This window comes from Melospiza georgiana, chromosome 5 (assembly GCF_028018845.1).
Source record: "Melospiza georgiana isolate bMelGeo1 chromosome 5, bMelGeo1.pri, whole genome shotgun sequence".
Classification (NCBI taxonomy): domain Eukaryota; kingdom Metazoa; phylum Chordata; class Aves; order Passeriformes; family Passerellidae; genus Melospiza; species Melospiza georgiana.
Window position 1 is genome coordinate 63,615,831 of NC_080434.1, and position 144,179 is coordinate 63,760,009.

General features: G+C 39.1%; 1 protein-coding gene across 1 annotated transcript; it reads left to right on the forward strand.

Annotated features, from left to right (window-relative positions):
* The first annotated feature begins 14,388 nt into the window (after positions 1–14,388).
* Positions 14,389–78,617, forward strand: STIM2 (stromal interaction molecule 2). Its single transcript, XM_058023959.1, has 12 exons — positions 14,389–14,598; positions 50,098–50,228; positions 60,797–60,911; positions 67,765–67,876; positions 68,528–68,643; positions 69,855–70,032; positions 70,931–71,108; positions 71,682–71,849; positions 72,042–72,142; positions 72,388–72,626; positions 75,904–76,105; positions 76,917–78,617. Exons 1-12 carry the CDS (start codon positions 14,421–14,423, stop codon positions 77,395–77,397), a joined length of 2,199 nt encoding a protein of 732 aa, XP_057879942.1. The 5' UTR covers positions 14,389–14,420; the 3' UTR covers positions 77,398–78,617.
* Positions 78,618–144,179: the final 65,562 nt, after the last annotated feature.

Genomic DNA, 144,179 nt, shown 5'->3' on the forward strand with positions numbered 1-144,179 from the left:
TTCAGATTCTGGCTGATACTTGTATTTTAATCTCCTTTGATTAAATAATACTAATTTAATTTAATATTAAAATGATTGGTTTCTATCCTGCAGCTAAATATTTCTGTTTATACACAGGTAGTATAAATTATTGAAGTTTTAATTCTTTAACTGTAGAGATCAGTTCAAACATCTTGACATCTGAAGTCTGCCATTTGACTTCCAAATTCCTAAAACTCTTTGTTCATTTTTGCCGTTTTAGGTAATGGCCAGATGTGATTGATAATTACACTGTTTTAAACAGGCTCAGCTTAATGTCCAATGGCTCGATTCAGTCAAATTGTTTTGGTCCATTCCTCCCTATCTGAAATCAATATAAACTGACATTTCAGTACAAGAATCAGTTGTCTTCATTTTTATAGATAATGATCAAATATTTTGCTGCTTACCTTAGGATTCTGGCTATGGTCTGTCAAGGGTTTCTTGTAATGTCAAATAGACTGTTGTAAAAAATCCGAAAGTAAATACGCTTGTCTAAAAATGTACCCAAGTTATCTTCCTTCAGTGCTTCCAAAATATGTTGAAGCTCAAATCTTGATGGCTGGGTCATGGAACAACTGAATAACTAGAACGGTTTATAATTTTTAGTGGATTTTTTTGTCATAGTAACAAATTTTATTATGAGAAATGATGAGACTATAAAGACTGTGAAACAGTTAGATATCCCAGTAAAGGGAAGAGGCTGCAAGGAGTCTCCAGTTTAAGACACGTTTCTACTTGTTGCCACAGCAAAAAAAATATGCTGAAGCTTGCACCTATTTTACTATCTTCTCATGAATTTTATAAAATGCTTCCAACAAGTCTGAAGGGATTCCTTGAAACAGAATTGCTATATAAAGAACAGTTTGGGCATAGCAATACAATGAGCTGTTAATTTACAATAAAATAAGCATTTTATAAAAGATATTGAAATTGCAAAACTGAAGGGCTGTATCTTTAGTGAGGAAGGGGAAGAGCCTTTCAACATATTTTAACAAATTAGTAAAATATTCTGTCCAGTATTTTATGTGAGGAAATGGGGGAGGGAGGGGACGGATGCAGCTGGGGCAGTGGGAGCTGCTGGGTGCTTCCTTTTCCTCTTTTCCTCCAGGCCCTTTCTGTCCCTGCCTGGCAGCTTGCATGGGCTGGAGCAGCAGCTTCCATCCCTCAGCCCACACAGAAAGGGCAGTGAGCTACAGCAGTGTTTGTGCTGCCCAGGCAGCTCCTGCAGGTTTCCTGCAGCCCCAGGAAGCTCGGCTGCTGGGCAGGGAGTGCAGCAGGGCCAGGGTGAGGTGAGGGCACGGGGGCATTTGCCAGCCTTCCTGTTGGACTGGGCAGCACTGCAGGAGAAACAGCCCCTGGGAATAATTCCCCCAACAGCAGCCACAGGAATGGTAGTAGGTATCATTGTTGTGGGGGCTTTCAGAAGTGCTGAAGGACAACTCCAGCACTTGGGTTTATTCACAGCTTTAGCAATCAGTACAGAAGGCAGAAGGTACCCTTCTGGAGGTTTCAGGCTTTTAGCACAAAGTCACATGTGTAGTGAGGGGCTGCATATCCGTGATCTGAATCACTTATTGCAGCAAATAACCACAGAATAAACCAAAATTTCTAGAACCTAGAGATTATGTGCTGCTATTTGAAATCACTGAAAGGCTGGGTTTATTTCTTCCTGTACACTTTATGCTCAGCTTTTTCAGTACCTTAACAAAATTGTTAATGCAGGGAAGATCATTTTGATCCAGCAGTTTGACGGTTGTGCTCTGCTTTAAAACTGTGAAAATGTCTCAGCTTATTATTTTTTAAATTAGGCAATTAATAGTATACCTACCAAATTACAGCATTACTGGCCAATTTTGCTTTGGAGAAACATCTCAGGATACTTGTCTTTTCTGTGGAGGACACAGTGCAGCACAAGTCTCCAGTTACTAAGAATGAGTCTGTGGTTAGGACAAGATGTTTGGCTTGGGTTAATCACCATGCTTTATAAGACTGCAACAGATAAACAGTGGTACTGCCATCTGACTGAGCTAAATACTAACCAGGGATCAACCTTAAAATTAATACAAAGGGAGAAATATTGCTTTTTTGGCAATTTTTTTGAGTCTCTGTTTAAGCCCATGGAGGTTCACCTGATTCTGTGTCTTGTCAGACATTGGTGGTTACAGGAAGTGAACTTGAGGTTCTCTGAAAAAAGTTGCAGAGGGGCCTGAGTGTGCCCAGATTTCAAAATCAGCGTGTTGTAGATGTTGGACTACTGATATGTGCAAACAGTTATCTCTAGAGAATTGGCTTTATGGAGGACCACAGTGCTTTGCCAAATGACATTGTGTTTGGCTGAACAGTTTGAACAAATTGTTTCTTTTGGAATTATGACCAAAATAAATGGAATATTTAACAAAAGAGTTAAAGACACACTTTGTGCAAGACAAAGCATGTGACCAATTTCTGTGCTTTGCTTTAAACAAAAAAGTCTGTATCATGTTGCTAAGAGACAAGCTGGAATCTGATAGTCAACGGCAAAATATTATGTTTTATTCACATAATATGTTTTAGTGGGTATCTGATTGTTCATTTTATTCAAGCAACATCTCTGAGTGTTACATTCTATGGGTTTGGTTTTTTTTCCTGAAAAACTCTATTTAGGATAGTTATACCCTAATAAGTCTAATTATAAATAGTAGATCAGCAGAAAATATTAAAAGCAATAATATTTAATTTTCTATGTGTTCAGTACTATTTCTTATCTATTTTTTTTTATAATAAGTCTAGTGTCACAACATTTTCCCTTTTCTCCCTTTTTTCCAAGTGCATCTGGGTTACAAAAACAAGCATTTCTTTGAAGCCCAATTGTGGGTCGTTAAATTTCTAACTGTGGAAAACTGGCATAGTTACAGCTTGTGAAGGAAGTTCCAGTTGCTAGCAGCACTCACATTACTGGTGAAGTTCTCTCCATCATTTCTGACCTTAAGACATAATTAGATGTCTCATTTTAGTTTGTGATATATTCTCACTGGACTCAGTTTCTGAAAGCATTTCAGCTAGACGTGGGAAAGGGGTGTTAGGAGCATTAATGCCCCTCATTTCCATTAACACAGAGGCAGCAGAGCCCATCTGCCACCTCTGCCTCACCCAATGCACTTCCACTGTGGGGAAAGCCATCCTTGAAAGAAAGGGAAAAGGTGTTCAAATGCTGTAAACTGACCTCTTCAATACAAAAAGCAATCATTTGCTACTTGTATTTTTAACAAAGTAAACTTTCTTCTACTGACTTAATATTGCATCTTTATTCAACAATTAATTCTTTTCTTATTTTAAAAGCTTGAATAAGTTTGTTAATCATACAAAAGAGAAAATGTCTTTTTGAAATGTTTGTATAAATTTTGAAAGTCAGACTTGTACCACTAGATTTTTCTATTCCAGAGCTTTACCTTCTCTCTTCTCTTTTTGCTATGTTCAACAAATATCCTTACATAGTTCTTGTCTAATCTGGACTTCCTGTATGAGAATTACGGTTTACAGCTTAGAGAAAAATAGGAAACTTTCTGATTAGGGTTGTTCTTTTCCCCTGAGAAATATGTTTCCCTTCTGTTACAAAGAAATTCTGAAAAAACTTTAAATTCGGTATCAGTCCATTCCTGCATTAGGTGGTAATGGGGATAAGGGATGAGGATTATAGTGCAGAGTTGGTTTAGGGCAAGTATTAATTATTTAGGCAGCTAATCAATATTCAGTCTTGAAAACACACAATTAAAAGGTGAAAGTGGTAGATGTTTGGCTTTGCAACAATCTACTTTAATAAAGACCTAAAGAGAGGTTTGCAATCTTAGAACGCCAAATATATCAAAGATCTTCCTGTCAGTGCAGTCTTCCAGAAACAGCAGGAAGTGATGCCCAGGGTGTTTTCTTGAACATCCTAGGTGACCATTCTAAATGCAGACACTGGAGAGCTCTGTGGACAAAGGGAGTACTGCATTGCCTGCCAGGATTTCAGGTAGAAGGGAGTAGTGAAAGAGAAGCAGGGAAACTGCAAGCACCATAGGAAGTGCAGATTTCCTCAGGCTGGATGATAACCTAAGTGTTTACTCAAAGTTGGAAAAAACCTGTCTAAGACCTTGGCCACCTTGGCTTTGGAAGAAATCACAGACACAGCAGTGTTAGGCACTGACTTGCCAGCAAATAATGGAAAACGTTGCCAGAAATCTCATCCCTACTACTAGGCTTTGGATGAGGGAAGGGCCAAGGTGGGAGATTGTACAAATAAACTTCTTGGTTTTGTATACACTAGATCTTTACAAAGGATTCTAGAACATGAGACTAGGACCAAGTGAAATACTGTTTCCAGAGAAAAGACAGAAAATGTTAGGGCTAGAGTTAGGCTTAAGTTAACCTGGCAAGCTGGGCAAAGAAAAAGCCAATTATCATCTTACATGGTATCTACAACAGTCATTCATAATGTTAGCAGCTGGACAGTTTTATCTAGTTTGTCAGATTTTCCTGGTCTTTGCAAAATGATGAAATTCTGCCCCTGAGATTTGTAGGGTTTTTTTCTTTTTTTTCTTTTATTTTTTTCTTTTAAGAAACTAGAGAGTTTTTTGAATATAAAGAGCATGAGTCTCTCTGACGTGTAAGGTCCATCTTTGCCCATTCAGATGAGATTTTTTTGTTTTCATTGAATTATTAATTTTGTGTTTGTATATTATTATATGTATTTGTATTTTCCTAGTTTAAAAGCTTGATCTGTAATTTTTAGTTCTGTGTTTTCAACTCAAGGCTACTATTCTTCTTGCTAGGCAGTTCTGAACATTATTATAAAATCTCAGTTCAGTCTGTTTTATTTTATAAAGGAAAATATCACCTTCTTTTTCAGTAAAAATACATGCAATGTAAAATGTTTTAGAAGAAATAGCCCTTCATAGATAGAGATTTTTTGTTCACAAGTTCCAGACAGTTTAATAAAAAAAATATTCTGAGTTGAACTGGCTTTTTTAGTCCTCTTTTTATAGAATTTACTGTAGATCTTCCAGAAAACTGGGCACAACCCAATGAAATTAGTATGTTCTTGATGCAAATGTAAGCCATCTTTTCAGTTTTCTATAGACGGAAGTTTTGTTCTATTACAGCGACCTGAGGAGGTCTCCATGGTGAGAGAAGGATGAGAATCCTGTTGATGATCAGAAGGCTGGATTTATTGATATATGATATATAATATATTATTACTGTACTAAAAAGAATAAGGAGAGAAGTTGCAGAGGCTTGCTAAGCTAAGAATAGAATAGCTAAGAATGAATAACAAAGTTCTGTGTCCAGGGAATCTTTCCCCGAGCTGCTCCTGTGATTGGCCCTCAACTGCACACATGGAACATGAACCAATCACAGGTGCATCCTCTTGCATCCACAGCAGCTGATAACAATTGTTTACATTCTTCTTCTGGGGCCCTCAGCTTCCCAGAAGATGGACAAATCTGAAAGAAAGGATTTCTATGAAAAAAATGTCTGCGACATTGTTCCTTCTTAGAAAACACCATGGTGAGATTTTTAAATGACAAGTGCAGGATAAATGACTCTCTCCTGACTTCAGTCCAGACATTTAAACAGAGATGGTTACTGATACTGCCCAGGAAATTGTTCCAATGCAAACAGGTCAGTGCTGTGCACTCTGCTTTTGGTGGGACCATGCCATTCAAAGGCAGGGCTATTATGGAACAGAAATGTTCTTTCAAGACTCAGTGCTTTATTAAGATTTCAGTGAGGATTAATGCTAGGCATTTAAGCTTTCTATTTCCTCCATAATGTAATATATTTTGAATTTTCACTAGCCCACTTACTCACTGTGAGTTTTCAGGCCGTGAGATATGTTAGATCCAAAAAGGGAAGTTTGTAACATTTAAGAAGTACACCACTTGTTCTTTTCAGCTTAAAACTCTCAGGACAAGGCAACCACCCTGTCTTAAGGACAAACACCCACTGCCATAGTTTATGTTTTACTGCAGTCCCTCTCCAGTAACTCCCTATAGGTGTCACATCTGCCTCAAGCCTTTACAGTTCAGAGCCATTAGCAACATACAAGGTGACCTGTAAGGTCCCTGCTAACCCAACCCATTCTGTGATTCTATGAACCTAAGTTTTTGGGTCATGTAGGTAACTGTTTCTTGAGCTTGTCTCTTCTTACAGATTACAGAGAGATCAAGATTGTGTAGAAGAGACCTCCTGTGAAGTGATACCAAAACTTTCAGTATTGAGTGATGACAGACACTAATTCCAGGGGAAGGGGAACACTGCTGGTGCTAGCACAGGTAATCCCAGTGGGAGCACATCTTAGGAACCAAATACTCTTCTGAGTCTCCCTTTAGTCTTTTTTTTTTTTTCTGAAGACATTCTCTGAAATTACTACAGCATAAACATGAAAGCAGATGCTAAAACATTAGGAAAAGTTTACCCATTGCTATGGGATGTGCATTCCAACTCCTTCATGCAGTGAGCAGTTTCTTTTATGGCTGCTTTCTGGTTATATCAGTAAGGCTTAGAAGGTATTTTGATTCCTGTGTCCCAAGAACAGGAAACAAAGAAAGGCATCAGGGGCAGTGTTAGTTGGTCATTTCCTAATGGATAAGAGACAGAACATACATTGTTTTTCCTGAAAGCTGATTCGCCTCTCCTCTCCATGTTTGAAAAGCTTCAGATCTTAGATGCTTATTTTGTAAGAAATTAACAACCTGAAGTTCCCATTACTCTCTATTAATTCTAAAGGGATTAAGAGTTGACTGTCTCAGATTTAGACTTTTAGTTGAGCCCTTCCCAGCATTTCCTATTAACTACTATAAACAGTTCAGAAAGAACTGCTCGAACTCATTAAGTGGAAGATAAAAAATATGACCCGTCCTATACAAGTCATATCAGAAAGCTGAAAAACTTTACTGAATACAGAACCTTTTTGTCTTATCCTAACCAAAACTGTCACAATTTCATAATGGGCAGATTAAGGAATAAAAAAAAGTCCAGATCCAAGGAAGATCATGAAAACTTGTTAGACTCCAATGCTCAAGGAAGCTTAGCACATTGCACACAATCTTGCAAGTACCACAACCTGCAAAGCAAGCAGGAACAAAAATGAACTGTGTTTACTCTTTCTGAAAACATAAGCAATAGATAAAATTTTACTCTTTTTAAGAATTCATTTTAAATTTTTTGTGAGAAATACAGCTGTTTGTAGCAAGTGATAACACCAAATGCCAAGGTTGTGTTCTGACAGTAGGAAGATGGTTTGTATCCAATGACCTTGTAACTGAGGATGCAGTCTGCAATGCTTTCCCCTCTATTACACAACTCAAAACATAGAAAAACTGAGGCAAAGAAAAAATATCTATTGTTTGATTTTCTTAGCAGTGGTTTTCATGTGTCCTTCAGCTTTCTGGGTAATTTGAGACCAGCTTTCTCTGCCTCTGGAGAATGATCTTACTTACTACAGTCTGTGTCACTCACAGTACCTGGCAGTGCAATGCCACAGATATAGAGAGCTCCTGTTTACAGGATGTGCAACTTGCCTGCAGAAATTCCAGGAAACAGGCAGCTTGCTGTGACCTCAGAGCAGCCATTTCAATTCACCACAAGCCATCTGACAATAGAATTCTATTTACATGATACACATGTTCACTAGGCTTTTTATTGCTCTCTGTTAGTCACAGATCATGAGAATATAATCTCCTACTCACTGAAGTTCTGACTTCTGATTGAGTGATTTCTCATTCCACTTTTCAATCAACAGCTTCTAAAAGTATCAAAACCACACTTGAAGTAAAAGATTTCTTCTTGCTTCTTCAGAAGGTCATAAATAGTCTTTGTTCTTATCCCAAATATTATCTTAAAGGGACAAATGCTTTCCATTGTAAATAATTAATCTGACAGCATTTTCTGACCATGCTCATTCAGGTAAAGAACAGCTCTATATATTATGGATTAAGCCTTTATTTAGACAAAAAAAAAATTCTGAAAGTTACTACTCACATTATTTTTAATGCAACAGTTACTTTATAGGCACTGAGAAAATGAAAACTGATCCCCAGAATGCCTCTACCAGCCTGAATAAGCAGACTCCATTCTGATAGTTCCTGTTACATGTGAGTAGGAACTATTTTCTCTGAGCAAAACCATACCCAAATGTGTCCCAGGAGGCATTCTTCAATACTTGCTGCACTCACGAGAATGTGCTAAATGACTCTGTCCAAATGATATTTTAATCGTGATTTTTTAAATTGTGATTTTTATTCTTTTTTTTTCACACAGTTGGTCAATATGCTTGTTATAAAATAAAAAGTAGCCATGTGCAGTAGTGACTTTCATCACCTCCTGATTGTGCTTTTCCCTGTTTCCTGTCTAGCAGGAAGGGAGGGAATAAGAAGACACAAAGCACTGACTGTCTCTGCTTAGGTAATGGCAGATTTAGAGATTTGCTGAGATTCAGGGAAAGTGAAAGAAATATTATGTACATACTGGGATTTTTTTTTTTTTTTTTGTGGTGGTAAAATGCTCTGTTCTCCATTCCCTCTAAGATAGCCTTTTTTGGCCAGTCATGTCTGTAGCTCTCACTTCTGTGTTGAAATTTGTTCAATTCTCACGTTGCTTGAAGAGTGAAAAGGTCAGCAATTTATTTTTAATGTATAGATTTGTTGTGTTAATATTGCTGTTCATTAAACATCAGGAATGGTTGCACTGATCATTTAAAGACAGTTTGAACTACAAATGAACCCATTATGATTTTACTGTGAATGCAAAATTACCAGAATCAAAGTCTTGTTAAAATTTAATACGATGCTTGGACTTTTACAGTCTGGCAATCAATTTTGGCAAAACCAGATGTATGTTCTGAGTAGATCGGATGATGAACTTTGTCATATCATGATCTCCAGAATTGTCCCTTGGTAGTTTTTAACATATTTCTGATCACTTAAATCTGTAAGGTAATTCATTTCCACAACCATTTTTGTGTTGCTCCAAATGGTCTTTAGCTGTCAAAATAGGTAACAACCCATCACTTTGTTGTAATTTGACAAGCCAAAATACTCAAGATAGCAAGGTCCCTCCCTGCTCCTGCACCACCAGTAAGATTGTGTCCTGGCAACTGTTTGGCTCCTACTATAGATTCCAGAAATCCAAGTGCTGCCTGAAATATTTTATTCCCTCATTCTGCCATTGTTTTCCTTCAGACTCGGTATCTCTGGATGTGCCTCCAGATCTTGTGTAAACAGATTGAGTCTTTGTTTATTTTTGAAATAAACAGAATCCAATCACAGTCTGCCTAGCCAACATCTTCTAACTGGAATGGCATCTCTGTTCCCATAAAGAACTCAACAATTTGAAAAAAGGATAAGCAAAGTTTCTATGCAAATACAAGAATCAGCTGCAATGAACACTTGCTGAGCATTGTGTGTGTGTGTTCCAAGATTTCTTTTCTATTTGTCTTTACTCCATAAGTGTTAAAGAAAAAAATCTTCTGCAATGCCTGTGACAATGCTGATTGAAAAAAAAATTCTCAAACTAGGAAACTTAATTAAAAAGTTCTTTGCAGATCTGCAGCTCTTGTTTTGCCCTTAATGACTGCTCATTCTTTCTTATTGAAAGAGATTTTGTATTTTTTGCAGCATTTTAGCCTATTACCAGGGAATTTGCTCGTTTGAGGGATATCTAGACTCATGGTCACTGATAAGATCCTAAGGGCTAATACTCCCATCAGATAAGGAAGATGTTTCACTGACCTCCATTCTCTGAGTTCAATTTTCTTATTGAACTGAGATAACAACTATGACCCATACTTTCTTAGTCCATTAACAGCTGGAACTACAGGACCACTTCAAATACTTTGTATAGGTTCCTCTTGAACTAACAAGTTTCCCTCCCCACAACATAAGCTTCAGTAATCCAGAAACAACAAGAAGGAGTTACTAAACGGATCCTCTCATCCTGGCAAATATATATCTTACAAAATTCCACCTTCATTTGATATTTTATCAGCACATGAAATCTGAGAACTAGAAAGTTTTACATAAATATTTCTAAATATAAATATTTATTTATAAATAAATATAAATAACTTCTCTAATCAGGAGAAGACATTTGAATTTTAATCTCAAGTCTATTCAAAAATGAATGTTTCTTTTCACAGCACTAATAGAATCAAATGTTTCTTGGACAACTTACAAATAATCTGAATTGCTTATCTGAATTTGAACTTATTGCCAGTTTGTACTTGCATTGTTTTTTAACAAAAAAAAAATGTATTAATTTCTGAGCCTTCTTTCCTTTAAGATGACCTTATAGCATTTTTTCCAAGTTCGTGCTTTGTTTCTGTTTCCCCACCAGGTTTCTTTCTCATCTGTTATTATTAGTCTGGCTCATTTTTCCTCGTCAGTCTTCTCATCTACCCAGAGCATTCACAGCTTTTAGTTTGGAGAGACTGCAAATGGCACTAAAGGGCAGAAAAAAATATTGTTTTTCCTTTATTCTATTGTTCAGACCTGCTTCAGGTTTACTGTAGGGCTAGCTGAATGTATATATTGGAAAGAACTATTGGCATCAAACAACTCTGAAGATTATTTCTCCTCCCTTTTTCTGTTCAGATAAATCAATGTGGTGATTAAAGCTAGGTGAATGATAAAATTGCTAACAGGAAAGGCAACTCAAAGCAGTTAATACACATTAATAAAAGGGAAAAAAAGCTTTCTGCTCTGAAGATCAATGGAAGAATGCAAGACAGAACTCACATAAAAGCCTCTCAGGTTATCCATACAGCAAAGAACACTCAGAAAATTCGACCAAGACTGTGGGAGTCCATTAATACTCATCAGGATTCGTGACAGAAAGTAACATAAATGGCTGTCTTAAGGCTTCGAGACCAGTTTGCTCCCTGCAGAAAGATAAACGTAGGCACTTTTGGGAAATGCTGTTGCAACATTTTGTCAACAATGTGCATGTGCCAGTGCCAGACCTTCTTCGGGGTAGGTGGTTGTACTTGGAGCAGACCTGGAAACAAAGCAACTTTAACTTTTACTCCCACTCTCAGGGTGTCCCACGCTGCGGAGCCCCATGTCCAGCATCCATGGCAGTTACACAGGACAGAGGTGACACCAACTCTGAGTTCTCCTCATGTCTGGGTTCCTCTTGGCTGGCAACAGGCAGAGATTTTGGATATGCCTCTTTGTAGCCTTTAGCAGCTGATAGGGATCAGTGTCTCTATCCTGTCTCACCTCTCTAAGTCATCAGGATTTCTTCATTGCTCTTCTCCAGAACAAGAGAAGTGTCTTGCAAAACTGCACACAGATGTGCTGGGTTGGGTAATTTGGATGCCAATAGCATAGTCCGAGGTAAGAACTCTTTTGCTGCTGTGTGCTTCATTCAGCAACCCCATGCCCAGAAATTACCATCCATTCTCCATTCACAACAAATTCCAGCCCTTCTATTACAACTGTCTACATCCAGAGGTAGAGAAAGCATTCTAAATAGCAAGCATACCCCAAACCCACACAGCTCTGCTGATGGATGAGGCGGGTCACTAGTGATAAAGCACTGTGAAAAGGCTGAGATGCTCAAAGCTCTCTTTCCCTTGTTCTTTACTAGCAAGGTCAGCCCTTAGGGTTCACAGAGCCCTATGCCTAGTTTGGCAAGGTTTGGAGAAGGAGACTTCAGCAAATTTAGCAAATTACATGTTTGCAAGTCCTTAGAGCCGAACAGGAGCTGCTTGCAAAGGTGCTGAGGAAGGTGAGTAACTTCATTGTGCTGCTTCCTATCACCTTCTAAAGGCTGTGGCAATCAGATGGGATTTCCAGTTTTTGGGAAAAAGCAAATGTGACATCCATCATCAAAGCAAGGTGCAGGAAACTGCAGAGCAGTCATCCTTACCAAGTATCTCTCTCAGAGGAGATAATGAAGGAAAAGTTTCTGGCAGCCATTTCTGGGATGACAAAGGAGATGAGTCACTTCTGAAAACCAGCACAGTTCCACCAACAAAGCTGCCTTTGGTCATGAGAGAGTTGGCTCTGTGACTGAAGTGATAAGAGCAGCACATACTGATTTCAGCACGGGTCTTTTGATGTGACATCCACAGCATCTTTGTAGTCCAGTAGGGACTGGGTAAGTAGATGAGGTAGACAGCAGTCTGAACCACTCTAGTAAAAAGTATTGGTGACCAGTCTGAAATGAAACTGGCATCTTGTTATGAGTGATGTTCCTCAGGGCTGAGTAAGGGAGTTAGACTAGAGGAACTCTAGGTCACACATTTTTCTCTGGTTCTGTGATGAAGCCTTGCAGGGCACTCCTTAGAATTAGGGTCCCCGTATTGAAACCACAAATTATTTAGGTTTCTGTGGAATAATGGGTTAGGCTGCAGCCTTTCCTTGATTCTGAGCTCATGCAGCTGATTCAGCATGATATGAACTGGCACTGCATCGTGAAGCATTTCCAGCCAAGAAGCTTCTCACTGCGAGATCTGCTATGGTGTCCTGACCAGCAGTGACATCCCTTCAACTCCAGAACAGAGACATTGCTTGAAAAGAATCCATTCCATGCTTGATGATTTGGGGACTTGAAGTTAAAAGCAGGAGGTGAGAATGAACCAATACTGAAAGAGGACTTTTATTAAGGATCATTTATTATTTTAGGCCCACATCGTTTTTATTGGAGTGTCCCCATCTCACATCTATTCTGATGCAGAATAGGCTTTTCTTTACAGTGCTTGTGCAGTCTGGGTCTTTTGACTTCACTAACTCTCAGTTAAAAAAGTTCACACTTTCTCAGGAAACTTGCCTCTTTCATGTGCCCTTTATGCATTCCTCTCTCTTTGTAATATAACATTAACTAATTAATTAAATTAACAGCTGGTTTCTTTGTTTCCATCTGGGAAATGTACTCTGCTCCAGCTCCCCTCCCAAAAGTCAAACAACACTGAACAAGCTTTCTTAAGATACAGGCTTTTCATTGTTCTCTTTGCACAAGATCTGGTCAGATACTGTTGGTCTTTAAAAGCTGTTGTATTCACCAGCAGAAATGATAACGCCATGCACAGACTTCAAAATTCAATCAGAGTTCATTAGCTTTAGACACATTTTCCAAATCTTTATATGCTATATGATTGCTTTTAAGTTTTGGTATTTTTTCCCCATAAAAACATGTTTCAACTGGGATGGAGTTTTGCATGCCAACTATATTAGTAGAGAAATTGTTTCCTGCTGCATTTCATAGTACTGTAATGATTTCAGACTTAGCTTTCCAGATTTTGCTGACCCACAGAAGCAGCCTGTACAACTCCATTTCGTGCTCCTGTCTCCTGCAAGGTCTACATAGCAGGCAAGGGCTTTTCTCAAGGCTCTTTCAACCCCTCTTCTGTTATTTCTTAGGTAATTGCAATAGTTAATAGAAAATGTAATGTTTATATAGCTTTTAGCACCTGTGTTGCATTTTTTTCTCACGTACTGTGTATCTAAGATAGTAGATTGAATTTGGTCTTTAAAGGCTGTGTTATTCTCGTTAAATGGCTCTAAACGGAATGCTGTAAAGTCCTGCAGGTTTGGACAGGACAAAGCACAGGCTTTACTGCCATTCAGTGGCTTGATGGAAACATCAGCAGCAAAAGTGGGTTTTTTTGGTAAAGATTTTAAGCCCAATGAAATCACTGTTGAATCTTTGTGAACAGTTAGTTCTCCTGGCTTCAGTTGTGTGAGATCAGATTTGAGACTCCTCCTTTTCTCGTTCTGTCGATGTTTTGAGAGTGCTGTGGTACACCCGAACCTGAACTTCAGGCAGTTCTCCTCAGGTGCGTGCCCTGGCCGTGCGATAAGGGCAAGTTTAACAACGTCCAAGGTTTTGCCCTGTAGCTAAAACATCTTATTTTCACCTTGTGCCTTTCTCGGGTCCGGCCCAGCCGGTTCTGGATCGGAGGGGCTCCGGGACAAGCCAGGCGGCGCGGGGGTGCCGGCGCTCCGCGGGTCCCGGCGCGGGCTGCCGGGGAGCCGGGCGGGACCCCGCACCCTGACAGGAGTGCCCCGGAGCCCGGCCATGCAGGCACCTGCGGCTGCCGCCGGTCCTGCCTTGTCCTGTCCTGTCCGGCCCTGTCCTGTCCCGTCCTGTCCCGTCCCGTCCTCTCCGGTCCGGTCCCGTCCGGGCCGCGCTGTCCGGGCAGCGGCACCGTGGCCGCGCGCCGCTGCCGCCCCCTCCCCGGTGACGTCACCGCGCGGTGACGTGTCGCCCGGCGGCGCGGGGGCCGCCGGAAGCGGCGGGAGGCGGCGCGGGGCCGGCGCGGAGCGGAGCGGGTTGGTGCCGCCGGAGCGGCAGCGGCGCAGCGCGGAGCTCCAGCCCTGCGTTCCCTCCTTCCGTCCTTGTGTTCCTGCCTTCGCTCCGCGGCAGCGCCGGTACCGATGAGCGGGCTCCGAGCGCCCGGCGTGCGGCCGGTGCCGACCTGCCTGCTCCTGCTGGGGCTGCTCCTGCCCGCCGCCGCCGCGGGCGCGGGGTGCGAGCTGGAGGCTGCGGACGGCGGCGGCGGCCGGCGGGGAGGACGGTGCGGCGCGGCCGGCTCTGCGGCGGAGCCGGTGACAGGTAACGGCCCCCGCGCGTCCCGCCGGCGGGCGGCTCTCGGCACAGGGGTGGGACGCCGCTCTCCGGGCGCCTCCGAGCCGCCTCCCGCCGCCGCGGGGCCGGGCGCGGTGCGGCTCTGCAGAGGGCGCCGGGCCGGTCTGCAGGGGGTCCGGCTGCGGCGGCGGCGGCACTGCGGTACTGCCCGGCGCGGCCCTTCCCGGGAAGCGGCCCGCCGCAGGATGTGTGCAGGATCCTGTTGAATAGCGATATTGTTGAGGTCCGGAGCCGCCGCTTCCGTGTCGGCTCCCGCGGTGCCGCCCGTGCCGGTGTCCGGGGCGCCGCCAGCCGCGGCCGAGCGCGCCCGCCCCGGCGCCGCACCCCGCACGGCCCGGAGCCGGCACGGGCAGCGCGCCCGTCCCGCTGTGTCGCTGCTCGGCTCCTGCGAGGCACAGTGGCCATCCCTGCCCCCAGGGGGGTTTAGTTCGCAGAGAAAGGGGAAGCATTCCAGCCTTCGCTTAATTCTTTAAAGAAAAGTCACATTACCGTACTTAGGGCAGTTGGGAATGCCTGCAATTAAACCAGCGGTTCTGCCGAAACATTTGAAATCTAATTTCGGCAGGCTTTGATGGCTCTGAATTGCTTATACGTATTCTGAATCTATCTTGTAATGACCAGGGGGAAGCTTTACTGCCTCTACACAGTTCACTTAGCAAAATGGGATTTGTACGTTAGGAAATTCTCGGAAACATTTAGAAGTTTGTCCAGTCTCATAATGTGCTTTTCCAAAAGCTCTGTAATTGAAAGGAAGAACTTGGAAGGTGGACGAAACAAGAAGAACCCATATCCCTTCAGAATCAAAGTAGTGTGCGTTTCTCAGAGAAAAACTTCTGATGTTGTTTGGAATATTATTGACACCCTGAACGGAAAGTGTTGAACTTCAGCTGATGACACACACCTAGGTTTCTTCTCTGCCCAACACCTTGAAGACATGAATTTTAGTTAGAATTAATGAAACTCCAGCAGTAGTCATGACATAACTCCAAGGTAGAGATGCAAGGCTACGTGATCTAGCGGGGGACGCGACATTCCTGCAGTGTGAATTGTCCAGACTGTTGGCTTGCAGGGTGAACCAAAGGAAGCTGGAACATCCGCAGTCTGTGGAGCAGCAGTTGTACCTCCCAGGGGTGTTGTGGAAGTGCTGCATCAGAACAGCTCTTTCTGCTTTTTGATTGTGATTGATCTGGTTGTAGGTGGTGTTAAGTGGTTCTTACTATGAATACTGCTGATGCTGTCTACATTTTGTGCTTAATCCATTTTGATGTGTCTGTCTGTATGGAAAAAACCAGATTTTTTTAATGTTTTATGGACTGTAAAGGTACTGAGATGCCTATCAGTGGTGTTCTCTTCCACTTTGTAGTGACTGGTGAAGAAGAAATACAATTATTTGAGAAATCTAACATGCTCTAAGGGGATTTATTGTGTTACATGACAATATCGTCTGGAAAATACATATGCTTAAAAGCCATCTTACAAACTGTTTTAAATTTTAGGAGGTTTCAACATAGTTCTGTGTTCATCCACATGTAATAAATACATATTTCAATTTGTCATGGAGGTTGTTTGCCTATCTAACTAACTCTCAAATAGTTTTAAGTTATTTTTTGCAAAGCTGGAAGACCTCTTGAGCATTTGGAAAAAAACAGATGGCTTTTTCAGGGGGTGATTTTAGTTATATTATCTATCATTTTCCTAAAAGGTAAGAGTTGCAGATATGCTGCTGAGTTAGGAGAGAATATTAACACTTGTCTGGAGAACAACAGAACAAACTCTTAATTCACTAATCTTGACTGGTTTGAGAAGTACAATCCAGAAGATAAAAAGCTGATGCACATAAAATGCTGTGCTAGGAAGAGGCTATGGGATGCTTAGATAGAGATGCTTGGGAAGCAGAGCTGTAGGAAATAATTCAGGACTTCTAGTCACAAATTGGTCCGAATGAGAAACATGCAGCTGGCAGAAGTAGATGCCATCCTTGGATATGTTGATTGAGTTTAAAGTACAGAAGGTTTTTTTCTTTTTTTTTTTCTTTTTCCTTTTTGATTGCACTTTTGTGTCTAGGTTTGAGTATTAAATCATGTGGCTTGAGAGGTTGAGAACCTATGCATGAATTTTTTTATTTTATTAGAGTATTGGATTATTTTGATGTGGTGGAAAAAGCTGTGGTATGGATATGTAAGAAATGGTTCACGGAAGCACTGCGAGTTTTTTAAAGGTTTTTTTTCTATGTTTTTTTTTAAACTTTCTTGTAATTGGGGTGTAGGTTAAGAGGAAGTAAATTTTTGTGGGTGTGATTTAGATTAAATATAGGCTGGAAAGTTTTTACCTATAACAGTCAAATTGTGTAGATCGTTAAACAGGTTCCCAGTATCAGAGGTTTTTATTGGCTTAGAGAGGAAGCTGGCAAAGATAATCTAGATGTTTTACAGAAAAGGGATGTGTGGTGATGAGTTTTAGGACTGAGGGAGAGGTTATGATTCTATTTTTGCCATATTTTATCAGATATTCAGGTATTTATTTAAGTTAGTATATAGATTATCATTAGTGTTGTCTTTCCTGTGTGTGTGTGCCTTTTTAGCAGTATTTTTAAATGACAGCTGAATATGTAGTGTGACTTGACTGTGCCTGAAGGTATTTAGTCATGATTATGAAAATTGGACCAACAGAACTGTCTCCCTTGGAGGGAACACCATGAGGCTGTTTGCTATTCACTCCAGCTCTGCTTGTTCACTGCTTAATTTGGTAGAAGGTTTTAAGGAACTTTCTGTTCTAAGCTTGAAGATAGCACTGGCTTTCCACATTTTTATATTCACCCAATTTTAAGTTGCTTTGTAATTCTGGATTATTTTCATGTTTAAATTTAATCCATGATCATGGATTAACTTGACTGCCTTTGGGTGCGAGAGAGATCCTGCGCCTGTATTTGGCAAATAAATTTCTCTCTAATTATGTCTCACAATATTTGAGACCAGTTTTAACTACAGCACTGCATTGAAGCAATAATAGGCAACGTAATGTAACCTGTTTTTTTTAGTAATTCAAAGATTTTTCTTTTAATTACATTTCTATTCTGGAACTTAGCCATCATATTAACACTCTGAGCTCTTCAAATTAATCAGGCTTTGGCATTTGAGAAGTGAAGGTTTCTGGAAAATGTGTTTTTAGCTGCAACTCTAGAGTTGGCTTAAGCTGTTCTAGTGTGGGTGGCTGTTTAAGTGGGGCTTTTTTCTCTGGATTGACCCCAGCTGGTCATGCAGGCAGTAGTTCCCAGAAGAGAGCTGGTAGGAGTAGTCATGCTCGTCCCACTGCTGGAAAGCCAGCGGGAGGGAAGGACTTCCACGCTCCCTCTCTGCTCTGTAGCACCTGACTCGCCCTGACGTTGTGATGAGCACTGTCTGTGGCTTTGGCCTGCAGGAATGTGACAAGAACCACAGGCAAGAGCTAAAACCATGAGTTTTTATCAGACTGTTTCCTAACTTACTTTAAGCCTAGCACCAGTGCAAAGGAGAAGGGAGACCATGGTGTCAGGAGAGGGGAACGAGGATGGTCTGCTTCCTGTGATGGCACCTAGTCTGAACAGAGCTGTTCATAGAGTTTTATCACTAAGGTGGCTGTGAAACTCCATCAGTGACCTTTTTGGGGCTTGAATAATGCGTTTGGAATTTGGTGGTTGTGTGTGAGACTTCATTGTATGGTGAGCTAATACCAAGAGGACGGTGAATTCAGGCACATGGTGAAATGCTTTTGCATGACTAGTTTGGCATGCACTTGTCCTAAAAGTTTGAGAGCTATGAGATTTCCATTGCTTTCTTAGTAAATTGCTAGTAGATTTCTCTAGCTATGGAGACTCAGCACTACAGGTTTGGGGTTTTTTTTGTTGTGTTGTTTGTTTTTTTTTTTTTTTTTTCTTCAGTTTGCCTCTAGAAAAGCTCCTTGTAATCTGTGGGAGGAGTAATTTCAAGTCCTGTCTCTAAAGGGTGTTGACTTCAAGCTACTATTTACTTTTTGATAGCATCTCAATGCTGTCATTTGTCTTTGAATTAGAATGAGTTTCTCAGTTAAATTAAGTTTTTAATTTCTTAGCGTGTTTTTTATTTTTAGTGATGAAGAATAGAAGAAATTCAGGAGAGAGCTGTGTTTTGATAGCTCACTCAGCAGTTGCGTTGTCATAACTGTGAGATACAGTTAAAAAAAGCTGTGAGTGACTGGATTTGTAGACAGTTTTGAAACAAATATTAATAATTAATAAACAATTAACCAGGAAAAATCCTGGCCTTTGTGTAGCTTAGTGACATTGGACTCCCACTCAGAGATTAGACAGCAAGCACTTGTAACTTCCTTTGCCCTTAGCTGAGTTTTTTTGCCTTACAGCCTTCCAGTGTTTTGATTGTAACTCTTCAGTGCTTCTGCCAGTATGTTCTGCACCTTCTGGTGTCCTGTGAGGATTTTCCTTCACCTCTTCTGAGGATTCATTCTGAGTGTTTTCATTTGGACAGGTTATTTAGCTGGTATTTTTTTCCTGTGTTAGAGTAGCAGCATGTAGCAGACCCTTTCTTAATACCCCCAGTGTTGCTCCCTGGAATGCTGGAGCTCTGTCATCTCTCCAGCAGCAGGATTTTGTGTTGCCCTTTCAGCTGTGAGCTTTCTGAAGACAGCTCTGCTTTTCTGAGGACCTCCCACCCGATTCTGCAAAGCTGGGCCCACGCAGCCTGGGCATGACTCATTTTCTTCTGCCTGACTCCAGGGATGCTGATCTGTCAGAGCTGCCGTGTATTTGTCAAAAGGGGACTGTGCCCAGGGACAGGAGCAGTTATCTTGATAAGATTTCCTATGATGATACTACAACTGTGAAAATCACCTAAAAATACTGGGGATTTTTAGCATTTGTATGAAGAAAGCAGTTTGATAGTCTTCTAATTGATTTTTAGGTAGTGTTCTCTAGCTTGGACATCTTTACATCTTTTTTGTGTTTAGTGTTCATTCTCAATCAATATTTAGGAAGAAGAATGCATAGTAAAGAGCTGTGATGTGAGGAAGCTAAGAAAATTACTAGTGGTTTTTTTTTTATTTTTTTAAAAGAAATATTAGGGCATGGTCAAAGACTCTTCAAAAGTCAAAAGTTTATTATTTTACATAAGTGCTGACTAATTTACTGCAGAAATCCTGATATATGAGAAGACTTCTTTGGGATTAGTCTGTTACAACCTGTCTGTGAAAATGGCTTTTTGAAATACAGAAACTTGAGATATTTATCTTGACCACACAGGGAATGTGTAAAAAATTAATAAACACACAGTTTGTTGTTCTAAAAGAAGCATATACCCTTTTTTAGAAACCAAGGTAAGTTTCAAGTTATTACATAAGTTAGTGTTATTCTGCCTTTGGTTACTACTAAGTAGTGCCAGTTCCTATGGAAACTGCATATCTGAAAGAGGAGGGGTGAATAAAATTATAATGTGTTGTTAGAATTTAGAATCAGCACAAACAGAATGTGATGATTGTCAGAAAATTTTCCCTTGTTCACTTGATTTCTCTGAGCAATTCAAACTTAACTGAAGAGAGTTTATTTATACCTTTCCTCCCCCTGCCCCTTTATTCTGGATCTTGCTCATTTTCCTTCAAATCCAAAAAATCCCTGGCATTTTTCAGAGACCTGGTAGAGGCAGGCGTCTTTAAATCTGTATAATGAGATGTAGAATTTTAACTAAAATTCATCTTGGAAATCGAAGATAATGTGCTTGTCAGTACAATTCAGAATTAAGAGCTCACAGCACTCAGAACTGTTGACTCATTCATTTCAACAGAATTCAAATTAAGAGCTAAGAGCCGCTGACCTTTTTGATCTCATTCCCGTGGTGTCTGGCCAAGGTTTTTATATCAGGAGATTTTCTCTCCATGCAGGCAGTGTTCTGTTCCTGCAGGTGAATCTTCAGTGATTCCTAGATGTTGAGATGGGAAGGGAACCATCACTGAGTTACTGCAGCTGGTACTGCAAACCACAAGCAGCACCACAGAAACTTGTAAATTGGAATTGTTGTTGAGGCAACAACTGGAATTGTTGCTGGATTGTGTTAAGCTTAACTTCTGCAGTAGCTCAGAATTTATAGGAATGCAAAGATAGCTTTGATCCTTTTCCTCTAGGCAACAGTTTCTGTTTCCTACCTTTTCTTATGCATCATAAATAATTTAAAAACTGTCAGCAGCCCAGCCTTCTGGTACTGTCTCCAGCTAAAATTTTAATACCTGATTTATTTTTTGTGTGTGCTGTGTTTCTGTAGTTAGTGTTCATTTCTAAGAAATTGTCACGTCCTCAGCCTCTAGAACTGCGTAGTTTACTAAAAACAGTAGGTTACCTTAACCTATTTAAAGCTGTGTTTAAAAGCAAACAAACCCAAACAAACCTTCTGATAGAGTATTCATTTAAGCAAGGTTGTCTGGAATAAAAATTTGCTTAAAATGTTTTGGTTTTCTAGGCTCTGTGTACTTTCTCCTTAAAAGGGGAAACTTTGTGAAAGTGTGGTCTGAATGCTCCTTCTCACTTTGTAGTTTAGAGTAAAGGAAGGGGTTAATTGTATGCAGTTATTAAACAAGTGTTACAGAGATAAAGGAACAGTTTTTCTCAGTTCCATCTAGTGGCTCTGTGAACTGAATTACTTAAATTCAGTTTCCTGCAAGTTAAATATGTTATTTAGAAAAGAAATTTTCACACAAATGTTATTTTATTTTTAATAGTAAATAACTTCTTGTGGCTCCCCTGGATATTTGTCAAGAATATCTCCTGAATGGTGTGTTTTTTGTTTTTAAAATTTGTTTTTGTTTTGATTTGTTTTGTTTGGTTGGTTTTTTTTGATTATATGTAGCCTTGACAAATGAGTGAATGGCTCAATAAGTGATTATTTTTAAGGTATACTCAGTTTTCATACAGAAGTATGTTCAGTGAGCTTTGGTGGGGAAATGCAAGCTTTGACTAATAACTTTTGTCAGTCTGAATTTTCTTTTGTCCGAGCCACAGGCTTTACTTGAAATGCATTTCTCCCTCCTGCCCTCACTAGATGCATTAAGTAGATGAGTCTTCTGTTTTTGTGCTTAGATCTGAAGCATATAAAAAGAATATTTTCTCTGTAGTAGTCTGGAAATGACAAGCTTGATTAGTTTTTCCTCATTTTGAAGTGTTACACAGTATTTTCATTTGAAGAACAACAAACAAGAAGTACTATACTGTTAACAAATAAAAATCCTATGCAAATCAGGTGTTCTGTGATGATTTTTAAGCAAATATGAAAGGTAGTTATTCTGAGTAGGAGTCTCCCTTCTAGCATAATTTTAATTCTAGATTGCTATATATAGAAGGTTGCAAGGTAACTTCTTGCTGTAACATTGTATGTCTGTATGAAAATACTGTTGGCTTCAGTTGTTTTCATTGCTTGAAGTATTAAAAATTGTTTTGAAGTGAAAATGAAATTGCTTTTTTTTTACTGCCAAGTACTTTTCACTGTTTTGCTAAATATGAAATTTAGATTATATAATATCATATAGTTCCAAAATTTATATTGTTAAGTGTCAGGAAGGAAAAATATATTTATATCCTTTCCTACTGGTGGATGTTAGTTGCAAATGAAATGTATAGAGACAGTTCTGTTTTTCCCAGAGTGTATTTTTAGTTTTTATTTGAAAAGCTTAACTTTGCCAGTATTTTTGTGGAACCTGGCTGCCTCAGTCTCTTTTTGATACCTGGTTCATGTTCCCTGAATATATTTACTGAAACTATCTGTGCTGTAGAAGGTATTCTAGTTACTTTGGAAGCAGCACACTAAAATGTCAGTCCAAAATACAGATAAGAGCCACTGAAAAGGATTCCATTGACTTGAGTGTCTGAGTGTATTCATTGGGATTGCACTCCAAGACTGCATTTAAAGTAAAAGAGATGTTTGGGTTTTGGTCCTGTGAAGCTCCACTGCTGGTTTTAGAGTGGCCGTGCTGGGGACCTGGGGCTGTGCTGCTGTAGGGGATGTTGGTTGGCCTTGTGACTGCTTCACCTTGCCCTTGAAATGGGCTCTTTGTGCAGGAGGGGCTGCTCCTCCTGGGTGCTCGCTGCTTTCTCCCCCTCCCTGCCTGTCCTGGGTGTTGTCACTGCTCACTTACCCTGTCTGCAGGCGTCTGCTTGGGGGCATCGACTGAGCTGGAAGCTCAGGATCAGGTCCTTGCTTCAGTTCAGTGCACAGCTGCACAGCAGCATCTTGTGAGGAGATAAAAGTGTTGGGGGAAGTTGTTATTAGCCATTTTAGTGGAAGCCTGCACATGCCAAGTAAATAGCAATTGAGAAAGGTGGGTAAGGGAAACTGAACTTATAAAAAAACCAACATTTTACCCAGATGTTACCAACTGTGGATCTGGAAAGTGTCATTCAAAATTGATAAGGAAGTACTTTGGCTATCCATAGTACTTGGGGAGGCTTTTAGATTAGCAGTAGAGCTGTGATTTTAGTAGGGCTCCTTAAAGAGATTAGTTATTGTAGATGATAGTAACTTTGCTTGCAGAAAAATGGATGGTTTGGAATGAAACTTTTGTTTTGGGAGTTAATTTGTTTTGTGCCTGTTGAGTTATTGTAAGAGAGTTTGCATCTCAAAATTAAAATTGCTTGCCAGGCATAATTATTTACTTCGATTAAGTGAAACTGATGAAATGAGATTTTATTAATACAGGATAATAAGAAAATGTCCCATTCTGATTTGGCTGTAGATGTTTGTAAGCTAAAATCCCCACCTATCAGAACTCTAAATGCATCCAGTTGACTACTTTACTTTTATAAAAGAATCCAAGTAAAACTAGTTTGTTTTGTTTATTAAGTAAACATCCTAAGAAACTGTGCATCTGTGATGTGTTATTCTTTTGTCTCTGAAGCACTCGGAAGTTTGTTTTATGTTGCCTCATGTCTGTTTATAGTATCCCATGAACAGTAGTCAAGGCTTTAACTTCTCTTGATGTGGACAAGTGGTAAGAGTTCCTTATTCCAGCAGAGTGGGAGCTCTGTGTGCAGCCTGCTCTGTGATCAGGTTTCAGAAATCACAAAACAGCTGTGAACAATCCCAGGTGCTGTGTTGTCCTACTGGAAAGGAAAAGGATGCATCTCCACAGTACTAGATGGTTACAAATGGAGCATCAGAAATGACTGGGAGTTTGGAGTGTAGTGGGGTGATGAACTGGGACTCAATCTAAGCTGCTGCTGCTTGCACAGGTCTCTGAAAGTATTTCTTGATGCTGTGTGGCATGGTGGTGCTGACATGCAAAGGAGGGGTGCAGGGAGAGAAAAGAGGAGGGAGCTGACTTTAATGAGTGCTTTTGTACCATTCAGTGTATTCTTAGAGCTGATTTAACTGATTAAATGGATCTCTGATTAGCTGTTATACTTGAGATTTTTGGGAGTAATTGTGGATTGTTCTTTGGAAAAAGCCTGGGTGTTGGTCAGGAAGAAATACTACAAATTATGAATACTGAGAAATGGAATACTAATAATTGTCTCTTGAAAGGATATGTTAAACTAGAAAATACACAGAAACACAGAGAATATTCTGAGTTAGAAGGGATCTGGAGGGATCATAGAGTCCCTGCCCCTAAGTAAATGACCCATACTGTGAATAAACCCACATCCTTGGTGTTACTAGAGCCATGCTCTAACCAGCTGAGCTAAGATACTTGAATCAAGCTTGCCAGTGCTTTTATATACATATTTTTGTGTAAGATAATCTAGTAGACTGCTTGGTGTTAAAAGACCTGCCCTGTGGCCATTGTTCCTCAGAAGCTAAAGGCAGCTGCAGTTTAGGCCTTCAGCATGTCTTCTTCCTCATGCTGAGCAGTTCAATTGTTGCTGGAATAATACACTGCAATTAGCTAAGCAAAGGTTGGATGAACACTGGGCTGGAAGCAAGAAAGGCCAAGAAGGTGGAGGGAGGGATGGATGGAAAAGCACTGTGATGGTCAAATGGGTTTCAAGTCTTAGGAGGGAGGTAGCAAGGGTGTGGTAGGCCTTTTTTGAAATAATGAGCACTATAAAGCAGGCAGCTGTAAGAAAACAGGTACCTATTTTCATGCTGTGAGACCTGGAGGCATTAATTGTAAAATCAGCAGAATGTTTGAAAATAGATATATCCCTGCCCTGCTTCCCAGTTTCCAGGGTGAAATGGGAGAACATGTCTGCATGAACAGGTACAGTTGAGCTAGAAATCTCATTACAGTGGACTGTTTTGTTAAAGAAAAATGTGTTGTTTGGGGGGAAAAATGGTTGTTGCTATCACCCTCTGTACTGCATCATTTGCTGCTAGATAGTTCTTGACAAGATTGAGTTGGGTGGACACCTTGGAGTAAGAGTGGCTATTTCATATGTTTGTGCTAATTTTCTGTGAAATTACAGGTATGATTGTGTTGTTTGAGACAAAACAATTTGACAGTATAGTTGCCATTTCCATGACTTTTCTTTTTGTGCAAATGTTTAAAGTGATTGCTAAAGTAGAAAGAATAAGGGTAGAGTACTTAGAGGAGAATGTCATAATGTTGCAGTAAGCTGCATCATAATTTAGGTGCTTAGGTTTTGGGAGGTGTAACTAATTTGGTGTTTTCAGTTTGAGGACTAGCAAAATTTTTGCTGGCATTGACTTACTTTTAAAATTGATTTTATTGAACTGTGTTTCTGCTCTTGATTTGTATTGGTTCGCAGTCTCCTAACACTGAAATTTCTTTCCTGGCAGAAGTTAGCAAAATCACAATGACTTTTTTGGTTTTGATTTTCTTACTTAGTTCATACTTAGTTTTCTGTACTCAAAAGGCTGTCAGCAGCACATTAACATTTGTATAGAAGCCAAAGAACAAGACAGCATTGCCTTGTTGTCCAAATTATTGTTTTTGTTCTTTTAATAGGAATGTAATAGTTGATTGTTCATTTGAATAGATGTTCTTTATGCTTTAGTAGAAATGTCTTAAGAAGTGCTTCTATAATTCTGACAATTTGTTGTTTGCTACTGTGTTTTTAGGTTCTGTGAAGTGTTTGAGAAGACTTCAGGCAGAGAATAAGCATTCCAACTGAATATACAGAGTTTTCAGAGTTCAGTAATAGTGTCACTGCTTAAAGACCACATATTGTGGCTTGCTGTCTTTGGTCTTTTGCATTCAGGTCTGACTGTGAGTGGCGATTTTAGGCAGCTGTAAGGTTTTAGGTGATAGTGACGATTTTGCAGGTTGGTCAGCTAATTTTTGAAGATTATTCATCCAAATTAGTTCAGAAAATGAGCATTTGCTCTGTAGTTACTACCAGGGCATTCTTATTTGTAGGATACTGAGGGAACATAACTAACTTCTCAGACTTTGTGGCCTCTTGTATTTTTTTTTTATTCAGTCCACCATGCGCCCTGCCCCCAAAGGTTTATGAAGGTTATTGGAAAGAGAAGAATTGTTTCACTGCTTCTTATATGATTGTGGATACTTGAAGTGAAACTGTCTGGTCTGGTCTTGTGTGTGCTCTGGAAGCTGACTGTAGAAATGTTTCATGAATTATGTCTAGTTCAGTTTGCCTTCTTCAAAATTTTGTTGATGTACGCAACTAAAATGAAAAGTGGAAGTGAAACACTCTGCTGGTAACGAAGACTTGTTGCACGTAAAAATTAAGGGAAATATGGTGTTTAAAGAAGTGAAAAATGTTTGCTTTTCCAGGTCTGTGCTGTAGTTGGAATAATCATAAAGGATAAGCTTAATTCTTTTAAGTTAATTGAAAATGTAGTAAGAGACTGGTTAGAAGCTGGAAAGGAGTGAGCATTTAACTATCAAGACAGACCTTGGCGAGTTTTGCATTCAGAATGTTGAGGAAGACTGACTTAAATATGAAATTCTTTGTTGCCTTTTGCGCACAGATGAGAATTGGAAAAATCAGTGGTAAACCATTATGGAAAGCAACATGTTATGTCCTAGGATCAGCTCAGAGGCTGCCATTTATACTCCTGATTGGGTGTTTCAAAGCTCCTTTTGTTTGGCTAGGTAGTGAATTTGACCTCAGCACCTGACCACAGAACAGTTTGTATTGTGTGGAGCTAAAGCATATAAGGAATTTGCCTAAAGTATTCTGCTTAACCCCAGGTTGTTTGATACCTCATGGAGGGGATAGTTCTGAGTCTTTTCTTAGTGTTGGTATGTGAGCTGGGTGTAAGTTAGAGACATAGTAAAGGGTGAGCTATGACATTCATGCTGGTGTCGGGTACAGAAGCCAGCATCAATAATGAAGTTCTCAGTGTATTGCAGTGCTAGGGCAAGGTAAATGCTGTTCTTGTAGAGAGTTTTAAGTAGCCTGTAATATTTGCATGAATAACGAGCCATTGTCTTTGATGTGTTCACCTACTTTATGAAGTAGCCTCAACTGATAGTCTTGAATATTTTGAAACTTGCTACTTCTTTGGCCTATCTCAAACTGCTGTTAAACAGAGAATACTTCAAAGTACAAGCTGAAGCTAGTTTGTTAAATAGGCAAAATCCCTTGATTTTACAGATTGTATTTTTCTGTTAGCAACTGAAAGGGTTATGAGGTTTAATTGTAATGAAAGTAACTTCGATATTTCATTCCTAACCTAGAAGATTTTAAAGACAATAGGTATACCTAAATATCTGAATATGGGTTAAATACTTCCATCAGAAATGATACTTTATTTTTGTTATTTTTATACTTGTGTTATCATGCAAAGGGAGGCTTTCAGGCATCCTCCAGTTCTCTCTTGGTTGTTGTTCCTTTCAGAGGAAATAGGGAAATAATGATTTGCATTTGGCGGGGCAGGCAGAAAGCTTTGTTTTTTGCAATGCTGGGTGAAGCCTTGTGGTGGTTACTGGTGGGGTGCAGGGTGCAGGGCAGAGGAAAGCAGCCAGACCAGTAGCAGCTGCTGCTTCTCACACTGCAGATATCCAGCAGTGAGCCTGCTTCCTTCTTGGCTTTTCTGAATGGCTGTTGCTCATGCCAAGGCTATTGTTGTTATCCTGGGCTTTGAGAATGCAGCATCATTTGGGAGCTGGTGTTTCATACCATGCAAACTTCAAGATGTGGTAGGAAAAGCATATTTGCATTTACTATGCAGTTTCCTGCTTCACCTAGTCATATTATTTTAATTTGTTGTTTAACATTGTTGAGTTTGTAGGGCCCAGAGACGTTGAAGTGCATACTCACAATGTTACTGACCAAATTTTTAGGCATAGGATTCATTTCAGGTCTTTTGAGGTGTCAGCATTTGGGCTCCTTCTGTAATAGACTAAAATTGTTTTGTTGTGAGATAGGAAATGTTGTTTGGGCATATGGACCTTGCCACTAAGTCTGCTCACTGTGTCCGATTTCTGTTGAGTGTGAAGATGACTCTTAGGTCAGAAACAGGTGAATAAATATTGCTTATCTGGCTTTATATGAGAACTGTTCTAAAAGCTTTATTCTGTTTAAGGATATATGTTTATATGTAAACAGAAATGTTTTTTGAGTCAGGGATTTTTGCCACATTTCTTTAATGTCTTTAAGTTTTTTGAATGCTACAGAACGAATAATTAATTTGATATTTATGTTTGCAATGCTTACTAAGTGCACTTAAGTTTTGTTTCCTCTGTTACTTAGTTTGAAAATGTTGCAGGATAAGGTTTCAGCCAATCAGTAATAGTACTTAAGAAGCTACAGTTAATGTTACTCAAGGAAAGGGAAGTGGTATTAACTCCTCCTCCTCATCTTTGATAGCCTTGTTAGCAATAATTTATTACTTTCAGGAGCTTTGAGGTTTGCTAGTAGATGGTTTATTTACTAGAGAAGATCAATGCTTGAATTCACGTCAGCTTTTGAACTGTTTTACAAACTTTATCTGACTTACAGTGTAACAGAATTTTTTAGGATGTAATGTTTCCTAAAATATTTGGTAAATTCTTTTTTAAAATGTCTTATCTGTTGCATGTGTCTTGCCTTGCTTTCTTCACCCCGGCATCAAATCCTGTACAGATTTTATATGTTCTGCATATTTTATATGTTCTGTACATATTTTATATGTTCAAGCACCCGTAACAGACCGTCTCAACTCCTTTGGTTTCCCACTTATTTTTTGCTCCAAGCTTAGAATGGAACAGGAATACTGAAAAGGTAAAGACAGCATTTCTCTAATGCTAAACTTTTGATGCAGGAGTTGTGTAGGTTTTGTAAAATGCTGGATGCAAGAGTACATAACTGGAAATGCCATCTAGATTCCAGAAAGAATTTCACTGCTTTTCTGGATCTTTTTTGGGAGAGCATATGAGATGCACAGCTGGTTTCAGAAGCTTCTGCCTATGTTCATAAAGAATGTCAGAAGTAAGGAGTAGACTGCCATCAGTCAACATGGTTCTCTTAGTAGATAAGACTGAAGCAGAGCTAAGGAAAAAAGGAAGAACAATTCCACCTCTGCATTAATTGCATCAGGGAGCTTAAAGTTAGGCTTTGTGCTTCACAGCAGAATGCTGTGCTGAATTAGAAATTGTGATATGCTCGCCCACAATCGTTCAGCATCGTGCAGCTGTGATTGCTTTAGTCACAGGCACAGTGCTGGGCTGCCTGCTCTGCCTGTGAAGCTGCCACAGCCCTGGAGATGCTCTGAGTGGTTTATTAGTGTTCATTTCTTTGTCCAGTCAGAGGGATGAGAGCCGTGGGCAGTGCCTTTTTTTCTGGTGGCATAGACTTGTCTTTGAAAGATAACAGAGAGACACAGAAAACCCAGAATCTTCAGGAATTTCTGGTAACATAATTTGCAGCTTGTTAGGAGGCTACAGTTGTGCTGTGCTTGAGGATCTTTCAGAAATTGTTGGGAATATCTGGCAGGATTCTCCTGAGTGGCTGTTCACTTTTTTGGACTAAGGTTGGAATCTGCAGGAGCTCCTGTCTGTTATCTCTGATTAATGCAAGTTGTAATAGATGAACATTTATTCCTAAGTTCTGCACTGTAATTCTGAGCACAGCAAATGTTTTTAATGTAATTAGGGCTTCTAGAAATCTTCTGGGGAGCTCTTTATATGCAAATCTTTTTAATAACTAAATATTTTTAGAAGTAATGATTTTTCTAATATAGAATTACTTACTTTGTCATGTAATTTTTAAAATATATATCTTTTTGTTTGGGGAAAACTCTGGTGTTTGATGCCTATTTACCTTCATTTTTGGTCTTTTCCTCAGTTGAATGTCCAGTGGAACTTGCTAAGCAATGGGTTAAAAAAATTCCAGAAGTAGATTTCTGTGCAGATTTTCCTTTTATATTGTTCAGAAAGTAGTTTGGTTCAGATAGAAGATAAATGATGTGAGGGTGAGTACTTGAGAAATCTGTTCTTAATAAATATGATGCACGGCCATTTGGATTAGTTAAGGCTGTATTACTGTCTGAATTTATTTTAACTTTTTGTAATTTCTGCCCAGTTATTGAATGCCTGTATCATTGAATATATGCAAAAAGACTGTTTTATGCAGTGTGGCAGTGTAATATCCCTGAACTGGGACCTTGCTTGTGTATAGTGATGCTAGTAAATAACTGAACGTTCCATAGATATGAAATACTCCATGATTAAAAGTGTCACAGTCAGCTTTCAGCAAAAGTTATGTCAAAGTTTTCACTCTTCCATGCTCTCCATGCTCCTGCTTGCTGCAGTATGTGATGTCCCAAATTGCTGTCACTGGTGCCCGACCGGGTTGTAGAAAGAGCAGAGTGAGGAGGGAGTGCCAATGGATGTTCCACAGGAGACAGAGACTGACTGGACATGGGCAGAGCAAATCAGTGAAAGCTGCCAGTGGAGTGAGGGTGGGTTGGGAAAACTCTGTAACAGGAGGGTAGCAAAGATTGTCCATGCTGTTCCATTGTAAAAAAAATTTGAGTTATTTTGGATTTTTTTAGGAAAGAAACCCCTGGCCATTAATGGCATACTATCCCAAAGACATAGAGGTGACAGATTGGTTTTGTGTAGGGTTGAGGGCTTGCACACACAGTTCCCAGCAGTAAACAAGTCAGGAAGCTGTGAAATGTTGCTTTGGTTATTCCTTGTCTCCCATTCTTTTGGTGTATTTGTTCATGTAAGTAAATGATACTTTTTAGCTGTATAAATTTTATAACTGTAGAAGAAACAATTACAAAGCAAAACAGACATGCTAAATTAAGAAACATCTTTAATTATGTTGTTTATTTTTATAGGAGAAATATGGTGATTTTGAAATGTTCCACTCTGAGGGTGCCTGACAGGTTACATTGTGTATTTTTTATTCCACTCACGGCATATTCTTGCATACTTTTGTTACGTGCCTGGAAGTTCTTAGCTAATTCACTGACAAAGCACCTTTGTGTTTGGAGTAGGTTTACTTTTTTAAAAAACTTGGTTTAGCAGAATTTGTTTTAGTGTACGCATGAGAACAGATTGTCCAAAAGTCAGTAGCACTGAAAATATGCTGCAACAAATCCCAGAGGTTTTTCACTTTGTTGTACATAATTTAGCCTTACTTACAATTATTTGTTTTCTTCCAAAGACTTGGATAACAGACAAGGAGAATGCATGTATCATATTCTTCTCCTAACCCATTTTAAAGAAATTAATAAATGGAATCAAATTTTGGATGTAACTGTAGATCTTCACAGACTGTCAAAATACTGGATTCAGAACAAAGTGGTCTTGGGCACTATTTTTACTGCTTTCATAAAAGAATTAACTTGCATTTCTGCTGAGTATCTATCACTGTCATCCCTTACTCAGAAGCATATTGCTAAAATTTCACTTCCTGATATGACAGAGAATTCAATTCCTGTGGGATAAACTTTAACTAAAACATTGGTGTGTGCTTTTGTAAGCAAAAAGCCATGTTTATTATCCATGCTGCTGTTATGTAGAAATCCACAGTGGCTCTTTAGGGAGTTGTATTTTTTCCAGAGACTGCTCTGTCAGACAAAAACTGATGCTATTCACAAATAGGATTTTAGGCATGTTATTGTGTGATTTCCCTCCTGCACTGGTCCATGAGTAAATGATTAAAATCTTGTTTAACAGCCTAGTCATTACCTTACAAATTCAGAAAATAAATAGCTTATCTAATATCTTGAAATAACCATCTGCCTGGGGCTTGAGAAAGGGTATTGCAAGAAGTCTAGTGCACAGCAATTTAATATAATTCTTCCTAACAAAAAACAATTACTAATTGCCTTGTGTCCTGAACTGTGAAGATACATTCCGGACTTCTTGATTTTTATCTTACCCAATATAAACATGGCTTTATGTTCCATCATGTAGATCTCATTTGGAAGAAAATTGGTGTCTTGGACATGATGATCAGTAGATTTCATAATCGTAACTATGTATCAAGGCATTTCTGTAAAGACAGTTTGTATCTAGTTTGTATCTTTTTTTAGCTAGTAGCTTTTCAAAATACTGTCAATTGGAGAATAACTCTTCTTTATTTTCTGTTGTTTTCTTTTGGTTTGTTTCCTTTCACTTTGTTATCCTTTGTATGCTTTTGGTTTGTTTTTCTTAACTTTGTGGGTTTTTTTTTTTTTTTTTGCTTATGAAGACTTGTTTTCTTTTTTTTTTTTTTTTTTTGCTTATGAAGACTTCCCCTTTCTTTCTTTGAAATTATGCTGATTCTGTTTAGAGATGAGCAGAGCAGTATGCAGTACTCAAGCAAAGAAGGTTTAATTACCTCTGCTTTTCTCTGTTTAGCAACTTTTAATAGCTGCTTATTAAGCAAACAATTTAATGGAGTTAACACCAATTAGCAATCTTTCTGGTAAGAAGTTCTCAAAAGCATTCCAGTATGTTTAATTACCTCTGGTGACTTAGTGTGCCAGTCAGCAGTGGTCAGCTGCTCTGCCTCTTCCCCTCCACGTCTCCCTCTGCAGCTCAGACCTGAATTTCTCTGCAGATTGTCATAGGTGGTGCTTTCTGCTAACGTGCTTTCCTTTGCCAACAGCAGAATTCACTAGGAAGGAAGAAGATTGTTATGCTCAGTGCCATTTCTGCAACTGAACTTGCAGCTCTCCAGCAGGAAAAAAGGAAGTTAGTGTTTGTTTCAGGCATAAAGTGGTGGTAAGCCTCTGAGTACAAAAGAAGTGCTTCATACATTGTGTTCAATATTTCTCTGATGCATTTGTATCCTGTCTCTGAAGATTGTCTTTTGTTTGGTTTTACATGTCTCTTCTGTTGAGTACAAGAGCTTATGAAAAGGATTTTGTATGATCTACTGCTGTTGAGTTTGTCTGCAGGTAAAATACTAGCTTTAAGAAACAAAGACCTTCAAGAAACAAAGTCAGTATTTTTCAGACAGAATTGAATGCAGCTGTTTCTCTTCTGGAACATATTTATGAAATATTGTAACGATGAGAAAACCCAATGTGCTCTGGTAGGCTGAGTTAAAAAGGCCCCTTATGGAGAGGGGTAATTTTCTCATCTTTGGTAAACACGTGATGTTAAATAGCAAACAATTGGAGGACGTTGTGTCAGGAATCTGTTGGCTCTGTGTGACCAAGCATTCCTGTGGATCCAAACAAGGCAAAATTTTCCTGATTTCTGCTAAAACATTTCACATATCAAATGATGAATGATATCACATTTTTGGGGCGGTAACTCTTATTAAGAAGAAACATTTTATTTTGTATTATGCATATTTATGCACAAACCTTCGGTAACATTGCTTAGATTCTAGTGAGTTACTGTATCTCCAGTTGAATATGGAATTGTGGGGATTCTATTTCCTGTAGTTTCAACACATTTCTTGTCTCTCTGTTGTCCCCTAACAGAAGGGGTGAACTGAGTGTGCAAGACCACAGACTGGTGATTATGTTCACTTTGTAAGTCCTGCTTGAGGCATGTGCAAGCTGAGTTAAATATTTGCGCCCATACAGAAGAACTCAAAACTGACTTATGAAATCATCTTTCTGTTATCTTCCTGATTAGTTAATGAGGCACCAAAGGCTGCAGCTTGAGCTTGTGCTGCAGTTTGTTCTGGTGCCTTGTGCTTGTGCAAGGGTGGCTGGGCAGGGCAGCTCTGGTCGGAGCTGGGACGATGCTCCTGAGGAGAGAGAGGCTGTTGGGTTACTTGGGAGGCTCAGAGGTGACGGGCAGACACAAGGCAGCAGACATGGCTGTATGTTTGACCTGATTTCCTTGTTGCTGCTTGAAGCCTCTCTGAGGTGTGGCTTCTATCAGCCACATCTTCATGTGGGTGGGTAATTTGCTACACTGCAGAAGCAGATTAATCAGACTCGTGTACAGTGTGCAGGCAGAGCAGCATGCAGATGCACTCTTAGGTTTGGATCAAGGTGATAGGGATCATTGAACAAATTCTGACATTTTTTGAAGGATAAATGTACCATGAAACTGTTGCCAAGTTTCCTCTAAGTTGCCATCTGGCTTATTTTCAACAAGGTAGAAAACTGTTCTCAAAAGCTCCTCCTCCCTTCTGGGTCTGCCTAGGCTACTGCAGGTGTTTTTCATATGTAGGTCAATGGGCCTGTGCTCAGGTATTGTTGTATGAACTTGGCATATATTGATGTGGTTTATTATGTAGCAATACATATGGGAATAAAAATAAAATATTGTGAGAACATATAAATCTTCAGATCCCATTTGTATCAAGATGTCTGTGTGAAAAATGGGGCTAAAATCTTGTCTTCATTTTTATTTTCTGTAGTTGCTTGTGTTTTGTTTCCTCAAATATCTTTTATTTATGAGCTCCTATTTGTGCTCATGTGTGTACTTTTTTTTATGCATGTATAGAAGTACACAATTCTAACAAATGCTGATCTAATTTGAAAAGTGCAAGTGGATGTTAAAGCATATAAAATATCTCCTTTTATGGAAGTCCTTACCCTCTTGCTCTTTTTTGGATCCATTTCAAATAGGTCTGCAGGTAGAAAGCCTTTTCAGGTAAGAAGAGCATGTGCTTGTGTTAATTAAAGGAGATTTTTTAAAAGGGTATATGAAGTTGCATGTGCTGGAGAGTAGGCAGGAATTAGAAATTAGTTGTTACTAGTTTTTAGAATAAAGGAATACTAGCTTTTAGCATAAAAAGCTGTAAAAATTCATGTTATGGAGCTAGTTATTTCATTTGTCACCTCATTGGTCTGCATTTGTGAAATGCTTTTTCTTGTTTGGCCTGGAAGGGCGCACACAAATGATGGCAAAAGGAATGATTAATTTACAGGCAATGCTTTAGTAGCATCATAGGTTGCATTTTTAGTAAAGTAGATTTTTGTATTATCTCTGCCTGTATTTGCGAAATTTTGTTGCAATTTGAAAAATTGTACTCAGCTCTCAACTTTTTAATTTAAAGTTGTGGGGTTTTATGTTTTCACTTGTTTGATGGTTTCTGTAAATTTTTGGTTATCTGTACTTGGACTAGCATATACTTAATTTTTACCCCAGTCTAGCGCTCTTGCAGTTGTGTCTTTGGCTTTTAATAGTCGTGTAATATTTATTTCAATTGCCAAGCTAAAAGAATTCTAAATATCAGGTTTTACTACAACACATAAACCTTTGTAAGGGATCAGTAAATCATTAACCATGTGGTCTTGTATCAAACAAGGGAATTTAAAGAACACAAGTGTTTAATATTGTTCGTTGTAACTTACTTGTTGTACCCAAAATGTAAGCTTGTTTTTCTGTTGAAATAATTACAGTTCTTGGAGAAAAAAAAGAAGAACAGAGAAGCTGTTAGTGCAGAGATTAAATTTTGCTGTCATAATTTATATTGTCTTCTGACTTCTATATTCTCAAAACCTGCAGATTTAAAAGCCAATGAATCTTGCAATTGTTTACACCAGTACATTTAGTAAACTTAAGCAATGTTTGTTGCATTGATTTCTCTCTGTTTGTTACTTGAGACTGATTAAGTACTGTTACTTAAGTATGTTAATAATTTTACTCTGCTTACTAGGTAAGCTGCTCCTGGCAGGTGTGAGAGACAAGGTTTTGATTGATTGATTGCATTCTGTCCCACCTTGAGGCAATGCCCCAGCTCAGTGTGCAGTTCCATGGAAGAGCTGATGCTGTGCAGAAAAGGTTGGAATTCTTTTGGGCGTTCTGTGCAGGTCCTGAATTTGCTTCAGGGTTTGCACCTTCTGTTAGATGTTACTGTAGGTAGCTACAAACAAATGAGCTCTGAGCTCAGTATTTTTCATATTAAGGTAGAACTTATTTGAATTTAAGAACTGAACTCTATTGGGATGGATTTGGGTTTTTCAGGGTGTTATTGGTTGCATTAATTCTGCATATTAATTTGACTTCATATATGGAATATTTTCTACAGCTTTCCAGCCAAAATATGGATAAAGTTGAAGGTTATCTAGGGTTGCAAATAATTTTTGCAATACACTGAATGTTTTTTGTAAGATGCTTTTGTTACGCTGCTCTTAAACAGATCAATGAAATTGATGGTTTACTATCTTGTCTCTTTTTCTATTATTTCCATACTCTTCTCTTTCCCTTCCCTCTGCTTTTGACTGCGACTTAGCTAACAGCATCTTGCATCTTATTTTTGATCATGACTGCAGTTGTAGTGCAGTAACTTATGTAACACATTTTCATTAATTACTTTTTTGGCTTGTAAAAACATTTTCAAAAAAGCCTGTCTTTTCTTCCATTCTCCTTCTGCACATGAAAATTGCTAATTCTTCACAAGATGTTTTAAAACTTGGTAAATGTCATAAAGCCACATAAAACTTTTTTGAATGTATTAATTCCCAGAGAATCTCAGATGTCTCTATTATTAAATCACTGAAAGAAAAGGTGAGGCTTCTTACCAAAGCAATGTGGAATTTTGCTGGAACTTTAGAGGATTGGCAGTGTCAGAGAGTTTCTTTGCTCTAGCTATAGGACAGATGTGTAGACTTTCATAATGGATCTCACTTAAAAGTATGGGTTGCCATTTATTTGGGGCTACACATGGCCATGCAGGTAGATTTTTAGGGTTTTTTTCCTTTATAAGGTTGTGCATACAAATTCCTCCTTGTGTAAAAAGTAGTTTTTTCTGCAAGATACAAAGCACTTGTATACAATGCAGTGTAGCTTTACAGAGATCCTCATTCTGGAATGAACATGCCTGTTCTTGTTGAGATGAATTCTTTCTTCTGGATGGTTATTGCCCTGTTCTCAAGCTCTGGGTTTCTACAGGCATACCAGTTCTTGGCACCCTGTTCTCTTAGCATGCCTTAAGTTCCACTGAAACTCGTCTCTCTTCATTATATTCAGTGTATTGGTCCTAACTGGTATGATGGTAAAAACATACAGATTTTGCCAAGGAATTGCTTAGGAGAAGTTTATTTGTATGCATGAATGAATACAGACATTCTTTACTATTGACACAAGATACATGTTGAAAGGAAGCAGAACTTGTGCACAGGTAATCCTCTCTGGGATTTGATCAGGACTTTCCAAGGGTTTCTTCACCTTACCTTGTTTCTTGTTCTGTTATAATTTACTTCATGCTTTGGGATGTAAATGTGCTGTGTCAGCAAGTTCCTTAGTACAGAGTGCTTCCTAGGAGAAAATAGGGTGAGGACACAGTATTTCATAAATAAGGATGACATTTTTATTTGCATTTGTGAATTGGAGCCTCACTATCAGGGGGTAGGGGAGGAAATGATGATGACACAGTTGTTTTTGTGGGATCTGCCTTTGCAAAGAGATGATAGATGCTGATTGAAAAGGGACCACTGAATGTCAAACTTGTGCTTTGACAAACTTGTAGAATGTCACCATTGCATAAGAACACATAATTTGGCCAGCTCCTGAACACTGAAGAGAAGTAAATTTATAGACTTGCTTAAAAGAAAGATTTCAAATTGAATTTCTGACATGCCTGGATGGAAGACTTTTCCTTTAATGCCTTGACACCTTCTCCTTTAAACAAATCTTAAGAATACCACATTTAAATGTTAAAGAAGAAAATAAGGACAAATTGAGAACCTAACAGATGATTACTAAGCTAGTAGGAAAGTGGGTCAGTAGCATAGTCTGGTGTAGGCTGTGTGTAATGTTATCATAGGTAAAGGAAGTGTGAAAACCTGCATCTGCTTACAATATGGTGAGTGTACTAGGCTCCCAATTTACAGTGATACCACTTGAAGTAAACTAGAAAAGCCTTGGTTTTCAAAGTTGAGTTCTCTTTTCATGATAGCCTCATCTTGTATGTATGCAAGTACTGCCATTCTTTTGTCTCCAATGTGTTTTCTCTAGAGAATTTTTGAATAGGAATGAAATTTTTCTGAGTATATTCTCCTAGTTTGAAAAGTGTTGATTTTTTTTTTTTGATAGTGTTAACTGAGTAAGTTTAAAAACATTTTAGAGGCAATGTTATGGCCTTGGTTTGATATTGGTAGTAAAATTTCACTTGCATGAAGAGAACTTCAGCAAACATATTTAATGCCAGAAGAGGATTTTTTATGTGTGTCTGTTTTCATAGGAGCTGGAAACTTTTCTAAGTGTTACCTTATATGTGTTATGTTTTCTTTGTTTACTAGAGCAAATAGAGAATTTAGCATTTTGTTATGAGCAGTACGGCATAAATATGCTCCTGTTTTCTGCTATCAGCTGTATGTCAGTTGTACTCAGTATTTTTCAGAAATACAGAAGAATGCTATCTGCCTGTTCCCAGCAGATGACTTGGCATAAAAAATACTTAAAAATTGTTACAGACAGAAAAAAAATTAAAGTGAAGATTTACAGCCTACAAGTCACTGTGTTGGTATAGAAAATATTAAAACATTTGTGCTGGTTGATAGATGTGACTGACATGGAATAGTTGTTTTTTGGATGTCAGCTTTTAGGGTATTGCATTTAGGGCATGAGAACAGAGATAAAGCCTGGAGTATGTATGTTCCTTACATTTGATTAAATCAAAGTGAGATTACAAGGCAGAATAGTATTACCAAATGTGTTTCTCAGAGATGTGAATGAACAGCTTCATATTGCCTGTGAAAGCCATAGCCCAGCAAAGGACACCTAACAAAACAAGATAGAAACCCCAGCATATTTGAAAACAATTCTGATGTATTAAAATCAGTTTTTTTCTATATGTTGTACTTGCATGTATTTCTATGGGAAGCAGAATCACATTTCTTGTGAAATTAGCTTCCTGTGGTTTTTGAAAATGGAGTCTAATTGAATGTATTGAAGTAGAATTAATCTTTCGTGGTTCTGGTTTATTTTTGTTTATGTTTAATGAAGGGCAAATGGCTTTTTTAACTCTAGGAAGTTGCTTCCTTTTTGATATTGAAAATGATGGACTGCCTGTCTGTGTTGATACTTGATACATTAAGAGGAGGTAATGTAGTGGAAACACTTGTCTGTGGCAGTTTGACTCAGTGCCTGTTTTCCTGCTGCTGTCTGGTGGGGAGAGCAAACAGCACCTTCAGTAATGCAGTGCAAGGGATGCAGCTCCATTTGCAGTGTGTGTCCAGGAGAGTTGGAAAAACCTGGAATATTATTTTTCATGCATTAGTGTTTTCAAATATGATAGACACAAATCAGTGTTAGTGTTTGAATTCTTACGTGACAAAACTATACACTTAAATTTCATGTTTAAATAAATAATATGTATAAATGCCATAAAGTATGTGTAATGAATCTCAGAAGTAAAAGTGTCATTGTCTGGGAAAAGCACACTGCCCTTCATTTCTTCTTGACTTTTCCCAGTGTGTGTCAGGAACATACAGAGGGGTTTAAATGAGGCCTGAAGAGTAGATTATATATCACATAATGTCATTGGTTACCTTTAAGGATCTTATATCAATATTCTTTTGCAATTGGTTATAACTTCAGTTTTCACAGTCTTAAATTATAAAATGTCTTTTTACTTTCTTTCTTTCCTTTGAGCTTTCCTTAAATATGTCTGTTTCTTCTCTTCGGAAAGCTGTCATCTCATCTGCCAATAATAAAAATTTTTAGAAGTCCCTAAAGAGCAAAACAGTCCCAAACACAAACCCATTTGGTTTTGTGTAGCCAAATGTCAGAGTTTGTCAACTTTGGGACAGATTCTGTTATGCTGCTTTTTTATAGCCTTGTGTGTTTAGTTGTTAATGCATGTTCTGGCGCCAGGGTTTTGGAAAAGGGTCAAAAAAACTGGAGCTGAAATGAAGGCACAGCATAAATTAGGGCAGTGTTTGGGGCACTCAGCAGACACCGTGAGCTTGCTGGTGTGTGTTTGTAGAGATGTGGTGTCTGTCCAGGCCGTGGTATCTGTCTGTGATGGGGACTGGCTGCTGCCGAGTGGGCTGTGCCTGCAGATGGGGCTTCCCTGGGCTCATGCTTGGAGAAAGGACAAATTGTTGGCTTGCTGGCACTGCTGTTTGAAACTGTTCTGGGAGATGTTGTGGAGAGATCTTTTTGAGTTTGCTATTACTTCATCTCCTGCGGTAGTGTTGCAAAGTTCTGCTTTAGGTTTTGTAAGGCTGCAAAGTATACTCGAAAAAAACTTGGAAAAACACTTGATAGTTGTTAATTGCAACAAGTTGTCCAAGACACGTCCTTGTCCTGCACCTCCTAGTAGCGAAAGCCAGGATCTAAACAATGAGGTGGAGTTTTCCACTCCAGCAGTGTAGATGTTGTTCCGTTCCGTGTTTTCAGTGCTCGGTCCCTGCCGTGCTGCTGGCGGATCCAGCGGGAGCGTGGGGTGTGCCAGTGCTGGGGCTGTGCAGGGCATCTCTGCCTCTCGAGGGTCTCCTCCTCCTCCTCCCCTGCACCTTTGCTGTCAGAAGTGTTGGTGCAGGTGCACAGAGATCAGATTCAGACAGGGTCGGTTTCCCGAACCTTCCTGCAGCAGGATGGTACAAATGTGCTTGTGTTGGTACCAGGAAGGAGATGGTACAGGGACAGAAATGAACAGCAGGGGCAGGAACAATTAAAAATCCTTTTAGCATTAGTCTTTGGCTTATTCTGCCGTAGAGCATATGTGGAATTACTGTCTTGGCTCTTCCTTGCATCCCAAATATGCTCATGCTGTTGGGGAGAAGCTGTACAAGTGGTGTTTGTACAAGGTGTGCTGTTCAAGCAAATGGAGAGTTTCCCTTGTTGTGGTGTTCTGTATGCAGTGACTGGAGGTGGAATAGCACTACTTTAAACTTTTGTGCAAATTATATCTAACTCGTTTTGATAGCAAGAGCCACGTGTTTGTAGCATGGACTTTTTGTTAAACAATCAGTCTGAACTAAATTTAACATGATAGAACTTATTGTAGGTTTTGGAGTTGTTTAATTACTGAATTTCTTTTTTTTCTACTCTGAGTGATTGCATTGCATGACTTTATGCACAGAGTATATGCTCAGTGTGTACTCATTGTCTAAGAACTGCCTTCTGTTTTATTCACCACTCTAACAGCTATGAAATACATGCTGGAAAAGTACACCATTTCCTACTGTTTTTTTGGGCCTAGAAATACATTTGCCAGAATGGTATCAGCCAAGATGTGTCTAAGATATGTACAGCTCTGGTTTATTCTAACATCCTGATAATTGTATATCTTACTAGCTGTGTTTGGTTTGAGCAAAAGCATAATGCTGATATGGTATCTCCCAAGATCAATGACTATTTAATTTTTTTTTTTCTTCTTTATAAGATTGGATTTTTTTAAAGGCTCTTTACATCTAATTTCCATCAAATAAGCCAAGGTGAACTGAGACACCATAAGTAGATTTGTCAGCCTGGTTTATCACTTGGTGAAATTCATCATGAGAAAAATATTTAGCAGCATATTAGTAGGAGCAAAACTGCCAGTTATGCAATCTGGAGTTGGAGTGCTAACAGCAGAGCAGTTCACGTAAGCTTCTGGAAGTAGGCTAGTCCTTAACCAGCCAACAATCTGTACTACTAAATTTTCACAAAGGCTAATAGGACTCTTTAAAGAAAATTATATTTGTACATACTTAAAATTACTGGTTTGTTGAATGGAGCTAAAAGGAAGTGTTTCATTATGGTGTTAGTAAATAAAGTGAATCTATGCATTCAGTGCCTTTGTATTTCTGAAAGTATAAAAATAGGCTGGCAAATTTAGTACTCAAATCCTAACAGATTATATATATTAAAAAAAGAGTGCCCAGGTGCTTTATTTTAATCTTCTTTTATAGTAAATACTGTGTTACATCTTTCCAATATAGGTTTCAGTTCTATAATTTTGATATGATCTCTTAAAGTATAAATACATCTTGACAACATGTTGTTACAGGAACTGTGAGGGAACTGATGATGCTACAGATGGTGCTCACAGGGGATTAAATTTGATTCCTTGGTTGGAACAGTTAATAATATGAGTACTAGATCAAATGGTGTAGAAGAGTGAAGTAATTCAGTAATGCCAGCAATGTCATGCTTACATGCCTGATTCATGGATATGGGATATGATTATGAATCACATGGGAAAACAAATATATCAGAGGAAACACTGACGTGATTCAAACTTTAAGTTTAAAGATGTATACCTATATATTTAATTTTATATGAAAATAATTAATTTGACTTTAATAAACTCCTCTAACTTTAGAAAATTTCAATTTGTTTGTCTGAAAGTATCAGATGTTTTTTAAATTTTAAACCCACATCTGTAAAACATTCTAAGCCTTTTATTAAGCTTAAAAAGAAAAATAAGGAGCCAAAATCCTTTTCTCCAGTGTTTTCCTCCCTTCACCTTTTTCACGCTTGGAAGCTGTGAACTACCTTTTCAGTATGAAAAAATGTGTGACTTCTTAATATCAACCATATTATCACAGTTGCTATATTTTGCAGACACTGTCTTCCAAAAAGGAATTTATTGGTTCATGCTCCTTCTAGGTCTTGAGCCATACTTGAATTGAAATGAATACACTCAATATTGATTATAGGCTTTCACCAGGTATCTGGAGATCAGACTTCCAGGTTAATGTATTAATAAGGATGGAATTCTGAGCAAGAAAATGAGTTTTTAGTAAGAAAATGGTTACCAGCATATTTGCTTTCAGAATCACATGGGCATGTTATCAGATATTTGAAGGTCACCTGTGTATATCACTTTTCTCATTTCCTGACCAAATTAAGAAAGTGGCTTAAATGCTATGCTGCTGCTCCTTCTTAAGAGCTGACAAATTCTTGGGCAGATTAAAGTATATAATCAGGGATATACTGCATCTTTTCCAGCTCCCTGCTGCTAGAAAAGAGCAGTAAAGAACTAATCAGACCTGAAATACAGACCTGAAAACGTAGAAGTGTGATGTTATATGTGCTTAGATGTGTGTTATGCCTTGTCACCAAGTACATATGAATACAAATCTGTAATTTTTTTCATGAGATTGATGAACGTTGTATTGAGAAATGAACTCAAAATTCACTAAATCCTTTTTCTCTAAATGCGTTTCTTCTAAACATATAGGGAAAATAAGATTGTCCTTTTAAATTTTGTTTGAGTGAAGGATGTGTTTATTCCAGGTGAATTCATGTCATATTTAAAAGTCTGTAAGTTTTTTTTTCTTGGAACTATTGTAATTTTACAGTGTTGATAATCACTATAATGTGCAGAGTACATCATACATTTCTGAAGATGCATTTAAACATCATTTACTACCAAATCATGAAAACTTAAATCTTTAAACTACCTTAAGTATTTCCCTTCTTGGTCTTTTACTAATAAATATAAGTAAAGTGAAGGAGACTTTTCTGTTGCTGAGAGCAACTATCAAGCATGTGGCATCTTTTTTTTACTCTGAATATCCATCCATATGTGTTTGTAGATTTGTATAGTAGGTATTATAGAAGTACAAGTAAAGTTAGGAGGAAAAACCAGGATTTTAGGGGCTTGCGTAAGATTCATCTCCCAGTTTCCTCTGGTTCTGCTTTGTTAGGGTTGGCAGGAGTTCCTCTTCTAAATCAGTCTACTTTGACCATTGTATACAATAATTGTCGAACTTCCTCTTCCCTTCAAACTGTGTAATTGCTCAGGGAGGGTGTGGGAAGGAGATGGAAAAGCCATGAACTCATCTTCTTGGTTTTTATGTAGTCAGACAGAGCAGCGCTGTAATTTTAATAATTAATTCCCTATCAGTCTAAATGAAGTATTTATACTGATATTTTCATCTTGACAGAATGATCCTTGGCATGATTAACATATTCAACCCCCTTTTTGCAACTTCCTTTTTAAACAAGCATTACTGATTTGGAATAGTTGCTTTTAATGCAGTTACATTAAAGCAAAATTAATTTGCCATCAAATCTTATTCTCTAGGGAATTCCTGTCATATATTTTCCTTTGAGTTACTGTTTATCTGGGTATGAAGTTCTTAAACATTCTTCTGAGATAGTGTGTGATGTTTTGATGTCTTAATGAGCAACCAGAAAATTAAGTGCTTGCTGCTTCTTTTGAAGATTTTACCTTGGAAAGATTAGAAAAGCTTTAATAAACCTGCCTTAACAATTTTGTTAATAATATTATTTGACTGAATTTCTACTTTAAATAAACTGATCTCACTGATACTCTTTTTTTCCCAGTGCCTAGAGAATGAAGTTCAGAATTAGACAGCTTTTTTGTGGGTGTGGAGAGAGCAGAGATGAGCTAGTGATGATTTAAGAAAAAAAATCAAAGCCTTGCTTGCCTCATCAAGTTTCTATGTGGGGGAAAGAATCTAATTGATCTGTATATATGAGAAGATACTGAAATAGCAGAATAAATGGACACTTTTCAGTAGTGACAAAATCAGATTTGAATCTCTCATGCGAAAATCGTTTGTTACGTATTGAAACTGTAATGATTTATTTTAAGGCTGTTTGAAATGTCATTTTTTTACTGAAGGTGTTTAGTGGATTTTGAAAAAATCATGGCAATTTTCTTCCAGCTTATCTGCAAGTAGTTTGGGGCTTTTGTTGAATTTTTTTTTCCTGTTAAACTGCAGTTTTACCAGTCACTAAACATTACATGTGTATTCAGAAGCAAGCGCTCCAGATACCAGACTTAGCAGTCAGGAGTTTAATATATGAATTTAATTACTGCTGTTGCATGAATTTATAAAGTCACTTGAATTTCTCATACAGAGCAATGGAAAAGCCTAATGTGAAACATTTTTAAAATCTTTGGGGACAACAATGTTCCAAATTTCCTTTCCTGTTGCACCTCTTCCCCTTGCCCTTGCCCTGCTGTCATTAATAACCATTTTCCTCTTCAGGAAGCTCATTTAAATAGCATCACTGTTGTGGTTAGAAGATAAGGTATTCTATACTTTTAGTCAAAATTTTATCTGTTTTTTTTTTTTTTTTTAAATGTTTTTACTGGAAAGATGTGCTGCAATGATGAACTTTTATTTAAATAATTAGAGTGAAAAATAATGTCACAAATTACTTTTGTCAAGTTAACTGTTAGATGCTGCTCAGCCTACTTGCCATATGGAGGAGTTTAATTATTAAGAGTAGGAGTGATTTGCTTTGGGAGCTTTTAATTGAAAGATTAAAAGAAGCTCACTCTGAGGCTGTCTCAAGCATTTGAAGATTTTTGTGACAGGATGTATTATGTAAGGATTTGACATAAAAACATGTTTGCCTTTACTGTGAATAAATTTATTTTGAACATCAGGTAAAATTCTTGAAAACACTTGCTTTTCAGTATTTTTATTAATCCCTGTTCTATCTGACACTCCAATTTGTACTCAGGTCTTCAAAAATTGTTGTTCTTGTAAAGGTTTTTTGCCTTGAAAGGTGTCACTGAATTGATTAAGAAACTGCAGTACATTAACGTACATGTAAAACAGAAATGTCAGGGAATAGGAATCCCAGTTAGGTGAATATTCATTTGGCAGGGGGTTGAACATATTGTGGACACGTCCTTTGTGTCTGGAAAATGCAAAGAAATCCATGTCTGTCATGGCATACTGAGGCACAGTTATTTTAAGATGAGAGTATGTACTTAGGAAGCTGATGCTTTATAGTGCTTGCCTTTTCTGTGAGGCTTCCCTTTATCCCCTATGGCTTTTTAGGAATGAGGAATCAGAAACCGGGAACAGCATGGTACACTTCTGAATTCATCAGCAAAAGACAGGCATGGGAACCCTGCAGGCTTCCATAGGACTGCCATATGTTATGATAAAAAACAAGCTTTTCTTTCTTGGTGAATGCTGAACATCCTCACAGAACAAAACCTATGTGTGGTAGTCAGGATCTTGAAATAACTCCCAACTGCTACATTGCTCTCAGTGAACTAATGGAAAAATTTAAAGGCATTTAAATTTTAGATTTGGAAGTGTCTACCTGATTCCAGGTACCTGTGAAAAATCATGAAACTTCTGTGTGTCCCTGTATTCTTAAGAAGGCTTTTTCAGACTTTGAAAAGTTCCAGACTGGAGCTGTGGACACCTGGTTGGAGTCATTCTGTCAGCTTGGCCCAGCCATAGCTGTTGTGCTCCAGTGTGTGTATGCAAAAGGAGGCGTGTGAGAGAACTGCAGGCTTGTTCCCTCTGTTGGTCTGTCAGTCCCTTTTATTCTGAAGTCTGGAACATTTGCAGCTGTTTAGGGAGAGGCAAATGCAAGGTGCATGAAAGGCTATGAGGTGCATATACCTTTCTGCTTTCAAAACCCTTCTGATGGTGTAGTCCTAAATAAAGTTCAGGGGCTTTGTTGAGATGAGTGCTTGAGGATAAAGGGATATTTAATTTTCCTTACTGGCTTGTATTGACAATGTCACATTTTAAGTTTAACCTCTGTTGTCATTAGGAAATGGAATAGAGAGCTGTGAATCTAAAGTTGAGGAGAATTTCAAACTGAAATTCTTGTTGTAGTCTCACCTTATTTTAGTCTCACTGAAGAAGATTAAAGTGGGAGGGAAGGAGGGATGGGGTGAAAGGGTGTGAAGTGTTATTTTCCCTTTACTTATAAAGTTTTCTTTATCTTGGGTTGGATAACTGTGCTTGGTTCATTATCAGACTGTCTCCTGTGGGAGCCTCCTGTGGACTGGTGAGGACCTCCCCTCTTGCCTTAGAGCTGGGAGGCACTTACTGCCTTAAGGCGGGAGGAAGGCTTGTTTAAAAATCCTCTGCCAAATTTTGTGATCCACGAGTCTGACATTTAGTAGTTCAGGAACAAATTCCTTCCTTATTATGACCAGTATTTCTGAAACTTCCTTGCTTGCGAGCAACATGGAAAACTGAAGTATAAAATAACTTGTGCCTGGAGTGATATCTGCTGTGCCTTTATGCCTCTTGCCCACCTTGTCTCTTTTGTTTCCTTTGCTAATTCTTCTGTGCTTTTCATTAAAGGAAAACTCAAATTCCATGCTGTTGGTTCACTCCCTGAGTGAATTTATCATCTGTTCTTTCTTGTGGTGATGATTTTGGACTAAGTGTATTTATGACAACACACCAGACTAGGATGGAGAAATCGGTCTAGACATTAACTCAGGCTTTTCCTTAAGGTCCAAGAGAAGGTCTGGAATCCCAGAACATCTTCAGTATTGTCAATTCAAAGTGAAAAATTATCAGCTAGGCTTATGATTTGTTGTGGGGCTTCAGGGCTATATTTATGGTGTTTGCTGTGTCTTGAGGCTTTGTCTCTTGGCTTTTGTCTTAAAAACTTCCCAGACATCCAGGTAACTAATCGTACTCCATCTAGTATTAATTTGAATTGGTTTTGCCATGCAACTGAGGCAAACTACTGCATTGTAGAAATATTCTGTAGAACTGCAGATGATTAAATTTCCATCAGCTGTTTTTTGGATTTGGTAGGGCTCCATAGGTATGCTTGTGAAATGCTTTTCATAAATTCTTTAGGTTGTGGCTTTGTAGTTTGGTTTGAGATTGTTCTCTGAGGAAATGGATGACTAGTGTTGTTGGTCTGTCAGTCTAAAGGTTTAATTTTACCACATGAAAATAAGCTTGAAAATAAATCTGGATTCTCTTCAGAGTGGGTTAATTTTTATTAGAGTTAACATGTGGTCCTGCTCTTTTTCTCAGTCCCAAAAAGAGCAATTGGCACTCTATTGGCTCTTAAGAGAGAGATCAAGTGTTCTTGGAGCCAGCACATGGGACATTTGAAGCACAAGCACCCTGTTTACTTCTCTCAAGAAAAGCCATAGCTCTTTAAAGTGCCTTCATGCTTGAATATCCTAAAAAGGCATATTTAAGATAAGTACCCTGATTAAGGGGACTGATCAGCCTCAGTTGTGAGAAAATGTATTCTGAGAAAACATTTTTGATTTGAAAAACTCTGCTGATTAAAATAAAAAAAACCACATTTGAATGAGTGCTTGCAAACTGTGAACACGTATATCTGGAATTTTATTCCATGTTAGAATAGAATTAAGTACAAATTAAACAAGTTTGGTTTGTTTGAGGGATCTGTTTATGTTTTGACAACTATACTTTCTTCTAACTTAAGATACAGTATAGATCATAACTTGCAATACAGAGATTTTTCTTCTGATATGATTATATTTTAGTAAAATAATATTTTTTGTTCATGGCCATGGAATGTAATAATTAGAACTTTGAGGTGGTTCATTGTTATTGCAAGGGAAACCTTTCTGCATGGAGCACCCTGTAGCTGCAGGAATAGGTCCTTCACTCCCTCAAATGATCGTAATTTTTTCATTGCAAGGCAAAAATCTAAGTGCTGAGTATTGTGCAAATTAAACCTTTTGTAATAAATAAAAAATGGACAAATAAAATAGATTTTTTTTAGTTTTAAAATAGATTTTAAAATTAACCCTTTCCCCTTCATATAATATCAGTTGCATTCCAAAGCTGAAAATTATATTGTTTGTGATTGGTCCAGTTTAATATTTAGTAATCAATAATAATAATAAGTATTTTATTAATTAAATATTTATTAATACTTAATAATTCAGTAGCTAATAAATATAGAAATCTGTCTTTGTATTAAGTGTTGCTTTTAGAAATACATGAAGTAGTTCTAAAAGCAACACCTCTGTTCTTGGACAGTGTCAGTGAAGTGTTCAGGTTTTTTCTGCTGTGTTTTGTTTGTTTGTTTTTTTAATTGATGCCTGGGAACAGATAACAGGTTTCCTTTAACTCCTGTGTAGTAAAACTGAAGTATGAAGTAGGAATGCATTGACTCATGTCTAGCTGTGGAAGCCAGTCCTGTTAATTATGTGTCTGAGATTCCAGCTATGTCATGCTTGTTATCTTTGCACTTCCTGCTTTTGTAACCTTATACATTCCTTTATTTTGATTTTTAATTATTTTAAAATTTGTTTTAGAAAGAAAAGCAGAATCATGCTAATCCAGCTGGCATGAAATCATAAACTAAGTAATTTATTTTTTTCTGAAGACATTTGATTCCTCTCTTTTTCTAGAAGTGCTTCCTTTACTTATATAAGTGAGCCTTTTAATAAATTCTGTAGCAACATGAAAGCTTAATTCTTTGATAGATTAGAAGGAGCAAAATTACTTATATGCTCCCTCAATTTTTACTTGCATTGATATGATTTAAGTGTAGCGTAACAATTTATGGAACTAGTCAGTGCAGTTTTATAGTGGCTAGTACAGTGGGAATTTGTTACCTTATTTAAGTTCAATTTTGAAAAAAGCTATTTCTGTATCTTTCTCCACCTTCTGTTCTTTGCTGGTGTTCAGTACATCAGAATTAATGTAATAGCTGCTATTAGTGAATGCCAAGGTCTGTGTAAAGCTGCTGTGGTGATGGTTGATCATGTATTGTAGAATTTTGGAGCATTTGGCATGTACTTTGTAGAAGGGAAAGAACACAGATTTAGCAGTTTGATGTGGTGCAAGCTGAACCATCAGATGTGTGCAAATCATGAGCCTTCAGTAATGAATGCAAATGAAAGAGTTCTATTTTTGACTTGGAATCCTGCTCTACAGTGACTGCAGTTTGTGATCAGAGTGTACAGGACTAATACATCGTGTACAACTATCAGCTGAATTCTCTTTGCAGTGTGCTTTCTCCTCTTGCAGTCCTGGAGTATTTTGTGTTCAGTAGTACCACCTATTTAGAATTTGATCTGCAATGTGATTACTATTCCTTTATCTGTTTATGAAACTATGATTGTACGATATGACAATTCCTTCTCTTTTCCCCCACTGTTCTTTGTTTTCAAACTTTCAGACTTTCAGAAGAAGGGTGGGAAATGCAGTAGCTTTATTTGCCTCTGCACTGACATAAACTAAATGTGGATGATAAAGGAAAAAGTGGAGATAGTAAGTTATTGGGATGGAAGAAATAAATGGAAGTCAAAAATATTCCAGTCTGTTTTTGGGACTCCTTCCTGAATAAAAAAAACCAGTTGATTTGCACACACAAGCCTTTCACCTTTTTTTTGTACAATTACTATTTTATGGTTAAATTTGATATCTGTGACCTGGTGATTATGTGCAACGAAGTACACATACGCAATGCAGAATTTTAAACCCTTTCTTTTGCTTGGGAGCTTTGTATTCTGAAGTGAAAGTAAATAACATTTCTGTTGTGTTTTTTTTCTTTTTGTTCTCCTCACTTTAGATCCCTGCAGTTCCCTGAGCCCGCCGTGCTTTACGGAGGAGGACCGGTTCAGCCTGGAGGCGCTCCGCATGATCCATAAGCAGATGGATGATGACAAAGATGGTGGAATCGAGGTAGATGAAAGTGATGAGGTAGGAGTAAAAACATTTTACTTGTGCATACGTGAAGTCTTTTTTTATCCTTTTGTTTTGTATAGCTGCTCTTTATCTTTCAGCACTTGAGTAGTTGTTGCTGTTCTTCTTTAATTCAGCCCTTTCCTCAGACACATATGGAAGGAAAGTAATTTCTGTATTTGTCTGAAGAGGGATATTACTGTCCATTGTTCTAGCCTAAAGGAAAGTTTTGCATGACTATGTATAAAAGGTGCTACTTTTGTGATTGGTGTGAGAGGTGGGTAAAGGTGACTTAGCTTGCAGTAAGACAGTGGTGTGATCCATTGCTTGGTGTTGCAGTTTCTTCACTCAGTTTTCTTGGTTGAGGCATCACTGACTTATCTTATTTACCTTAGATCTGTTGCAGGCACTTCATGTTATAAAACAATACCTATTACAGAGAGCAGACCAGAAGAAAGATTTCTGGTTTGATTTACATTTTACAAACAAGTATTAAGGACATTGTCCTTACTAATGGTAAATTAAGTCCTCCAACCTAAGGAAATTTTTGTGACAGTGTTTGAATGAGTTTGGTAGGTGCTCCTGGTGGTCCTGGCAAAGGACTTGCCCTTACATTTACTCAACTTTACCACTGGGATTCTCAGAATTACTTGAGTAGGAATGCAAATGTCTGTGTAGTTTGTTGTGCTTGCTTATTTTGCTTTCTGGCCATCATTAGGCACATGCTTGACAACCAAGGGGAGTGAAGATGTCCCCTAAAAATGAGGGTATTGTCATGTGGTTCTGACACCCATTCTTACTGTGGATGAATGGGAGAAGAATCTAGCCCTGTTTTGTCATCCTTTTTTATAACATCTAGGGGAAGATTATTATTAACTCCATGAATGAGTTATGAATTATCATTGTCAAATTTAATGTGATGCTGCTTACTTTTCTGTGTGTTTATGTGCAAACAGCATCAACAGGCCCCATCCAGCCTGACTCTGAACTCTTCCAGGGATGGGGTCATCACAGCATCTCTGAACAGCCTGTTCCAGTGCCTCTTTACCCTCTAAGTAAAGAATTTGTTCCTAACATGTCATCTAAATATCTTCTGTTTTAGTTTAAAACCACTCACCCTTGTTCTGTTGCTATCTGCCTGGGTAAATAGCTGTTCTCCCTCTATTTTATACTCCTCCTGTATGTACTGAAGGTTGCAATAAGATCTTCCCGGGACCTTCTCCAGGCTGAACAGCCCAGCTCTCTCAGCCTGTCTCAAGATAGGTGCTCCAGTGCTCTGATCATCTTTGCTGACCAGACTTGTCTCAGCAGGTCAGTGTCTTTCTTGTGCTGGAGGCAGCACTCAGGTGGGATCTCAGAAGAACAGAGGGGCAGAATCACTTCCCTCGACCTGCTGGCCACTCCTCTTTCAATGTAGCCCAGGATGTAGCTTTTTGGCCTGTGAGTGCACACTGTTGGCTCATGTTCAGCTTTTCATCCACCAGCATCCCCAAGTCCTTGGTAGGGTTGCTCTCAGTGACTTCTCCCAGTCTGTGTTCATGTCTTGCATTGCTCCAATGCCGGTGCAACACCTTGTCCTTGGACTTCATGAGATTCTTATGGGCCCACTCCTTAGGTTTGTCCAGATCCCTCTGGATGGTATCTGTTTCTTCTTCTAGTTCAGCTGTGCTGTTCAGTTTCATGTCATCTGCAAACTTGCTGAGGTGCTCTGTCTGTGTTGTTGATGAAGGCATCAAAGAACCCCTGTCCCATGAGAGAGCCCTGAAGGGCACCACTGATCACTGGCCTCCACCTGGACAGAGAAGGATTGACAGCTGTGTCCCTTCAGGCAGTTCCTTATCCATCAAATGATCCATCCTTCTAATCTGTCTCTCTCCAGTCTGGAGATGATGAGTATGTTATGTGCCACTGTGTCAAAGGCTTTTCAATGATCTAGGTACATGACATTTGTCTGCCCCCATCAACCAGTGCAGTCACCCCACCATAGAAGGCCACCAGATCAGTCAGGCACTGCCCTTAGTGAAGCCAAGCTGGATTGTCTCAGATCACTTCATTGTTTGTGCTGTAACATTGCTTCCATGAGGATCTGCTCCATCATCTTCCAAAACACAGAGGTTTGAGGCTCAATGGTCTTTATTTTCTCAGGTCTTTGTTTCTCCTCTTTTTCAGCAGGAGTGATGTTTCCTTTTTCCTGATCACCAGGGACTTCACCTGACTACCATGAATTTTCAAAAATAATGCATATAGTCTGCCTTTGTTATTGCAGAATATTTGGGGCAGGCACAGTTCAGTCTGCAAGCTGAAACATTACTGATGGAGTGTGAGCCTCCTGAGGAGCTTCCCAGTACTTTGATTTTTTCTCTTGTACTGCATTTTTTTATACACTGAAGCTGAGGAAGTTTCTGAAAGAAAATACTGGAACATTTATACATTGGAAACATTTTATTAGTACTCAGAAGATTTGCCCTGGTTTCCAGTGGATCATCTTTCTATCTGACCTTAATTTCTTCCTCTTCCAGAGAAAACAAGAGAAACTATGCTAAAGACCTGCTTAAATGGCTGAAATTATAATGGTTGATGAGGCATGCTGTGCAGCTGGGGTAATCAGAGATGGGTGAAACTATATGTTCAAACTACACATTGTGCATAAAATAAGATGACTTAATTGTAGCCCTTGTTTCTGCTAGTTCATTTTTAATTATTGAAGAAATATTTAATAACCTGCTCTGTGCAAAGTAGCACTTTTCTACATATAATTTCCACGCAAATCAGTGATGAATATGTATTTGCATAGAGTGCTTTCTTCTAAGACATTAAATGCAAACCTGAAATTAATGAGAAATGCAGTTTAATTGCAAGTTCAGCTCGTAACCTCTGTTTTTCTTGTAGCGCTTTTACTAAATCTTTACCATTATCTTAAAAGATCTGCATTTACACAACATAGTTACATAGTTACCTAATTACAGTAGGTCTGAATATGTACTAAATATGTCCTATTTATATTTCAGAACAAGATTTTGTTTTGTTTTGTCACAGTGGGTAATGCTGCTTATTCTGATTAAGAATGAGGACTGATAATTAAAAAACCCACTTTATTAGAAGTAAAGCTTACATGGAATAGAGGGATTTTACTTAACAGCAGGGAATGGATTTTCTGTTTTATGCTGCATGGTTTTTACTTGCAAGACTCCTGAAGAGCAGCATATTGAGTATGTGGATTAGGTGTTCGTTCTCTTTTTACTTGGCAGGAAGAATGTGACAAAGTAGAATAACTTTCTGCTGTTTTAGCAGCACTACAACAGTGTTGCAAGGATATATTTACACCAAGGAAGGAAGTTCTTGTAAATAAGTTATTTTGAGACAGGAAGGTAAAAAGAGCTAAAGATGTTGAACTATTTATTTTAACTGTTTTAATTTGATAATTCCAACAGTTAACTCCCTACAGTGATTCCAGACATTTCATCTGCATGCAGAGTATTTTTCCTAATGTTTTCATGCCCTGTTTTAGGTTGTAGCTTGTTTTTCCTCTAAATGAAGGACCAAATGAAACCATTCTGTAAAGAAGGAATTTTTCTAGGATATTAAGAAATTTGAACGAAGATATTTCCTATTTTCTCAAAACCTATCTGATACTAGAAGTCCTTTGGACGTACTTTGTACGGACTGGAAAGAAACTTGTATTTGACTTTGATAAAGTTGATGTGAGGAAACCTGATCTAAATTTTTAGCATGGGATTTAATAGCAAAACATGAGGGATTTTGTTGAAGTCTTATTAGGAAGTTAGAGGGGCTCTAGTCTGAGCATGAAGTAGTTACTTATCACCACAGTTCCTTTTTTCCTTATTATTTGGTGTGGTACAGCAGAGAAAAAGAAAAAGGAAGAAAAAAAAGCCCTCTATGAGGGCAGACTAATATGGATTTTTCTATCAGACTTTGCTGATATTATTACTTTATATGTCAAGGATTGTGATTGTTGAAGCTGGTTTCAGGAGGTAGGCTGTAAAGGGGTAAGTGAAAGGGAGAACGTGGTGTTACTAACTGAGGTTTTAGTCATGTGTTGTGGGAGGCTATCTGCCTCAGGAAGCATCTGTTGCACCATGGGAACTTGTTTTGTTTTAATGGTGAGACACAAGCAATAAAACACACTTATCATATGTTCACTATTTACATAGGTTTTTCCTGTTTCCTTCACTTCCCATAGCAGGTCCTACATAAAGTAATTTCCTCAAGGAATCTCTCTGCAGTGTTAGAATAGGTTGATGTTTTTGAAGTATTGGTATCTTGCTGTGTGTCTGATGTCTCACCAAGCTAAAGGCACAAATGTGCAGTTGTGCGTGGGATCTCTGGAGAGATCACTTCATATTTTGCTTAAGTTTTTTAAGGAGATAACTGGAATTGTCACTTTATAAAAAAAGTGCAAACTGAACAAACCCCATAGAAAATCATCAACACTCTGCCCCATGCCCTTCTGCCCAAAAGTAATTAAAAAAAAGACAGAAAGTACAGTAAGGAGAAGAGACTGCAGCATTGAAAGCATCAGAGAATAGCTTTTAGCAGGATGGTCAAAGCAGTTGGGACCTCAGAGATGATATGCCAAAGTGACTGGCTTAAAAATGTTGTCTGGAAGCAAGAATCAAATAGAATCTAACTTTTGTGGGCTAAACCAGGGAAGATGATTCTCTTCTATACAGTGATTAAAGCAGGAGAAGTAGCTACCATGGCCTGGAATGATAATACTGTTATAGCACTTGGGCTGCAGTAAGTTTGAAAGGGATAGGCTTCATTTTGTTATCTGGAAATATACTCTTAGCAAGATGTTAAATGTCCTTTCAAATTCCCTTAGTATTTTGATTTTGTCATTGTCATTTATGTAATAAAAGTCCTTAAACTGGAGTTAATATTTCTGTAAACAACTTAATATTTTGGTGTCAGCTTTTTAGACAAAATTCTGCCTGTGGAAAAATATGTGCTGCAGTGGTTTAGAAATGGAGGATATTATAACTGTTTTTTTCATGATGGCTCCTGAGTGCATTTACATCTCACTGTGCAAGACATTCTGTTACAAACATTGGTCTTTGGAACAAGGATTTTGAGCTTCCTAACCAGTGCAGCAAATCCTTGCCCCCAAAGCTACTGGGTTACTTTGAATTCCTTAATTTGAGGAATAATAGAGGTCTTGAATAAAAAGAGGTCTTTTTTGAATTGGTTTTTATTTTTTTTTTTCATTCAACTGCTAATGTATTTGTCTCCAGGCAGAGTGTGTTTTAGTCTCCTGAAGTTTTGTAAGCAGCTCTGAACGTGTCTGGACAATTTGTCTTTGCAGAGCAGGATAGGGAGCCAGGTCTTGTGTGAAAACATGGCTGGTGTTGGTTGACAGCTGTGCCAGTGCAGAGAAGCCCTTTGCAGAGGCAGCACGTGTTCTCCTGGGTACAGTTGCATGGAAACCTTTCCAACGTGGCTTGGAGCAGACCTGCCTCACGCCTCGCCTCCCTGGAAGTGCTGAAGCTAACACGAAGCTGTCTGCACCTCTTTATTTAGTTCTGCTACAATGAAGTGATCCCTTGGAAGTTCTGTCTTGGCTTTGCAGAGTTTACTTTGCAGTAGATAGCTGCAGTTTTGTTTTCAGCTGGAGTAACTTTTTTTGATAGAATGTGTAGGTTATTTAAGATATACTTGATAATACTTTCCTGGCTGTGTCCTACGTTGTTCTTGTCATGTTTCATTGTTAATATTATTAAATATTTTTTATTTTACTTTATGGCATCTTTAGAAGCCATTTCTGTAGGGTAGGCAGTCATACCTGAATCATGGTATGTTGCCATTTAAAAGCACATCTGCCATCATAATCTAGTCAGTATGTATGACACTGCAATAGCTGCAACAAATCTTGTAGCAAATAGATGTGAGGAAATGCACTAAAAGGCTGAAGTTGGAACTTTTGCTGATTTTTCCTTTGAAGGTGTAAATATGAAGGAAATAACACTGTTTGGGGAATAGATGCTCAAGGGTGAGAGTAATACCTGGCCAGGAGATGTTACTAATTGTTCTTAAACTTGTCAGTTAGAGTCTATTTTAAGCTGATGAAACTGAAAATCATAAACTTGAGCCTTCACCCAGAACAAAATATAAACATCATGAGAGTGGTTCCTGCTGCTCTTAGTGAGTGTGGTTAATTTTACTTTTCCAGTGGCATTCTTGAAAGTATGCAATTGCTTGTTTGTCCTGAGTCTTGCAGCATCGATATTTTAACTTACTTTTCTTTCTTTTTCTTCTTTATTTTCTTTTTTTTTTCCTCTTTCTTTTTAACAGCATATATGTGTGTGCTGTTATAGTACTTCTGGGATCAAAAGTAGTTTCAAGTCCAGGTGTGGTGTTTTTTTAATTCTGTACTTGTTTTTGGAGTAACTGCTTCGACCAATGATTATTTTTGTTTCATACAGAGATTTTAGGCAACTTATCTTCTGCTTTCTTGGTTTCAACTTTGTAGTCTTAAAAGGACTTCTCCTTCCTGAGTAATTATGTTGGCTAAGATAATACTTAGATGTGTTTTTCTTAGAGCTTATTCTTTTAACCTCCCTGTTTAGAGTTATTTTTCTAACCTTTTCTTTGTATACTTAATGACCACAGCAACAAAAGAGAGATTAGCTGCCATGACAAAGAATAGAAAAATCCTCTTTTTAACTAGAGTTGTTCTGTTTTTGTCTTTCTTCAGTTTAGGTCCCAGTTCTTTTTCTTAAAGAAACACTTCCATATTAGGCCACTTTGGAAACAAAGATACAAAAGAAAGATGTTTGATGTTGTTATGTACCTCTTCCTCAGTGAATGCACTTACTCTTTGAAACACGGTGACCTCTTTCCAGATACGTGCACTGTCACTTTAGCGTTGTGACCTTGTGGTGTCAGAAGACCTCTTTGAGGAAGTCATCGTGGTTATTTTCTCGGGATCTGGGAGCAGTATGGGCAGGAGAGAAGAGGAGCTTTTCACTTGGAAGAAGTTCTCACTCAGAACTCAGTAGTACATCTCAGAGATATACTGTCTCTGCCTCTGAGCAGTAACTGTGCTGGTTACCACCTGCAAACTGCTTTCCACTTGGTGTTGACGCTCCCTTTTAAAAAGAGGGCGGTAGTTAAATCCTCCCGCGGCTGGCCCGGTGCGCGGGGCCCGTCCCGCTGGGCCCGTCCCGGTGCGCGGGGCCCGTCCCGTCCCGGTGCGCGGGGCCCGTCCCGCTGGGGGCCCGTCCCGCTGGGGGCCCGTCCCGCTGGGGGCCCGTCCCGCTGGGGGCCCGTCCCGCTGGGGGCCCGTCCCGCTGGGGGCCCGTCCCGCTGGGGGCCCGTCCCGCTGGGGGCCCGTCCCGCTGGGGGCCCGTCCCGCTGGGCCCGTCCCGGTGCGCGGGGCCCGTCCCGCTGGGGGCCCGTCCCGCTGGGGGCCCGTCCCGCTGGGCCCGTCCCGGTGCGCGGGGCCCGTCCCGCTGGGGGCCCGTCCCGCTGGGGGCCCGTCCCGGTGCGCTGGGCCCGTCCCGCTCGTGGCGATCCCGCGCAGCGGAGCCGCTCCCGAGCGCCTGCGGGCGGCGCCCTCTGCGGGCGGCGCGGCGGAACTGCAGGCGGAGGGAGCCGCGCTCGTCGCTGGGCCCGGCCCGGTGGGATGGGCAGAGCTGCCGCACCTTGGACCTTTTGTTTTCAGCTGATATCTTCCTTCCCTTGACTTCTAACAATTGAGCAGTACTGTTGACAGCTATTCAGATTTTTCTTGACAGCACTTGTAACCGAACAAAAGTTGTCACCCTTCGATATTTTACAACTTTTACTGACAACTATCAGTAAAGGTAGCGAGTTTGTACAAACAAAAGTGATCTGAGTTTTAGCTGAGGAGACTCAAAATTGGGCCAAGCCTGGATATACAATATATTCTGTCCCTCTTCAGCAACTTGATCGCCTTACAACACTTGTTTTGGAAAAAAAATGTCCCTGCCTGACATTTGGAGTCCCCAAGGGCTGTGCATCATCAGTCACTGGAAAGCTGAAGAGTGAGTGCTAGCATTTACCTTAACCCCCACGTGAAAAGAGATAATCTTTACAGAAAGGGACATATAAGACATGTTTTTGCTGTATTTTTAGTATGTTATTTGCAAGTTCCTGAAGGATATTCTGGGGATATCAGTTAACAGCAGATACTTGCAGTCTGGAGGGAAAAGGTAAGGTGGGAAAGCATCAGTTCTTTCCTGCTGTTCCATCTGTAAGACTGTACTATAATCTGGAAAGCTTTAGGGACATTAGTGGATAAGAAAATTATTTTGTTTGTTTTCTTTTTTTAGCTCCTCCTCTTCAGTTTAGCCTCTAATAAACATGGAGTGGGAATGAACAAGACAATCCATCTTTCGTTGCATGTTGCGTGACAGTTGTAGAATTTGGCAGCTTCATGGTAGAATTGCCAATATGGGAAGTATTCAGAGTTCCCACTTGGATGATGGAGTGTGCAACAGATATTTTCACAATTCCATACAGTTACAGCATACAATCCTGTGCTTATTAAACCTTTTTACTGTTGCTGATCCATGGTTTTTCAGAAGATCTGTAATTGCCTTTGCCCCAGCAGGCTGCTATTTTCAGTTCTCACATATTTCATAAGTTTCTCATATATTTCTCATGTATATGCATGTGTGTGCTTATATATATTTATATATCTCAATTTATGCCATTCTTAGACACATGGGGAAAAGGAGTTAAAAATGCTTATGCAGCTTGTAAGGGCTAAATGGAACTATTCTAGGAGTCAAAAGGCTTTACAAAATTAATGTCTGACAATCAGAAAAATTTTGAAGTAATAGATAAAAGTAAGAGGATTTACATCCAATCAGTGTTTTGATACTATGGCTCTGTGGTTTGTTTAAGGAGGGCAAACTATTATGTTGTCCCAAATCCATCAGTTAGGGGAGAAACTTGAATCCATTCATAGTTTGAGATTCCCTCACGTTCTAGTAAAAATATTTTAGTTAGGGAGAATTTGCATATTTAGTTAGGGGGAATTGCATATTTTTTTTCTTGTGTATTTCTGCTATTGTATACTCTTCCTTTTTATTAAGAGTTAATATTGTTATTTAGTGTTGGCTGCTTTTCAGTGTCTCCTGCAGTTTCTGAACGGTGTACTCTGTAGGTTTGTTGGAAATGGAGCCTTTGTGGGATGCTCTGCCCTAGAGTTATTACCCGGACTGAATTTTAAGAATTGAGTTCTTTTGCAGTGCATCGCTAGCATGGCTTTCTTCCTCACCTCTCTTGAAGTGGTGATGACATATGATCAGCTGTATAAAAGGCTGGTTTTTGACTTGGCTGTCATGACTATCTGTAGCTGGTTTTGTTGGAGCAGCTTCATTAAAGTTTATGAGCAGAGGAAAGCAAGCTATCTACTGTGGAAGGTTACTTGGTTTTCTGGCACTGTTAGAACCAGATCCTTGTTTTCTGATACTACTCCTAAGGTCTTCACCCACAGAGACTGTTCATGCAATGCTTTCAGGGACTGATACTTATGAAAGGTTTCCACTATTAACTAGTTGGAGGTCATTTACCAACTAGTGTTCTAACTTTTCTAGGCATTTATGAGATCGAAATATTGAATGTATTTTGCAGTTCCATGGCTTTTCTTGGGTATGTATTTGGAGAACTGTTTGTAGTGACTTGTGGAATACTGATACGACACTGCCATCATAAAATTGTATCATAGAACCATGGAATGGTTTGGGTTGGAAGAGACCTTAAAGATCATTTGATTCCAACTTCCCTGTTGTCGGCAGGGACATCTTGCACTAGCTCAGATTGCTCAGAGCCCAATCCAGCCTGGCCTTGAATGCTGCCAGGGATGGGGCATTTACAGCTTCTCTGCACAACATGTGCCAGTGCCTCACCACCCACTCTGTATGTCATGATTGCATGATATTCCTTTTTATAATGTTTGCTAAAAGGCTTCCTATTAATTACTGAAAATGAAGCAGCTTTATGTAATGCTTCTGTGCTTGAAGTGAAACCACTGAGGAATGATTAGCAAGCAGAAAATTGGCCCTTAGATGACTTCTGTTTTTTAATTCGATGAATAGAAGTCAAATTTTTGTTGTCTAATCAAAAGACTTTAATACTACTTGGTAAACAGCTTACTGTCATCCCTCAGGCAGTTGCATTTAACTGGTATGGCAGGATTCAGGCATTACTCATCCAAAAATGACTGGCACACTTTCAAATCTTACATGGCCTTGTTTTCAAGGAGGGGAAGTTGGTTAAATGTCATCAGAATAGAGAAGTGTACAGCGTGACTGTGTGGTGTGTTCCTGTAATCACTGTAAATCTGAGGCATACTAATGATTTTTCAGCTCAGTGCAGTGGTAACTGCATTGTCAGTTTTTCTAGGATTTAATAATTGTGAAAAACAAATCTTGTAAGAGGGTTTATCTTACCTTCTGAGTCTTTGATGCAGAAAACTCAGATCAATTCTCTGCTGCTTGCGTGGGGAAGAACTGGGAAAGACTCTACCCGATTTCTGTGCAGTTTGTCTTCAGAAATCATCGTTTAGGCATTTAAGATTGTTTTTCTCTTTTCTTCAGTTTCTAAGGGAAGATATGCAATACAAGGATGCCTCAAATAAACATAGTCACCTGCACAGAGAAGACAAGCATATCACCATTGAGGATCTGTGGAAACGCTGGAAAACATCTGAAGGTAGGTAAAGAAGTGTAGCTGAACATGGCATAGGTATAATTCAACAATTTTTCCACCAAGTATAGAGTAGTGAATGAATGACCTCTTGAAGCATCTTCATCAGTCTGTTTCGACACTGTTATTTATAGGCACACATAAATCTGATTAAGAACTCAGCTAGAGGTAATTTCCTCTTCATGTGCTTTGTGTATTGTAAACTAAGTAAACTAAGATAGTTTACGTGAGGTTGTAATTTATCAAGGTGATGGTGCAAGTGCTGAATTCCAGATTAGCATGTTTTTGGTTTAATAAACCCTAAGAGTTTCTCCCAAGCTATTTAATTTTTTTTAATATAGTATTAAGTGGAAAATTCAATGCACTTTGATTTTGATTTTATTTGAGCTGCAAAGATCTAGAATTCTTAGTCCAAAGAATTTTTGAAAAATCTTCTTTAACATGGGATACAGTAAAATGCATTGACAACCCAACACCATCAGCCCTCCCTCACTTTGATTTAAATGAAATAAGTTGAGCCAACTATTCCAAGTATCAAAGGACAATATTTGATCAGCACAGTGTTCACTGCCAAATATGTCCAGGATACAGTGATTAAAAAAGAGATCTGAAATGTTAGAATTGTTAGGAGAAAAATACCTGACTTCCTCAGCCCCTTCCCCACCCCAGCCCTCATTCCAAAGGTGGTGTGCTGTCCTGGCTGTGGCCAGGCCAGGATTAATTTTCAGCAGCAGTCAGGAGGGGGCATGGCTGCAGCCAGGGTGTTATCCTACACCTGCACCCCACGTCATTGCTGGGAGCTGGAACTGGAGTGTGTCTCTGTGCCGGGGAGAGGAGATTCATTCCGGTGGATAAATATGGGGAACGGACCCATCTGGTATTTGTTTATTGTCAGGGGCTTTCCATGTGAGTAGTTTAGTTTTCTTATACCTTTTGTTATTGTATTGTTGCTCTTATTGTTCATTTTCTTATCTCATTGCTGTTTCCAGTAAATTGTTCCTATCTCGGTTTGTGATCTTTACCCTCTGTGCCTCCAATTGGAGGGGGAGGGGAAACTGCACATGTTTGCTAAATTTGAGAATACCTAAACCACAGCTTGCTCTAATGGTGAGCATAGAGAGATCTAAAACTTGGTATGGGTCAAACAACTGAAAGTAAGAGCAGGAGGGGAATGAATCCAGGAATATGGCATTGGTTCATTCTGCTAATGCAGGAAGTCACTTAACTGCGCTCTGAGGTAATGCATGGAGTGTTTGGAATGTTGTAAATTTTCTGTTTTAACCAGTAACTTTTGGCCTTATCTCTTCAAATATTCCTTAAATACTTACTCACTGAAGATCCTGTTCCCTGAAAGTATTGCAACTAAATTATCCGAAAAAATTATTTCCTCAAAACTGTAGGTGTTAGTCACGAGTAACTGTTAAAAATTTAGGCTATAGTGATGCTAGAAGTATAGTTCATCTGTTGTGTATATCTTTATTCCAGTGTTCTTGAATGTAGTGAGTAAGACTCAAAAGACTTCGAGAGGAATGTCTCATCTCATTGTGTCTGCTTATAGTGGCTTTATTTGTATATCCTGCTGAGAGAACTAAAATTGCACCAGAGGGAGACCTTTAGAATGAGACTCCTGAGCAGTGTTACCAGTGGTCTGATGACTATTAGAAAACATGAAGCCCCTCAGAAAATGAACTACTTTAATTTGATTTTAGGTAACATGGAATATGTTGCCATTCCTTTATATGTTTTAGGAATTTTTGATTTATTTGTTTTTATGTGCCACTAGTTTACAGCAATTTGACTACATTAAATAAGAGGATGGAAGGTAGTGTAAATGATAGTATCAGTAATTTGAGACTTTTAACCAATCTGCTGAGGTATCTGTGTGAGAATTCCTAACTCTATTGCTCCTGACAGTATATACAGAAACATCTTCAGGATCTACTGCTGCGTAGTTTATGCTGAGTAGAATTTGCCTATTCTTTGCCATAAAGCTTGCTTTATGTGGATGTTTGTCTTAAATATTTGTCAAATAGCTCAAAGGTGTTCTTTGTTTAACATATTGGTGGTGCAAGACAGATAAGATGTGAGGGAAGAAAGCAAAAAAATGTCATTGCTGTTGGATGTCTCCTTTTAGGACTAAGGAAAGTAGAGGTTGCTTTTAAATAATTGAAAAGGATTTTATACACTGAATGTAACACTGAGGATTGGCTGCATTCAAAGCTCTAAAAATTGCCTAAGAAAAGAAGGGGCTTCAAAATACTGCTTTTTTGTATTTCTGGCACTGGGCAGGTTTTTGATGTCCCTGCCTGGTGCAGAATCCTTAAGGCATAGTCTAGGCTGGTGCAAATTAAAGGAAGTTCAAGGATGTTACAGGTTTTACCTGCATGGCAGGAGTAATATCATAGCTTGAATCAGCATCTAGCCTCTTGTTGCTGTGTTGCCACTCAGTTTAAAGGACTCCTTTGGTACTAAAAAAGACTATAATTTAATTTAGCGTAGTTAGAATGTGCTTTTTATGACCTTTGAATTTTTAAAAATCTAATTCTACAGACTGCTCTGTTTAGAGGAGTGACTATGAACTATCATAGCTGTTTAATATGTAGAAAACACTTCTCTCTGAGAGTCTTCTGACTTCTATTACTGTTGTTACTTTTCTTTCAATGTAAATGCCTGTGTATGTGCTTGTTGTATGGTATTCTTTGTCTCCTCTTCTAAATAAGCAGTATTATACATGTACTGCAGAGTCTTTCAGCTATTCACAAGTAACAAACTTAATAGCTACTGTTAGGTTAATATCAAAGGTGTAGTATTTTTTCTGCAAAGGCCTTGAAGAGGTAGTAGTTTTGAGTGTGGAAAAGGGGACAGATGAACATTTGTTCATCTGCTCATCAGTATTTATTGATGTCTGAATAGCAGTCTTTGTACAGTTATCTCTGGAGGTTCTCTCACTCAGTGGCACCTGCTGTCTCTCTTTGCCCCTGTAATGGGCTGTGGTTGTGTGAATTTGCTCTCTGAAGAGCAGGGTGTAGGTATTTAGTCTTAGTAGCAAGAGGGCTGTAAAATCAGTCCAGAGCCTTCAGCTGGGTGGTTCTCTGACCTGTCTCAGTGAGTAGGGCTGGATGCTGCATCCTTAGTGATGCAGAATTGTCCCTTGGGACTTGATTTTGTAGCCAAGTAAAAACTGTTCATAAATGCTTGGCTATTGTCAGACTAATTTGAATCCTATCAAAACCTAGTTGCTATAAACAACCTAAAAAAAAAGTTTTTTTTTTTACCATTATGGCATATTTGAGCTTTAATGTATAGTATCTCCTATGGACTGCCCTATAATACAAAAAAACCTTCTTGCCTTCTATGTGTACCTTTTTTCCCCTTTAATTCTCTTTCCCTCTTGTAGAAAACAGGAGGTGAACTAAAGCCTGGTACATTATTTGTTAGGGTAAAAAGCTACAAAAATGGCTCTATATTTGGATGTGTGATCACCTGTTGTATTCTGATGTACTGCTGCACAAGTGTTCTTGCAGCAACTGGGACTAAACTGCATACCACAAACATGTTGTGGTTGCCTTGCTCTCTAATCATTTGCTGTCTCAGGTTTTAAATATCTGGAGGTTGGAAATGAGTGCAAGCAGGGCTTGGCTAAGGATGAGTTAGTTACATAATGCTGCATACTGCTGATGTTACTGCTGAAGGTCCTAGAAACTAAGTTTTGAATCCTTTTGTGTGATATGATAAATTTAACATGATGATAAATGTAACACAAGAAACTGATAAATAGCCTGATCTTTTAATTACTATGGGTTAATAATGAGAAACTTTCATACAGGCCCAGTTAAAGCTACCTTTGCTGTCTTCACCTTCAGGTATGTTGGTAGAAGAGTTGAAAAGAAGTAGAAAAAAACCCCCAAAACTCAAACTTGTGGTTGAATAAAATAGCTGATGGAGGGCTAGAGACTGAGTACTGCTCTTCTATACCTGCCTGCCCAAAACATGTTGCTGACATCCTCTCTCTGAAGGTATCTTTTTGTAAAAAGAGTTGTGAGAGAGAAGAATGTTATAATTACTCTGTAATGCTAAATGCATTTAACTTACAGTAATTGTGGATTGCTACTCTGCTGTCTGAAGTATACTGCTTTCTTTTTTGGTGATAAACTAAGCAAAAATTACAGCCTCAGCTAACTGGTGTGAATTGGCACCTTCTAATTGGCAGTGCTGATCAAGATGAGTTTCAGCTGCCTTGCTTGCCCTTCAGTACACCTGGTCCTGGTGAATATCACACTTGCCTCGTGTCATGTTTCAGTGCTGCTTGTGGAGAAGGGCCAGTTTGCTTTTCAGTACTTTATGCTGTTGCAGAACAAACATATCTGTATGTCATGAAGTCTTAGTGGAGACAAGTCAGGTAATATTCCTGGCCAACACATGGTGTATGGAAGTTAACAACAAAAAGAAGCAGTCTGAATGTTTTCACTGATTGATAGCATAGGAAAGTAAGAACAGTGTAGTTTAGAGTCTGAGTCCACCTGCAAAATTTGGGGATCTGGGGGCACTGACACTGGACTTCTGTGAATGAAGAATTAGTTTACATAATAAATCTAAATTTCTTGCAAAATATGTATGTGAAAAGAGATTCAGATGTTGACATCCCAGAGTAAGAGATGGCAATATATATTCATAGCTTAAATGGTTGAGTGGTCAGTTAAAGGACACAACACAAATAAAGAAGTAATTGATATTATTTTTAATAAATGAGTAACAGTGTAAGAGTACAGACAGTACAAGTTTCAGTTCTAGTTTAGGATAGACTGTGGTTACTTCTTTTTGCAGTTTCTGTACTAATGGAGGTATCTGATACAATAATAAAGTGCTTTTTCCAGAGTGTAACTGATCTGTCTGGGAAAATTTCATGGATAGTCTATGAAGAAAACATCACACCAGTCTAAGCAGTGCAACAGATGTGATTTGCTCTATGGTAAACCACTTAAATGTGTAGCTAATTTCTTTCAGGATGTTTAGTCTTACTACTGGATTATAGAAACCTATAAATTTATGTAAAATTTGGCAGAGTGTCTACAAAATTCTTTGATCAGTAGAAGTGAAAAGTCTCAATGGTATTTTTAACCCTTGCCCATGATTTACAAACTCAGTGAATTGTGTGGCTTCTGAAATGGAGTGTTCTGTAGTGTCAGTGATAGTCTGTAGTGTGCAGTGGCTGTTTTAGGTGGCTTTTTCTCATGTCACAACAAAACAATGCTTTCACTTTGGATCAGTCATGAACATATTTCTAGAATGCAGTTAAGGTGATATCTTTCTGGAGGATTTTACCACTCTTTTGATACTTGTAATGACCAGGCAAAATGACTTTGAATGATTTGTAAATTGGATTGCTTATTATTCACATAACAGTGTTAAGAGTTTTTGCAATGGGGAAACTACTTATTTATAAATGGAGCCCAGATATTTTGCATAAAATCTTAGAGTAATGTGGTAAATTGTAATATTGTAATATGACAAAACCAAGTCTGTGTCAAATCAATACTGACTGTAGCTTACAGGGACAGAAGGAAATGGGACAGCAGAGTGGGGAGGTTGTGTAGGCATTAATATGGAGAGATTACAAGAGGTTTGTACCGAGTTTGTTTTTGAAGCTGTGAGTCTGTGAAATGTGTTCTGTCTCCACCTATCAGGAATGATAATAATCCTAAAATGTTTAAGCTTATTTTGCAGCTGTGCTAGTGTAGACAAGAGACCTAGAAGTCCTTATTTCATTTACAGTGTGAACTGAAATATGAATTTGAACTCATAAAAATTTCCATTGCCTGCAGCTTTACCTGTCAAGTTTTCAGCAGTGCTTCCTAAAGGATTATTGGCAAAAGCCACCACTGAGAATGTGTCCTATCATCTGTGCCTAGCACTGTCACATGAAGGTAGTGCTAGATAGAGAAATGTTCAAAAAACCCTCAATTTTTCATTTGAATACATGTCTGTCCAGAAAGAGACCATCCCTGTTTCTTTCCTATGCAGACAGACTTTTGCAGACTGTAAGTGGAGTGAACAATTTCTCTTCAGTTTTGTCAGTGAAGCTGCAAACTGCAGCAGCTGCTCTGTAAGGGACAGAAATGTGATTTTTTTTTTTGGTAATATCTGTGGGTAGTATTTTCTTAGCACATCTGTAGCTATGAATGTTTATGTAGAGTGTTGCTGTTATTAAGGAAAATTGTTAATTATTCTCTACATTTTTAGTATTTTTTCGTAAAGTATTTTTGCATGTTATTCCACTTTTCTTGGGCATGTTTGTGAGAGATTTAATAGCTTTCCTGTTACATTTCTTCTGTCTTTTGGTGTTTTCTTTCAGTCTCCTCTCTCCTTCTCTTGTCAGCTCCCATTTTGTGGTTAGAAGGCATAAGCCTCTAAGAAAATTCTTGTCAAAACAAGTTCTTAAGGCATCATCCTGGGGAAGATCTTGGTACATTGCCTCAAATGGTTACAGCACCAGCTGATGTGTGTTTAGTTCTGCAAGGGTAGCAAGGACAAAGGGGCTGGAATCAGTTTAAGGAGTTGAAAGTCACAAGATGCTGTCCTGATTGAAACTAAAGCAAAAGACTCAATTGTTCTGTGAAAGTTTTAGTAAAGAAATACTTCTATTGGTTCCATGCTTGTTTATTTATAGTTTGCCTAGGCTTTCACAGGGGAGCATGTAATGAAAAAGGCAAAATGCCAGAAACACCTTGGTAATGCTAATTTTTCTGGAATTATATTTGCCTAAGCTCTTCCGGTTATTGTAACCTGCTTTTCTACTGCTTGTCTTCTAAGCTGTTGATTTTTTTAGCAAAAACCTAAGGTAATTGAATTCTTCTTTCAGTTCATAACTGGACTCAAGAGGACACTCTTCAGTGGCTCTCAGATTTTGTTGAATTGCCCCAATATGAAAAGAATTTTAGAGACAGCAATGTCAATGGAACAACACTTCCCAGGTAAATATATCTTCTGGATTAGTTTCAGATAATTCTCCATAGGTTGCTACATTAGTTTAAATGGTAGGAACAACTATGTGAACCTAAACTCAAACAAGGTACAGTCAAATGCAGGAAAAGAGAAGTGTCCTTGCAGTTTTGAAGAGGTGGCTGCAGTTTTTTTTCTGCCAGAATATTTCAAAATACAACTTCCCTAAAAGTTTTATTTCTTTCTGTGGGCCTTATCAAAGGTCACATAATTCTATGTGGTAGCAAACTTCCTTTTGAACATCTTCTGATTTATTGTATGGGTATATAGTGCTATGTAACTCTAAAATACCTTTCCTGGAGCATAAATACCACACCTGAGCATTGCATGTATTTAGGAGTTGGTGTCACAAGTCTGTGAATATACCTTTAACTGTGCAGAATGGGTTTATTTAATGACTTTTTTCCAAAAAAAAAAAAAGAATAGTTAAATGACTTTATTTTCTTTTTTTGCCACATGCTGATATGCATTTCTATAGCATTACTGCTGTATTGTATTTCTCACTCTTAATTGCATAGCTGTAATCTGTGTAACTGTGGGAAATGCTGCTGATGTCTTTTTTGCATAGAGTGATTTTGAATATAGTTTATGGAATAGGTAACATTTTGTCTTGTCATTAACAGGATAGCAGTAAATGAACATGCTTTCATGATCTCTCACTTGAAAATAATTGACCGGAGTCACAGACAGAAGCTTCAGCTTAAAGCCTTGGATGTTGTGTTGTTTGGACCTCTCACTCGTTAGTAACTTTTTGGAGTTTTTTTCTTATCTCTTGATTGTAGGAATTCAACAGAGCATATTTTCCATGACACTTGATAGTGTAGATAGGACAGCTTATCTATTTTGTGGATGTGCTGATGGATTGCTTGGCATGCGTTGTGGAACTCTGCAATGAATTAAAAAAAGTTATTTAGGTGCTGTGAGCAGAACAAAGGTTCACTTCTGTGTGTAAGATCATGTAGAAATTTTAGTATAACCCCACTTAACAGATGGGTGTTGGCTTTTGTGTCACAAGAAGCGTCCTCTAAATATTTTTGACTGTTTAAATTGCATTTATGGCTAAGGTTACATTCATTTCTCAGTTAGCTTGGACAGTGCAGCTGGGATGCCGAAATGAGAGGAGATGACTTTCCCCAAGAAGAAAAAATGAGGTGGTGATGCAAATCCAACGCCTGTGTTTTGTGCATACCTGAGTTTAAGTGCAGTTGAATTTAATGCAGGAGTTCCACATCTGGCCCATTTTTCCATATGCAGCCATGTCCATAGCTCATCACCAGCGCTCTGCATGCCTGCTTGTACACAGTTACAGCTCTGCTCTGGTGCTGTGCATGTCAGGTGCTCCTGAACTACTCAGGCCAGATCTGAGCTGGAGTCACTTTGTGTTAGACCTTTAATGCTCACAGAAACTGTCTTTACAGAGGTGCAAGCGACTTTAAAATTTGTATTAACAAAGATGTATTATGTGAATCTTGAATTTGATAATTTGACAATCCAACTTTTAAAAAGTGCTGCTGTTACCATTTTGATTTTTCCCAAGTGCATCTTTAACTCAGAATAGGGTATTTAAGAGGGTGGAGACTGGAAAGAACTTGCTCAAATCTAATTACACCTCCTACTGGCCTGATGCAGTGCAATTGTGGAACTCTATTTTAACTCTAAGTAAAGGTACTGAGTATGTACTGTGAAGGGGTTTAGTAAGCTTTTCTCAGTCTAATGAATGTTTTAGTATAGATGAAGTAAATTGTATTAGAGCAGACCTGCTTATGTTGTATGAAAATGCTGTGGAATACATTTGAAAGACAGTTGTTGAAAGTGGTTTGAGGTAAATGAGCTAGAATTCTGTTTAGCATTAGGTTCTGTCACCTTTTAGGCTGGGGAGAGGGGGGGGAAGGCCTTAATCTGTTGTCTGTATCAATGAACTAGTTAATGATGGTGTTGTTCTCTGCACAGGTCCCCCTCACAACTGGATGAAGGATTTTATATTAACAGTTTCTATAGTTATTGGTTTTGGAGGCTGCTGGTTTGCATATACACAGAACAGAACCTCAAGAGAACATATCACAAAAATGATGAAGGACTTAGAAAGTCTCCAAACAGCAGAGCAAAGTCTTCTTGACTTGCAGGAAAGGTATAAAACCTAAAAGAAAAAAAAAAAAGTTGTCCTTTTGTTTTGAGGTTAAACATAAATGCAGATCCTTTACAGTCTTAAGTTTTTTGCATTAACTGCCTTTGGATTGTGTTCTTCCCTTTGTATGGCAATTGTGATTTCAGTGGTGCTGATTTCTTGGGTAGAGATTGCTCCTGGATATTTTAGCAGGCAATACAAACTTGTGGATGAAGGTAGAGAATAGAGGCTGAGTTTTTCCTACAGATTTACATGTATGTATTGTTGTTTTCATATAATTACAGTTTATTTTAAATAGTTACATACATGGGAATGAGAACACCTTTTCTCTTTTTAAGCTTTTAAGATTGAAACAGACCTGAGCTGTTTAGTTTCTATTGCGTATATAGCAGTGTGAAAGCTGATAGTCTGTGGTGCACCTGTAACACAGTTGTCTATAGAGATTTGTATTTTGATACTACACTTTTAATGACAGTTCACTTAAAAGTTTGGGTATTTTGCCTGGCATGGATATCACGTTGTGTGATGTAATTGCTGCTGATTCATGAAGCTTGCAGAGTCTTTATTAGCACAGAGTGGTTGAGGTTGGAAGAGACTTCTGGAGTTCATCTTGTCCAGCCCCTCCTGCTCAAGCAGGTCCATCTAGAACAGGTTGCCTAGGACCATGTGCAGGTGGCTTCTGAATATGTCCAAGGATGGAGACTCTACCACCTCTCTGGGCAACCTGTGCCAGTGTTCAGTCACTCTCATGGTGAAAGTGTTTCCTGATGTTCAGATGGAACTTCATGTGCTTTGGTTTGTGCCCATTGCCCTGTTGCTGGATGCATTTTGTTATCCTGAGGACTACAACTTTTAACAAATATGCTGTATATTTTCTCATATTTTTTGTTCAATTCTGAAGGCTTGAGAAGGCACAAGAAGAGAATAGAAACGTTGCTGTTGAAAAGCAAAATCTGGAGCGCAAAATGATGGATGAGATCAATGATGCAAAACGTGAAGCTCATCGCCTCAGGGAATTGAGAGAGGGAGCTGAATGTGAGCTCAGCAGGCTCAAATATGCAGAGGAAGAGTTAGTACAGGTACCTGCCAGCTGTTAATAAATGTAGTGTTGACTTTAAATTGGTCCTAGTTTTATTAGATCCTCAGTAGTGTTTAAAACAGCATTTCCCAAATGCTGGATTTGAATGGAAAAATTCTAAGAGTTCTTAATGATTGTCTGTCAGTCATGCCATTATCTAGTAAAATAATCCTGAAAATATTAGAAGCTGTAAACTTTGTATATTAGCTTATCATAATATTTTGGGATTCACAGAAAAAAATACACAAAAGCTCTTTTTATCTTGTTATTAGAAGAGAGAGAGTAGCTTTGTTTCATCTGAGCAGCAATAAACTTGGATTTGTTGTACCAAAAAAATTATCATCTTACAAAAATATTTAAACTTTTAATTAGGGACTATATAACATTGGAAAAAATATGGAAGGTCATATGCTAGATTTCAGAGCTGCCAGATCTGCATACCTGACAACAACCAGCACACACCAAAACTCTGTCAAGCTTTGCTATTTTGCTGTGGGCTATAAAGGTGCTTATAGTTCACCTGTTAGTTCTAATGATACTTTTGGTGACACTTTCATTTCTTCTTGATTGCTAGGTTCGTATGGCTTTAAAAAAGGCTGAGAAGGAGTTTGAGTTGAGAAGTAATTGGTCTGTTCCTGAGGCTTTGCAGAAGTGGCTTCAGTTAACACACGAAGTTGAAGTACAATATTACAATATCAAAAGACAGCATGCAGAAATGCAATTAGCAATTGCTAAAGATGAGGTAATAAATTATTCTTCAGCTACTTAATTTTTCTGATTTGTTGCTAGAGATATGAAATAGTAAACACAAAGCAGATAAGCATTTGTGTTTTTTCTCTGAATTGTTGTTTGCTACATGTCAATATTGCTAATGTTTTGTCATCTGTTAAGTATATTACTAGTTTTATGCATTTCACTTTACTTTGCTTTTTAGGCAGAAAAGATAAAAAAGAAGAGAAGCACTGTATTTGGAACACTGCATGTTGCACACAGCTCCTCCCTGGATGAAGTGGACCATAAAATTCTCGAAGCAAAGTAAGAGGGTTACTGGGACAGGATGCATATTCTTTTGTGATTATTTGCTTCTGGAACAGAACTCCCGGAGAGTTATGGAATTGAGTGTCTTAGTGGTTTTGCACTTTACAAAAGCAATTTAAAAAATACTAAAATGTGAATATTTCAACAGCTGTAATGGTTCTTCTGGTATGCTGGAATGAATGTGTTGCTTTGCTTTATCAATAAGTACAGTGTATATAATTTTAATATGTGCCTTTTTTCAGGAAAGCACTCTCTGAGTTGACGACGTGTTTGCGGGAGCGTCTTTATCGATGGCAGCAGATTGAGAAGATTTGTGGGTTTCAAATCGCACACAATTCTGGGCTACCAAGCTTGACCTCCTCTCTCTACTCTGATCACAGCTGGGTAGTTATGCCTCGAGTTTCCATTCCTCCCTACCCAATTGCAGGGGGAGTTGATGACTTAGATGAAGACACTCCTCCAATAGTTTCACAGTTTCATGGTAAGTGATGAGCTTAGTAAAAAGAAAGGGGAAAAGTTGTGAGACGTGGGATTTTCAAGCCAGGTGGGAGAAGAGTACTGAAATCAAACAGGATTAGATCAAAGTCAAAAAGACCAAAATTCTCTGTAGGATTTCAGATACTAGCTCCAGTGGGACTTAAATGGCAAAGTTTTGCAGTAAAGATAACATGAAGAAAAAGCCTCTCTTTTGTTTCAGTGGGGGAGTGGGGCAAATTCAGCTAAGGTTTTGAAAGTGGTTGTCAACCTTGGATTGCTACTTAAACAAAAGTTTGTAATGAATAATGCTGAGTTTGTTAGCTCAGATGGAAGGGATGAGGTTAGTCCAGGGTTCCTTGAGCTATGAGAAAGATCACATCCTTTGGGAGGCCGCATGCTACATAGCCTTGTGCACATTCTTTAGTGGTTGGAACAAAATCCTGTTGTTGTTCAAGGGAGGCTTTCAGACGGAATGTTTGTGTTTGGATACAGTGGGTTGGTTGTTTGAGTGTCCATCGGAGAGGCAGAGTTCTGGAGGGAGAGAAGTCCAGCTTTGGTTAAAGTATGATCAGAAGAAATACACTGGGGATTCAGACCACCCTTGCATCATGAGTCATTGTGTCAGAACAAGAGCCTGCTTCATGGAGCTTGTGATTAACTGGACTCCAGAGGCAAATTGAAAAGATGAGCTCCCATGCAGTTTTTCAAACAAGCTGTTTGAAGCTGAGGAATGAGTAGGAAGGCAAACTGTCATGTGGCTACATTTTTCTTCCAGGGCTGGGATTCTCAGAAGAAATTCAAACTGTATTTTAAAATAATAGCATAAGGTCGCCACTTTGCTGGCTTTACTTAGTATGCCTTGGGCACTGGTTTTTCTTCTTAATGTACCAACCTTTTTTTCTGCAGGCCACAGTGAAAAGTTCATTAATCCTCTTGCAACTTACTGCAAATTCTGATCACTTTTAAGGAATACTGTTTCTCTAGTTGTCTTCAGTGCAAATACTTTGATTTAAACCCTAGCAACAAATTTATTGGAGACCCAATGAAATATGGATTCCTAGAGTTAAGCATCCAATTCTGTATTGAGAAGCCTGTGGTCTGATTTCAAAATGAAGAGCTCCATTTATTGTCGTGATTTTCCAGATGGTCTAAAATGACAACACTTGGATATGTGTAAAAAACTTCACACTTGTGAGTTTTTTTAGTCACTCTTCTCATTTAACTCTTGCTTAGAAGTGAAGCCAGAGAAGAAAGTGCACTTGATTCAAAGGAATTACGATTCGAAAAGGACTGTACTGTTTGTAAGAGCATACTTAGCTGAAACTTTACTGTATGACGAAAATATGCTAAATGATCTGTTGTTGAAACTAGTGTTGAGGAGTCAAATTATTGTAGGTTAGTTCAGTAAATACTGAATTATTCCCATCCTTTAGACAAAAATAACAAGTACACCGAGGAAGGACAGAAGCATAATGGCTCGTCTTGGTCATGAGGCTTCAGGCAAAATGCCCTGTGCAGGAGGTCACTTAAGAAAGGGGCTATTTCCATCACTGGATCTAAAGGACTGGGATATTGCCTGGCCCCAGCATCCTTTGGACTCATAAACAAAATTTGAAATGACAAAATTTGAAGTCTGTTGGACAGGCTTCTTTGTGCCAGAGCAATTGCATTGATAGGCTTATATGGTGTCAAGTAATAGAGCTGTTTGGTCAATCTCAAGTTGAAGAACAAAAATGGGTTGAGAAATAGTGTCTGACACTGGAAAAAAGTCCTTACAGCTGGAAGGTAGTAGTGAAACTTCTATTTTTCCATTGACTTATTAGGATTCAGCTGGTTCCTTGATTTAGTGAGCTTCATTTGCTCTGGAAAATTCTACATGTTCAATTGTCATAGCTGAATTCTTCATATCCCTGTGTATATACACCTACAAAGGATCAAAATGCTTGTTACTTCTCTGAAAATTCACCGATGGTGCAGTCTTGGTTTGTTTTTTTTGTTTGTTTGTTTGGTTTTTTTTTTTAATTTTTATGCCAGTAAGTAGGATGGTATCTGATTTACCTGGACCTGTAGCAAAATTTCCTAAAGAGATTCTTACTCTCTTATCTCAGTTCACATTTGCTCTTTGAGGATTTTGGTTTTTTTTGTAATTACACAAGATGATTTTTGAGCTCCTAACGTGCTGTTACGGTCAGTAGTTTAGTAAGTAACTGCACCTTTTAGTAAGTACTGTTTAGATTTCCTGTACTAAAAGAGAGTGGACTACTTGTCCTTTTCTGAGATTCTAGGAAGGGAAACTGTCGCTTATATGATGATAAACTGGCATTGCAGAAAATAAAATGTATTTTGTCAGGCTAGACATCCTTGTCTACAGAAATAATTGAAGAGATTTTTAGCATGTTGTGGTTGTTAAACAATTTTGAACACCAGTAAAGGTCTGGTGTATCTTACGTAAGCAGTGTTGCATTCCATGGGACAGTTTGAGGAGGAGTGTGAAAATCCTGAGACTTGTAACAGCTAGCCTGGAAAGAGGTCTGTAGATTTTTTTCTGTACAAGTATTGCTGCCTAATAATATTTTGAAGGAGTAATTGGATTAGGAACATTTGAGTTTATCACTTCCTGTTGGGTACTTTGCTGATGAAGTCTTGCGTGGCCGTCTCCACCCATTCTTAGTATTTTTACTTCCAGAAATTCATAGTTAGCCTGGCAACAGACAATGTTATCTAAAAGAAAGTTCTTGATCTTAAAGTTAGGTTGAATTATGTATTTTCTGTCAAGTTGTGTAAATGAAATTGGTCTTCTCTATCTAGCCTATTTTTCAAGTAGTGTAGTGTATATCAGTTGGCTGTTTGGTTAGTTGTACCTACATTGCAAAACTTTTACATTTTTTTCTAACCTCCAAATCACCACACAAAATGCAGGACATTGTGTAACATACTAATTTCAGCACCGCTGTTTTTAGATTATGAAGCATTGGGAGTTTCAGTAGAATCTTTCTTTTTGTTCTCAAGAGAGCACAGTGAGCTAGAGCTTTGGTGTACTTGGTCAGGGTAGTATTTGGCAGGCACAAAATCTCTGCAGTTGCATCTTGATTAGCTGCTTCATCTGACTGTAGAATGTATGAGGTGTGTCAGTCTTTGTTCCTCTGAAACTGTCAAGCCATGTCAAAGTTGTTTAAAAGTCACTGTCTCCGAAGCAGATACCTGCTACTTAGTCTTCAGAGTAGATACTGTTAACATCAATGTCACTTGGAGGGTTTTGGTTTGCTTTTTCTCTGCCTCAGGGTCCATTGTAAAAGCTCCCAGCACTCTGGCAAGAAGCAGTAGCTTGTGTAGATCAAGACGCAGTGTTGTGCCATCATCTCCACAGTCTCAGCACGCTCTGCACTCCCCTGACCCTGACATCCTCTCTGTGTCGAGCTGCCCAGCTCTCTATCGAACTGAAGAGGAGGAGGAAGCCATTTACTTCTCTGCTGATAAACAATGGTACGGAGATTAGCAAACAGCACTTGCAACTCTTGATAGGATTATTGAGACTAACAGTTTAGAATTAGAGGTTAAACCAAGCCAAAAGTTAAAGTAATCTGTAGGATAATATAAATTAATATAGTCTACGTGGAGCAGAGAGTTCTTGTCTGGTATGTGTATGTAAATAGCTAGCATGTCGTGTACAGTTAAGTAATGTTACAATCCAGGGTGCACTGAACTAACCCTGATTCTCCATTACAATATGTTACTGGCTCTTACATCTGAAACTAGGATCAAAAGCAATGTCAGCTACTGGGCGAAGAGGAGATGGATGGTAACACAATTCTTACAGCATGTTGAGCGTGTACCTACTCTTGTTACATGGCCTCATAGGAAAAGGTTAAATTCCTTTTGGAAGGAGCAAATGAGCTTGTTGAAAGGTAGGGACACTTGTCCTGAAGAAACTTTTTGTATATGATAGGCTTAAATCTCCTTCTTTCATTTCATAACTTTTCCGACTTCATGTGCCAGAAAGATAGCCTTTGTTCTTTGAAGTGAAATACAAATGACTATTTCTGGGCGGATGCTGCTGCTCACAAAAGCAAGATTGCACAAACTAATTCCCTTAAGTTTAGATAATAAAATGATGTAATGCAAGTTGTAACTTAAAATGTTTAACTTAATTTTTTTTTTGTTTAATTAACTACTAAGGAAAACTGTGGGTGGTGCTTTTAGACTAATGTTATTGATTCTGAATTAATTTCCTTTTTAACTCTATGAAGACAATTGTAGTTTCATTATGTTTTCTTTTCTCTCTGCTCTGACTCAGGGAAGTACAGGAAACAGGTTCGGAATGTGACTCCTTAAATTCATCCATTGGAAGAAAACAGTCTCCTCCAGCAAGTCTTGAGATGTACCAGACAATTTCTCCTCAGAAAGTATCACCAGAAGAATTCTCACTGGAGGAATCATCTACGGGAGACTCCTCTTCTCTGACTGCAGATGTTTCTAGGGGCTCTCCTGACTGTGTAGGCATGGCAGAAACTAAGAGCATGATCTTTAGTCCTGCAAGCAAAGTTTATAATGGAATCCTGGAGAAGTCTTGCAGCATGAACCAGCTTTCTACTGGGATCCCCGTCCCAAAGCCTCGTCACACCTCGTGCTCCTCGACTGGCAGTGACAGCAAACCCAGCCATGAAGCTGCTTCTGTCCCCAGGATAAGCAGCATCCCACAGGACCTCTACCAGAATGGTGAAAAAAATAAAAAGCCATCAAAAATAAAAAACCTCTTTAAGAAGAAGTGTAAGTGAGGTGGGCAGAAGAGAACCTATAGTAATATTATGGAGAACTCTATTTTTTAAATCTTTAGGAATGTAATTCCATTTGAGCATCCCAGAGTGGATGCCCCAATGGAATACTCTGTAGGTCACCTATATTTAATGACTGTACTGTCAACGGTTGTGCCAGCTGTCAATGAGAAATCATTAAAACGTTCAGACAGTTTACATTCATTTCTGCCTATTTATTTCTTTATTTTTTTAGGTTGTCTTTTTCAGCTTTTTTTTTTTTTTTTACTTTGATTTGTTGAGCTTTTTAAAGTTTATTCATAAACCATTTTTAAGCCACTCTGGACTCCTAAGCTTTAATGGACTAGTAAGCCTTCTTGGGCTTGCCAAAGTTTCTTGTTTACTGGAGCATCTTCCTATCTTTCCATAGAAATAGGACATTTATCTACTGGACTTTAAGGAAAATAAAAGAAGTAGAACTAAATGAATTGCACTACTATTTTACAGAGTGGAACAGTCTCTGCAAGTGAAACTGAAAGACTTGTATTTGACTGAGAAGATGAATCTTTTCACTTTTAGATCTTTTGGGGTTTTTAAGTAAAATTTAGCATTTCTAATTGACTTGATTTCTGGAAATGGAAATGTCATGCTTTTATTATGGGAAGCTTTGTTAGATGCATTTATTATTAGAATGGTTCAAGTCCTGCTGTAAAGATCATTTTTTTCCCAGGACTTTCACTGTGATTTTAATTCACTGCAGGCTGTATGAGAAACAAACAAAAAAAAAGAAAAAAAAGAGAAAATAGTAAATTACCAAGAGAACAGGCTCTTGATTCCTTATGCAAGATGGTTGTGAAACTTCACTGAAGACTGAAAAAATTCACCTCTCAAAATGAGGAGGGGGAATAGTAGCTTTTGTTTACAGATTGACAGACAATGGACATTTGGGTTGTGAAAGTTTGTACTGTGGTAAAGATAATAAATTGGAAACATTATTGTGCTTGGGAATGTTCCAATTCCAGCTGATGCTTGTTTCAGACATGTTTCAGAGGTCCTGTTAATTGGAAGCTGTCGTAGACTACATTGCTTATGCTCACTGCTGTGTATAAGTTATTATATTTTTTGAATTAGCTATTATTGTCTTAATGTCCTCCTTTTGTAAGATTTCATACACTTTATTTTTGTATAGTTTGAAGATTTAGCTGTTCAGAGATGTCTGAAGTAAATGGTATAATTTTATAATGCATACTGTTATACTAACTCATAATTTTAGATATAAAGATAGATATAAAGGTGAGATGACTGCTTCAGATAAAAGAAATTTTTGTGAAGCTTTTTTAGGGAGAGGTGAAATTACTGTGAGATAACAAGGAAGCCTTCTTAGGGTAGCAGTAGCTAGGTGTTCAAAACCATATTTTAATTTTTTTTTTAAACAGTTGGAGACAAGAAATATATGGCTTAAGCAACAGTGCCTTTTATTCAGTTTGAAAATATCAATATACTGAGCAGGAATTTCTTCTGAGGTACATTCCAAGGAAATACCTCCTGCTCTAGTCAACAGAAGCAATTTACCCAGTGATGACTAAACAGTCTCAGATCTTCCACAGGGGTGTTCTCATCGCCTCAGTAGCAGGTGCCACCGCCAGGGACCTGTGACTGGGGGCTCACTTCTTGCCACTATGTATGTGATGTACTGTGTGACAGAATTATTCACAGACTGCCTACATTTTTTTCTAGTAAGGAGCCTTCAAAACCTGTAGCTAATTGAAATCAAATGATATGTGTCTTTTCTATCATTTTCTATTTAGGTTTCACTGTACATACCCAATGTGTTTGTTCTCTCCTCAAGAAGTGGTGGTGATTTTAACAGGTTGACTGTGATTAGTGACATGGCTGAAAGAGAAGGGTTATAAAATGGGGTGGAGACCTTGCATTTGCAAGTACTTTACATGTCCTGGTACCTTGGTTAATTCCTTAAGAGAACAGAAATAATCCAGAGTTTTGTTGTCTAACAGAGACGGATTGTAGGCCATCTATGCAGAAATTCATGGGACAAATCAATTATTTGATAAAGTTTGGTGAAGAAAAAATTAGTGGAATAGAAAATAATGAGAACATAATATTGTTCCATTATTCTCTGAATCATCAGATTGACCAGCTGTAGCTTCAAAATAAAGCAATTGCAAGGTAGCAATGGTCTCTTTGAACAAAGATTGTGCACTCTGTACATGGCAGACAGCAAAAAGCAGTGATGAAAAAAGACTTGTGCCGAAGAACCACCTCAATGCTGAGCCTTCCAGAGCTGTAGCTTAAACCCTGATGAAGTACTTGAACATCTACAAAGGGAACAATTACTTTTATGCAAGTAGGGAACTTCTTGTGCCTCCCAAACAACACGGAGAAAACTACTACCAGAAAAACCTTGGTGCACTTGAGAAGGCCATAGCAATAATTGAGTTTAAAATAGGATCTGGGGCTGGATAGTAGATCTTGGTGTGAGGTTTGAGTAACTCTGTCTCTATCATTACCAAAAAAGATGAAGTGGCATTTTGGTACTGGAGAGTAAGCATTTACACATGGAGAAAAAGCTGGTACTGAGTAGTGGAAGGGCAGCACTTCTTAATTCTGATATCAAAATTGGGCAAACTCAAATGTTGAGAAGCCAGAACAGACAAATTCAGTTTTCTGTAGTAAGTGTAGCTAAAAGTGAAATAGAGGAGGTATTGAGCTCTTTATTGGCTGAGAGTTAAAGTGCTAAGTATATTTTTAAAAAAAACAATTTAACTATTTTCTGGTAAAAATACTTCTTTGTACTGTGCAAACAAATCAGATAAGATTATCATAGTGGTAGATTTTAGCTTCAAAATGGCAAACCTTTGGAGCACAGACAACTCTCAACTCAGTGTATCACTGGCTGTAACTTTATAGCTGCTTCTTAATAGAGAACAAAAAGCTTAAATTAATACAATCAGAAGTGGTGAATATTATATGTTGGAGGACAAACGAATTCTATGTTAATTGAGTTTATTTTTTATTATTTTAATAGCCACTTGTATTTCTTGCCATTTAAATTTGTCCACAATGTAAGTGGCCTCCATGGCTCCTCCTGCAGAAATCCCCATCTTTAAATGGTTCGAGTCATGTTGTTGAGGGATGCTGAGAGCACTGGCTCTGAGGCAGATCTTCACTGGCAGTCATCCAATCCAGTCTTAGCATTGAAGTACCTGGCACACATCTGTTATGAAATAACAGGGAACTGAATCTCACGTCCAGATCTAAGAATGAGACAATGTGCCTCAGAAGGTTCTCTGTTCCATTTGCTGCCAGTGTGACTTGGACTTGCTGGCAGTCAGTGAGTGCAGCCAGCATTCCAACCCCCAGGATTCAAAGGGTGTATCTGTCACTTGAGACAGTCAGCTAGTGTCATTAGAGATTGGTTTGTGGGGTTTTATTTTGTTTGTTTGTTTTGGGTGCTTTTTTGCTTTTTTTAGCTAAAATCCATGTTCTGTTTTTAATTATCTGGTATTTCAGAAGATGAGGTTCTTTGCTATTTAAATGTTTTGTTAGAGTACTTTGTCAGGACAGCAGCTTCTTTGTGGAAAGGTTGCTGTTTAAGTCACTTGTAAAATGAAGTGTCAAATGTAAGGTTCTATATAAAGAAGGAAAAAAATCCCAATTCTTCCAAAACGAAACAAATACAAACCTTTCCACAATTCTTACTAAAGCTACGTGACACTTGATTAGCATAAAAGTTTTGGGAAAGGCATTTTGGTTACCATGGGGAATGCTTTTTACCATCTTATGGTGGGCTTAGAGATAAAACCAGCTGATTGCATTTGCATTTTTTGGTTTTTCATTTTGGTTGGTTCCCCTCCATCCCTCATCCCCACAGCTCAGTGATGGAACTTAAATTTGTTCATTGGCAGTTCCAGGCATACGTCAACTTTTCTTCCCCCACTGGTACCTAGGTAGTGGATTACCCTCTGCTTCCTGAAGGGCAGTTTGCTGAAAGAGGAAAAATTCTCAATTGTCATCCAAGTAGTAATGTTAGAGTAAGAATGTGGTTCCTTGTTTGGAAGCCTAGAAGATGATGAAGCCAAGAATACTTGATTTCAGTTTTCTTACGATATTTATGGATGCCAGCTGGAGTTAGGCAGTAATTTACACCTGATTAAAAGCCTACAAAGATAACACTAATTAGAAATTAAAGCTTTCAAGATTTTGCCTTTTGCTTCCCAAAATATGGGAACATGGCTTGCACAGGAGGGAGATGAGCTGATTAGTAATACTTGTATCACCAGCCTTTAGAGTTTCAGGATAGTTTCATTCTGTTTCCATGATACATTGATGGAGAGGGATTGCTACCTTATTTTCATAAATATTTTTTTCCCCATTCAATTACAAGCATATTTTTGAGCAATGAAGAATGTAAATGATGTTTTTTTAAAAGCAAAATACAGGAATTACTAATTCTTGGACCTCTTGTCTATTTGCTTATCTCCTTGTGCAACAGGTTAAGTTGGCTGAATACATTTTTCTAATCTCTTCCAGTTGCTCTTGCTGTAGGGGTGTGTTAATATCTCATGCTTGAATCACTGCTCCAAATTGCTTGTAGGCATTTTAACCTGGATGCTGCATCTTCATAATTCATGGTGAAGCCCCCTATGCCTGGTTGAGTCTAAGTGCTGCTAACATTTTCTGCTAATGGCACAGATGTTGGGACAGCTAATAACCAAAAATTGCCTGCAGAGTTTGGCTGCCTGACAGTGTAGATGTTTAGGTGACCATTCTTTGAGGCTTCATTAGCAGTTTAGATGTGTCATTCAGGTATTCAACAGGTAGTTTTTGCTTCCAGCCCAGTGCAGATGGTGTTTTTCTGACTCTCCACTTAGTCTTCTGTTACATAAACCAATAGAATGCACCAATTGATAAAAGTGGTAACAATATCAAATGTTAAACTATTATTCCTGGGTGCTCTTGCATCTGGCATTGCTGAAGCAGATGTCAGTACTTACCAATCTACTTCAGGCATTCAGAAATAAAGTAGATTTGTGTTATCTTTTGTTTTTCTTTACAACTTAAAATCTCAAATTTTTCAAATTCTATGTGTGTGTTCTGTGTATTTAATGCTTTGCTGAAATGAAAGTGGGAAGGTCGATTTCTGCTTAGATGTTAAGGATTACACATTTGAGCAGAGTGAAAAGAAATGCCTCTTGTTCATTGGAGAGGATGAAAAATGTTTGGTGGCATTTAATCTCCCAAGGAACACTCACAATTTAGATTGCTGGAGATAAGAGGTACATTCAGTCTCAACACTTTCAGATCAGTAACTTTTTATCCAACATAAAAATCCCACTATTTCCTTTACATGTACTCTCTAGGGTACATGTAAAGACAAGGTACCTTCTTATTTTTGATTTCTATTCTGTTTTTCACCCAGCATTAAATTTAGTAGTTACAGTACTAACCGGGGTGATTGCCACACCTCAGAGCAGTTTCAGAGAACATTTAGTAGCATGTCTTAATGTCAGTTTTGGTTTAATATGTGCTAAAGACATCTGAATCAAAACTTTGTCCTTCACATTCCTTTTATTTTAATTCAACTCAGTTATTTGTGAACCCTGTCCTGTTAAAAAATAAACAGGTACTGGTAGTTGTTTATAGTTTAGAGCATTACAGGCCTTTTTCAGTTGGGAATTACTAGTAGATAAATGATAAATAGTTGCCTTTTAAAGACTTTGTCACAGTTGGATATTGTAAAAACACTACTGTACTTCAGGTGAATGAGGTGGAGCATTGGCTGGTGTGATTTGTGTATGAGTGGTAAAATTATCCTTTAATTATCCTTTGATTGTTTATTTGTGTCTTAAGTTAATGCTGCACAATTATTTTCAGACTTGAATTCATTTAAAATTAAGGTCAGTATGTCTAACACTACAAAAGTCGGTCTTCAGTTGTCAGCCATCACTCCATTCTTACAGAAATTAATGACAATCTTAAATATTTGTACTAGCTTGTTAGCTTGTTGGGTGGTAATGGATTCTGGTAAGTCTTCAGGTGAAGGCAGAGAACTTCTGAAGTGAGCTAGGTAACCTGTGTTCTTTATCAGCTTTCAAACCCATCTCCCAGTAAGATGGAGTCTCCCCAGGGGAATGTAGATGTACTTACTGCTTGGAACTTTGTAGTTAATTATATTTGGCTCTCTAATTCTAATAACTTGCATGTGTGCTATGCTTGCTTGCTTTTCAATAGCTGACAAAATCTATAGGAGATCTTGGGAGTTTGTCTTAAAAAATTGCTGTTATAAAAAATAAAAGACTGACAAGAGAAATCTGTCAGGCTGTGAACTGAATAGAATGAACAAAGAGACCAGCTGTTGTCTAAAAGTATGGTTTAAATAATTCTTAATGAAATGAATTGGGTAGCACATTGTCTGTTTTCACATCGCTCTCCTCCAAGCAACAAATATAATTAGAATACCCTAGACTTCAGCAAGGCTGTTTGGGAGATGTCTTGCCCTGTTTTTATTTTTAATTTAAATAATGTTGAGTTGTAGTGAGTGTTCAGCATATTAATGCCTGACTTAAAAGATTAGCAGAATTTGAATGACTTGCATTGTTTTGTTTAATTACTGCTTTATAAAAATGTAGATACTTGCATAAAGCCCATTGGATCTGGATATGTTTTAATGACATAGCAAGAAGAGGACCAAGACAAGTAAATGTGTGCAAAATTTGAATCTTAAGATGTTTACTGTTCTGGGAAGAGATGTTCTCCATGCAGATTCTGCTCTTCCTCTGCTCTTGGCTTCTGTTTGTTTTCATTAGTTGAACTAAAACAAGAAAGAAAGCCCTCAGACTGACTAGTTTCTGTCTCTAATATATACACTGTACTTGCTTTTAACCTCACCTATTGCATGTTGTTAATGCTGTACACAAATGCATTTGGGGTATTTCTTTGGTGTTGTACAGCATGATGCATTTCATCCCCTTTTCTAGTTTACCTCCCATTAGCTATATATTGCTTTACAACTGGAAAATAACCCTGAATTTGGGGGAATTTAGTCTGTTTGCATATAAAAATCTTTTTTTTTCTTTCTTTTCTGTGAGTCTTATGAGAAATGTCCTGCTTGGAGAGTCTCAGACAGTATTTTCCTGTGTTTATTCATGTTACTTTGCTTTACTTTATAAGTGAAAATTGATTTTATTGATTTCTGATGTGTTGTTGCACTTAATGTTGAATAAATCTGACTTTCATTTTGAAAAGTGAAACTGTGTTAGTGAAAATGTTATGTAATTTTAATTGATCTTAGCCTGTTCCCTGAGTATATAATTTTTTATTTTTTAAAAAAAAAGTTTTATCTTGAGATAAGTTTTCTTGGTTCTTCTTAGGGTTCTGGCCAGTATTTCTTTTTTCATGCTGTTATTAAAGCTTGACAGCAATATTACTGTGAAAGGAAAGGTAGAGACCATTTTGTTTGCAACTAGAGTGCTACACTCAGGTTTGTAAAAGCAGAGTCTTACTGCTTTTGCTTGAAAAATCCTTTCTGAGTTTAGGTTGTTTAACATTTTGAAGATTTGGGATTTTGGGCTTGTGCGGTTTTGTTTTCTTTTCACTCTTTCTTTTCTTTTCCCTTCTGAACAAGCTGAAAAGCCTTTCCAAGTGACTGCTGGAATAATACGTAGCCTTGTGATTTTGAGCATGAGGATTGGTTTGAGAGCCTGTGGCTCTCTACCAGAAAAACAACCAAAAAAACAACCCTTGTTGTTTAATATTCCTTTTAACTTGTAGCTCAGAGAAGGAGGAAGCTCAAGAAGAGCTTTTTCAATCAGCCTCTCTTGTAACTAAAAATCCCACTTCTGTGGAGGTGGCAAGATTGTGGTGGGGTAAATCAGTGAGTGACAACACAGGTGAACCATGGGTTCAATATTAATCATGTTTTATCCCTTAAAAATGGATATTGATAATTGAGTCTGTATATAAATTATGTTCAACTGTAGTTATCTAATACAGCCCACTTCAGAAGCAATAATTTAGTGAGTGTGTGTGTGAGTTGGTCACTGGTTTCACTTCAATTTGCCCTTGGTGTGTTGTTGATTAAACAGTGGTAACAGTTTATCAGTGGGGAAATCATATAGGCTGGCAAAGCCTAAATCAGCATCTTCAGAGAGCTAAATTATTGGGAACCTGCTGTTAATTTCTCCTGCAAATGTTGATTGAGCTATTAAGCACAGCTTATAAGAAATGGCTTATTTTACTGCAAGACTTGGCACCCAAGCAAGTGGAACACAGAGCATTCTAATCCCAAAGGGCATTACTGAGTTTTGGTTAATTAACAGCTTCAGCAAGCTGGAATGCAGTCAGTGAAGTTAGGGTTTGATTTTTTTTTTCTGATGAACTGCATTTGACTACTATTGAATCAAAGTCCATTGCCTTGCACTGCCAAAACTCAGCTTTTAAACTCACAGTTTTTCCAATTTCACTGGTGGTGGAATCACTTGTGAAATTCTGTAGTGTCCTGCTTGCCCTAAGCGAGGTGGAGGATGTGAAATAGGGTTGAAATGGGACAGGTAATCTCCTGTAAGGTCTTTGGGCATTTAGCTGTTCCTAGGCTTAGTGTTCCTGGTTGTTTTGGAACATTTTCAGAAAGGTCTATCATATACTCCCTGTTGCTTTGAGTGCCTTGTAAGGATGTGCTAAGTATCCACAAATACATCAACACAGTGGGAAATATTTATTTATTCAAGGAATTTATTTGTATTCAAAGAGAAGTTTAGTTGAATTTCTGTGTGCTTAATGCTGCAGTACTTGTCTGTTTCAATCCTTCCTCTTCCACTTCTGTGTTTCAAAGAGGAAGTTAACTATTTAAGTTCTAAATGCCAGGTTTTGTCTGTATTCTAGGAGGTCTTATCTTTCAGCCTATAGCTCATCATATCCTGGAAGTAATTTCTGAACCTCATGCTGGATTTCCTGTTGTTCTCTTTACTGCTAAACTATCCACTCTCCAGTTGTTCTCATCAGTTCTATACAGAAGATGCTTAGCAATAGAGAAATATTCCAGGGGTTGTCACAATTACAGCCTGGGAGTGCAGGCACATGAATAATTGTGTGGATGAAGAAAGAGGCAGGGGGCAGGGGCACAGGAGAAGAAGGGATATACCATGGATTGTTTGTACTCTGCAATGCAGGAGTCTGGAATAATGATTGAACGTACAAGTTATGCATGAGGGAAGCTCAAACACAGGCTGTCTAATTGCTCCTGCTCTTAAGAAATACACCCTTTTTTAAGGTGTAGATATAAGATCCTAAGGAGGATTGTCAATGGAAATACTGCTTTGTGTTAAAAAAAAGGTAAATTCTGCTTTTTGCTCAGTCTCTACTGTGTGTAAATTTTTTGTAGCAATTTTACATAAGATACTTTGAGAAAGATAAATAAAACATCAGAAATAACATCTGATACACCTCTGGAGATGGCATGTCATCTACCAGGAAGACTGCAAGACAGATAACTACCCTAAATATCTACAACAAAAACTCCCAACCAACCAACCAACCAACCAACCAACCAACCAACCACCCCCACCTTCCAAATTACCCCAAACACCATCCATGTTGTGTTAAAAGTATTTTCTTTTTTCAGATTGCTGTTGCCTAGTTGGAGCATATAACAGCCTGGATAACTGCAGCTTACATTGTCAGAGATTTTGATTAATTTCAGAAGAGACATAAGAAACACACACAGGGTTTTGATAAAGTTGGCAAAGTTAATGTATCTCCCGTACCTAACAAGCAAAGGGCTTCTGAATGTCAACTTTTCCTAATAAAGTTCCTGTCACTTTGAAGAGTCCTTGCATTCATGCATCTAGACATTGCTTGGCCACAGGCGTGCTTTAAGTCTGTAGTTTCTGCTTTGATGTATGACTTCTGATTTGTAAACAGTATAAATTCCAAAATTAATATGTAACAGTTAAAAAAGATCAATTTCAAAAACCTCAATTTAGAAACTTCTCATAGAAAAGAATACATCCTTTAAAGACAAGTTTTCCAGTGTAGGCTAAATAAATACAACAATTAATTGTGGTTTGGTGATTTTTATTTCTTTCAGTCATCTGCTCAACCCATCAGTGGCAGCATTGCCTTCAATATGAAGTTATGTTTTGGAGTGAATCTGACTTTTGTCTTTGTAATTCAGTGAAAAGATTCTGCAGTGCAATCTGTGTTCTTCAATGGCCTTGTGCAGCCTCCTAAAGCAGGTCTGGGACACCTCTGCTGCTTTCTTGTTAGCAATGTATCTCCTCATCCTACAGGCAAACCTTAGGCTTTTAATTTTTTTTCAAGGTTTTTTATTGGAGTTTTGCTTTGTTATTGTTATTATTGATTGGAGTTTTCTGCCTGGAATACTGCAGTCCAGGCAGGTGTGGCCAGAGCTACTGTGCATTGCTGGTGATCAATGGTGTGTCTGAGAGAGCTGCTGTAGCTACTCAGTACTGCTGCTAATATTAGCCAGAGACAAATATACCAATTGAGGCTCTGCAGGCAGTGGAGAAAATTCTCTAATTTCTACCTAAATCATGCCAATATAAATGAAGGAAAAGCTTTCAAGGAGCTCTAGTTACTGCATTCTCGAATCAGGTAATTTTCTTGAAAAAAAATAAAAAGAGTTAATATTTTATTCTTCAATATCCCAAAGTAGTGTGAATGAAAGGAAACATGGTAGTTCCACTCGGAGTTCTTCAAACTCTTTGTGACAGTGCTCATGACATAGCAGCCAAGAATTAAGAAACTAAAAGGAGTAATATGTTTGTGTACTTGATAGGAACAGTGAAGGCACCTTGTTATAGTTTTTAGTCTTTGTTTTCATTAAGGATGTGCACTAAAAAGTGTACAAGAACAATTAGATGATTAGTTTTGTTAATATCAACTAATTTTTCCCATAGAATGCTCTAGATGTAGTTTAGATGTGAGGAAAGAGACTTGGCAGCCTGATGTAGGATTTGGTATTGAGCTGCTAATCAACAACTAATGTGCTAATTTGCACATTGGGATTGGATGTGTACTACTGATAAGGACATTTTTAGTGTGGCCAGTTGTGCAAGGTAATCATCAGTTGCTGTGGTAATAATTTCTCTTGTAAAAGCTAACTTTGCTCTTTTTGAATCATCATATTGAGAGATGTAATGTACTGTTCAGCATTAAAGGAGCTAAAGAAAAACACAAATGGGGCTCCTCCACATTTCTGACCAGACTCCTGCTGTTCAGACCCTCATTAGTAAAACTGCATGGTAATAATTTCAAAATTATTTTGAGATTCTGTATTTTAAAGATAAAGATCCTGCAGGAGTACTGTGAAAGGGAGCTCCACAAAGGCAGAAATGCCAGCTGGCATTTTCAGTGAAAGGCTATAGACTTCCCCATGCCTTGTTCTGAGTGTGTAGCAGAAAAAAATACAGTTCTGCTGCTCATGCTCACCATTTTATCTAGAGCTATTAGAATCAAATGTAAGATCCCCAATAACACATATTCACTCCTTTCTCTAGATTATCTTAAATATGCCCTTAAACAAAATTGTGAAGAATGTTTGCTCCATACTACTTACTTACATCTGTAGGTAAAGGTGGTGCCTCTTGGTTGAGGTGATCACCTTCTTTGGCTTCTGCCAGATCTTTCAGCATTCAAACTATTCTGAGATTTGTATGGAAATAATTCAGCCTTCCTTGGCACTAATTTGCTGTAACTATTTTGGATTTGTATCTGCTGTAGTTAAGAATTCTCAAGTGTCCTATTTTCCAGGGAATCTCCGACAAACCTTTATCAAAGAGCTGTGATTGATTTTTTTGTTGCATTACAAGCAAACATTAATTTTTTCTTTTGTTCCAGAGAGAGAAGGGGGTGTATATTATCCATGTCTTTAAAAGATGCTCTCCATCTCCAAGCACTGTGTAAACTGGCATATGTTAGATTTCAAACATCAGTGGAGAAAGCAGCAGTGTAATTCACACGTTTTCATTTGACAGTTAGGTCGCAAATATGCTCACATTCAACTTGTTCGTTATTACTGCTGCTCCTTTTCACAAGGGAAATTAGTATTCACATTAGAGGATGACTTCTCTGCAAAGAATTACATAAACTAGGCAGGCAGCTCCATTTCTTAGCTTTTTGTGAAAAAAGCCTTTTCCTTTTTACTGTATTCCCTGTCTGGGGGAAGTCAAACATTCATTTAAACAGAAAGGCTTGGAAATTAAACAGATAGTTCTCTCACTTTAGGTTCAGCCTGAGCTCTGCTGAAACATTGGCTGTTTCCTCTTTTTTCTCGAGGGTTTTGCAGTGGTGAATGACTGTTTTAGTGCTGTGTGCCCATGAAACAGCACATTCATAATTTTCCTACTGAAGATTTGGGGAATTATGAGTGTCCTACTGGGATGCTTTTCTATATATAAGAAAAGAGGGGATTTTAGCAGTAAAGGACACCTGCTTTGATCAGTACTGTACTGTAGGGTGTGACTGAAGCAATGGAGAATTTGGGGTACGGAGAATAATAGAAATGGCAGGAATTCAAAGATCACATTGGTATTACTTTTCAGGAAAATACTGTTGGATTGTGGGTCTATGGTTGGAAGCCTCCTTGCTCCTTGAATTTTATAGCTTACTGGTATGGACACCAGAAAGATTTATCAACACCTGTGGATTTTAGGTGGGTTTAAAATATTATCCTATCAATTGGAAACACTTGAATAGTGTTTCCATCAACTTGCCAGCTTGATATTACAGCTCATGTAACTTAGCTAGGGGGCTTCTTCCAAATAATGTGTTCCAATTAGGTTATTACTAATGTTTCTGTTGCAGTTCTGCCCCCCATCTCTGGTTGTATGATATGGTCAGCTTCTTGCTAAGTCCTGCTGGAAGTGCAACTAAAACCTTAATCACTGAATCTTTAATTGCACTTTCTTTCCACAACACTGTAGAACTGGGTTGTAGAAATACACAGAAAATGTCTGTTGTGTATGAAAACAAAAGGTACAATCTCACTGTGGAAGAATATAATTTAATATAACTTACATTCTACACTATTGCAGGTCGTTTACCTGTGTTTAGTGAAAATGAAGTGGTGTGGTGTTTTTCTCTGTTTTTTTATTGATAACACAACAGTAATGTCGTGCTCTGAGCTGGGAAGAAGTTTGCTTCATGAACCTTACACAACTTTTTACAGCCCTCTTCATCTTAAGTGGCTCTGGAAATACCTGAGAAAACTACAGGACTTTCAAAGCTACTTTTAATGAACTGGTAGGACTTTGTTCTTTCTGTTTCAGGAGACAGATAAAGCAGTCCCTGCTGTGGGTGCCCACTGCACCCCAGGTTAGTGTTTGATCTGCCCTGGCTGCTGCTGGCTGTGCTTTGTGTGATTTGAGGGCTGTACCTGATAAGACTCAACCCTGAGCAGCTCAGCCAGGTTCTATGTAGATGAAACAGCTACTGCCTAGCATGGCAATATTCACACTAGTGTGACAGGGCAAAAAACCCCAAACCCCAAAAACTTCCTTAAAAGAAAATTGACATTGTCTGCTTCAAGCTCAGCATCAGCTAGTGTGTGTGTGGGATTTATATATATATACACATACATATGTATGTATGTAGCAATAAATAGATGGCTAAGTATTTATATAAATTTCCACTAATACCTTAGAGCAATGAATCTTTCAAGTGGAATATTCAGTTGTTTTGTCTACTGTCACTTTGAAGTGAGAGATTTCTTTTGTCTTCTGGCCCTTCAAAGGTGAGTGTTGGCAAAGATGTGCCTTTAGATCTTTGCTCTAATGAATATAAATAGATAACATAATGCATTTAGCTAAGCTACAGAAGCTGAAATCTAGTTCTCATTGTCACTTATTTATTTTGTGACTTTTAATTAGACAGTTCAATTGTTTGGTAAAATAAAGGCAATAGTGACTGGCTTCTTGCAAGGGGTTGAATGAAGGTTAAGCTTCTGTTAATTAAAAGTACTATACCAGATTAAGGGATAGAACTTCTGAGAGCTAAGCATTTTTTTCTTGCAAGGAAAAGTGGTGATTTTCCAAAGCTGCATTAAACTCTCCTCTGTCGTTCAAGATACTGTAACCTATTCAAATTTAGAGGGTGAGGGGTGTGGGGAGGAGTGAATGAAAAGTAAAATGAAAATCCAGGAAAGAGTATATTATAAAAAGCAGGTTTCACCTTCTTTCATCTTAAACAGGGACTTTCATAAAGTGACATGATGGGGGAATGGAAAAGATACAAAAGTATTGAGAATGTAAAACCTAAGTGGTATGAAAATATCAAAAATACTTTCAGTAGTGCTCTCAATGTATTTCACATCTGTATTCTAGCTATTTGAAAACCCTGTATATGTTAATGGAGTGCACACAAATAGGAGAGAGGAATATTCAAGCTTATCCCTTCATTTCTACTCATTAGCTGACAACATTAACATTAGTATTCTGCTAGAGCATAGTCCCTGTTTCTGTAGCTTGTGTTTCCATTCTGGAAAAAGTCTTGCAGCTTGTCTTAATTGGAATCCAATGCTCTCAGTGAGCCCTCCTAGTTTTTCAAAAGTGTTCTGAGCTCTTAATGTAGGTGAGATTTCTGCAGGTTTAACCTGCTGGTGGATTGCAGTTAGTAGATGAGAATGTCTGACAGTCTCTGATTTCTTTCTGTATGTTGAGTTTTAAACATATTGGGGGAAAGTAAGTTTTTTTTTTTCTTTTAAAAATAATTATTTCGGTCTTATTCAGTCACCAGAACATGGGTCACAGTGTCACAGAACCTTTAGAATCAGAAGGAACCACTGGGGACTGTCTAATCTAACACCCCTGCTGAATGCAGGGTTGCCTACAGCAGGTTGTTCAGGACTACATTCAGTTTGGTATTGTGTATCTCCACAAACGGAGATTCCACAGTATTTTTTGTGCTGGGGTTGCTCCAGTTCATCTCTGTTGTGTGTCTGTTCTGGGGAGTGCAGGGCTGGTCCCAGCACCTATGTTGTGTATCACCACTGGAAGTATCATCTGTTCAATATCTTTATTGATGACATGGATGAGGGGACTGACTCTTTCACTGTAAATTTGCAGATGGCACTAAGCTGGGAGTGTGTGTTGATCTGTTGGAGGATAGGAGGGCTCTGCAGAGAGACCTGGAATGGTTGGATGGATGGGCAGAGTCTAACAGGATGAAGTTTAATAAATCCAAGTGTCAAGTCCTGTATTTTGGCCACAAAACCCCCTGCAGCACTACAGGTTGGGGATGGTGTGTTTGGACAGTGCCCAGGCAGAAAGGGCCCTGGGGGTGCTGGTGACAGCCGGCTGAACATGAGCCAGCAGGGAGCCCTGGTGGCCAAGAAGGCCAAGGGCATCCTGGCCTGTGTCAGGAACAGTGTGGCCAGCAGGAGCAGGGAGCTCATCCTGCCCCTGTGCCAGCACTGGTGAGGCCACACCTCGAGTGCTGTGTCCAGCTCTGGCCCCTCAGTTTGGGAAGGACCTTGGGACACTTGAGCACATCCAGAGGAGGCAGCGAGGCTGGAGAGGAGCTGGGAACACAAACCCTGTGAGGAACCCCTGAGGGAGCTGGGGGTGCTCAGCCTGGAGAAAAGGAGACTCAGGGGTGACCTTACCACTCTCTACAGCTCCCTGAAAGGTGTTTTCAGTCAGGTGGGGTTGGTCTCTTTCTCCAGGTGCCAGCTGACAGAAACAGAGGACACAGTCTCAAGCTGCACCCAGGGAACATAGTTTGGATATTAGGAAGAAAGCTTTTAATGGAAAGAGTGATAAAGTACTGGAATGGTCTGTCTGAGGAGGTAGTGGAGTCACCATCGCTGGATGTGTTTTAAAAAAGACTGGATGTGGGACTCAGTGCCATGGTTTAGTTGAGGTGTTAGGGATGGGTTGGACTTGATGATCTTGAAGGTCTCTTCCAACCTCGTGATTCTGTGATTTCCCTCTGCCTGCTGGCTTGGCTCTGCCTAGTGCTTCTGGATTGTTTCAAGGGTGCAGGGTGACTCAAGTTCACCAGGATCCCCCAGCCCTTCTCTCCAGAGCTGCTTTCCTTCCATTTGCCCCAAACAGCCTGTGCTGGTGCATGGCCTTATTTCTTCCCAAATGCATGACTTTAAATTTGATTTCCCTGAACTTCATGAGGTTTCTGTTTGCTTATTTCTCCTTCACTGCTGTGGTCCCTTGGAATGGCAGCAAAGCAACATAGCCATCTGGTGTATCAGCCACTCCTCCCCAAAATTTATCATCTGCAACCTTGCTGTTGGCAGGCTCCATTCCATCTTTCAGTTCGTTAATGAAGATGTTAAACAGTACTGGCCCCAGTATCAACCTCAGGGATACATTAGTGATTGTCCTTCAGCCAGGCCTTGTACTGCTGATCACAGCAACCATCTGAGCCTGGCAGTTCAACCAGTTTTCAATCTACTTTATTGTCCACTTATCTAGTCTGTATTTAGTCAGTGTATCTATAAGAAAGTCATGTGAGACTGGCAGAGGCCTTGATGAAGCAAAGATAAACCACATCCACGACTCTCTTCTCACCCACTGAGCTCATAGGTTTGTTGTGGAAGGCTGTCAGGCTGTTCAGGTATGAGTATAAACTCTAAGTTTATGCTGACTCATCACCTTTTGAGGGCACTTGGAAATAGCTTCCAGGATTATTTGGTGCACCACCTTGCCAGGGTTTGAAGTGAGGCCAGTTGGCCTGTAGTTTCTCATATTTGCCTCCTTATCCTTCTGGAAGATGACACTTGCTTGTCTTCCAGTTGTCAGGAACCTTCTTCAGCCCCTATGACCTTTCAAAGATCATTGATGGTGGTCTCACAATGACGTTGGCTGCCTCCCTCAGTACTTGTGGGTGCATCCATCCCTTCTCTACTGACAGCATTTCCCTGCTCCAGACATTTTCACTGATTTCAAGAACCTGAGATTTCTGAAAGGCAGATCTTGCTAGGAAGGACCACAGTGTGGGAGGCACGGAGTGCCTCAGCCATATCAGTGTTGACTGCTACTATAGAGCCCATTCAGCAGCACACTGCCCCTAATCTTCCTTAAGCTGCTGGTATGCCTGTAGAAGCCTTTCACATTGCCTTTTGTGTCTCTCACTGGGTTCAGCTTCAGATGGGCTTTGATGTATCTAACTCCATTACTACTCACTTGGACAGTATCTCTGTGTTCTTCCTGGGTCACTTGTCCCTGCTGTCATCTCTTATTTTTCCTTTTGATAGATGAGTTTTGTCAGGAACTTCCTGTTCATCTGTGCAGGAGTCCTTTCTGCACATTGGGAGAGACAAATCTTGAGACTGAAGGAGGTGACTCAAAAAAAATCCAACAGCTGCCCCACTCTTTTCTCCAGGACTGTACTCCACATGGCTCCTCAAAGGGAGGAAACCAAAAATACTTTCCTGGAGTGCAGGATCTTGCTATTTGTCCTCTCCCCTCCTTTCTGCATCCTGAACTCCACAATTCATGATTGCCTCCAGCCTTCACACTCCCTGCACTAACTCTGACTGGGATGGAGTTAATTTCTGTGCAGAAAATACCTGTTAAGTGCCATGTTTTGGACTGATGACCAAAGTGAAGCTCATTACACACCAATATTTTCACTACTGCTGAACAGTGCTAACACACTATTAAGGCCTTCTCTGTTTCTTACTCTGCTGCAGTGAGGAGGTTGGAGGTGGACGTGAGGCTGACTTCAACTGACCAAAAGGAGATTCCATAACATTGTTCTCAGCCATAAAACTGGGAATCAGTTTTCCAGGGGTTGCTGTTGCTCAGAACTTTAGTTGGGCATTAGTTGGCTGGTGCTAAACAATTGCTTTTGTTGTTCAAACAAACTTTTTGTTGTTCACCATTCCTTTCCCCCTCCTATCCCAACCTGCAATTTTTCTCACTTTTGCTCCTCTTTTAATTCATTCCCTCAGCACTCTGCAGAAGGCAGTGAGTGAGCAGCTGTATGGGGCTGAGGTGCTTGTGGGACTTAAATCACAACACCCCTGGCTAGTTGTTCTTTCTTTGAAAGGATGAAGCCCAGCAGAGAATCTGCCCTTTTTGGCTGGCTTTTGGGGGATCACTTGTGTCAGAAAGTCATCATTAATGCACTCCTGAAACATCCTCACTTACTTCAGTTACTTGTGCTCTGCTCTATTATCCCTCCCAGATACTGGGGTGTTCAAAGCCTGCATGAGCAGCAGGGCCAGTGCATGGGGGACTTTTACAATTGCCTGAAGAAGGCCACAAAAACCCAATATACATCCACCCCTTGCAGGAGCTGTGTGAGTTCCCCACCATGTTCCATGGTCCCAGGCAGATCCCAGCCCTGCCAGCTGTGTGCAGGCCTCCAAGGCCTGGTGTCTGCCCATTGAGCACTGGCGCTTCAGAGAGGCACTCAGTCACCCTGGCTGCGTGTTGATAACGTGACTGATGCCACAAAGACCTATCACACCAGTTACTGAACCTCAGAACGTGTCCTTCGGTGTGTTTCTGCTGTGATGGAGATGAGCTGAAAGGACGTAGTGGTGGACAGCGAATGCTTGCTGCTCTCGGCTCCCAGGATCCACTCTGCCTGTTTACTCCTGGTTCCTAGAATAGAAAATGTTTTGCTCCCCAGGGAGTCAGCAATGATTGGTGCAGTATTGAAAAATGTGCTAAAGGTTGAGAGAGGAAAAAAATGTTCTCTGACTTCTGGAGGGAAATGTCAAGTGAAAGAACTTGAGGCATAGGGTGTTTGGAAGAAATGTGATACTCAAAGGTCAAATGATTGGAAGAAGGTTGAGACTAGCAGATTTGAAAAGAAAGGTGAATGTATTCAAGGTTAGGAAGATAACAGAATATACAGAAATAATAGTAGGACTGGGAAATGCTAATAACACATAATCCTGCAAATGACAAGAAAAGAAAGAAAGGTCAGAAGAAACCAGTACTTTTTAAAAGTATCTATGCTTCATAAATCACATAAAAATCAACTGCTCTGTTCTGAGTAATCCTTGACTTTATTTTCTCTGTCCTAGGATGTATGTAGGTCGATGTGATCTGAAATGGAACCAGAATCATTTTGCTTTCAAGGGCTTGCTTCCCTATACTTTGCTTCAATGGCTTTCTTTCCTGCATCCCTTGGGTGTGATAATGGCATTCTGTGAATCATAATAGCAGTGCAGAGCTTAATTAATGTTTGCAAAACACTTAGATCCTCAGATGAAGTGTGCTATGTGCATTCGGTGCAACACATTATTGCCAATAAGCAGAGGCTATTTTTAATTCCAGCAACAACTGATTTTTGGTGCTTTTTTTTGTCACCAGAACAACCCCATGAGGATGGCCAGGAAGGGTCATGCCAAGGTTCACTTATCTCACAATCTCAGCTTCTGGAGTAGCAGGTGTTTAAGGAACAGATCTGCACAAAAGACAGAGGCGTTATCTGGCAAACTCTCCTGGCTTCTGGAAACAAATGTTTAAAGACTTTGTGATCTGAAGGTTACATCCAATACTTGCACCTGGAGGGAATTCTTGTCCCTGCCTTTCCAGCCAATGCTCGGTGAGCCAAGGGATTAACCTTGCATACCCTCTACAGGGTGTTCTTCCCTGACTGAAAGAGAGAAAATAGAGGAAGAAAATAATATATTTAGTTTTTTTCAGTCGCAAGCAAATCTCCATCCACATCGATGACAAATGTATTTGAGTCACTAGAGTATAAATTATGTGTTATTTGGTACTTTGACTGCTCATGGAAGAGCTCAGCATATGTCCTTTCAGCCCCCAGAAAAGGATGAGTTATTGCTTTAAATTTATCAGAATCTGTAAAACCACAGATTCCTGTCTGAGGAGACATAAGTTCTTTGTTCTTGTGAGTAAGACAACTGGATGTAGAGGCATTAGTTCATAGTAATGAGATGTTAAAATCCTGGCTTTTATATAAATTAAAGATCATCAGCTCTATGTAAGGAATTACTTTGTCTTGCTATTGCCTCACTTTTCCCCTCCCAGCTAACAGACAGTGTTTAATGTATCGACTGGCAGCAGGTTTTGGCCTCCAAAATAGAAATATTTAAAAATATAACATATACATATACACACACGTGTACATATATATGAATGAACTGGAACAATTTTTATGTTCCGTTGGATTATAATTTTCTTAATTTTCTGATTTGGTCAAATAGACTAATTCTGGATTTAAAAACCTTGCTAAGGGAGTTCTCTTCCATTTATATGGGGAAACATATAACTTCTATGTGAAGACTTGGAAATATTTGGAGAAGTGTGTAATGAAATGGCCAATAAAAATGTAAATTATCTCAGCTGTATTTATTATATATTTCACCTGATTCTATGGCAATGCTGCTGATTTTGATAGCAAGCAGCCAACTAAATATTTTGTAGCATGCCTTAAAAAATAAATGAATAAACCCATAATATTTGCATTTAATTATCTGCCAGAGAAAGTATCTCTTCCATTTCAAATTAGTCAAGCAGACAGTATATGTTCACCAAAATCTTTCTATCTTGGACATAAATTTTACTCTAGGTGGCAGAATTGCTCTATCTGCAGCACACAAAGAACAGATTAAGAAACAAAAAATGGTTAATGATACAGATCTCCCTAGTGTGAATAATTCTTGTTCCCTAAATCAGCTGCCTTATTTTTCCAATAGTGTCAAATGTATCAGTAAGCAGGTAGAATTCATAAGCTGTGTTTTTTTTTTTTTTTTTTTTTTAAAGGAGAAAAAATAATAGTATTTTCCTATATAAGAAGTGCCTGGCTCAATTAGAAGCTGCAGGATTTTTTGTAAAGTGCAATTTCTGGGAAGTGCTGATACTTGCAGCGACTTTGAGGGGATGTGCAGGAGCTGCCGAGTGCCTGGAGATTCCTGGGAGGGGCTGAGGCTGGGGGAAGAGCTGAGCTTTCCAGCAGGGCTATGTCAAATTCCGTGCACATGAAGGGATTAAATTGTAACACAAAACGCATGTTAAACAGGGAGATGGGACACTTTGAACACCTTTGTGAGGAAGCTGTTCTCTCAGGCTGAATGCATTTGTGTAAACTGCTCTGTGCACTGTAAGAGCCCAGAAGGATTGAGCCCCTCTAATGGTTACCTAGGTAAACACCCTCCTACATCCTCTAATTCCAAGATTTTTGGAACATTAGATATAATTTCTTTATTGGCCAGTGTAATATATTTAATCATAATTCCTTGTGTCCTTCTGGCACTGTTTCTGAACTTCAGGTTATAGAAGGTAAAAAGGGGGCAGTGAAAGCTTTCAGGAGGAGGGAGGTTTCAATTAGACTCATTAGAAAGTCAGACATTTCAAGTCTAGGAAATCTTTCTGGAGCTGTGGAGGGGGTAGAGAATTCCAAGGAAGTTCATGTTCTTCCCTCCCCAGCTTTAGTGATGCTACTCCTCTGTTTAGTACGTGTTTGCATCATCCACATGGTTGGGCTCCCTCTCCACCCATGGTGAGTATGTTATTGCTACTCCTAAATGAAAACTATTTAGAAAAAAATCTTCTCAGTGCTTACCATTTGTTCTGAATTTTGCAGCAGGGCTGGTGTTGTGGGAGTTAAAACACTATTTTGTAGTGCTGCTCCCAAGACTGATGTTCCCCTTCTTTGCAAGGGGGGGAGTGTTAGCTGGACACATAAAAGTAAATATTATTTATTTACATTTATGAAATATGAGGGAGAGAAAAAGTATCCTTTTTATCCAAGTTATGCTGCATTTTACCAAAAGCTTTCTATATTTTTAGTGGTTTACAAAGAGAGTAAAGCAATTACAGCATTGGCTTGCAAGCCTCTCCTTGAAGCTGGAGAAAGTAAATTTTCTTTCCTCCTTCTCATAGAAAATAGGATTGTAGACTACATGCTTGTCTTTGGTTTGTAGACCACCTCGACTTTTTTTCTTTTCTCTTATTGGCTTGTTGCAGTATTGTCTGCTGTGTGTTTTGAGTGGAAAGCACCTTTTACTCATGCTGAGTACAACTTTCCTTCTTGGAGGACTCATTGAAATGAAATGGCACTGCTTTGTAAAAGCAGGGAATAGAAGTCCTTTACAAGAGTGTGAATGCAGTCCTTGCCTGAGCACACCAGCAGCAAGAACAGAAGGTGGAAGGCTCCCATGCCTATTTATCCCTGGATATTTCTGAAGTGTATTTTTCACTTGATTTCACTTTAGTCAGCAGTTTGTGAGACTGTGTGGGTGTATGTAGAGGTATGTCAAAGTGATTGTGTGGGGAACATGGGAACACTTCTTTCTGTAAGATTATCTGGTCAAGGACCTTGTCAAATGTGATAAAAAGGAGAAAAGGGAAGCAATAACTGAAACACAGCGACAGACCTGGCAGACAAACATAATGGAACAAAGACAAGAAGCAAAGAAAAATGAATTAATGATTTGCTAACAAATGGGCACTTTAAAACTGCTAAAGTTGTAAACCTGAGGGTCCAGGATGTTGCAAAGGGTTGTTGGTTCTGCCCACACTGGCGGGGAAATGTTGCCGGGCTTGCAAGGGTTGTAGGGTGAAGAGAGAGGCGAGAATCTTGACTCCGTGATCAGAAGGCTGGATTTATTATTTTATGCTATATATTACATTACTACTATACTAATAGGAATAGAGAGAAAGTTTCAGAAGCTTGCTATGCTAAGAATAGAAAAGGAATCAATAAACAAAGGAGCTCTCTCTGATTCCGTCCCAGAGAGAGCTTGGCCCATGTTGGATGTGTACAGTTAAGGGCTTGATTGGCCCTTAACTGTACACATCCAACATGGGCCAATCACAGGTGCACCTGTTGCATTCCACAGCAGCAGATAACCAGTGTTTACATTCTTTTTCTGGGGCCTCAGCTTCCCAGAAGGAAAAATCCTAAAGAAAGGATTTTTCACAACAGATGTCTGTGACAGGGAAATGTGCGTGGGAAGGGAGTCAAAGGGAAACCATGGATATGGACAGAAAGGGATATTAAAAAGGTGTTGCTCACTTGTAAACAAAGCTGGTCAGTACTGACTGAGCCCTACACTGATCACAGTCTGTGTGTCTGATCTGCTGATCACATCCTGCTTTAAAGATTTGCTGCAGAATCCCTGCGTGGGGGTGCTGCAGAGACCGAGTGCCAGCTGCCGTGGTGCGGTGTGAATGGATTTGGAGCAGCTGGAGCCATGGGGGGGTTGTGGGCTCCTTTGGCCTGTGATGTCCCTCGCTGGGGCCAGTGGCATCTGTGTGCCACCCTCGGCTGTGCAGGGCGGCCCCGTCCCCACCGGTGTGACAGGAGCTCAGTGCCCACGGCTGGGGCCTGTGTGCCACCCTCGGCTGTGCAGGGCGGCCTCGTCCCCACCGGTGTGACGGGAGCTCAGTGCCCACGGCTGGGGCCTGTGTGCCACCCTCGGCTGTGCAGGGCGGCCTCGTCCCCACCGGTGTGACAGGAGCTCAGTGCCCACGGCTGGGGCTGGCTCAGAGCCTGCGTGTGCCCAGAGCAGCTGTGCCTGGGGGTGCTCATGCTCCAGCCACCCAGGAGGGCACCTGAGGGGGCAGGAGGGGCAGGGGTGTGGGCAGAGGGGCTCTGCTGGCACTTGGGGGATGCACGAATGTGTGTGTGTGTGTGCTCTCACCAGTGACCTCCTGTCTGTACCAGCTGAAGGGGAGGAGAGCACTGGGCTGTCTGGTTTGTGTTCTGGGGAGGTGTTGAAGGCAGCACCTTGTCTGTGGCAGCCTGTGTGACCAGTCCTGTCAGCTCCTGGATGTCTGTGCAGCTTTGCCAGTGACTGAACCTGCAAGTGGAAAAGCAGCAGCCACATCCCTCGGGCTGAGCACAGACAGGAGCTCCCATGCACTGGGCTGGGCCCCAGGGACCAGGACAGAGTCCTGGCCTGGAGATGCTGGAGTTTGCATCAGTTTTGTTTGCTCCCAACACCCCTAAACGAAGCTTTTTTGGTAAAGGGGAAATTAGGAGAACCATCCCCATGAGGGGTTTCTTGCCTTTTTTTTTTTTTTTTAACTGTGAGAGGCAAAAGTATGTATAAATAACTAAAAATTGTAATGTAGATGTTTCAGGAAAATATCAATACTTGAATTTATGAAAAAACTCATTCAGCTTGGCTCAAAGGCTTCTAAATATTTTTAAACAGGAATGAGAGAATGCTGTGCCTATTTCCATGCTTCATCTTTATTTATGTATAAATCCTCAAAGCTTATAAGTTTAGCATTTCTATTGAATATAAAAGCAGCATTTTATTGACTAAAACTTGTATGAATTTGCTCTCTTACTGCTTCTAAAAAAATAAATCAACCCCATTACCAAATAGAATTGAAGACTGTCTTCAATTGCTCAATTTGTTTGTAGGAAATCTGTTGTGTTTACTTTTCAAAACTTCCCAAAATTTGTGATCTATATTTTGGGGAATATTTTGACTCTCGAGGGATTTTGGCACTCAGCATGCTAACTAGTGCTGCTGCAATGCAGCCATTTGTCATTAGGGAGTCTTGAAGGTCCTCAGCATTAATGCTGCTCTGCGCTGCTTGATTTGACAAGACTGGTGTTTCTACAGATTACTCATACCTTGTTGTCAATGGGAAAGGTCATAAAAAACTGGATTTTTCCAATCTAATAATATTTCTTAATTTTTAGTTTCTTAAATTTAAACAAAATACTTTCTCCTTGCTATAGGAGAATTGAACTAATTCTCCTTAGATAGTAACTGCAATTCTTGTGCTGTTCTATTTTGGGAGAATAGGTTTATATTATCACCTCTCTTTAAAACTGTTCAGAGGTCACCTTTTGTGACATCATTTTTCTTCTACTTGCTCTAGTCACTGTGAGGAGATTCTGTTCTCTGTGAAGCAGGAAGCTCTATGCTAATATTTTTTAATGTGCTTTCCACAGGGGTTTGCTATCAAGTAACATAAACTGATGTTCAGGAGGTGAGGGTTACTACCTTTGTAGCTGTTCCCTGTACAAGAGGAATATCATACTCTTACATGTTTTTAATGTTAATGAAGCTATCTTACAAAAGGATTTTTACAGTGTTTTATGAAGCTATTGTACAAAGGGTTTTTGACTGTGTTTTATGAAGCTCTCATACAAAAGGTTTTTGACTTTGCATTTTCTCCCGGTGAAAGCACAAGTGAAACCTCAAAACCCACCACTTTACCAAGTACTATGCACAATTTTATTTATGTGAGCTGCAAACAGTATTGGTGTCTATTCCATCCTTATTAACATAGCATTAGCTAAAAGTGTCTTAGCTTCTCTCTGAGATGTCAGTTTGTGCGCTTTGACCTTTATATCAATGTGCCCCTCATTTTCCCCCAGCAATATCATTTCAGTCTTTTACTACTCAAACAGTGACGGAAAAGATTTGCCTGCCCTCTTGAAACCGATGTGCTGTGAGCTGCTGTGCTGCTGCAGAGCCCATCAGGGAAAAACCTGTGCAGGGGTGTTGCCACCAGATAAGCTGGCTGCCTGGTGGGGCTGCTGTGGCTTCACTGAGAAAACCTGGAGACAACCTAGTAGTAAATATTTGCTCAAGTATTTTGCCTTTTAATCAAAAGACAGAAGTCAGCTTTCAGAAGGTTTTTTTATTATTCTCAATTTGGAGATTTTCTTTGTGGAAAGCACATTTTAGCAGAAGGGCAAGCCATTTTAGGGAATGGTTGTAACACTGTATGTGTGTGACCTGCAGAGAAAAGAGAGGTGTGAGAAATCTGTGATTGCATAACAAAGCAATATGATGATTTATAGGTCTGATGATTTTCAACCTACAAAGAGCCCTCACAGGCAGAAAAAATAATTTGAAGTTGAGTAGTTTTCAAAATATTATCTGAACATGTACAGTCTACCCTGCATCCCTAATCCTGTTATTGAAAAGGAATAATGCAACACAGTAAGTGCTGAAAAGGAAGTGCTGACCACTCCCTGCATTAATAGGGGTTGATCAGAATAAAGATAAATGTTTTGGAATTAAAAGGTGTTTCAATGGAGTTTGATGCATGCTGGAACATTGTTTTGGTATTAGTCAGAATATTTCATCACCTTTGCAGTACCTAAAATGTGTCCCTACCTGAAGATGCCCTATATCCTTGCCCTTAAAATGTGCTGTTTATCAGCCATAACTCTCCTTACATTTTGAAGAAGGTGGGGTTCTGGTTTTTTTTCCTGCAGCCACTGGCAATCTGACAAGTCTTTTCTGCATTTGAGCACTCCTGAGATAGTTATTCTGCTGGCATTGCCTGTCCTTCTCCTAAACAGTGAAGAGATTGCCCAGACCCTAATGCCTGATTGGCTTCTGTATTTTTGGCCTGAAGTGTTTTTCACTATCTGGAAGAAAAGGGAACAGCTTATGTGATTACATGTATTTTAAGGAACAGTTTTGTTTCAAAGGGAAGTGCAGATAGGGTTTGTTAGGTTACAGGCATATACCTTATCAATGTACAACTTTTATAAGGAAGGTATGCTGAGAAAATGAGCTTCCAGGGGCAAATAGTGAACAAGAGTCTTAGGGGACAGCTGATTTATTCTTTTCCTCATAAGAGGGAGAGATGCCAAGGGATTTGTTTGGTAGTGCTAGCTCTGATTCCTTACCTGTTGAAAGAGGTCATCTAAGTCAGCCTAGGCACAGTAAGGTGACAGGGTTATGGAAGAGGAGAAATAATCTTGGAGCTAATAAAGATTCAACCTTCTTCTTCAAAATCCATGCAGATGTGTCATTCATCTATTGCCAGGGAACGATTAATACTAAAACATTATTAATGATTAGAAATGGCAAAGTTGAGATTGGATAGGTGGCACATGTTGGAAAGTGAAGGATGATGAAGGATTATTGTGTCAACAGTGGATTGGAGATCCTTGAACAAAATGGATCAATTTATAGGCTAGATTTTCAGGAGTTATGGAATTTTTGTTTAGTGGTGGGGACTTTTTTGGTATTTTTTTTAAACCTAAGCAAAGATGCTACCTGAAAACTAAGCAGCTTTAAAATTTTACTTGTCACAAGACATTTTTCCTGACTGAGAGGAACATTTGTGTTTGCAGTCTTACTTACCAGAATTGTAATGATGCGTATTTAAAATCCAATTCAAAGGAAAACTACTTCTAAAAAATAAAATTATGGGATAGAGAACGGGGAGAAATGGCAAATTGTATGGAGAAAAAAAAAACTATTCAATTTAAAATTATGCTTAGTCTCATAAAACTCTTATCAGAGCAGACTCTCTGGCTGCAGGGAATAGTTTGCGGGGATTTTTTCTGCAAACAGCACAAGAATGGGATTTTAAAGTTTGTTCAAAATGCTAAAACTCTCTCCATCTCATGCTGAAATAGGTTTTTTAGGGCTCTTGATGTACCTCAATAAAATTTTTCTTGTGTTTCAGTAGTTTTTTTGCTTTTCTAATGTCTGCTGAGTAATACATATGAATACCTGAAGTTCTACTTGAAGAGGCCCCTATTAGTTCTTGAATCAATGTGGAAAAAATAGCCCAAACATTTCAGAATCTGATTAGAAAAATAATTTCCATGCACTTAATCTGAACAGATTCTTAAACTACAACATTTATTCATAGTACTTGTAATGGAAGGATTTTAGACAGTAAAAAACCCTGTCCTTCCCAGTGTTGAGAATGGCTGAACTTGTCTCAGGCTGCTCCCTTTCTGGCAATGAGGATCTCCCTGCTTTACTGCAGATATAGGTTTGCTATTTTGTTAATTTTCTTTTGTAGGCTTCGGGGATTTTCTCCCTTTACATTCTTCCCTGTGTGAAGATTGCTGGAAGGGGGAAGGTAAAAGCAGGGGAGATGGGAAGCAGCCTGGTGTGAGCCCCCAGAGCAGCTCGCCTGGCACAGCCACCTCTGCTTTCTCTGGCCCTGTGTGTTCCAAAGGAGGCTCCTGAAGCAGCACACGTGGCAGTCACACAGAGCAGGGGTCTCTGCTCAGTCTGGGGAACAGCTCACACCCCCTCAGTGTCTCTGGAGAGACTCCACAGGTCATATGTGCAGAGAAGAGAATATAACAGTTATCAAGAGCAGCCTCTGTGGTTGTAGCTTGGTATTGGATTTTCATTGTCACACTTTTTTTTTTTTTTTTTACCCCAGATTTTTTTTCTTTCTTTCAAGGGTCAAATCCTTTTAATTCTGAAAGTCATGTGGAGTTACAGGCATCACCTTCACTCTCTTGTGTGCATATCTCTCTATGTGAGAATCTGCTCACACCCTTTCTCATGATTTCTAGGTTAAATCTTTGAAAATTTTGGGGACTACAAGCATTTGTGTTCACTGGCTTAATCCCAATATGTGCAATGTTATTTCTATAACTGGGAATGCTGCTTAGACTGAAGTTCTTTGTTTTTACCAGTTATGATAACCAAACAAAGAATAATAGGGAGAGCAGAATATGTGGGTAGGAAAGTGGTCTAACATATTCTTTATCCTCTGACAAAAGCAATCATCTGTGAAGATTTCCTTCTCCTGTGGAGTTTTTGGATACCACCACTTGTGGTGAGTTTGTATCCTAGTCATACCTATTCAGTATTGAAAAATATTTTAAAGAAATTTTATCCTACTCATTAAAGTACTGCCCTGTCACATTGTGTAAAGAGTATTAATACTGTGGTGGGTACAGGAAGGGAGCAAAAAAAATCTATTTTCTGATCTACACATTGAAATCTTCCTAAAATTTGTTGATGTGGTCTTTTGGATTTTTTTTCCCTTTTGCTTATTATTGGACATACATTTTTGTGAAATTAAGCTATATTGTCTAAATTGAAAATCCTATATTTTTAAAGTACTTGTGGGAAGGAACGGAATCAACTCCTGTGCTGTACCCAACCAGAATCCTGAGTAGTCTCTTTAGCCATGTGACACTTCAAAATTTGCTTGTTGAAAATCAGAGAGAATCAATAACTTTTGGTTTTGACTTAATTTAGGTGGTGTTTAGTCATGTGACTCTGAAGGGGAACAAATTTTCCTGAAGGTTTTCCATAGATTCTTTCTGAGGGATAGACGGAGCAGTATTCTGCAGCCAGTGTCACTTTCAAATGACACTGGAGTTGCCTTATTTCACTGTGTTAAAAAAGCTCAGAGACTGTCATTAGAGCTACTTTTTATTTGGGAAAAACTCTTTGGGGTTCTGGAGACTGTGCTTCATTATTGTTAATTAAAAAAAAAAATTCACTCAGTATAGCCAATTAAAAAAACCAACAGCTTATGCAAAGCATATTAAAGATGGCATTAAACCTGCCTGTAGCAATGCTCCCCAGCATTGCTGGCCTGGGGGCACTGATGCTGAATGAGCCATGTGCTGCAGGCACCTTGGTGCTTCCCTTCAGCTGAAATTCAGGTTTGTAGCTTCCCCTGCCCGTGAGTGCTGTTGGGGGCACACAAACACACACGGGCACACAGAGCCAGGGATGCAGGGCTGGCCCACGGTGCAGCTCCCTGTGCTGCCTCTTGCCTACCTTTGTGCTACTCACTGTGGACTTATTCCCAGAGTCAGCCAAATTCCATGAAAAGTTTCATAAACTGGAAATTAGGCTGGCAGAGGAGTATGTGGTGTGTGCAAGATCTTTGCGTGATGATGTTATTAATGTGTACAAGTGGGCATGACCATGCTTTCCCATGCAATTTTAATGTTTAATAAGATCCCAGAAAATTAGGCAAACATTCTCCTGTTCCCTGAAAATGCTGGGGTATTAAGCACAATAACAAGTTAATCCATTCACATTCTGAGTTGGCATTTTTAAGATGCTAAATTCTGATTTAAATTCCATGTCTCTAAAATATTGCTAGATCAAAAAATGTTTTTTTTTCCTTTTTTGTCTCATATAGGTATTACGCATTAATACTGCACACTAACTGTGAGTTATGTGATCAGTTCCAAATTGTTAGTTTTCATCCAACATTACACAATTACAGCTGAGTTTCATGGCTCAGCTTTCATTCCTCATGAGTAGCTGAGGCAGGTTAATGTAATAACCTGTATCACCTTAACTGTCTCATCATAATTTTCTTTAGTTTAATATTTACATAGATCAAAATATCCACTTTCTATCAGGTTCTTTGCTTATGAGAAACTCAAACTAACCAGGCACAACTCTTCATAATCTGACAGCGAGAACAATGAATGTTATTGCTACAACTAGAAAGGAATTTGACACTCTGATGCATGATCATGGAAATGTTTCTCTCATGAACTCATTGGAAAGCTCATGTCACATTAATGTGTGCCATCATTTATATGATGTATTGGGTGAACCTGGAGCTACTAACACTTTAACTTGTTTTACAGGCAAAAATCTGTTTCCCTGCAAAAACATTGTGGAATTGGTTGTGTCTATGGTATTTGAAGCCAGATCTGATGTGTCTTGTTTAGACTAAATGATGTTATATCTTTCAAACATTAAGCTAATTAAACCCCAAATAGTGGAAAAGAAATCCCATGTAATGTTTATTATTTAAAGTCAGATTTCAAGGATGCCTCCATGAGCTTTATTTAATTGTTAGAGAGTTGGTTGAGGTAGGAACAGGCTTAGGCATGAAAAGTTGATCCTAGGTCTTGAAGTTTTTAGACAGGGATTTAAATGTATATCTATCTCTATCTTTTTAAAATTGCCAATTAGTATTGTCCTCAGTGCTGTATCTTATTTTCCAAATGACTGTAAAGTGAGAAATTTTTTTACATGCGCTGAGGGAAAAATAGTTGTGCTTGAATTGTCTGTGTGGCAATTTATAAAAGTATGCAATTATTATTTTAAAGGCTTGTAAGTAGGGCTCAATCATGTTGGAGTGCAAATACAAAGCAATAATTAGTCCTTCTCTCAGACATCCTATGTGTTAAAAAGACCTGATGAAGGTACAAGGAGAGGAAGCAACATAGTGGTGGCAACTGCTCATGTTAATACGATTATTTAAATGATAGGGTTTATTAAAGTTTTGCTGAATCAAAAGTCAAGAGAAGGCAGCAAATGTGTGTCAGGTCCTGCTCTTCTGCAGCCAGCTAGGAGAATTTTAATTCTGCTATGGTCATGAAGATGAACATTGGGATAAAACACTGAAGAGTAGAAATGTGGTGAGGGGGGAGCGAGGGTGTGCCCTGGTGCTGGGCTCTCTAAACTGCGTTTAGGGCAGTTGTGTGTTCATACAGGAGTGCGCTGTTGTTCTCCAGAGCTGCTTCCCCACCAGAAGAGACAGGGCTGGGCACATCTGGGGAGTCTGAGCCCACCAGAGTGTGGCCACAAATCTGGCACAGTGAAACCTATCTGAGCACTGAAACCAGGAGGAAAGGTGGTGTGAGCCAGGACCTGCAGGTGCTGTTGGAACCGTATCTTAACACTCTTCACAGTTTTTGGAGGCTCTCACAAACACATCTTGGGGCACTTAGATCCTGGCCAGCCACGTATCTTCACACAACAGCCATCATCTTGCTCAAGGCCAGCAGTAACCATTTCCCCTGACCCTGGAATTTCACTGCTTTTCTTGGGAAAATAGGTTTGTATTTCACGTAAAAATGCACTGAATGCCTTCCTGTAAACCTACTACAGAAAGGACTATTCCTGCCTCTATTTGGAGATGGCAATGCAGAGCAGAAAGTGTTGATGCCCTGGAAAGGCCAAGATTTCAGTGTAAAAGCAAAACATTTTTGCCAATGAAACTGGTGTAAAACAGGCTTGGATTTCTAGATGTTTGCAAACCTAGGGCCTGCTGGCTGCCAATGCTTCACAGAGAGTGTTGCATGTTCTGATACATGGTTTGGCAAAGGCATAAGCTTTTACTGTATATGAGGTCTAACTGGAAACCACCATCATTAGCATTGCAGGAGGGAATTATTTACATTACGCATTAATTTATATGCAATGAATATTATGCAAGATAAAGCTGTATTATGCATATAAAAATTTCAATATATATGTACATGTATATGCTTGTCAGTGCAATGCTATTAATTATAGGGAAACTGTGACTGATCTGACAATCTTATGGTATTCTCAGGTATAACACTTCATGTGTTCTATAATGTGAATTGCAGTAATGTCTGTATTTCTTTTGAAACTGCTTCCCAGGGCTCTGTAAGAGATTCTACAGATTCTGAACTTATACTGGCCTACTGCAAAAGATCATCATTAATTTTTAGGGAATAATTGAAATAAAGTTTGCAAAAATCTAGGCATACCTATGCTATCATGACTGTACAGCTGCAAAAAAAGCCCCTCATAAAAATCAACAGGTAAAATTTTGACCAATAGATAGGCATTCATAATTCTTTTGAATGCAGTGAGTTTTGAAAATACTCTGCAGCACAATGCAGTTGGTGGCCTAATTTTCAGGACTGTTGAAGTTAAAGCTTCTCTTCTGTTATCAAGCAAGAAACTCTATATCACTAAGATGCTTGCAGTTTCATGAAAAGGATCTTTGTGTGGAGAAAATGGTTAACTGATTTTCATCTGATCAATATGAAGCTGACCTGAAATCTCTACTATAGCAGTTCCCATGGAGGTGATGAGCTGCTAGATGAAGAGTTTATACTGGTGTTATTTTTGCTCCTTCACTTGTGTATTATGTGTATGTGACATAAAAGGGACTTGAATGCTTTCTTTGTTTCTTTCTCTCTGCCTAGAGGAGCTTGCAAGCTTAATGTTTGGTGCATGCCAGAGAGTCTCTGGCTCTGATAACTCTCTCTTCACAAGAATCCAAGTGATGTCTCCCAAAGACTGTGTGTAAGTTGATGTTGCTGCCTGAACAAAACCAGCTGAAGATTTTTTTTTCCTTGTTGCTCATGAAAGGAAGGCCTATCTTTTTGGCTATAGTTTTTGTTGAATCTGAGATTATCTCTGAAATGATCTTTATGTATCATGATTGAATAACCACATTCACAGCTTGGGGAATATGCAGAGGCAAATTCTTGTAAACAGTAGTCAGATTAAGAGAAAAGACATACCCAGATGGGCTGTGATTTCTAACACTACAGTCAAGCACAATGAACAGGCAGATCAAAAATAAGTATGGCTTGTAGCTGTTTATGGAAATATAGCTAGGAAGAAGCTGTGAGGAGCATGGTTTAGAGATAAAGATACGTAGGAACCTAACACAAAAATGTCTTGGGGACAATAGATATTCCTTGCTTCCAAAAAGGCTTTTCTTCTAGTCAAATGTTTTATGAGAAAAATCCCTCTCCTTGGAGCAGTCGCATGTTGCAATATGCCTCAGTGGAAGGAAATCTAGGAAGGGTTAAGGCAACTCCTCTAGATGGAATTGAGGCAAGATCATGTGTCTGATCAAGAAATCAGCAAAGGAAAATGATTTCTAGAGATGTGAGCTTTCCTTTTCTCTACTTTCAAGATAAGGAATGCCTATATTGTCTAGTTTCTGAGAAAAATTAGTCTGGATGTGATGTTAAAACAGATTTTGCTAATGTTCACGGATCTTATTGATCTTTTTAGATAGCCTCACATGCTGTACAGAGTAATGCAAGAAACAGACTTCAGCAAATCTAGAAGAGACCATCTGAAATGATGGAAGGAGAAGTTGTACCTGGTGACTCTGTACTTTATGGAAAAAACTTTTCTTTTAATAAAGTCCTGTCCTACATGATTGCTGGCTGTAATAGCTGACTGTGTTAGTGCTTAATCAGCTGTCTCCATGGGATCTGTGAATGAGGTTTTATAGATTTGTAGGGGAGGGATGTGTGTGTGTGGTGGAGGGAGTTACTATTTTTGAGCAGCTCACTTTAGGTACTTGCTCAGGACAATAGCAATTTAATTCTCTGTTTGGGCAGAGGTCTCCCAGGTTTCATCAAATTCTTGATTTCCATCAATGGAAGTGTTGGAATCAGTATTTTTCTGAGTCCTGACCTGAAAAGCTTTCATAATGTCAACAAAACTGGAGTGAGTGCCTTCTGTGTGTTTTTCTGTGAATGTAAAAATGTTAGACTTCAGAAGTTTTTAAAGTGGCTAGTGCTGATATTGTAGTGGATCTGGAAAACATTTAAGAAATAACTTCTCTTAATGACAAGATTGTCTGCAGCTGTGAGCTAGCACTGAGAAATTATCTGTCCTTGAGTTGCAAACTTCTCTTGCCATCTATTTATTTTATTTGTTACTCAATACCTCTACCTTAACGTGGCTTTAGTATCCCTCCTACTGGATGTTTTGAAGGCTGGCACGCATATAATGCCTTGAGCCTTTCAGATACACAGCAAAAAGGAATTGCAAAGGTGACTAGTTTTACTATTTGCTGGCAATCTGTATTCCTAAGGGTTAATACAAAAATAACTTTAGCTTAGCACAGTTGTCAGCCAATTTAAGGTGAAGATTTCAGAGATTAGTTCTGACAATCCTGTGGAACACACCATATGTCATCTTTTGAAAACTGAAGGCAGTATTCCTTCTGGTCTTTGTTGAGAACTTAATGAGGTTAGAGAAATGTCCTCTGTCTTTTACGAGACACAGGAGCAGAAAGCCTTGATTGGAAAAATGCTGATCAACGATGTATCTTTTGTGAGAAAACAAATTGAATTATGCTGCTGTTTTTGTTTCTGTCGTGTCTCTTAATAACAGTTTCATCACAAAATGATTTAATTGTAATTGCTTGTAAACCCCACAATTTGTGACAAGCCAGAGTGGAATCCTGTAGGGATGACTGATTGTTAGTTGTGAGTTTGCTTGCTCCATTTTAGGACATCTAGCCCTGGTGGGACAGCGCAGTAGCTGTGACAAAGGGGCAGGAGCTCAGCTGCAGAGCTGCTCTGGCTGGGGATCACCGGAGGAATGAGCCTCAATGTTCCTCTGCCTGAAAGGAGTGACATGCCAGCATCCCTCAGGCCAATTACAGCGTGATGATGTTTTCATTGTCTCACTGCTTTGGGTATAATGAATGCTGCTGCTATGACAGAAAAGTAGTTTCTTTATTATGAGAAAAGGGACTGGAAATAAATTGTGCATCCAGCTGCCTTGCTGGCTGTGTATTTTGCTGTCTGGGTCCCTTAAATGACAAATTGAAAGTAACCTGGTTGCTGCACTATGTGCTCTGATCATTTTGGATATGTGTATCTCCTTCACCTACCAAACAGCCAAAAATGCTTTTAAGTAAAGTTTTAAATATTATAAAATCAGTTTTTAGGGTTTGAATATTTTTCTTATGTACTTATTTTCTTATGTACTTAATATTCTGCCAACTAAATTGGACTAAAATAGTTGTATTTTGTATCTATGTCTAACAAGTTACAGTTGAGAAATACCTGTAGATATTTTCCTTCCTTTTTAAAGAAGAATCTCTTTTTAAACAAAAAAATTTCCACATTTTCTGCTGTTCGTTCAATCTTTTCTTCTTTAGGCAAACTTAAATTTTGAAATATAGGATTTAGGGATGATGCGAGGTTCTTTTTAATTTAAAATGAAACCAGGAAAATAAAGGAGAGCTCATCACTTATTTTTTCTTTCCCTGTTGAAAGTATTTCAAACAACAGCAATGAGAAATATGTCATAAATGAAACCAATGTGATGTTAGACATAAAGTACTTTTCTGAGACTGTTGGATTTGGATCAAGAGATTGGATCTTCTTCTGACTTTGCTATTGATTTCCTAGGTGATGATGTTTAACTTCTCTGTATATTTGTGCAGGAGCTCTTATCTCATAAGATTTTTTTATACTTTCCATCCATATTTTTTTATTAACTGACATGTGGAGGGAGGAGAAAAGTAAATAAGGTGCAAAGGGAGACACTGACTCCTTACTTATCCAAATGCTATCACATTATGAGAAAACTTGCTTTCTGAGAGAGTAATAACCTGCAGAATACAACACTGATAAATCTAAATGGATTGAAGTCTGTGTATATTTAAGAAGAATGATCAAAAGAGGCAAGTGGCACAAAGCAGAAGAGGGATGAGAAACAGCAGTAATAATGAAGGCAATTAGTTTACTTTCTGTGAGAGAACAAGATGCTTCTGCCAGCTGAACATCAAATTGCCTGGCAGCTGGGGAGGGGGCGTGAGGGGGCCGGAGCAGAGCGGTGAATTGGCACGGGTTGTCCTTTTCTCTCTGTCACCAAGAGCTTCTGGGCCTGGGGCAGGTGGGAGAAAGACTCTCCCTCTGCAGAAGCAGGGCTGGCCTGCCTTCCAGGACAGGGGGACCTGTGCTGGTGAGCTGGAACTTGCTGCAGGTGGCTCTTCTCTGGAGCTTCTCCCTGCAATGCCCTCAGCCCACATCGTGGGGATGAATTAGTACTGTCCTAACAGCCAGAATATCAGGATGCCTTTAAGTCTGATGGGATGACTTCTTGACAAGGTGAATGAGACGGGGAGGTTTGGTGAGCAGGGATGGATGTCTTCCAGAGTATGAGATTTGAATGTCTGATTTCTACATTGAAAATGTAGCTCAGGGTGATGGCTCAGTCTGCCTGTGATGTGAAACACAAAGTAAGAAAACAGTGATGCGCCTGCTGAACTGAGAAAGATAGAAGGCTAGAAATGGTGCCCTGGGGCTGTTGGCCGGTAGGAGTGGATTACTAGCAGTTGAATATCAATGGAATTTAAATTCTGTGATGAAACTGTCCTTGGAAAACTTTGTAAGAGATACATTTGGGTCTTAAAAGGCAACTAAACTAAGAAAAAGTCACCCTCTCATATTCTAGAATCTAGCCTGTGATGGAAACTCTTTTCATTGAGCAAAGCTAATACGAGCAGCTTTATTTTTTGCTGATAGTAAACTGTGAGGACAAGATACATTTGGGTTTTATTTTTAACAAATATTATTTACCATGTCTTTGCTATGTAATCACTGATAAATTCAGATGTAGTGCAAGGCCTTCCTAGCCTAGTTTTAGGAGTTTCGAGTAAATGAGGTACATAAGACTAACGTCTACTTAACAGAAATCTTTTCTTATGGGGAACTATTATCCAAATTAAGAGTATTTCTATGTACATTTTGTACAGAAAAAGCAGGAACAGAGAAATGAGCCTTTGCTTTCACAGCATGTATGTGATTTACCAGGCACTGCATTCTTCCCCTGGGGAAAGGTAGGTCAGCTAAAGCATGCAGTGGGGATGCAAGGTGCTTTTTTATGGGTTGCCTCTTTTTTCCCTCCTTTCTGTTACCTGAGATATTTTGTACACATATGTCAACATAGCCTTTGTTAAGACTGCTTTAGAATTAGCACTACTAAAATAAACTATTGGATTTAAAATTTCTATGTTGCTAGGATGAGTTCTCTGTTGTGGTAAAAAATTATAAATTATTTTCACAGAAAAGACTAATGCATGAAAATACTTGTTACTGTGAGAGACGACAGTTCTATGGTATTATATTTCGAAAAGCTGCCAAAAAAATACTGTATGAATAACTAGCAATGCTCTGAAATGTCTAGTGCTGTGCCTGCAAATTGCTCCTTGGCATGAAATGTGTTTTGCAGCTGTTATAAAGGTACATCAAAGCCTGGGCTGGGGGAAAATTCAAACTGGCAGGCAAAGAAAAAAGTCCTGGGTGCAAATAGTTGATCTGCCCAGAGTGAGATGAAGCCAAATATTGTTTGTTCTGCATTGTCTGACAGAAGCATTGAGCAAAAAGTACACGCAGGCCAAATTCGCTGCTTGCATAAACAAGCTGAATGTCACTGGAGTCAGCTGTTTGCACCAACAGTGAATTTGCCTTCCAGGTTTTAAATGATTCCTACATTCTTTAATGTCAGAACATAAAACAATGCTCATTACAGGGTCTAAATTGACTAATTATGCAAGTTTCCTGTTTCTTGCTCCAGAGGTGGGAGGAGGGCTCCTTGTACTGCTAAGGAACCTTCTGCACTGGCTCGTATCTCTTGGATCTGGCACAGGGAGGTTCTCTGAAGCTGTGCAGGCAGAGATGGAGATAAAGGCTCAGGGTCCTTGCTCAAATGCAAAGAGATTCCCCTGGCAAGGCCCATGGTGGGGTCAAACTGGAGAATACAAATGAGCTGTGAGGCTGCAGCGGGGGAGGTGAGGAAATGTTTTATTCCCTCTCTCTTGACTGGGTCAGACTTGGGGCCCTTGGGTGCTGCTTCTCCATATTCAGGCACACGGCACAGCCCTTAGCTCTGCACTGTCTGTTCAGATCAGTCCCTGGGATATTTGGAATGGACTGCTCTAAGGCCTGCCCTAATTCTGCTTTTCTTTAGCCCTGTTGGGATGGTGCATGGGCAGTGTTGAGAGCCTATGTGGGGTCTCAGTGAGGGGCCAGCCAGAATTCAGAATTTTTTTTGCTCCTTCCTTCCTTCCTTCCTTCCTTCCTTCCTTCCTTCCTTCCTTCCTTCCTTCCTTCCTTCCTTCCTTCCTTCCTTCCTTCCTTCCTTCCTTCCTTCCTTCCTTCCTTCCTTCCTTCCTTCCTTCCTTCCTTCCTTCCTTCCTTCCTTCCTTCCTTCCTTCCTTCCTTCCGCCACTTCCGCCACTTCCGCCACTTCCGCCACTTCCGCCACTTCCGCCACTTCCGCCACTTCCGCCACTTCCGCCACTTCCTTCCGCCACTTCCTTCCGCCACTTCCTTCCGCCACTTCCTTCCGCCACTTCCTTCCACCACTTCCTTCCGCCACTTCCTTCCGCCACTTCCTTCCTCCCTCCCTCCCTCCCTCCCTCCCTCTTGCCCTGTTGTCCTGCAAACAGCAGAGGTAAAAATCCAGAGCAATCACTTCTAAGTAGCTAATACTCTGCAGGATGCATCCTGGCACAAGGGACATGATCCTCCCCACGTGTAGAAAAGTGATGGTAATTGAAATCCAGCTTATTTTTCAAATCCCTAAGTATTAATACTAACACATTAACTTAATTTACAAGCAAAGAGAATAGTTTTGCCTGATAACAATGGTGTAATATACCATCCACATCTGTTATGTGCTCCTCTGGGAGTTTCTCTCTATTTAACTCTCTCTGTAATGATCTTGCTTTCATTGTTGTTGGGTTTTGTGTAATTACCCATCTTACAACAAGGGCAGAAATTAGTTTGATTTATTTTTAATTTTATTTTAATGGTTCTTCTTTAAGTGACTTGATGTTCTGAAGGATTGATTGTTTAAAAGAAAATAATATCACAACCCTTTCCTTCCCCTAAACAATGAAACTCTTTAGTGAGGACAACTTACATTGAGAGCTTGTTTGTTTAATTTTCATCTGGCCACTTGCAGAAGAAGAATATAATTCTTGCTACTTTGTGAAGGTCAGTTTTCTATAGAATTTTTAAAATGCATAAATTTCTGTGTTTTGCACAGGCACAGTGAAACATTTTGCTTCAGAAAAATAACTCATAGTTCAAATGCTTTTGGATGACTCCACTTAATCATGTTCTTACCAGCTTCCTCATGGGAACTAGATGTAACTCATGAGCTGAATTGCCTTGCTTTGCTCTGTCTTCCATGTCATCATGGCCTGCAGGAGAGAAAACCAACAAGAATTAATATTGGGAATTCCTGTGATACTGGAACAACCTCTTTTTTTTTCTTCATTAGTTTTACTCTGTTTCTTAACCTTTTATTGAATATTAGTGTACTCTGTGCTTTATAAAACATATGACAAAGATTATGCTATATGGCTCCTGTAAAATACCTGACTGAAAATGTAGGATGAATGAAGCTTAGTGAAAGATCATGAGCTTAGTCCCCCATATTCACATGTTTCAGCAAGGTGAGATTTTAGGGACTGTTTGAAGGGGAAGTAATCATTCAATAACTGTGGAGTGCTAGTGAGGGGAACAGCAGTTTTTGCTTTGCCTAGCAAAAAAATAAAATTAAGCTCCTGAGTGAAAACTTGGCATTGGGGCAGAAATCATAATTTTATTTGAAACTGATTCTGTATATAGTTAATATGTTTGTTCTAAGGATTTAGCATCAGTAAAAGGCATAAATTATTTGGCAGATGAGGAGTGTTTACACCATTAAATAGTGAAGATTAATGTGCCAAAGCTGATTCCCATGTCAATGCTGTCCTAGAAAACCCAAAACTTACTTGTGGAACCTGGAATAGGACTTTGAGAAATAAACAATTATCCTTTGCTTTGGGATGAATCCCCATCCAGAACCAGTGTGGAATGTGCTCATGCCACTGATATGAACTACTGATGCTTCCCTGAAGGAAGCTGTAGCTTTTTGTTTAGTAATGGCACAGAGACAAATATCTCAGCAATGCCTGAGTAAACAAGAGACTTAATGGATGGGAGTGAAAAAGCTGGTTATATGAACTTCATATTTTGGCATAGTAGCTTCCTTTACGTCATAGAATTTCTGTTTATGAGTATATTTTAGGTCTTAAATTTTTGTCTATAAATGAAGATAAAATTAGTTCTATACATCACATGCAGGTACTATGAGGAAAACAACTTTAAAGCCTGAAGTGATCAATTTCTTAGTAAGTGTTTTGTGTTAGAAATGACTCATGGTGAACACAGTCACTAGGAAAAACTAAAGCCCTCCATTTACTAGTCTATTTCTGCACAATTCTGCTTTTGCACATTAATCACAAGGATCATCTACTAGTGGTTTCTAAATGACACTTTTTATTCCATGTGTATAGACTCCCAAGCTTTCCAATAACTTCTTGAGTTTGAACTGGTTTGGCTCAGGCCCTTTAATGTGATCTACTTTCATGCCAGTAGGTATAAACCTAACTGGAATGATGATACTTTGAAAACCCTGTTGTCTGTCAGTAGGTCACTTCTTGAGCTATATTTCTTGATTTTCAGACCACTGCAGTCAATATGTATTTATATAAAAATATATATTTTTTTCTACAGGTTACCATTAAACAAGCTATATTTCCCAACTGTTTTTTACTGCAAAATGATACAAGAAAGAGCTTTAAATTTCTGTTATTGGAGACAAAGGCAGAACTGTTGGGAAGAGGAGAGGAGGCAACCACAGAATTTCACACAGAAATCAATTTGATAAATAATGGAAAAGTCTGGGACTTTGAACACTATATTTTCTGAACTGTGTCTTTCTGGAGGTTGTTCATTTTGCTAGGTTTTATTTTAAAAGTAATGCCATAAATTTTGGGAGAAACTGGAGGCATAGCTTCCAGATTAATGGCATTTTGTAAGGAAGGTGCATTTTTTTAATATGTGTAGTTGGATTTTGCTAAAGCAATTCAATATAAATACCTTGTAGAGCTAGGTCTTAAAGTTTCATTTCCATCTGCATTGACTGCTTTAGTAGATCTTTGGATAAATGTCTAAAGAGCTTGGAAGGCAGAATAAGCATTTGATCCACTGAAATCTTCAGCCTTCTCCCAGAAAAAGATCAAGAGCAAATACTATTTTTACTGCTGCTTTCACATGTCTGAATATTACTGGAAAGACATTTATAATAATGCTCAAGGAGAATGGGTGTCGCATCTACTATGCAAGTATTATAATGTTTCTAAACCAGATAAAAATAATGTTCTCAATAGACACTACAAAATGAACTCCAATCTAATTGCTCTCAACACTATATTAAATCACTCCCATTTGCACCTCGCTAATGATTTCAGATGTTCAAACAAGCCATTTTTAAACTGATCAAAGTCTGCTGCGGTTCTAACACTGATTCATTTCACCATCTAATCAGGTCTCCGACAAACTCCTGAGTACTCATTCCCTTGGAAGTCATTTGCAAGTGGTAATACTCAGGGTGTTATGAATTGGTGCAACATCCAGCTGCTTGGTAAGAGATACAGCAAAAGGCCTGTGTTTAGTTTAGAAGAGCATAAAGGGCTCTCTTGGCTAAACTCGCTGGTCATGCTATGACAATACAGCAGACATTGCATGTACACTTGGACGTGGCTTTGCACCTCGTTCTCAATGTTTTTTGTAGATATACAACTGCTACAGCATCTCAGGATAGGAGTGCTTTAGTGATTGTCCCCACTGAAGGTTCTTCAGAGGAGGGTTGAGATGAGGCAAGCATTTCTCTGGCACTGTCCTGTCCATGTGCATGGCAGGTGTATGGAGTTGTATGAAAGTCTGGCTTTACTGGGCAGGAAGCAGTTTCTGTGTTTGTGTATTCCAGCCCTTCTAAGGCTATTGCTGACAAATTCTTTTGGGCTTCCACCATTTCTTGTGCTAGAACCTCACAGCTCCCATGCATTTTTCCAAATCCTGCATTTGCATAGAATTCTCTGGAAGTTCATTCTCACCCCACCTGCAAGTTGTGCTCACACTGAGTTTTACAAAGCAGTGCTTTGGACAACAGTTTTGGATTTTGCAATGTGTTCATAAAGGAATATTTATTTGTTCCCTCATCTAAATGAAATGGCCAATGATTGGCATGGATCATTTTTAATAGGAACAGGGCATTAATTTGTATTCAATAAAAACCTGTTAAATTGACCACAGTTTACTATAATTGTCAAGCAGCTGGTAACCTTTAGGTTGTGCTATGTCATTTCATGGCCTCTTCCTGGTCTTTCACTTTTAATTTCCCTCCACAGAAGGCTGTTCAGCCATACATATTGAGGAATTTGCAGTATTAAGTTGGACCATGTTGAACAGATTAGTAATTTTCCAAGAATTTGATACTGCTATTTTTCCAAGGAAGATTCAAGTACACTTTTATTTAAGGATAGAATAATTGCTTTTCATATCCATTTTGCCATTTTTACTGACAATGCAATTTCCAGCATTTTAATGGGTCCAAAATAAAGATCTTCTTATAGTGCTTAGATGTCCTTTATAAGTTTTTAGTAGAGACTTTACTGATGCCAGATACTGAGCTGACATCTGCAAAGTGGTGTTTGCTAGCCTGCCACTTCTGCTCAGGAAATACTAATCAATTGGGCTAGAGCCACTTAGGATGCTTACATGCAAAAATTATGGCTATTCTTCATCATTTGTTAATTAAACAGACAAAATTCTATCCATAGTCAAGGTCAGGCATTCTGCTAGCTAATGACTTGTATGCATTGACTGAAACACTGCAGAATTTTTCCCCTAGTGATCTTTTTAAAATACTTAAAATTGAGATGAGATTGCTAACTAGATAATAATGGTCTTTGCACATCAAATTAAGTCCAAATATGCCACGTTGTTGGCTTTGATTTAGGAATGATTTAAAGTTCAAACTTCTTAAAATAGCACACCTCAAATCTGAATAACTCAGAGAACTTTGCAGATACAAATGATTTGGATAGAAATAAACTTTTGTTAGGGAGGATTTAAAATAGGAAATGCATTTAAGAAGGAAACAGAGAAGTTAAAAATAACAGCAAATGGACCCTAATGCCGTTGTAACAGTTGACAAGGTACAGGAAATGAAGAATGTACTCTTATAAAGAGTACAGAAAATTGCATGGAAAACCAGTGAAACTGTGAGGATTTTTCATACCTGTAAGTAAGGCTACTGCCCACCTTCATCCTGGCTCCCACCTGCACATGAATTTGAGAGACTCCCCTCACACGGGGAGTAGGCAGCAGCCAGAGCAGAGACTTCCACCCAGTCCTTGTGCAAGCTATCCTGTAGAATCAGAGGGCACCACTCCTTGTCTGCTTTGCCTCTGGGTCTGGAGCTAATGGGCAGGTTCCTGGTACTGGTAAGAATTTGCTAGACTTGCACTAAAACCAGATACAGGATTAGAGTGCAGCCTGCTCCAAGGGCCCGGGCCAGAGGAGGAAAGCTTTGTTGGGGATGTGGATGGATCCTGATCATCAGCTATGGGGCAAACCTAGAAGCTCCCATTTATGACCTGCTTAAATGGAGGCTTTGAGGCAGAGCAAAAAATGTGGAGCTGTCTGTATTTAAATTTGTCATCTGGAGAAAAATGTTTATTCTCTCCCTCAAGAGAAAAAATTCTGGAGCTTTAAATTTAGTCTTTTACCCTGCTGACAGTAGAGGGTGTCTAGAAGGCTCCTAACATTTGAAAGTTGCACTTGCCTGGCACCTTTACTCCAATGTACTCAACTGGGAGCACCAAATAGCAGATGTACATATTTTCCTTTGCATCGAAGCACTGTGAATAACTATCTTTAAAAGATAGGGTAATTTCATTAAAGAATTATTAGTGTTCAAAACAGGTAAAAGATATTTTGAGGATCTTTCAACCTAGTACTTTGACATCAAGTTCCATCTTAGCCTTTGTACAAACACTTCCTACCTAAATGATGCCAAAAGAAAGCTGATATTTAACAATAAATGTTATGAAAGGGTATCTGTGTTATAAAATTGAGAAAAAAATAATTAGTACCAGACTTCCAACTTTACCCACAGAATTTTGTCAGGTTTCACAGTAATTTTCCATAGCTGGAGTACTTTATCAAAAAACAGAGATAAAAGATACCTGAAAAAGAGTTGATATATAGTCCAGGCTTAAATAGCATTTAATTTTCAAATCTAGAAATGAAAGAACTACAGATTTGTTGTAATTGAACTGGTGATGTAACTGAAAATACAGATACAAATTCTCATGTATTTAAAATACTTTATTCCTGTTATAAGCATAGTGAAATATTGAAGCACTTGATGAACAGCAGTCGGCTGTGTTTTGGGGTTTATTTAATGATTAATGCAGTGCCACACTGATAAGTGATGTGATTGCTATCTTTCCTATAGTCTGGCTTTTCTAGCCATAAAATCTCAAATCCTGTGAACTATATTTACACTTAAAATGAAATAAATTTGACTCTTGGCAACAGAGGGACTGCATGGATGCAGAATAGTGTACTTGCAGTAGTTCCAGTCACAAAATGGTTTTATGGACAAGCTACTCTAAGCCTATTATGAGAAGAGCTACAGCAAGTTGTTATGGTAACTGGAGCTGTACAGTAACAGGGTAGGATTAAACACTTGATTTTTTCCCCCATGTGGACTTCTGTGAAGCATTGTTTTCCACATACAAGAAAGAAAAAAGCATTTCAGAGGAAAATTAATGAAAAACAGCTCAGTTGAATGTTTGGATAAATTGGCTGTGGTACTTTCATGAAATGCCTCTACCCTCCCAAATGACAGGTCTTGTCTCCTTTTGGGCAGAGATGAATATATTTACTCCACTGAATGTTTGCTCCAATGTTTGCTTTGATTGGATGCTTTTTAATACTTTGCTGCTTTTTGCTGTTCCAGTTTTATTATTGTTGGTATGGTGATACAATTTCCATAGCTTTGCTTAGAGGGTGTTTGCATCATGAATTTTTGTGTCTCTGGGAAATCATGTTTATGTTGCCATACCGCTGCAACAGGGGCCTGAAAGCTGGAAGGACTCAGAAAAGTGGTGGGCAAGATGGATGGGGTTGTGGCTGTCCTTCTTCCAAAGCTGTGACATCCATGTGGCACTTTGGTTATTCTGAATTCCCTTTGATAAAGATATTTTTCTTTCATAGTTTAAAACCCACTTGAACCAAGTTTAACAGGGATGTAAATGTATGTTTCTGTGATAATTTTCAGTACAAGTGATTTGTTTGACTCCTGCTTTTGTATGTGTGTAAGACTGCTTGTCACTCTCTTGCCTGTTGGATCTCTTTCATTTGTATTTATGTACTATTTTTGAGGGAGATACATTTTTTCCAGCAGTATATCACAGTGTTTGATAAGTTCCTAGTATGGTTTTATGAGAAATCTGGTTGCTTTTGTTTCATTAAGTATCTTTTAAAATTTGTTTTGCAGATTAAATATGTTGACAAACCCCATAGCACTTTTATCAGAATTCTGACTTTAGCTATCTGAACCTCTTTTAAATTTAAAATGTTTACTAATATATTGCTAGAAATGCTGAAGTTTTTAGAATTTATGTTGCTAAACAGGCTCCACAAATTGCCTTGAACCCACTGGTTACCAATCCAGTAGGATTAGAACCAATAAATTTTGTCATGAGTGTTTTTTTACAAAGTACTTTACTCTTAACATTTGCAGTCTGCCTGAATTATAGAAGTGCTCAGAAATTAGAGCTAAACTTTACTGACCATCAGAGCAATCCCCTGCTTCTCCAGTTGTTCTCCTCTTTGCAGTTAAAGCCTAGAATTATACAAAACACTACAAATCAAAGGTTGAGTCAATGTCTTTCAGAACAAAGGGAGTCTCTGTTATACTGATATTTCTTGTCATGAATTCCCCTCTTCAGATTCATAAATTTAAGTTTGTGCCACTTAAAAATTTAGGATTGAACATTAGGAAACACAAAGCAGACAGTGTATATAAAATATGCCAAGAAATAAAAAGGAATAACAGTGCAGATTGCAAGATATCATCCTGATAGAGAATGGTAAAATATGCATGGTTCAGATGACAATAACACAAATGAAATGCAACATTTTACAGAAGTGAACCACAGCTCCTGACACAGCTCTGGCACTATCACGCGACTGGTGATTATTCAAATGTCTCCATGATTAATTCAGTTTGTATTGATGCAAATAATCCTAGAGGAGACCTGGGAGAGCTAATGCATTTTGCTTCTGTGGCTTTCCATTGATAGCACAAAACAGCAAAGAGGAAAGTAATTTTCATGATATTAATAATGCGATTGCAGAATCAGGTCATTTAAAAGAATGGTGCTGACTCAGCTGTAGTAGTGCAGAGTTGAACAAGGAGATTAATTCTTGAGCATGCTACATAAAAATCCACTGCTGGATATCTCGTTGCACTAAAGCATATTTCCTCCTTTGTAGGAAATATTTAAAATGACAGCAGCTGATTTGATGCCTTCTTTCCTGCTGTTAGGAATTCTTTTATAACATCAGAGCTCTTTCTGCTGGAGTATTTACCTTTACACATTGAGAGGGGGCTTGCCTTTCTCCCTCCTCCTTTCCAGGGATGGAAATTGGTTCCTTCTTTTAGATAATTCCCTGAAGGTCAGTGAAAGTCTGAGGGGATCATAACTGCTGTGCATGAATAGCTGTCTCAGCCAATGAATCTTATTAAAATCAGTGATGAGAGGGAGCAAACATTTCCTTTTTTGAAAGGACATCTTCATAGATGTCACTGCAGGCAGGCTCCTGGCTGACTCTTGCTAACTTAGGTAGTTCTAGTGGCAGACATTTGTGCTTTTATTTCGCTTTTTTTTTAATGACCAGGCCAATAAGCTCAGCAGATATGCTAAAAAGGTGATTCTTACACAAGTTCCTTAGAGAGAGGGAGAAAGACAAGAAAAAATACATAGCCATTGGTTTTTTTAAAGTGCAATTTACAAATGCATGCATTAAAATTTTCCTTATACTTAAAAATGCAAAATGGAAAAGGTTTAAGTAAAAAGTGCTTAAAACAAGGCTCTAGTAGTGGGTTTCTCCTCTTGTTTTGTTTGTTTGTTTGGAGTTCTTGGGGGTAGGCTAAAAGGATTAGAGAAACAACTTCTATACATTTGCAATGTACTGTTTCCACACTAGTGATATTTTTCTTGTTTTTATAGGGAGGAGGAAAAGCCTGTTTTTCTCTTGTGGAACTACAAAATTAAAAACCAGCTAAAAGTTAAACATACATTTGTCTTTCCAATATTTCTAATATTGTATTTTTCTGATCCCAGCTAATTTATGTTTAAATAATATATTACTTCCAAAGTAAATAAGAAAATAATGTAACACAATCTAGAAAAAAAATTTCCTGTGTAAATGGGTTAGTTCAAGATTCTTGTAGTTTGAGCTTGCTGGTGACCAGGAAAAAAATGAGAGGGGAGCATTAGTGAAGAATATTAGTAACATCATCAAGTAATAAGAGACATGAATATTTCTGAGATTCTGTAACAACACTGGAAGTGAGAGACTTTTTTTTTTCCTTAGCATCTTGGGTGGTAATTGAACTACTTGGGTCTCCCTGCTCTTGAAAGTAAAGCACATATTTTCTTGCTGAGAGTTGTTTCCACATTTTGTGGTTCAAAATAGGTCAGATATGAGCCATTGCCTCTGGCTGTGTATTGAGTCATATCACATAGCTGCAGATCCACTGTCTTCCCTGAGAAAGTTGCAGCTTGGTGTCTGGGAATACAGGCTGGGGCTGGGGGAAGGATTGATTTTTACTGAGAGTGCAGCATGGCAGTCCAGCTGCCACAAGGCCTTCTTTCCACAAGCATCATCTGAAGTTTCCTTCCAAATGCCAAGAGACTTTCTTTGGTTAGGATTTGGATAGGGCATGGTGATAAAGCCCTTGATGCTGATCCAAATCATCTGACTCTTTTGTTACTCCTGCCAGGCTGGATTTGTACACTGGAGCATTGCCAGGCATGGCCCCAGCTGCCCTGCTGATGCCCAGCCCATAACAACCCCAAATGCTCTGCATCCACCCTCCCTGGCCCTGCTTGGCCCAGGGCATCCCCCCTCTGGGTGCAGGTCTCATCCCCTCCTCTCTCTGTGCTGGAAGGGGTTAAACTGCTGTGTGCCTTGCTGACTGGCTCCTGCAGTCCAAAAACAGTGAAATGAGAGCCCCTGTAAAAGGCTTCTGCTCTCTTGTGCTGATGCCCAGACCATTATGGTGGTCCTGCTGCCCTGCGGGCTGTCACAGGTCCCTGTGCAGCCAAGGGGAAAGGGAAGGCAAGAGCCTTGAGAAACTGCCCTCCCTTGTCTTGTTTATGAAATGAGAGTTCTCAAGAACTGATCATAAATTTATGAAAAACATAGCTGAATGTCAAAATACTACTGTGTCAGTCTGTACTAGACTTCAGCTGAACTAAATTTGGGTTCTGTACTATTGAATGCGAGATGTGTGAAATTTGGCTGAGGACAGGACAGTTGTCATCATATTTGTCTGTGCTGTAGGACTGAAAATTGGTATATTGCCTCCAAGTTTGCACAGGTGGGAGAGTGATGTGGAAGAGTGAGTCATATCAATTTAAAATAGGAGTGAAGGCTAAAAAGGATTGGTTTAGTGTTTGTTTTTACTCTTGGTGTGACTCCATTTTTAACCACTTTATTACTCTCTGTAGTTATTTTTTGCAAAGACATTTGCCAAGGATTAGTTTTTGTTTGGTTGCAAATACTATATGGCAGCTGGAAGCCTTTTTATGAGGCTTTCAAAAGCTGAGAAACTGGTTGTCTATGTGTGAAAAGTTCTTTGCTGGTACTCTAAACTGCCTTTCATTAGGATGTTGTATATTTAATGATTGCTAACCCAATGGGGCATGCAGAATTTCCTGCTGTGGTCTTCTGTAAAATTTATTGAAGAAAGGCATTGGAAAATGTTGCTGGTATGCAATGATGCATGGAAAACATTTGCAGTTGTGTAAAAGTAATGGAAATCCTCTGAAACAGTTGCTAGATTAAAACTAAGCCAAACCCTTGGTGATTCTAGCTGAGTTATCTGCACACAGATATTGGCAGGTAGGGTAGGTGTTAGGTTTTTATCACTGCCTTTAAGCAGCCTTTGTATATTGGTGCTTTTAGATCCAGGATTAAAATGTTTTTCTTTTGGAAGAGAAAAGTAAAATAATGTTTTCTCACTTGTTTATGTACATGTGCAAAATTACCGAACAGCAATTAGAAATTGGACCATACTACCTATGAATAGAATTCCATTTCTCAATGCTTAAACGTTGAAATTTTGAGATGTGCCATCTATCATAAATCTTGTTGCAGATTCTCTCTGTATCTAGCAGTATGTTAATTTGTCAGAGTCTGTGTTGGGTGGGTTTTTTTTTTGTTTGTGTTTTTGTGTGGTGTTTTTGTTTGTTTGATTTTTTAGTTTGGTTTTGTTGCCATTTTGGAATAGCATGGCTCTCAGAATGCAGATGTCAAAACAACCAGTGAACTGGATGCATTGGATCAAAAAGGTCTGACTGAGGAAAATATGATGTAGCTCAGGCTAGAGTGGAGCTGACACAGTCCTGAACTAAAGCTACTTAAGTGGTTTTCTGAAGTCAAAATGTTCAGGGATAAAAAGGCAATTTTTAGACCAGTGACTGGAAAGAAAGTGACTGACACAAGAGCTGTAAAAAGTAGATCCTATGTTGGCCTAAGCATTAGGTGGTATTCGAGGGGTATTTTGCAGGCCAGACTCTGCTGCTCCTGCTCTGAGCTAAACACTGGACTGTATATTAAAAATACATTCCACATTCTAATTTCTAGCTGTTCAGTTTGTTAATGAAACTGTGGCTGTGGTTATTCTGCTGATGTGTTCACCTTAGATTTTAGTTGTAAATCCTGAAATTTTAAATATTTGGTGCAAGAAAAACAATAGTATCAGGAGAAGCATGCTTCTGCTAACTGACCTTTCATATGCCTCCATCCTCTCAAGAGGGTCAATCCTCTTCCAGACCTACTGAAAATTTACCAGGAGTCATTACAAAGATCCATTGGGATGGTATAGTTGACTGTGACATTATGCAACCTGGCAGTACCTAGAAGGAGCTGAGCTAAGATACGAGCAATTTAATGCACGGAATAGTGCATTGTTCAATTGTGTAAGGTGATATGACTCCAATCAAAATGGTCTGGGGATGGTGGCCAAACCACAGCCATATGGAATGCTAACAAGATACATGCTAGAGTTTTAGTTTAGACCTGAGGTGTATGTTGAAGTAATTTCAGCTGCAGTACAGTTTTCTCTGTGGGGAGGATGAATTCTCTGTGTGTGCTCTTGCATAATAGCATCTGAAAGAGCCTCTATCATTCTCTGTGCTGTCCTGCCCAGCAGATGATGCAGCTTTGGAGTCTACAGCATTACAGCAGGTTTAAACATAAATCCCAGTGACTTAGGAAGTGTTATTCAAAACAGAACCATGTTTCAATTAAGTAAATACATAAATTATTTGATAGTCTGTCAGTGGGCCACCAAGATGGACTGCAGGATATGTGCTCTTTGAGGGAGCTGGGCATGTACACGGTCACGTAGAGACTAAGGAGTGATCTAGTAGGTATTTATAACTAATTCACTATGGGGAGTTATGAAAATGAGAGAGCCAGAATTCCTCAGAAGGTACAGATGATGTATCAGGAGGAAACAATCATGATTCTGCATGGAAAGGGTCAAGTTAGCCAACCCATCTTCCCAGGAGTGCAGTGAGGCACCCAGCCAGGTGACTATCTTTGGGGTGTTTCCTACTGATGACCTGACTCAGTTCTGCTGATTATCCTGCTTGGAGGGTGAGGGTGGACTGGACATCTTCAGTGGTTTCTTGCAAGCAACTTTTCACTGATATTGCTATCAGTTTTCTTGACCAAATTTGGCCCCCTAAGAGGTTGAAGGCATTTAAAGGCTGGGTCCATTCAGCACTCCACCAAGCACAAGTTTCAGAAGAAAGCCTTCAGACACTGTCACTTTGGTTCTTCAGGCAATTAAGTTTTATTTCAGCAAAGATTTTAAAATAACCTTCTATAGGAGCCACAGTGGGAATTGCTGCTTCAAATGGAAGTATACTTTTTTGACCTTGACTTCTCTAAAATAGGCACACAGCAGCATGTATATATTTATGCAGGGAAAAGCAATCTTACCAGATCCTACTTTGCATATGTAATTTGGTTACAGGGAAGAGAATGAGAGAACAAGCTGCTTGTGGCAAGTATAAATAAATTAATTCATTACTGCATAGCAGTTCTTGCTGTGACATTATTGGGTGTTTTTAAATCTTGTAGTAAGAAGTCTTATTGTCTTGGTTTGACCAGATGGACTAATGATCTTTTGGGTCCTGTTATCTGTAGTCTAATGACACTTCAAAATATTTGGATTCTGCTCTACACCAATTTGAAATACACCATTAAAAGACACATAAAAGAGTGCTGGTTATTTTCTTGGCGTTTTTTTTTTTTTGAGCATGATTAGTACTGTATGAATGGAAAAAAAAGTGATTCTTGATAAGTCTTTCTGAAGGTGGTAATGATGTAAAAACTAAGCAGAGAGAAAAACCACTTGCCCTGGACTACACAGTAAGTCAGGTGCTTTTTTCCTCTTCATTAATTCTGATGATAAAATGGATGTGAAATAATGCTTACACTGATCTGGAACAGCTGTTGAAGATCTTTTAACAGAGCCCAAGTAGGAATAATGTCAAACCAAAATAGCTCTATAAGTAATTAGGCACAAATTAATAAAACCACAAAAGGCAGAGGCATACTATGAACTCTGATTTAATCCCAAAGAGAAGAGAAAAAAACTAAGAAGAGTTAAAATATTCTTGATGTATATGTACAGTGACTTCTGCCTGGGAATTTAGATTCATCTCATCAGTGTAAATGCTAAATATCTAAAGAGGCAAGATCGAAGTGATTTCTGTGAGGCAGGATGGGGAAAGCAGATGCTGCTGTTCTAATTATATGGACATCTTGTCACTGAGATTTGCCAGCTGGATGTATTTATTGATCCTCAATTGGTTTTGGGTTTATTTGTGATAGTGATGACAAAAGGACTGTCTTAATATTTTTTATAATTATCCAGCTGAAAATATTGTAACAGTTTACCAAATTTCCAGCACATAGGTGAATAAACATATCATGGTGTGATGGGAGAGCAGCTGGCTCACAGGTCAGGTGCAAAGGGCTGCAGTGAATGGGGTGACATCAGAGTGGTGCCCTGTCACTAGGGGGGTTCCACAGGGCTCCATCCTTGGCCCTGTGCTCTTTAATATCTTCTATAATATCTTTATAAATGCATTGGACACGGGAGTGAGCAAATTTGCAGATGATGCAAAGCTGGGAGGAGCTGTTCTCCCTCAAAGGCAGGGAGACCTGCAGAGAGACCTCAACAAATCAGAGAGCTGTGCAATCACCAACAATATGAAGATCAACAAGGAAAAGCGCTGGATTCTGTACCTGGGCTGGGACAATGCTGGATGTAGGCTCAGACTGGGGAATGAGATGCTGGAAAGCAGTGCCACAGAAAGAGACCTGGGGGTCCTGATCCATGGCAAGTTGGATGTGAGTCAGCAGCACCCTGGCAGCCAGGAGGGCCAACCCTGTCCTGGAGGGCATCAGGCACAGCGTGGCCAGCAGGGCAAGGGAGGGATTGTCCTGCTCTGCTCTGCACTGGGGCAGCCTCACCTCCAGTGCTGTGTGTGCAGTTTTGGGCACTGCAATATAAGAAAGATAGAAAACTCCTAGAGAGTGTCCAAAGGAGGGCAACAAAGATGGTGAAGGGCCTTGAGGGGAAGGGGTGTGAGGAATGGCTGAGGTCACTTGACTTGCTCGGCCTGGGGAAGAGGAGATTGAGGGGAGACCTCACTGCAGTTACAACTTCCTCATGAGGGGAAGAGGGGGGACAGGCTCTGATCTCTGCTCTGGGGTCCCAGTGACAGGACCCAAGGGAGTGGCCTGAAGCTGTGTCAGGGGAGATTTAGGGCAGATATTAGGAAAAGGTTCTTCACTCAAAGAATGGTTGGGCACTGGAACAGGCTCCCCAGGGCAGCAGTCACAGCACCAAGCCTGACAGAATTCAAGAAGTGTTTGGATGATGCTCTCGGGCACATGGTGTGACTCTTGGGGATGATGATGTGAAGGCTTGGGTGTTGAATTTATGGATCCTTGTGGGTCCCTTCCAACTCAGCTTATTCTGTGATTCTATGATTTCCTGCACTACAATTTATTGGCAGGAAAGCTCTGCAGAAGAAATTAGCTTATCACAACATATCACAAAAGACAGGTAGATCCCTATACATCAAGAGTAATATTTAAGCATTTGAGAAACAAGCTCTTTTAACCACTGCAGTGTTAAATTTAATTAGTGAATGAAAAGCAGAGCTCATTTCGAGTGTACATGGTTTATAAGGGAGAAAGAAGTCTGTGGTTCAAGCAAATGTCAGGTAGCTAAAAGCTCAGGTAATTTCAGATTTTTTCATGTAATTCTTGACAAGTTTCTAAGTAAGTCCCAGCTCTTTATCTTTGTGATTAAAAATAAAAGGAACAATTCCTCTTTTCCTTCACTGTGCCACAGAGCACTGGTGTTTTGTTCACTCCCAAGGAAAACACGAGCAGTTGGGATGATGTACGCTGCTATGTCTGTGTGTGGTGAAATAACTGCAGTTTTCAGCAGCGTCTGTTGCTGTAACTGCTTAGTTTGATGCAGCCAGCTGTAACTCCAGGGAGGGTATCATGCCCTGGCACTCTCTTCCAAAGCCTCAGAAGAGATCAATCCACTCCTTAAGGTTTGTTTTCTTAGTCCAAACAGAGCCATTGGGCTCATCCTTTCTTGCTGATTAGAGGACAGAAGGGGTCTGGGGCCTGGGTGTTCTCTGTGGGGCTGATGGCCCCTGGGCAGGGCCCATCCTTCTGGGTTAGGTTGGTGTTACTGCAAGCATCCTGGTGGGAGCTGGTGCTGAGAGCTGGTCCCAGAGTGCTCCAGCCTCCCTGACAAGCTCTCCCTCCTCTGTCACAGCTGTGCAGGTTGGAAGGCTAGACAGCACTTCTTATGTTACATCAATCCAGGGTCTTACTGGATTAAGTGCTACTAATACACATTCCCAGAGATGCAGAATTCACTTCAGCCCCCAAAATTTGATGAAATTGGCTGGAGGGAGATAATGAAATGTTTTTACATGAAATAAAATCTGCTGGATTATTCTGCATGCTCAGCCCTTGGCACTGCTGTGTTAGGTGAGGCTGTTGCCTTAAACGTGCACTAGGCGGCACTTTAAGACTGGCTAAAGGAAGCAGAAAACTTAGCAACACTAATTCCACATCATCATGAGCAGAGTAAACAGTCTGGTGCAAAACAAAATATAAAAAAAACATAAGCAATTAAATATGTATTTAGCAGCAAGTGTGATTCGATTTCTGTTTTTCCCGCAGCAACTGCACTTGCTGAAAGTGGACATGCAACTGAAAATTACATTCTTGTTCTAAACAGATTGTATCTTTGTCGTCTTGTTCTTCTAAATAAATGGACTTCGCTTTTCAGCATCTAGCCAAACACAGGATCAGGTACTATATTTTTTCGTTAATCAGCCTGTGTCTCTACAGCTATCTGTGATGGTGGGTTTGTAATTTTTTAATTTTTTCATAGGAACTGCTGAAATGTCTGTTCTCCAACATTCTATTTTATTTCCTTCAACTGGTTTTATCTGACTTAAGCCCATGCAGAACTGTAGTTCTGTTCCAGGACAGCCCTCTAGGGTGTCTCCTGAGCATGAGAAACTGGTTTTGCGGCCATTTTAATGTCCATTCCCCTGCCAGGGATATGTGTTGCCAAAGTGTTTGAATTCTGTAATGATTTATCTTGTTAAGCACATTAGAATGACATAAAAATCATAACTCCTAATTCTAACAGAATTTTCTCCTTCAGAATAGTTTAGGGAAGCTTAGAAGTAATCAGATTAATTTGATGGGTACAGATAAGCTAACGGAAGCACAGCTTTGTATAGATTACTTTCCACAAAATGACAGGCCATCCTTTTGCTAAGAATTTGATTTTGTAGTATCAATAAGATGTATAAAATGTGAAATGGTAGATAAGAATGACCCATTCAGAACACAGCAACAAGAAAATGTACAGTATGCAGCTGAAATGAATTAATGTCTTGCAAAAACAGTAGGTTTATACCGGTCAGCATGTAAAATAGCCAGGCAATAAATGCAAACCTCTTTTAGAGTTTGTTGGCAGCATTGTCACTTTTTGCCTTTTTTTCCTGCCTCTACTATGCATATAACTGCAGTTCATTGCTTCTGATACTGTTACTTTTGCTTATTTTAAGAAACTGGTAGAACTGCTCTGCATTAATAAATGCACAATTTTTTTTTCTTTTTTTTTGTCAGGAATTACTATTTTGTTGAAACTGAAATACTTTGTTGAAACAATGATTAAAAAACTTTCTGAGGAAGGTGCCTGAGCATCAGGAATACTGACAAGTGCTAAAAATATGTTCATCCAAGACCAGCTGGCAGCCAGGCACTGAAGATGAGTGTTGCTTTTAGTTTGGTACTTATGCTGTACAGAGGCCTCTACACGACCTCTATATAAAGGGTTATGTGGCTGCACCTACTCCAAGTGCCATCCCAATCTGTTATGTAAAATTATTCTAAGAAAAGTCTGAGAAAGTCAGAAAACTAATGCGAACAGAGAGCTCTGCAGGCACAACCCCAGGGCAGCTTTCGACTGTAGTATCAGCCTAGTCAGATGTTTGCTCCGAGCCAGCTCCAGCCTGGAGCTTTCAGACTTGTTATTGTGCAGCTGTGCCTGCAATAAACTGCCTGCCCTGCTCCTGCCATGGGCATGTGGGCACGGCACAGGCAGGGATGTGTGCTGATGGGGCTGCTGGGGTACACATGGGGCCACAGCTCCTGCTTCCCCTCAGCACACAGGGGCATGCCTTTGTCTTTACAGTAAACAAGAAGAGTGTGTGACTGGAAATCAATAGGTTGAACTTAGCAGATGAGAAATGAGGTCTAATTGGTGATTAAACAACACGGTGTTTGGAGCAATTAGATGTCAATCCATTTACCTCTCTCCTTTCTGGAGGGAAAGCTAGGTTGAAGAGCTTGAATTTCATGGCTCTTGCTACGTCCTGAGATCCCTCGTGGCATCTGGGGCTTTGAGTAGCTTGGGAGAGAGACAGAGACTGATCAGACAGTTTGAGTAAGAAGGGATCCTGGAGTATGTCTGGTTGTCTGAAATTAATGTCTCACTCTTACAGGCTCCCTGACCTCTGCTGTGACTGCTTCCTAGCCAGGTGAGACTGCTCTGAAATATTGTTCTGGGAACCTTTGAACAAAGATGCAGATAGATGTTTCATAGGTGATGGTAAAAGTGGTATAAATTTACAAGGTTGCTGTCTCTTTGTCAGCTTTATAATCTGCTCCTTTTCTTTGTCTGTCCATGATGAATTATGTGTTAAAGAATATCTTCCAGTAGTATTGAATAGGGATGTCTTGTGCCAATAGATGAAGCTAAATGTTCTATTTCAAATATAGTTATTAGTATTGCTCTGGAAGTGTTGGTCTTGGCAGACATTACCAATGGGTCTTGAGTAAATTTGCCCAGTAGGTGTTCCAGTCTGCACTGAGATGCTGTGATTATGCTGACAGCAACATTTATGTAGTTAGCTTAAAGCTAGTTTTGATGTGTCTGTGTGAACAGGAGTGATGCAGGACATGCCTCTACATACGTGCAGATATGTGTATGTATATCATATAACTGTACCATGTGGTGCAAGATATATGAACAGCTATTATATGTTCTACCTTTTTGATGTTGTTGGTACTTCTTATTTTGTCTTGTTCTCTTTTGTTCTTAAAATTATCCTAGTTGATCCCACAGAATGGTTTGCTGCCCTAAAAGGGACTTCTGCTAGCTCTGTTATCATCCTGTACAATGTGCTTGGTGATAGAAAAGATTCCATGGTGAAACAAATAATCTCCCATCTAGAAATACCTCCTTTCATGTTTCAGCTTCTTTTTTGCTTGTTTTTCTCTTTTCCGTAAAATGTTAAAAAATGCAATTGTAATTTTCTGCTAGGAAGCTGAATTGTGCCAGTTTTTGATTCATTTTAGTGCTTGATATTGTAAAGGCATAGTAAAGTCATATTAGCCCTATAGCCTTTTGGGTTTTTTTGCCTAACCAAATGTCCACTAAATTAACCCATAGGGCATTAACTGGAGACTTAAATTCAAGTCCCTTCTTTGTTTAATTCAGAGCAGGAGAGTGAACCTCTAGCTCTACTTTCCTTTGCAGGTGCCTGAGTCAACAGGATAGACTCTAGTGGTATTTTATTTTTCTTTTTATTATTTTTTTTGCCCTCCCCATTTCTGATTCAAAACTGCAAGCTAAAAAAAAAAAAATCTGATAAATAGAAATATCTGGCAAACTGGACAGCCATTTCTTTTCATCACTGGTTCTAGAGAGTATGATAATATTTTTTCAGTTTTCCTAATCTTTTTGTTAGGAAATACAGTCTTGTATGTAATCAGAGTGGAGAAAGGATGCAAAAATGTGAAAATATTACAAAAATATCCCAGCACAGAAAACTTTCCTGGGGAGTTTTCTCATCTCTGCTGTTATATTATGAACTTATAATTTTTTTTTTGGTGAAGTTTGAAATCCTCAGTGGAAAATTACTGTAAATCACAGTAATTCTTCCTGGGAGTTCTACTGCCAGCAAGTATAGCTTTGAGTCCATAGCTAATTAAAATGTCTCTGCTTAGGCTTTTTAACTAGAAGAATCTCCTCCATCAGCAGTTCCCAGTGATTCCGGCGCAGTGCGGCATACACGTGTTCCTACAGCACTCCAGGGCTTGTAGGTCATGATCCTTTTCTGCTATGGATGTGAATGCATTCTTGTAATGTAGCTAAAACAGACGAGGGTTCCCATCAAGTGAACACAAGTCTACATGTAACACAGTGAAAGGTCCCTGCACTTTGGTTTTGTGTTTGGGAAGGTGACCAAACTGATCCCAGAACCACAGACTCTGGTAGAAGAGTCTGAGTAGAAAGGAATCTCTGGAGATTGTCCAGCCCCCTATCTCCCAAAAGGGATAGCTAGAGCAGGTTGCTCAGGGCTATATTAAATCTGATCTTGAATATCTCCAAAGGCCAAGACTCCACAACCTCTCTGGGAAACCTGTTCCAATTCTTAATCTCCCTCACAGTGAAAATATGGGGTTTCTTTCTTCTTCTTCATCACTTAATGTATTTTAACTTATGGCTGGTACCACTGAGGAGAGTCTGTTTCCATCTTCTTTACTGACAGGATCACATGTGAGCCTTCGTTTCTTTATGTTGAAGAGTCCTAGCTTTTCCTCATGTGACCCTTAATCATCCTCACAGCCTGTAAACAGACTTGCTCCACCTGTGTCCCTGTCTCTCCTGCACTGGGGATTCCAGGACTGCGCCCAGCACTCGGTGGTTTCACCAGTGCTGAGTGAAGGAGAAGGACCAGCTCTCTCAGCCTTCTACAATACTCTCCCTAACACAAACCAGTGACTGCTGACTGCCTTTGCCACAAGGACACATTGCTGGTTAATTGTCAAGTTGTTCATTCCCTCCTTTGCAGTGTCTCTGCAGAGCTTCTTCCAAGCTAGCTAGACTCCATCTTGTGCTGATGGATGGGATTGTTCCTTCCTAGATACAGGACTTCTGCTCTTCCCTCTTCATGGCCTTTCTGTTGGCTCATTTGTCCAGGCTGTTGTGGTGGCTCTGAAATGGCAAGATCTCGTGTACCAGCCACGCCTCCTGTTCACGTGCACTCAGGTCCATGTTACAGGTAATTAATGAACACGTTAACCAACACTGGCTCCAGTATCAGCCCCAGGGGGACACAGTTAGGGGTTGGCATCACCTGGACCCTGTGCTGCAGATCACAGTCCTTTGATCCTGCCAGTTCAACTAGTTTTCAATTCACCTTGCTTACTATCCACTAATCTACTCCATATTTCATCAATATGTCTATGAGAAAGTTATGGGAGAAAGTGTCAAAATGCTTACTAAAGTCAATATAAAAATGTCATTATAAATGCATACCACCTATTATCTCATTTTCTTTCATATTTTTGGAAAATACTTCCAATTTTTTCTTCATTACTTTCTCAGAGATTGAAGTGAGGCCCATTACCTTGTAGATTTTCTGTCACATTCAGCTCCAGATGGGTTTTGTTGTACCTAACACCATCATTCCACACCTGTACTGTATCTCTGTATTCCTCCTGAGCCAAACGTCCCTTCTGCCACCTCTTATTATTGTTTTGTAGTTGAGATTTTCAGGAGCTCTCTGCTACCTTTGTTTGACTTTCTGCACATTGGGGTGGACCATTCTTGAGTTTGGAGTGAAATGATCCTTGAAAAATGGTTGAAGTGTGCATGAGCACGAGAGCCTGTGTATGTGAGGCTTACTACAGCTGTCTAAAGAAGGCCACAAAATCCAGTATTTCCTCATGATATTACTGATTCTGGTTTGCCCAATGGTTCTGACTTACAAGCTGTCAGCTGGCTCATCACCCATCTGCTGTTTTCACATCAAGGGCAATTCTCCCTCCTCACAATCCTGACCATCCAAATGGTGGGTGCATCTGGATCCACCATTGCTAATAAAGTTTCCTAATAAGTCTGTGTTCACCCATTGCAGCACTTGAGTGAGCTGCCCCACATCTCTAACCAAAGGAGGTTGCAGCCCTGTAAGAGACATCTAATTACTCCTGCCTGTTCCCCATGCTGCAAACTGCTGTACAGGCGCTTCAGAGAAGCACCAGTTTACTGATTTCAGAGAAAACATCTGCAATCTGCTGTCCTGTTGGCACTTCATTTGTTTTCATAGATAGGATAGGCATCCTCTTCAGGTCAGATTGAGGTGTTTCCTGTCCACATCACATTGCATACTTGCCAACCCCACCCATCATTTCCTTTCTGCAAGATGGCTGTTGCCATCTTCCTGGCCCCTTGTTCCTGGTTTGAAGCTTTCTTTTCCAGGCTGGCCAGCCTGTTGGTAAAGATGCTTTTGCTCCACTTGTTGACTGGATCCTGTTTCTTCCATGCAGTCCTCAGCAACCAGAGGACAGCAGGATTAGTTGCTTTGGTCACTGTGCCCTATGTCATGTCTTTACAGCTGGCTAGGCATATATTAAAAATTTTTAACCTCTTTTCCACGAACTAATGTACTCCACTCCTCTCTGTAGCTCCTGCTGAAAGGGTGGTTGACCCTTCCTAATATCCTGATTGGAACTAGAACAACCTTTGACCCAGAGCAGCTGTGGGATCTTGCTAGAAGCTGCTAGAGCTTGCTAGAGACTTCAGTCTCCTGTAGCTATCCTTACCTGGCAGTGGCAGGAACCTTGGTGCCCCTCAAAGTACCCAGCAGTCCCCCAGCCATCCCAGGGGCTCAGGAAGATCCAGAAGCAGGCTCCAGAAACTGCTGTGCAAGCTGCTGTGTCTGAATTCAACACTGAAGGGGTTGGCTAGAAGCAGGTTCTAATTGCCTGTGTGAGGCATTTGTTTCTTTTCCTGCCTGTGCCTCAGGCGCCCTGACTGCAAAACAGCAAGTGGGGACATAAATGAATTGTACTTGTGCACTACCTCTGATCCAAGGCTGTAGGGTGACTGCTTCTTTTGTGTTTATTATACACAAAAGGATAGAACATGGAATGAAAGACGTCCTTTGAATTTTGTCCTCGGTTGACTAGGTTTTTTTAAAAATAATTTTCTGCATGTTTCAAGTTGCTCAGAAACAGCCTACTCTGGATTGGAGAAAACCAGAAATATACCTAATATTGTAGATGGCAGGAGACTCTGCCTGCTGCTGACACTTTGTACTGTTTTGTTATCATAAGTACAATGGAAGAGCACTCTTGTTGTTAAAAGTTTTCTTTCCATCTGCTCATTCTGACTTTAAGCATAAGCCTGCTTAACACAAAGGGAAGGCATCCTATCTAACAAGGAGAGGTTCAGGAGGGTTCACTGTAAACAAACTGATGGGAGAATGTAAACAGGAGCAGTGTATTCTGCTACAGATGGCTTCCCCTCCCTCTTGCCTTACAATTTTCTTGTTCATAATGAAATATTTTTGTTCTTTAGAATCCTATAATGAAATGTGAGTTAGCAAGAAATGGCATTTTTGAAAATAAGGTTGAATTCTTCATCTGCTGCCCGTGATAATAGATGACTGAAGAATTAGAACCTTGACTTCACATTTGACCTTGTTTTTGGGCAGAAGTTGGCTAGATCATCTTCCAACCTGACTTTTCCTATGGTTTTATGAATTATAAGAGATTCTATAGCAATATTTTCAATAAAGCAGGTTGAGACTTAACTACACCAGTATAGAGTGTAGTGCTACATCTTGCCTAATTTCTAACCTTTCTGTAGTATTTCTTCCATAAGTTGTTACTGAATGAATGAAGGCATTTTTGATGTGTCCTATTTCCCTCTAGAATATTATTCTTAATATTCAATTACCTTGAAGATGGGGGGTGGGCTGTAGCACTTGTCCTGTGAGGAGTGATTGAGGGAACTTGGCTTGTTGAACTTGGAGAAGAGATGGCACAGTAGCTATGGTGACACTTAATATCAGCTTCCAGTGCCAGAGAGGTCATGAAAGAGATGGAGTCAGGTTCCAGGAATCAGTACTCAGAGTTGGCTCTGCTTTGAGCAGGAGGTTGGACTAGAAATATCCTGAGATCCCTTCCAAGCCGAATTACCCTGCAATCCTCATATAACAGCCTCTATATTTGTTCAGAAGAGGATTATAATTTCTCTTATGAAATATCAAATGGCAGTAATATGAATGAGTTTGATTAGGCTTGAATCATTGGGCATGATGTTTCTTCCCTTCCAGGTTATGAGAGGAGACCCTATAATCTATGCAGTGATGTCAGCAGAAGTTTGTGAAGAGAATCCAATGGAAGGAAAGTTTGGAATTGAAGAATTCAAGGGAGTCAGAGATTGTTACCCCTTTTGGCCCCAAGCAGAATAGACATCTCATCTGTTGATGGTATGGTTTCTCAGCTTCGTTTCTAACTGGATATTCTGTGTCAGATTGTGGTGAGGGAGAGAGAGTGCAACTTGACTTTCAGGTTGATGTTGCTCATGGAAGCAGTAATTAGTAGCATAGCTTTATATCTCTGATATTCCTGCATCTATGATTTTGAACATAATTCAGACTCATAGGATTTCTTTGTGACTGTGATGGGTAGTCCTGTGCTTTTTTTGCCTTCCCCTCCTCAATCCCCCTAAAGATGAAATTCCATAGAATCAGAAGAAGGGTGAAAAAATGTGTAGGATCCATACATGATATGGATGGATTGAACTCTCTCTCTGCTTTCCTTACCCCTGCTCAACATAGCTGCTCAACAGCTATTCCTTCTGTCATACCTCAACAAAACACTGGAGTTTCATGCTGTTGTTGCTGATATTGCCTTACAGATATGCACATTCAATACTTGGTCTACTGAGAAGCTGGTAGAATCACTTTCAATTGATATAATTCAGCAGCTGATATTCTTTTCAATCCATTTCTGGACTAAGCGATTCAGAGAAACCAGAGTTGCTGTTATTTGGAGAAGGATTAACATAAAGGTACAAGTTCCACTTCTCTCCTTTGCTATGATGCATACATTTGTTTTGTTTAAAAGGTACCTAGTATTTACCAGTGTGTGGGGTCCGAGAGAAGAGGTTGCTTTTGTGGCTAGGGAAAATACTTTGTGCTCTAGGCTTTATTTCCCTGCCTCATACAAGCCCAGATGGTGAGATAGATGAATGGCAGATCTGTAGTTCTGTCTGTTCCTATCCATGAAATGTGATCTCTGTCTTGGTGCTTTAATATCTGGATGAAGCCTGGGGTAGTGAATTTAGAGTGTGGAGTCATTTGCATATGTTTGGAGACACAACTGAGGCTTTATTATTATTGCTGTCCTTTTTCATCTTTGTTAATTATTCCTGTAGTGAAGAGAAGGAATAAAGTCTCTCTTCTGAGATTCTTCAAAAATGGGACATCTTGGATATTAGCACTGACACCTCCTTTTGATTTAAAAGAATATTTTTAGAATTTTAATGAGTGGGTTTTGCAAACGGTAAGCAGAGAAAGTGGATTTATACCTGCAGAAATCCATATTAGATTGGACAGTATTTCTTTCAGGTGAGTTCCAGGACGTCTGTATGTTGTGTCTTTGAGAGGAGCCTCTCAGTTGCCCTGAACTTCTCAGAGCCAAACTGGTTATCTTCTTTCAAAGTCTGCTGACTTTGACTTCCACTAACTAAAATCTGATATGCGATAAAATAATATTTTTAATTACATTTATACTTAAAAAGTGTTGCAATCTAAAGAGTTATATTTATTTGTCCACTCTTTTTAGCTCTAGGAACTGATAAAGATTGAAATATTTTTGAAGAAAGGTTTGAAATGGATGAGATGCTTAAACATATCAACATCGTCTTTCTGTCATTCCAGAAAGTTGTCATTTATTGTACTCATTTTGAAGGGCTTTGCAGAGATTCTCTATGACTCTTTTATTTAAGCTTGGATTCATTTTTGAAATAGTACCAAGAAGTTGACTGAAAGGAGGCAAAACAAGGATTTAATGAATAACATATTGAAGTAGATTTCAGAAACTTTGTGCTATCTTACTTCCTTTCACCCCTCAAATATGTGTGTAAATATATGTATGACTCCCCCCATCTTTCCATAGGCTTGTCCAAAAATCCTTGCATTCCCACCTCCAACTTCTTATCTTTGATTGAAACAATTCCAGTTTCTTTCATCTCTCCCACATCCTCAGGAACTTTTCAGCACTGTCTCTGATAGAGCCAGCTTTCTCCCTTTTCTTTGATTCCTATTACTTCAAAGTAACAGTAAACTTTTGATGTGAAGGAGAGAATTTCAGGAGGAAGAGAGGGATAGGAGAGAAGATGCAGACATTTAATGACATTTTCCTGGGAAGTTTCCCAGCATAATATTCCTGAAAGCTATTCCCTGAAGGTATAACTACAAAGTAAAATGTAGGTGTGATTGCAGCACACTAAGAATAAAATGAATATACTTGTATCTCTGTATCTACATATACAACAACACAGGCACTAATAACTAAATTTCAAACTGAGGATTGAAGTACATGGCTGCCAGTCTGTGACTGCCTCTCCATTGCTGCATTACTGTGCACACTGAAACTAGAATAAAGACATCCATGGATATTTCTTTCTCTGATTTCAAGTATAAACTGGAGACTTCGGCCTAATTTCTAGCTGCCAAATTAATGATAAAGGATTTGATATTCCAGTGCTTCAACACTCTGCCAGTTCTGTCCTATAAACAGGAATTTGCCCTTATGGAGACTGTAATCTTAGGGAATCAGATAGGAAAGAATCTTAGTGTGACAGCCTTCACCATATTTTTTTTGGAAATGTTCAGTATCTTCTTTGTCCCTTGGCTCTTTAAAACCAATTGCTGTACACACACAAATGAATTTTGCCTACTGCACAAAAGCACATTCCTAATCACGACATATATTTGGAAATATTCTTATCTTAAAAACTACAGTTCAATCATAAACAATTTTGGAGACATGGTGGTATGCTTTGCTTCTCTTGTTTGGGAGCCATTAGCTACAAGAGTGGATTGTAAGTAATTCTGGACTCCTCCTTTGATAGTAAAAGTTTGCAGCCATTATGGAACTTCTTCTTTAACATTTTTGAGGAAATTTGAAGAGCATTTGAGTTGGTTGCTCTGGCTTCAAGATATTTTTGAGCCTCTTCACATAGTGAATAACTCATGGAATTGCTGAATGTCAATTAGAAGTAAACATAACAATTAAAGCTAGTTAGACAGAAATCAGCTAAAAGTTCAAAACCAATACTTAGCCTACCAAATTAAACTGTAGAAAATTGCATCTGGAAAGACAGGTTAGATTGCTTTATTTTTGAACAAGATGCAGTTTCTACAAAATATTTCTCGTATAGTTTACAATTCTTATTTCTAATCTCTTCCCAAGAGGCTGATTTCAAGTTTATTGTTCTGTGTTTTCTACTGCACTCATAATTTTGGATCTATTTAATTTCTTCCTCTTATCCTTTTTTTTTGTTTTAATGTTTGCTACAAAGATTTATTCAGGTTGGAAAATTTAATTTGTTTTGCCTTTTTTTTTTCATTACAGTCTCAAAGGGCTCCTCATCTCCTTTCACTTCTTTGTTAATTGTATTTTATTTTCACCTGTTTAAGGGTATTTCCCCAAGGAGTTGGATGGATTAAGCTTTTGTTCAATAAGAAAGAATTCAAGTCTCAAGTTCAGATTATAACTAGTCATGTGTGTATATGTATAACAAGCTTGGGACTATGCTGAGATCCCCTGCCCTTTTTTATCTTTCAAGGGAGGATAGCTTGAGCTTGCATTTCCACAAGGTGCCTGCATCTAATGTGTTTACTTGGGGTCACATTTAATTCAAATATTAGCACTTTAAAATTCTGTGCAATTACTCAATTCAGTGCTTTAACATTTACTGATATCTATAATCTTTAGATACAAAACCCTATTTTAAATGTCTTTTTCAGCTGAAATGGAAATATCTTATGAAGATAAATGGAAATATTTTGCATTGCACTTGCAGATCTTGATGCTCCTACCTGGACACAAGTGTAAGAACAACAGCAATATCACTGAAATAACCTTTTGTAAAATCATCTGAAAAAATGCTAGAGCAAGTATATTTTGCCTGGATGCTAAGTTTATATTGTTTTTCAAATGCTGCATATCTTATTAACTCAGAGATGCAGGCAAACTGTCCAGATAAATTACTAGGCATTTTTTAAACCTGCCTAAGAAACTATGACTGTGCTTTGTTCTCAATACCATGGATGTAAACTGGTTGTGGTAGAACACACTATAGTATTTCAATATTTTTATATTATTGTGTTAGAAAGACATGTCACTTATAAAACATTATGATTGCATAATTTAAATTTTCTTTTAGATCCCTCTTGTGTAATTGGTTTCTGTAGGTCATAACTGAGTTTTCTTAGCAATACCTACTGCTAATATGCTGTGTGCTTAAGCCAATCTAATGATGTTAACCTCTAATTTTAGAGCTAATCCAGAAATATTTTTGCATTCCTTTCAGCAGCTATAATATGACTTTAATATACTCTGTATGGTTCCTCTGATCTATCAAACATGGATCATGCATTTCTGACAATCCTCTTTGGACCCATGCTGTGATCATAAGTGCTAGTAGATTGCAGGACACTTTTGTGGCTATTTCCTGCAAAGCAGGACTGCTTTTACAAATGCATTAAACATTAATACAGACAAATGTGAAGTTTTTTAGTGTAGAAGCTTTATTTGTCTGGACATGTATGTATTTTTTATTAATAATTTTTACCATACCACACACTTCTCTCTAGAATCTGAGCTCTGAGAATGATTCCTTGGACTCAGTAAATGTTTCATTTAAGACCAAGGGAACAAATGAAAATCGCTCAGATTTACATTTCAGTGAAAACTCATAAGTAATGCATGAACTGTGTTTCAGAACTGACTTTTACAGGGCCTTAAGTACCTTGTAACACTCATCACCT

Coding starts and splice junctions, on each gene's coding strand:
- STIM2 (XM_058023959.1), top strand. CDS start 14,421: ATGAGCGGGCTCCGAGCGCCCGGCGTGCGGCCGGTGCCGACCTGCCTG. Junction 67,877..68,527: donor AATGGAACAACACTTCCCAG/GTAAATATATCT, acceptor TGTCATTAACAG/GATAGCAGTAAATGAACATG. Junction 68,644..69,854: donor GTTGTTTGGACCTCTCACTC/GTTAGTAACTTT, acceptor TTCTCTGCACAG/GTCCCCCTCACAACTGGATG.